The sequence below is a fragment of the Carassius carassius genome, chromosome 35, assembly GCF_963082965.1.
Source record: "Carassius carassius chromosome 35, fCarCar2.1, whole genome shotgun sequence".
Lineage (NCBI taxonomy): Eukaryota > Metazoa > Chordata > Actinopteri > Cypriniformes > Cyprinidae > Carassius > Carassius carassius.
In genome coordinates this window covers 19,053,665-19,197,843 of record NC_081789.1, presented here as the reverse complement: position 1 = coordinate 19,197,843, position 144,179 = coordinate 19,053,665, and the positions used below count along the sequence as shown (strand labels likewise).

Here is a 144,179-nt window from a genome sequence, read left to right as displayed (position 1 = left end):
ATAAAATTTGTATAAACTGTAGTGTATTTCTTTTAATTAAAATGTTGGAAGTTTTTGTTTTGCCAAGCTGCAAGTCAGTCAGGGTGATATGCTTCCGAAAGATTATGCGTGCTAATTTTGTTGTAAGGAGACACACCCTGAGTCGCATTTTATGCCAGAAAATATATGCAACAGAGTAATACAGCAGAGATCTTATATATTGATACATTTCAATATCGATCCAGCAAATTCTTTCAGCTTTTTGTATTTACCTGCTGATAAAATGTTTTGGGATTTTTTTTATATTTGAGTTAAAATCTTTCAATTATTTCATGATTATACATATGATTTTTGTATGGTTTACATGTGATGTTTTTTAGGGCAGCAAACAACTGGACCCTGTTCTCAATTTTTTACCATTAATATATTTTCATGTGTTTTTTTAATTATAGGTTTGTCAGCTGGCAAGAGTGGGTGGGAAAGATGTGAAGGACTGCACGCACAAACTGATGGACAGGTATTTATTTACATATTAACTTAACAGACACAGATCCCCAATCTGTTTTCATTTGGTAGTTTGGTTTAGTTGTTGGTTTAAGTAAAGAGCAGGACTGTGCACTAGGGCTTGGCAATATGGATAGTTTTATATCTTGGTGTTTTTTGGCTAAATGGTGCTAAAAGATAAACTGTATATCATATATTTTATGAAAATGGCTAAATTTGTAAGTCAAATCCACCTTAGAGATGACATATGCACTTTTATTTAAACGGATGGTCATTAAAATAAAATGCAGTGGTTTACTTCCCTGTTTTATTCCCTACGTTGAATAAAAAAGCATTATTTCTGGTTTCCAACAACAATAACAGGAGGATTAAGAGAGGGAGAAGGAGAGACAGACAGGGGCTCACGGACAAAAGAGGGCATGAGAGGAAATTCCACCAGATTTCACTCTTTTCGGCCAGATGTCTGTTATCTTTCTTTAAAGGGACACTCCACCCATTTGCATTAAGCTTTGCATTGTTAGAAACCCAGTCATACTATTGAATGGTCGTGCAACACTCTTTCTTTTTCCCCTGAAACGGGAGAAATCCGTTATTTACCTCTTACACTTCCTCCTAAAAATGACGCAAAAATCGTCATTTTGCGTCATTGTAGGAGGAAGTGTAAGAGGTAAATAACGGATTTCTCCCCTAATTTCAAGCTCTGGTGGTAGCTAGCCTTGTAGACGGAAGAGTGATTTCTCTTATAGGCAGATATGCGCTTTCTGGATTAGTGGGAGTGGCTTGCGGAGCTGTGCAATGTGGTGCATTGTGGGAGTTGTTGTCTTTCATACAAATGCGTCCTGAAGTTATTTTTTGTCTTTCCTCGATCACGAAGGCACCAAATTAAAAATTTATTTTACATTTCGACTACATATATGACCCACTTTAAATAAAAAACAATGTTCAAATGGGTGGAATGCCCCTTTAAAATAAATTTAAGCTCTGTCGATTTATGTAAATTGCTCCTCAGATCTCTGCAGGGTAAATCCATACAGCTAGCTAGACTATCTGTCCAATCTGAGTTTTCTGTTGTACGACTAAAACAACTTTTGAACATGTATGTTACACCAAAAGAAATTTCTTCCTAAGGCTAATTTGCAGTGGCACCGTGGCTTTGCCTGGCTCCAATCCCAGAATGCCGCACCGAAAACGCATGCATACTAGAAATAGAACCGACGCTTATTTTTCACGCGATTACATGTTGTTTGAAAGTGTCTAGGTTTTGACATAAAAATGCAATACTTTTATTAAATACTTGAATAAAAGTCAGTACTTCCAAAGTTGTCTTCAAATCAAATCAGTATATTTTTATGTTTAACATGAAGTGTGCTACTGCAGTAAATCAATTGGAAACATGCGTGTGTACAGACAAGGCTAGCAGCGCAGCGTCAGACATGTTTCTGGTGTGCAAAGACATAGAAAATGCAACGCAGCCGCCACACAACAGAAACGCCAGGCTCATGCGACGCAGCCAATTTGTGTAGCCAGCCTAAGGCTGACACTGGCTAATTTATGAATCCCTATGTGCTTCTCAGCTAAGAGGTCTAATGTATGTAGAGATCTGTATGGTTATATTGTATAGTGTCTTTTCAGGCGATTTGATGAAGGTAAAAATAGTGTGGCTGTGTATAATGCCAATGCTCTATCAAAATCACTGTTTTTTTTTGTTTTTTAATTTGAAGACAATTCTGCGTGTGGTGGAATAATTGCATATTATTTTTGTCTTGGATTGGATTAGGCTCTTCACCAACCACCTAATGACACTATTTAATTTGAAGGGGAAGGGCAAAAAAGAGAAAATTGGTCTCGAAGACAAGAAATTGTTTTCAGCAATAAAAGGTAAGAATTTATATTATGGTAATTTTAAAAAAATTTGTGTGGAATGCTTAATATCAGGCTTGATGTAATTTTACTTAATTTGTTATCTATTTCATTTAATTGATTTGTTACTCAAATTTTCATCTAAGCATAATATGTATCTCTGCTGCAAGCTAAACCACAACAGTGGCGTTTGAATTGATTTATTTTACACAGGATTTCTTTGCTTTGATTGTAGATGCTGTCATGAAATGGGATGCAGCTGCCACAGAGGCCCAGATAAAGTCGGCTGCATCGGACCACCTTAAACATGCCCCTGGGAGAGTCGGGGGTGGTGCTTATAAATAAATAAATACACTGTGCTAATAGTACAAAATTTTATAGCACTTTTATTTATTACTTTACTGTTCTGACTTTTAAGTTTTATTATGTTATTGTGTTAATTTATACTTTCTGTTCTCGTTTTAAGTATTAGTGTGTTATTGTTTTAATTTATACTGCTGTTCTGGTTTTAAGTTTTACTAAATATTAGTAATAAAAATATATTTTGAAATTTAGATGATTTCTTGGAGTGATCAGTTTGGTTTACAGGAAAATGGTAAGCAGTTTATTACAATTATATTGATAAGATACAAAAATGCAAGACTAGTATATAAACTAAACAATTATTCAATTGAATATTCAATTTAATCCATATTCTTTCAAATAATTTAGGTCTATGGTCTGTCTGCAGTTTCATGACACGACAACCATTAACAATGAGTAACTGGGTTTTTCTCAGTGAGAACTAACTCACTCAATGCCACTGTTTGAAGCAAACATTTTTTTGAATTTTGATCCTTGCAAATATGTCCAGATAGGATTTCCATGTTAATACGAGTCTTTAACAGTCATCTTTGACATTTCTACAGAAAACGCATCTAATACAACTTTTATTCTGGCTGTCTAAAGATTACATATTTAGCACGTTTTTGACATCTAAATAATGTCCTAAAAAGACATCAAAAAAACTATCTTTCTGGCTCTTGTGAGGACGTCTTCTGGATGTCTAACAACTACGTCTGTACAACGTCTTTAATTTACGTCTAAACAACGTCCAGAAAAGACGTCAAAAAACCTTTCATTCTGGCTCCTGTGAGGACGTCTTCTGGATGTCTAAGAATGACGTCGTTAGCACGTCTTTAATTGACGTCTATACAATGTCCAGAAAAGACGTCTAGTGGATATCTAAAAATGACGTCATTATCACGTCTTTAATTTACGTCTAAACAACGTCCAGAAAAGACGTCAAAAAAACTTTCATTCTGGCTCCTGTGAGGACGTTTTCTGGATGTCTAAGAATGACGTCTTTTAGACGTCTACTAGACTACTTCTTGCTCGCTGGGGTGTGTCTTGATGATCTGAATATGAAAGTATGCATCCTTCAGATTGATCGTGACAAAACAATCGTTTGGTTGAATCTGAGACAGAATAGATTTTACTGTCAACATTTTGAATTTGCTCGTCCTGAGTGCAAGATTCAAACAGTGTAAATCCAATATTGGTCGTAAGCCGCACTCTTGTTTTTTTTTGGGTACAACAAAATATTGGCTGTAAAAACCTGAATCCATCTGAGAGGGGTTTACTTCTTCTATAGCCCCTTTTCTCAGTAGAGATGACATCTCTTGTTGCAGCACTGCGGTTTCTTCTGAACTCATGATTGTGGAAAGAATCCTGTGGAAAGGAGGCGGGCCTTTTTGAAACTGAATGGTGTATCTGTAACGAATTGAACATAACCATAGACAGTAAAAGAAATGGACACAGCGACCCCATTGGATTCAACGGAGAGAAATTTAGTAAATTAGAACCACGCACTTCCTGGGGGTCGAGCGAACTGCGCAGACTCAAACTGAGCTTGATGACGTCGATGTCATGTGAGCAACCTGTCTGACAATTGTAAGTCTTCTAATCGCTGTGCCATGAGAAATCTGAATAACCCACCGAATCTTGCAGACATTGTTGAATAATTTTGTCCTGTTGCTTTTATGGACTGTCTATGGGCTTCTCCCTTGACTTCATGCCTCCACGTCCCCCACGACAGCCTCATAGACAGTAAAAGATTGCCTGCGAGCTTCTCCTCCTGTCCATATGGTAATTTATCTACTGTGCGAAAGAGGGTCGCAGGTTATGATGCAATCGTTAGCCTATTTTTACAAAAACTGCTTCTACAGGGCCACAATGTAAGAAACAAGGTAATTGGGCCTATTATACATTTTCTTGTTTCTTTAGAAATAATGAATGGACAAATGGAGTCTTTAAACACCTCAGATGTAAAGTTATTCGCTGTCAAAGTGACGCCAAAATGAATGGGAGTCAATGGAATGCTAACAGCAGGTGAGGGTCCGCTAGCCAATGGCGGCACCCAGGGATGCTTCAATAAAATATGAAACTCTGCCCCCCTGAGCATAACACCCATTGTGGTATGAAAAAGCTTTAATGGTCTCTAGACCTCCGCCTGTGGCTGTGATGTCTCCACATGCGTTAAAATTTCCGAGCACGGAAAGCTCATGGCGTCCGTAAGCATGGGAAATGCATGTGTCAAGGTCGCTGCGTTTTTGTTATATATACTGTAATCCTGAAGCGTGTTTACAGCAGGATTTATTCCAACAGGAAGCACAGCACATCGGACCCCGCTGCCGAGAAAGCGGCAGCTTTGTGGGCTGTCATAAAGCAGGCCATCTTTGCCAGACCCTTGTGCCGTCCCTCAAAACAATGCCAGAAAGTGAGATGGGCAAAAATGTGAAGTGCAAAAGGGAAAAACGATATCGCAAGCTCGAACTTGACAGAAACTCAAAATAAAAGCAGCGTTTCCAAAACTTTCTTCTGCTTATATTTACAGCTACAATACACATAGGTGGGATTAAATACATTTTTCATGTCAATAAAAAGTGATTGCATATCGTTAAAAAATTATCATGGTAGTGATGTATTTGTAGGACTGTCTACTCTATATCAGTGTGGCAAGGGAAAGTGAATGTCTGGCGAATATAAATATAAATATATATAAATATAAATAATAAAAATTTTGTACCATATAGGCGTTTCGTCCACACTGATCCGGCGTTTTGGGAGAGTGAAACCAATATTTTTTGAAACCGGGTCCCAGAGTAGATAAATTTGAAAATGCCGCCTGTGAATCCATATAAACGCGGATATTTCTTGAGACGAGGAAAAAAAAAAGATTGGATAGGGAAAACTCTGGCTTTGTGTGGACGTAACCTGAGTTTGGTCTTTTTTAATCACTATATTAGTTAATTGAGGTGCTTTATGCCTGGTTGGGGAATCCTGGAGTGTGACGTATGAGGTGAACCCCAGCGTCACACAAGCCATACAAAGTTAGGAAACCAAGCACAAACGTTTACAATCAGCAAACTGAATGTGGAATTTGTAAAGTGAAAAAATGGACCGAGAACTGCCTGTTGAGTATTATAAATCATATTTTTAAACAGATTTAATATTTCTGAAGTAAACTCTAGAACAGGGGTTCTCAAAGTCTACGTTCAATAGTCCAAATCGTACTCGGTTACTAATGTAACCTCGGTTCTCTCTAGAAGAGGGAACGAGTACTGCGTCTTAGCTAAGACGCTACGGGAAAAGTCTCTTTTCACGATACACTGAAGCAAAAAATTATCCTTAATTTTGAATTATTGTAAAGCGCATTTGCAGCAGCACACAGCCAATAGGCGAGACGGCTCGCTCGCTCATTGGCTGCTCTGCGGCAACTGCATAAGCCTATCGAGCGCAGGCTGATGCAACATCAGACCAATGAGGGCGCTCGCACCCTTCATGCCACTTCCCGCCGAAACGGGTGTGGCCTAGCCCTATAAAGGGAGCTCGAAAAGGCTGACTCACCTGATTTATTTCATCGCCGAAGCGAACCAGAGTGAATCGTACGCACGGCAGAGAACGCAGTACTCGTTCCCTCTTCTAGAGAGAACCGAGGTTACATTAGTAACCGAGTACGTTCTCTTACGAGAGTTCTCTCGTACTGCGTCTTAGCTAAGATGCTACGGGAACCCAATGTAAAACGCCGTGCGTGCAGAGATCACACACCAATAAACCTGGAAGCGACGCCCAGGATTTACAGTGCACAATCACCAGAGGGACTCACAGAGAGTCCCAGAACAGGAGGGGGAAACCCTCCGTCCCGTATCTAGCAGCGTCCATAGACGCAGCAATATGACATCACATATTCAAGGCAAGGCCTGACCAATGTGGGTCTGTACACAATACTGCCCATATAACAGTCGGCAGTGCATCCCGCTTGCGATCTCAGAGTTCCAATCAGGACACTGATTCAACTATACCGACAACAGCTTTTCTTGCAGAGCGGGAACCTCTAGGTTATAGAATCTGATAAATGTAGACAGCGAGGCCCATCCTGCCGCCATACATATATCCTGTAAGGAAATCCCACTAGACCACGCCCACGATGAGGCGACGCCTCTTGTGGAGTGTGCTCTGACACCCAGTGGACACTGAAGGCCCCTGGAAGTGTAAGCTAACGCTATAGCTTCAACTATCCATCTGGATAGGCTCTGTTTCGAAACAGCCATTCCCTTGGAACGTCCACTGAACGAGACAAACAGCTGATACGCTTTGCCCTCTAAAGCAAATCTGATGAACTTCCTGTGTGTCTTGATGATCTGAATATGAAAGTATGCATCCTTCAGATTGATCGTGACAAAACAATCGTTTGGTTGAATCTGAGACAGAATAGATTTTACTGTCAACATTTTGAATTTGCTTGTCCTGAGTGCAAGATTCAAACAGTGTAAATCCAATATTGGTCGTAAGCCGCACTCTTGTTTTTTTTTGGGTACAACAAAATATTGGCTGTAAAAACCTGAATCCATCTGAGAGGGGTTTACTTCTTCTATAGCCCCTTTTCTCAGTAGAGATGACATCTCTTGTTGCAGCACTGCGGTTTCTTCTGAACTCACGATTGTGGAAAGAATCCTGTGGAAAGGAGGCGGGCCTTTTTGAAACTGAATGGTGTATCTGTAACGAATTGAACATAACCATAGACAGTAAAAGAAATGGACACAGCGACCCCATTGGATTCAACGGAGAGAAATTTAGTAAATTAGAACCACGCACTTCCTGGGGGTCGAGCGAACTGCGCAGACTCAAACTGAGCTTGATGACGTCGATGTCATGTGAGCAACCTGTCTGACAATTGTAAGTCTTCTAATCGCTGTGCCATGAGAAATCTGAATAACCCACCGAATCTTGCAGACATTGTTGAATAATTTTTTCCTGTTGCTTTTATGGACTGTCTATGGGCTTCTCCCTTGACTTCATGCCTCCACGTCCCCCACGACAGCCTCATAGACAGTAAAAGATTGCCTGCGAGCTTCTCCTCCTGTCCATATGGTAATTTATCTACTGTGCGAAAGAGGGTCGCAGGTTATGATGCAATCGTTAGCCTATTTTTACAAAAACTGCTTCTACAGGGCCACAATGTAAGAAACAAGGTAATTGGGCCTATTATACATTTTCTTGTTTCTTTAGAAATAATGAATGGACAAATGGAGTCTTTAAACACCTCAGATGTAAAGTTATTCGCTGTCAAAGTGACGCCAAAATGAATGGGAGCCAATGGAATGCTAACAGCAGGTGAGGGTCCGCTAGCCAATGGCGGCACCCAGGGATGCTTCAATAAAATATGAAACTCTGCCCCCCTGAGCATAACACCCATTGTGGTATGAAAAAGCTTTAATGGTCTCTAGACCTCCGCCTGTGGCTGTGATGTCTCCACATGCGTTAAAATTTCCGAGCACGGAAAGCTCATGGCGTCCGTAAGCATGGGAAATGCATGTGTCAAGGTCGCTGCGTTTTTGTTATATATACTGTAATCCTGAAGCGTGTTTACAGCAGGATTTATTCCAACAGGAAGCACAGCACATCGGACCCCGCTGCCGAGAAAGCGGCAGCTTTGTGGGCTGTCATAAAGCAGGCCATCTTTGCCAGACCCTTGTGCCGTCCCTCAAAACAATGCCAGAAAGTGAGATGGGCAAAAATGTGAAGTGCAAAAGGGAAAAACGATATCGCAAGCTCGAACTTGACAGAAACTCAAAATAAAAGCAGCGTTTCCAAAACTTTCTTCTGCTTATATTTACAGCTAAAACCTGAGTTTTAGTTAATTGAGGTGCTTTATGCCTGGTTGGGGAATCCTGGAGTGTGACGTATGAGGTGAACCCCAGCGTCACACAAGCCATACAAAGTTAGGAAACCAAGCACAAACGTTTACAATCAGCAAACTGAATGTGGAATTTGTAAAGTGAAAAAATGGACCGAGAACTGCCTGTTGAGTATTATAAATCATATTTTTAAACAGATTTAATATTTCTGAAGTAAACTCTAGAACAGGGGTTCTCAAAGTCTACGTTCAATAGTCCAAATCGTACTCGGTTACTAATGTAACCTCGGTTCTCTCTAGAAGAGGGAACGAGTACTGCGTCTTAGCTAAGACGCTACGGGAAAAGTCTCTTTTCACGATACACTGAAGCAAAAATTATCCTTAATTTTGAATTATTGTAAAGCGCATTTGCAGCAGCACACAGCCAATAGGCGAGACGGCTCGCTCGCTCATTGGCTGCTCTGCGGCAACTGCATAAGCCTATCGAGCGCAGGCTGATGCAACATCAGACCAATGAGGGCGCTCGCACCCTTCATGCCACTTCCCGCCGAAACGGGTGTGGCCTAGCCCTATAAAGGGAGCTCGAAAAGGCTGACTCACCTGATTTATTTCATCGCCGAAGCGAACCAGAGTGAATCGTACGCACGGCAGAGAACGCAGTACTCGTTCCCTCTTCTAGAGAGAACCGAGGTTACATTAGTAACCGAGTACGTTCTCTTACGAGAGTTCTCTCGTACTGCGTCTTAGCTAAGACGCTACGGGAACCCAATGTAAAACGCCGTGCGTGCAGAGATCACACACCAATAAACCTGGAAGCGACGCCCAGGATTTACAGTGCACAATCACCAGAGGGACTCACAGAGAGTCCCAGAACAGGAGGGGGAAACCCTCCGTCCCGTATCTAGCAGCGTCCATAGACGCAGCAATATGACATCACATATTCAAGGCAAGGCCTGACCAATGTGGGTCTGTACACAATACTGCCCATATAACAGTCGGCAGTGCATCCCGCTTGCGATCTCAGAGTTCCAATCAGGACACTGATTCAACTATACCGACAACAGCTTTTCTTGCAGAGCGGGAACCTCTAGGTTATAGAACCTGATAAATGTAGACAGCGAGGCCCATCCTGCCGCCATACATATATCCTGTAAGGAAATCCCACTAGACCACGCCCACGATGAGGCGACGCCTCTTGTGGAGTGTGCTCTGACACCCAGTGGACACTGAAGGCCCCTGAAAGTGTAAGGTAACGCTATAGCTTCAACTATCCATCTGGATAGGCTCTGTTTCGAAACAGCCATTCCCTTGGAACGTCCACTGAACGAGACAAACAGCTGCTCAGTCTTTCTGAAGACAGCAGAGCGAGACACATAAGTTCTTAAAACCCTAACGGGGCAAAGAAGACTTGAGTCTCCATCCTCTTCTGACACCGACAGGGCAGACAGGGAAATAACCTGAGCCCGAAACGGTGTGTTGAGGGATTTCGGCACATAACCGTGCCTAGGTTTGAGTATGACTCTTGAGTCATTAGGCCCAAACTCCAAGCACGTTGGGCTCACCGAGAGCGCGTGCAGGTCACCCACACGCTTCACTGAAGCGAGAGCCAACAAGAACACTGTCATGAATGACAGATGTTTGAGGCTAATCGTTCGGATAGGCTCGAAAGGGGAACCTTTCATGGCCTCCAAAACCGTCGAGAGGTCCCATACAGGGACTGACGGAGGTCTGGGAGGATTCAGCCTCCTAGCTCCTCTAAGGAAGCGGATGACCAAATCGTTCCTTCCTATTGACTGACCGAGTGTTGTCTCAGAAAACGCTGCGATAGCCGCCACGTAAACTTTGAGCGTGGAGGGGGCCCTGCCCTTATCCAACAGCTCCTGTAGGAAGGAGAGAACCTCCGTCGCCTCACAACTAAGGGGTGAACGTCCCCGAGCTGTGCACCAGCTGGAGAATACTGACCACTTCGAGGCATATAGCCGTCGAGTCGACGGAGCTCCAGCCTGAGTGATAGTATTTAGCACTCCCACTGAGAGATCAGCGGGTAACCGTTGAGTGCCCACACATGGAGGGACCACAACTCCGGTTGAGGGTGCCAAATCGAGCCCCTGGCCTGCGAGAGGAGGTCCCTCCTCAACGGCACTGGCCACGGGGCAGTGTCTGCCAACTGCATCAAATCTGGAAACCATGGTTGGTTCTTCCAAAGTGGTGCTACAAGCAGTACTGAGCATCTTGTTTCCCTCACCCGTTCTATCACCTGCGGAAGGAGGGAGACGGGGGGAAAAGCATAGAGCGGGCAGCACGGCCACCTTTGTGACAGCGCGCTTTCGTTCTTGGAAAAGAACGCGGGACAGTGAGCGTTTTCGTGGGACGCGAAGAGGTCCACTTCCGCCCTGCCAAATCTCTCCCACAGCAGCTGGACTGTCTGTGGGTGTAGAGACCATTCGCCCGTGGGAATGTTGTTTCTGGACAGTCTGTCTGGACCCAGATTCTGTAGCCCAGGCACATGAACTGCTCTCAGCGAGCACAAGTTGTGCTGAGCCCAAACCAGGAGGCGTTCCGCCAACCTGTACAGGTTTCGGGACCTGAGACCGCCCTAACGATTTATGTAGGACACCACAGACATGTTGTCCGAACGGACTAAGACGTGGTGGCCCTTGATTCGGGGACAAAAGCGCATCAGCGCGTTCTCCACTGCCAGCATTTCCAGACAGTTGATATGTTGGAGCTTTTCCCGTTCTGACCACAGGCCAAAGAACGGTCTGCCCTCGAGCAGCGCTCCCCATCCCGAAGTGGAGGGCGTCCGTCGACACCACTTTCACTTTTGAGGAAGTCCCCAGGCTTACACCTGATTGGTACCAGTCGTTCGCTGTCCAGGGTTTCAAGGCTGTAACACAGCTCTGATTGACCTTGAGACGGTACTCGCGCTTTCAGCCACAACTGCAAGGGGCGCATGCGGAGCAGGCCCAACTGAAGAACTGGTGATGCTGAGGCCATGAGACCTAGCATCTTCTGAAATTCTCTGAGCGAGAAGGTCGCGCCACAGCGGAGAGAGCTCGCTGCGCGCCGAATGCCCAACGCACGCTGTGGCGACAGCCGCGCCGTCATGTAGCGTGAGTCCAGAGCTATACCCAAAAACAGTATCGTCTGACTGGGGTTCAGCGAACTCTTCGTCCAGTTGACACTGAGACCGAGTTTCTCGAGGTGATCGAGTAAAATGGCCCTGTGTTCCACGAGCTCTGATCGTGATTGAGCCAGAATCAGCCAGTCGTCCAAATAGTTCAGCATGCCTCTGAGTCTGAGAGGAGCAAGCGCTGCGTCCATGCACCTCGTAAACGTACGAGGAGCCATGAACAAGCCGAACGGCAGGACTGTGTACTGGTATGTCTGGCCCTCGAAGGCAAATCTCAAGTATCGCCTGTGACGTGACGCTATCTGTATTTGAAAATACGCGTCCTTCAGATCTATCGACATGATCCAGTCTCCTCTGCGAATATGCGCGAGGAGTTTCCTGGTTGTAAGCATTTTGAAACTGCGTTTCACCAATGCCTTGTTCAGCTGTCTTAGATCCAGTATGGGTCTGAAACCCCGTCTTTCTTGGGCACTAGCAAGTATCTGCTGTACAGCCTCCCCTTCGCTTTGAGCTTGAGATACAGGCTCCACAGCCCCTTTGCTCAACAGTTTTGATATTTCGGCTCGAAGTAGGTGTGCTACTTCTGTTTTGACCGTAGTTTCGACGCGCTAAAAAGCGTGGAGGGCGTCGAAAAAACTGTAGCGAGTAGCCTCTCTTTATAATGTCTAGCACCCAATCCGAAACCCCTGGAAGCACTGACCATGCGTCTGCATGAATGGCTAAGGGTTGGATGCGAAGCGCGCTCTGTTGGCTGGGCAATGGCAGCGCTTCGATGTGCTGTAACATGGGCGTTATGCCTGTGACATTTGAGGCGGGGAGCGCGCTGATCACAGCGGGCAGATCGCTCGTCCTCGACCCCGCCCCGGTGCTTAACCGAGTGAGGGAGGGCTGAGCGGGTCCCGTGGGACTCGTGCTGTCTGTGAGTAATTGTGGGCTGTAAGCGTGCACATTTATTGCTTTCGACTCGCTGTCTGCCTGGGCAGAACGAACGTGCACGGGTTTCGTTTTTACTGAAACCACATGCCGTGTGTGACATGGTATTTGTGGGCACTGAGGAGTGGGCACGTTTACTATGTAGTGCGCACGATTGACCTGAGTCGCTTTTATGGGAGCGAGCCCTGTGTGAAGGGCTGTGCTTATATGTGGAGATGGGCACTGAGCAGTGGGCATCGTCACTACATTTATAGTACCATCGGCCGTGGCCGGGACACCAGAAATTACACTCTTTTCGGGAAATATCTGGGTAGCCGTGATAACGGCTTTTGTGTGCAGGCAAGCGGGCAACTGTACAGGCTTACGCGTTGCAGAAGACGCTGAGACAGTCACAATTCCTGGATCTGAAACAGCGGCGCGCTTGGGTGAGAGTTCGGCCGCAGCGGGACTCGTACACCGGCGCTTTCCTAGGAGTGCTAGGATGGCTTCGGGGCTTCCAGCCTCACCGTAATCCTCTGCCGTGGTCCCCGCGGCGTGGGGTGACGGCTGGCAGAGCGAAAGCGGGGTCTTGAGGAGGCGGGGGGTGTGGCTGAGAGCTTTGCGGGGCCGGTCTAGAACGACTCGCTGCAGAACCGGTGCGCTTCGGGAGGAAGTGCTTGAATGCTTGCGGCGCTTTCTGGTCCTCGACGAATCTCTCAACGAACTCGTTGACAGAAGATCCGAAGAGGCCAGCGGGAGTCAGCGGGGCGTCGAGGAACGCAGTGCGTTCAGACTCTGCCATGTCTGACAGCGTCAGCCATAGATGCCTCTCGGCCACAGTAGCGGAAGCCATAACTCATCCCATGGCCTGTGCAGTGGACTTAGTAGCGCGAAGAGAGAGATCCGAAGCACTCCTCAAATCCGCGAGACAGATAGCCTCAGGTCCCATCTCGTCCAGCTTACGGAGGAGATCACCCTGGAATATCTGCAGCGTGGCCATGGTGTGTAGTGCAGATGCAGCCTGCCCAGCAGCAGAAAAGATCTGCGCAAGCAGAGATGACGTCATGCGGCAGGCTTTAGATGGCAACACCGCTTTCGTTCGCCATCCAGCAGAGGGCGGGCAAAGGTGCGTCGCTATCGCCTGTTCCACCGGCGGAAGTGACTGGGAGCCTCTGTTTTTAGCATCATCCAGTGTGGAGAATGCTGGTGAGACAGACAAACGAGTTCGCGCTGAATATGGAGCGGTCCAAGCCCTGCCACCTCTTCGTGAAGCTCAGGAAGAAATGGGGCGGGCTTTGAGTTCGGAGAAGTACGCTAGTCTGGAAGAAAACTACCATCCAGCCGGGAACGAGAGGGGGGCGCTGGTGCAGACCACTCGAGGCCGAGGCTCGTCGCGGCCAGCGTGAGCATTCGTATCAGCTCTTTCTCGATGTCAGCTCGTCTGCTGGGCTTCTGAGCAGAAAGCGCGAGATCCCCAGAGCTCGCCCAGCCTTCACTGCCCGAAGCTAGCAGAGAGCACGTGTCCTCTTCCCCCGAAGTGGCCCTGAGATCGACTTCCTCGGAAGACGCGGCGGCAGACAGCGGGCGCTGACCATCGGGAATCGATGCAGGGGAGGCCGGTGAAGCAGGGCGAACCGCAGAGCTCGGTTGAGCTGGAGACGGTTTCCGGAATCCGCTTTTTACGGCGCTGCAGCGCAGCGGGGAATGCAGGCTCAGAGAAAAATGCCAAGCGAGTCCTCAGAGTCACCATTGGCAATAGCTCGCAGTGAGGGCAGCCGCCGTCAGCAAGCGCGAGCGTGAGCGCTGCATGATCCTCACCCAGGCAGGAGATACAGATGAAGTGACGGTCTCCCTCGCTGAGCGGGGCTCTGCACGAGCCGCAAGAGGGCATCTTTAAAAAGACGCAGCTCTTTTACGAGTGTGTGTCGCAGGGCGAACACACACACGAGGATGTGAAAAAGGATATAGGCGCCGGAACGCGCAGCAGGAACGGCAGTGGAAGGCGGCGTTGGCCAGCGGCTTCAGGAATGGCTTGTCCCGCTGAGATGCTATCGGACGACGCTTGCTTCCTCTCGTGATCATCATCTCGTGAAGAGATGAAAAATCAGGTGAGTCAGCCTTTTCGAGCTCCCTTTATAGGGCTAGGCCACACCCGTTTCGGCGGGAAGTGGCATGAAGGGCGCGAGCGCCCTCATTGGTCTGATGTTGCATCAGCCTGCGCTCGATAGGCTTATGCAGTTGCCGCAGAGCAGCCAATGAGCGAGCGAGCCGTCTCGCCTATGGCTGTGTGCTGCTGCAAATGCGCTTTACAATAATTCAAAATTAAGGATAATTTTTTGCTTCAGTGTATCGTGAAAAGAGACTTTTCCCGTAGCGTCTTAGCTAAGACGCAGTACGAGAGAACTCTCATAAGAGAACAGATTTTTTTATCAGTTTCAAAGGTACGGACCGGAAAAATTGGTAATTACAAAACTTGTTTTTAATAAACATACGTAACGTATAACAAATAAGCATAATTTATAAAAAAATAAAGCTCCCTTTGAATTCAAAATACATTAATAACAAGTACAAAAGTGGCAAAATAATTCATTTAAGTGTCAGCTATAGAGGTCAAATGACAAAGGTTTTTCTCTGCCCGATGTCGATATTTAGAAATCAGAGCAGCCGATATATGATGCTGATTTGTTTGGCTGATTCTACCATTATATACCCCACCCCCATACCCCCGCGCGTATGATCTGGTCTGATGAGAGGAACCCATGATGATGGCTTTTGTCTTTGATCTGTTCAGCTGGAGAAAGTTATGATTCATGCATGCCCTTATCTCCTCCAGACAGATAGTGAGTGTGGGTAGAGTTGTTGATAATGATGATGATGATGATGAGTGAGTGTTAGTTTTCATACATAATTGTGTATCATCAGTGTAACAATGGAAAGGAATTACAAAACGACTGATGACTTTTCCGAGTGGAAGCATGTAGAGAATTAATAAGATAGGTCCGAGAACCGAGCCCTGTGGAACCCCACAACCAACTTCATTTGAACAGGACCTTGAGCTTCCCATGGCCCCAAATTCAGATCTGTCACTGAGGTATGATGCAAACTAGTGTACAAGGGTGTTGTTAAGTCCAATAGAGCGGTGTAGCTGGTTGAGAAGTATACTGTGATCAATGGTGTTGAACACTGCAGAAAGGTCCAGGAGGACAAGGAATGTTGGTTAACCAGCATCTGCTGTCATCAGCAGGTCATTTGCAACTCTCACTAAGGCTGTTTTCGTGCTGTGGGTGGAACGGAACCTAGACTGAAACTTTTCAAAAATGTTGTTGTGTTTGAGGTGGTCCTGAAGGTGCCTGGCAACTATTTTCTCCAAAACCTTAGAAAGAAATGGCAGGTTGGATATGGGCCTATAATTAGAAAGATTTTGAGAATCAAGGGTTGGTTTCTTGAGTAGTGGTCTGATTATAACCATTTTCAGGGCAGATGGTACGTGGCCAGACTGAAGGTATTGGTTTATTATCATGGTGATAAGGGGACTAACGGAATAAATATTTGCTTTCACCAGAGCTGTAGGAAAGGGGTTGAGGGCACAGGTAGAGGATCTCATTCCACTGATGGTTTCCTCAACCTCAAGATGAGTGACTTTCTTGGAAGCAGCAGAGTTGCTTTGAAATACCGGACTTCATGTCGGCAGTTGGTAAAGATGAGGAGGAGGGAAAAGCTCCTGTGAGTAGAGCAATTTGAGGTTTAAGGAGATGATTTATGGTGGAGAACAACTGTTTGGAATTGCCAGGACTATTTTGAATAATATTTGAATAGTACCGTGACCCTGCTTTTATGATGGAACGTATGTCTGAAATGTATTTGACATTTGTGCTTGATTTAGGAAGACAGAAAAGACAGCTCAATGTTGATGTCCTTATGGTCAGATACACCCAGATCATATACAAATGTATCATAAACATATACATATACAATTAAGTGAGCACAGCAAGCAAATGCTGTGGAAATGCAACCGTGCCGAGCCAAGCCATGCTCAGCCATGCTATGAGCATACCACGCAGTGGAAAAGCACCATTAGAGGGGCAGGCTCAGTAAATACCAAATCAAGAACATTCCCCTTGGTGTGTATGGGAACATCAACATATTGTCTGAGGTTTAAGCAGTCCAGTAACTGCAAGAATTCTGTAGCAAAGTGGCATGAAGGATTGTTGACATGAATGTTGACAAGTATTATTATATTGGAAGAGGTTGCGCAGAAAATGTAAAGAAAATTCAACAGCTCTGAAATGAAGTATGAGTTTGATTTGGGTGCCCGGTAGATTAGTAGTACTGTCATTGGGAAAGGGGGCTTACAATTAAATGGCAGACATTCAAAAGAAGACAGCTCAGGGAGGGCCAAAGGGGACAGATCCAAACTGCGGTAGATAACAGCCAGGCCACCACCATGGTCAAAGCTACGGGCTTTTTGGGGATAACAGTATCCAGGAGGACAGATCTTATTTAAAACAGAAAAAAACATCTGGTTTCTGCCAGATATCTGCGAGGCACATTATGTCCAAACTTATGTCCCAAATGTGATCATGTATAAAGCAGGATTTGTTTTCACACAGGTTTCACGCCTGTTGTTAGCTTATAGCCACAGAAGCAATATGCAGAGCAAAAGAATAAATCAACACTAAAAAATTATCTGTGACATAGCTGGAGAAATCGAGACCAGTAAATGAGTGATTGAGGCAAGTGACCCATACTCAGAACTTTTGCTCTGCATTTAACCCATTCAAGTGCACACAGACACCATAGTGAACACACACCCGGAGCAGTGGGCAGCCATATTCATTCAACTCTCCCCACCTACACTCCCTGCCAGACCTGAGACTCAAACCTGCAACCTTCAGGTTACAAGTCTGACTCTCTAACCATTAGGCCATGACCAGGAGAAGTGAATCATGGCAAGCATTACAAGGAGCTGTGAGCACTGGGGATGCAGGCAGAGCTATGAAAAGCTGTGGTAGGTTAGCTACACAGCTGGCTGCAGGCATTTGCTAACAACTGCTACCAGCCAAGTGTAGTCATCTGAGTCAGTAAGATCCGAACAAGAGACCCACTTATAATTCTGACGTCTTTTATTGGTTACACAGTCATTAAAGGTGCCATAGAATGCATTGATACAATATAAAAAAAATTCTGTGATGTCCCTAGAGTGTGTTTGTGAAGTTTTATCCCAAAATATCCAAAGGATAATTTTTATAGCTTGCTGAAATTGCCCACTTTTAGGGTATGAGCCAAAATATTTTTTTGTGTGCGTTTGTCCCCTTTAAATGAAAATTAGCTGCTGCTCCCGCCTCCCTTTACAGAAAAGTGAGGAGCTTCAAGAGCTCATGCTTGTGGTTACTGTTTAACTTGTGGTGACTGTGTTATACTGACCTTACATTGCTTCCAAATGCAATTTTTAACTACCACATTCCTATTTACGATCATTCTGGTAGCACGTGAAGGAAGCATTAGTGAAAACAGGCAGAGACAATGGTAGCTTTAGCAACTTACAGAAAGCCAAGAAGCTCTTTTGGAAAACAAAATATGACGTGTTATGCATACTTTGTCTGTAGTCTAGATGATTGCGCACACGGTTGGTATCGTCCCCTCTTTCAGAAGCAATCTTTGCACAACTCCAGCGTTGTTTGAGAGGCAGTCTGGTGTAAAACATTAGCACAAACGTATAGGATTTTTTTTTCTGTGACATTTCCTTCGAAAATGAAAATTAACCACCATGTTCTCAGCGGCCTATGGAGACTCCTATGTTTGTTGGTGCATTCCAACAAACAACACTTTTAATTAGGAGATGCACCGGAATGAAAATTATTGGCCGAAGCCGAACAAAATAAAACACTGGGCAGAAGGCCGCACACCAAAAACCGAACACGGTTTTTCACATTTTTACCCCATGTAGGCCTATTTTTTCACTATTGCATTAATTAAATTGCCAAAATGTGCTTTTTACTGATTTGTCCTACTTTTCAAATAAAAGAAAAATTACAAAACAATTTAAAAATATTTACTTAACACTGAACATTTTTTAAAACAGTCTAGCAGACATGTGCAAATGTTATAATGTATTAATAGAGTTTTTGTAGGGTAATTATTAATATCATTATTATTGCTTACTTTTTATTTTATAAAATTACAATAAAATTACAATACTATCATTTATGAATGCAGATGGAGTTGTTTCTTTTTTCAATGCTTTTATTTTGGTAGAATCCCACAGGAAGATCTCAGTGCTTCCTTTTATTGACAACAGCATGCAGATTTATAAATGATTCTCATCATGAATTTGGGAAGATGTTTGTCATACGTATCACACTGTCACATGTCTTTAAAAAAATTCACAAAAATGTTACTGAGCAACTGACAAGTAACAAGTTCAGCGCAGATTATCCTTTGCGCTTAAGACTTTGAACCCTGGTGCTGGGAGCTTGTACAATGCTGTTTGTGCATGCATTAGTTGCGCAGAAAATGCAAAGAAATTTGAACAGCTCTGAAATGAAGTATGAGTTTGATTTGGGTGGCCGGTAGATTAGTAGTACTGTCATTGGGAAAGGGGGCTTACAATTAAATGGCAGACATTCAAAAGAAGACAGCTCAGGGAGGGCCAAAGGGGACAGATCCAAACTGCGGTAGATAACAGCCAGGCCACCACCATGGTCAAAGCTACGGGCTTTTTGGGGATAACAGTATCCAGGAGGACAGGTCTTATTTAAAACAGAAAAAAAACATCTGGTTTCTGCCAGATATCTGCGAGGCACATTATGTCCAAACTTATGTCCCAAATGTGATCATGTATAAAGCAGGATTTGTTTTCACACAGGTTTCACGCCTGTTGTTAGCTTATAGCCACAGAAGCAATATGCAGAGCAAAAGAATAAATCAACACTAAAAAATTATCTGTGACATAGCTGGAGAAATCGAGACCAGTAAATGAGTGATTGAGACAAGTGACCCATACTCAGAACTTTTGCTCTGCATTTAACCCATTCAAGTGCACACCGACACCATAGTGAACACACACCCGGAGCAGTGGGCAGCCATATTCATTCAACTCTCCCCACCTACACTCCCTGCCAGACCTGAGACTCAAACCTGCAACCTTCGGGTTACAAGTCTGACTCTCTAACCATTAGGCCATGACCAGGAGAAGTGGAACATCGCAAACATTACAAGGAGCTGTGAGCACTGGGGATGCAGGCAGAGCTATACATGCAGTTTGTGCATGCATTAGAAAATATAACATTCTGCAGTTTATTTACTTATCATTTGATGTGATTTCAACCACCATACATCAGCCACCTCATCTTGTCATTGGAGACGTGATGCAGCACTAAACAGTCTCTCGCTGTCGGATTTGTAATGATTTCTGTGTCTTTTTTTGATAGTTTTAAATACTTTCACACTGCCGACATGTTTGCTGCATTAGTGCGTGCAAACACAACTGTGTTAAAACACCTTATAGAAACCTTTTAGCATTCTATGGCATTCTATAGTGAGTAGTGCCAATAGTCTAACATTGTAACTATTATAACCGTTACTATAACAGTTAAAACTCGAGTGGAGAAGCGTCGAACAGACAACGCCAGCGTCCTCTCCCTAGAAGAGTTGTCCACTTCCATAGAGTAGGCCTAATTATTGATGAATCTAACTAGATGGTGAAATCATGCTGTAGAGTTGGAGTGGCAGGGAATACCAGGAGCTTAGTCTTTGCCAGGTTAAGCTGTAGGTTATGTTCATTTATCCATGCCGAGATGCTCTCCAGGCAGCCTTAGATATGTGCAGCTACCATTGGATCATCTGGTTGAAATATGTTATATGGAAAAGAGGAGAGGTCCAACAACTGATCCCTGAAGAATCCCAGTGACTAGTTTATGTGCTTTGGATACCTTCCTTTACATTACATATTGAATAAAATATTTCAGTAATGTGTCATTGGCAAATATTTAAATATTAACATTAAATATTTAAATATCATTATGTATAAAATATTAACGTTTTATATAAAACAATTTAAATAATAAAGTGTTATAGGTACGGTACCAATAATGTTATATATTATTGACATGTATTTCAGTTCTTGTTCTTGGCCGAGTAGATCATTATGCCAGCCACACAGGGTCCATGTCTTTTGTTAGCCGCTACCCTCAGAGGCAATATGCAGAGCAAAAGAAGAAATCGGCACCAAAAGTCATCCGTGACATGGCTGGAGAATTCAAGACCAGGAGAGGTGGATCGTGGTAAGCACTACAAGGAGCTGTGAGTGCTGGAGTATTAGGCAGAGCTAGGAAAAGCTGTGGTCGGTTAGCTACACAGCTAGCCGCGGGCATTTGCTACCAACTGCTACAAGCCAACTGGAGTCATCTGAGTCAGTAAGATCTCTACAACAGACCCAATTATAATTCTGAGGGATTTTACTTGTTACAGTCATTAAGATAAAAAAGTAGCGCCAGTAGTCTAACATTGTGACTATTATAACAGTTATTATAACAATTAAAACTCGAGTGGAGAAGCAGCTAACAGACAAAGCCAGCATCCTCTCCCCAGGAGAGTTGTTCACTTCCATAGGGTAGGCCTAATTACTGATGAATCTAACTGGATGGTGAAATCATGCTGTAGAGTTGGAGTGGCAGGGAAGACCAGGAGCTTAGTCTTTGCCAGGTTGATCTGTAGGTGATGTTCATTTATCCATGCCAAGATGTTCTCCAGGCAGCCTGAGATCCATGCAGCTACCCTTGGATTATCTGGTTGAAATATGTTTTATGGAGAAGAGGAGGGGTCCAACAACTGATCCCTGAAGAACCCCAGTGACTAGTTTATGTGCTTTGGATACCTCCCTTTCTATTACGTATTATAAAAAATATTTAAGTGAAGTGCCATAGGCAAATATTTAAATATTAATATTAAATATGAAAATATTAAAGTTTAATATAAAACCATTTTAAATAACAAAGTGTTATAGGTAAAGTACAAATAAAGTTATAATATTGACATTTGAGTTCTTCATCAAATTCATTACATATGAAGTAACTGGAATTTGGACACAACCTATAAAAATAGGGTATTACAGTTAAGTCTTTCACTTAACAACAGCATGGTGTCTTTAAACATCTGAGTGTGCTGTTTTTAAACATCTCCGGGTGCCATTAATATGAGGCTGAAATCCAAGAGGAAGCCAATATTGTGAGTTTTCAGAATTCAATTAAAGACATCAATTCATATCGGTAAACACCCCATTGAGAAGACAGATGAGCCTTTCTATTGAGTCAGACCCCAGTCTATTTGGAGTAAGGAGATCAGCAGGCTCTCTGAGCCTCTTTAAACTCATTTATAGTACTGACAACCTTTACTGATATCTCCTCACAGTTGACCAGAATAGACTATATCTGTTGACAATGATGCGCAGCTTAATGGCGTCATTGTTAACAGCACTGCCGTAATTCGATGCAATTACAAGGATGAAAGTGAAGTGTCTTACGGCGTTGTGAGGAACAAATGAGGTAAAGAGTTGAATGAGCTTGAATGAAGAGTCAAATGATACTCTGTTAGAGTGTTAAACCTATCAAGAGCAAGATGTAACGTTTCTCTGACTCTGAAGTGTGTCAGATTTTTTCTTTAGAACCGCTGGTAAACAGATGACACATTGAAAATCACATAAAGCACTAGTATGGATACGATGCGACAGGCCCACTGCACTTCCTGTGGTTCATCACGTGCCATGTTTTGTTATCCATTTCCAGACGTTGATTTGAAATCGTAGTGACATCGATGACCACAAGCGAATTTGTTAATTTTGCAGCAAGGTGGTACGCTGGATTTGTGTCAGTAAGCAGCTGCATGTCATGATGGGACTTGACACCGGGCCTGAAGGGAGGAGGAAAATTGCTCTGCTTTATTTTGCGGAGAAACACTTAAGCTTTTGACCTCATCATTTGTTTGAACGCTTCATACAATCGATCAGAATGAGAACTCCTACGCAGCAGATCAAGTTTTCAGTCTGAAACATCAATGAATGTCAGGAATTGCTTCATAGAGGTGTTTTGTCTAACTTTTAGGATCACACAGACGTGGGGTGAATATAATAATAATTAATTTACCGAGTGAATCACCGGCGTAAATTTGAGTGGATCAGGGACTAGGTGCTTTGAGGAGCTCGAAATAGAACCAAGATGTCTGCCGCCTTCTTCATCTGTCAGCTTTATCGTAGATGGATGCAGTCATTATCCATAATAACGTTATTCTTGGGATGAATCCACTCTTCTTGTTAACCGTCAGCCTTTTTCCCCTGAGCCTTCCCCATCCCACACATCATAAATGTAATGGCACTTTCCACAAATAGGGTGCAAATTGGTGCCCCAAGTTATTTTTTTTTAAGCGTTACAAGCACAAATTCCATGCTTTCATTGTAAAAACTGGAAATGTTAGATAACCATGAAATGTTAGCTACTTCAAAACACATCAAAAGCCTGTATCCCTCCTTTGGCCTCGCCATATTTCTTGATTTTATGATTGTGTCCAACAATTACAATCACACAACAATGCTCTAATTTTGACCTATTTTATGAAAATTTGTATTCATTGTTATATGTTACTATATTTTATATAAAATAATAAATTCTAAAACATTTCATACACTGAAAAAAACTGTGTACCTAAAAAAAATAGGCCTTATGCAGTTTAATTAATAGTAAAATTCCATCAGATCGAATTGAATAATCCAAAGGATTGTTTAATGATTCAATTAAAATATGTAAGGATTATTCAATTAAATTTGATGGAATTTTACTATTATTTAAATTGCGTAGCCTAAATCTTTTTTATTTATTTTTCTATACAATTGCGTAAATCTTAAAAAAGGCTTTATTGGAGTGTAGGATTTACTTTTCGCTCAAAAATTACTAAAATCCTAAACTATATATATTTTTTCAGTGTATGAGCTGTTTCTATTATATTGTTTTGTCTAAAGTAAAATACTACAATGAATTGAATGCAATTCAACATATTAGGTCAACATTTCGTTGAGATTTGTGATCTAATAGTTTCTGAGTAAAGTTGTTTCAAAGTAAATCTTACACTGCTTTTTTCAGTGTATGAGCTGTTTTATGGTCTGTTTTTTTTATACATAACAAAAATTTCTTTCACTGATCATGTTGAGAAAAAAAAAAAGCATTTTCAAACATTGTTTTGTATCATATTCGTTGAAAGTGCCTAATAATTCTTATTTTTGCATGGTGAAAATGTTTAAAACCAATTCAATTAAAATCTTTTTTTTTCCTTTCTTTTTTTCATGAAAACCAATGTGTCTGGATGAAAGGACAAAGCAACAACGTGGAATTTCCATTCAAACCTTTTGAGAAATTTCAAACCTCTTTCTTTACACTTGTTAGCATGTATTGTCTAGAAGCGGATTGGGACGCTGTCTGATTGGCATTCTGAAAGCAGGTGTAAAGGGGCTCGGGCCAAGTGTTCCATCTCCCAGCCTCCCTCATGGCTAGAGCACAGCGAGGGGGGAGGACAGCACTTGACAGCAGTGACTGCGTGAGTGACGCGGTCCTGCCGCTTTGCATCTGTAATCACCGGGACCCAAAGCTCTGTCTGTGCTGTCTGAATAAGTGACACCCACTAGAACATTGCCCGAAGTTCACCACGCCTGTGTGCCTGTGACTGCAACAACTGAACAACCTGCGCTTTAATGTGACGTATTTGATCGATTTTATGGATGGAACGACCTGGAATGTGACCAAAGGATTGATTATTGCAGTCACACCACTTTAAAATGCATCTTTGGTCATTAGAGATGAATGCGCAATTAAGCAAAGATATTCAAATTCAGTCAGTGAAATGCCACATTTGGTCAAACAATTAAGATTATAGAATTATGACAGAGAAAGTATAAAGTTGTATAATTTGAATTGAGTAAGTATTATTTTAATAAATTCAAGGGCTTTTACTTTTTTTCTTTCAGAAATTTTAATTGAGTGTCATTTTGTCAGTTGACGTTTGTCGAGTAATTTGGCGCCCTCAGCTAACCGTCAAACACAAATAAGGCTATATTGGTGCCCAGTCTGAACTGTCTTAATCACAATTTAAACCAAACACTACAGGGTTTAGTAATATGTTTCTGATATGTAAATCTATAAAAGTAAAAAGTAAAAAATTATAACAATACTCATGCTTTGCCTACGTATGATCCCATGGCGATCTTAAGTGGAAGCGCTCGAGTTGCCATGGTTACTACTTCGGTTGAACTTGACTTGTGTTCTCGAACGTCTGTTGAGTGCAACTTTTACGGAACTTTTGTTAAATAAAATACATACTTTTAAGACCCTTTGCCAAAAATTTTATTTTGGCTTCCTTTGAGGGGTTTCAAGTCGGAATTACGGAGCCTCATATAATTTGTTTCATATTTTAGAATATAAAACATAAAGCTTTCAAATATTAGCTATAGGACAGTGTTCTAAATATTCCAAAAAGATGCGAGAAGATCAATAGAGGATCCTAAAATACCCCTGGTTTCATATGCATCTTCTTTCACACAAACACACACACACACACACACACACACCTCGATGACTCATTCAAACCGAAAACTGTTCACTTACGTTCATTCAAGTCAACTCTCTCTCCCCTCTGCGCAGACGCAAGCTACTAAATGCGTGACACTTGTCGCTGACCGTGCCTATATAAATGCAAACTCCTGCCTTCCTTTGAAGAAGTCCTAAAAGTAATATCTTGATAGGCAACAACTGGAAGACAGACGCTCCTCGCAAAGTTCAAAAACCATCCAAGGATATACCAATTACGCACAGGTACGCAACATCTTATCTGGAATAAGACAGCTGATATTGAGGTAGCCTAATAAAAGTTGGGTAATAACATCTTACACTGATAATCTTTATTCTAGTTAGTTTGTATTGCTGTGGATGCGTCCTCGTGTTTTGCGCACAATGAGGCACCGAGCTCTCCAACTTTAAAGCGTGTGCAAATGCCCAAGTGGACTTAGAAATATACATGTGTGTAATGCAATTATTAATGCGAATGTGCAGTATCAAATTGCATCTGCCAAGATTTGAGCTTCGTCCCAGAGTGCGCAAAACAGTTGCTGAGAAGTTGAAATCGTGCGCATAATTGACTCACTTCTCCCGCAGATTCTCCTCGCCACTTTTTGACATGAAGCTCAATTTTCTCGTCACCACCGTGGCTCTGCTCGTTGCCTTTCCACCACCGTATGAATGTAGAGCCATCGAAAGCAGCTCCAACCAGCCAGCCACGGACCCCGATGGAGAGCGACAGTCCCCGCCGGTTTTGGCACGCTTAGGGGAGGAGTACTTCATCCGGCTCGGTAACAGAAACCAGAATTATCTCCGATCCCCAGCCGACAGCTTCCCCGAGACATCCCAGTATTCCAAAAGAGCACTGCAGCTCCAGTTAACGCAGCGTCTGTTGGAGGGGAAAGTTGGGAACATCGGTCGCTTGGATGGCAATTACGCGCTCCGCGCGCTCGACTCAGTGGAGAGGGAGCGCAGGTCGGAGGAGCCGCCGATTTCCCTGGATCTGACCTTTCATCTGCTACGAGAAGTACTGGAGATGGCCAGAGCCGAACAAATGGCCCAGCAAGCTCACAGCAACCGCAAAATGATGGAAATATTCGGGAAGTAACCATGAGCAAACCCATTAGCCAAAGATATTTTTACATTTAGCACAGACATGAATATTCTGTACCATAGTGCTGCTTTTCCATCATGATCTATTTATACCGGTGACTTATTTATTTGTAGATATTTCACTGAAGACGAATAGAGCACACTAGGTGTATATGAAGCGCAAAACTGTCATCACTCTCCATCAATGTTATTGTATAAGTGATCATTCAGAACTGTAGATGAAGAAAACGTTTGAGTTTCTTTAAAAAAAGACAATATTTTCCAGTACTGTATTTTACTTATTTTATCTGACAGACTTGAGTTTCATTGTAACATACAGTACATTGTTTAAGTTTGTTAATAAACTAATGAGCAACCATTCATTTTTGTTGTGCAAGAGAATGTCTTATATTTATATTTTTCAATAAAACTTTGAAAGCCAGTTTGACACCTGTTGTCTAGATTATTGGCATGAAAAAGTGATTAAATAATAAAAAAACCTACTTATATTTCACAGTCATCACGTAAACAGATGTATGTATCAATGAATGAACATGTTTTCAATATGTCTGCAAACTTATAACTTTAAGAATCAATAAATGAGGGTAATCCAGAGATAATTGACAGACAAAGCATCTTGTTCGTGAGTGGTTTAACCAAGGGTAGAACAATTCTTTATATAAAATATTGAATCTATAATTTATTAATTACAATTAAAAAGGGTAAACATGATCTTATATCACAAGACGGTATTTTTTTACCACCTACCTTCAAAAAATGGAACCTAAAAGCAAGCTCAAAAACAAGTCATAAACATACAAGGTTTCTCAGAGTATTTTGCACATATAAACTGACTCATTAAATCAATATACTTGCTGACGCTCAATGACACTAATGTACGTTTTCAAAAAAAGACATAAAAATAGAATTTTTCCTGGAATTTCCACTGTGTCTTTATTATCAAATGCAGTATAAACACTGGTGCTGACTGAAACTTTTCACAGCAAACCAAATAGCTGATGAGTGGTGACTCATTCTACAGCAACTGGAGATCTTGGGTGTACTTTCACCGAACCATGTCCTAAAGTGTACGGCTGAAGCACATCCAAATCCAATCAATAACTCAAATGTGAACTAACAAGGCACTCAGAACATTTCAACCTTATGTTTTTTATGTAGCACCACAGAATGCATGTCACTTCGACTAATTCATTCATTGCAAAGGTGGAAGCCACACATGGTGAGCCGAGTGTTGTTTTGGGGTTGTGCTCCCTGGACCTCATTAAGTTGGTTGTAGCCGTTCTCTGTGTGAAGCCAGCAACAGAAGCACATCCTGTCACTGCTCACCCTCCACTGGGCCAGAATATATGCATTACGCAATGTCCTGGCATCGTTATTTCAGCTCGACCACCGAGATGTGCGAACATCACTTGTTTACTCTTCGCCTACAAGACCAGAGACGAGGCGATTACTTCCACGGATGTTTCTTCATGTAGATTAGGCATCTGCTGTATATGTGATAAATCAATGCTTTTGGAACTGAACTGGATGTTGATTTGAATTAAATCTGTTACAAATGATTACACTCACGAGGGTAACCTTTTATTTGACGTTGATGTTTATAAATATGAAATCCAGAGAACATTTAAAGTGAATCATGTCATTCATAACTCAAATAACACTGCCGTGCCAACTGCAATGAAATACCACGCGAACACTCCCTACGCAGTAAACAACACCACAAATCTTGGAAGGGTTTCTTAAGTAATCTCCAATTATATTTAGTCATCTAGTGACTTTTCTTAAGCAGCTACTGAAACAGAAACAGTACCAGCACTGGTAAAATAGTCTGTTTTTAAACTGTAGGTGTCCATATTGTTTTGTACAGCTTGCAAAAATGAACGCTGGATCACTTTGTGTTGGCATGTGCACTTTGTGAAGTTAGGATGATGTGGCGGGTCTGCATGTGCTCAGGGGCTGTGGGGGAAGAAGGGGCGGAAGGGCTTCGTTCAGTGAGTCCACTTCTCCCGAGGCTGTTTGCCCTGCCCGACTGTCTGCATCGACAGCCACCTCCTCCTCGTCCTCCTCCTCTTCATCATCATCATCTGCAAACAATGAGAGTCTAAAGGAAGAGTTCACCCAAAAATCTAAATTTGCAGAAAGTTTACTCACCCTCAGGCCATCTAAGATTTAAATGAGTTTGTTTCTTCATCGTAACAGATTTGGAGAAATTTAGCATTACATCACTTGCTCACCAATAGATCCTCTGAACTGAATGGGTGCCGTAAGAATGAGAATTCAAACAGCCGATTAAAACATTAAAAATAATCCATAAGTAATCCACATGACTGCAGTCTATTGGTTAACATCTTGTGAAGTGAAAAGCTGTGTTTGTAAGAAATAATCCTTAAAGTGTTTTAATTTTAAACAGGCCAAAATACCAGTCTATAATACATAATAACGCTTCCTCCCTTAAGAAGTTCACTCCGTGTTGTCATCTCACATCAAAATTCACTGATATATTTCTTTTAGCGCTATCAAATGATTTATTAATCACATCCAAAATAAACTTTTTTGTCTATATACTGTACTATATATATGTGTACTGTATATAATTACGTATATATAAATACACACACATACAGTATATATTTGAAAATATTTACATGTATTCATTTATATTATTTATATTATATATATATAAATATTTTTTTCTTAAATATATACATGCATGTGTGTGTATTTATATATACATAACCAATATACACACTGCACACTCATATGTTATGTGTAAACAAAACTTTTATTTTGGATGCGATTAATCGTTTGACAGCACTAATTTATTTAAAACTGTTTTTGCTTGTAAATGATGCTTGATCTCTGCATATTTCTCTCCTGTTTTACACTTTTTCACTGGAGAAAACAATAATAGTGTATAAGCCAGAAGCATAGATTTTAAGATAAAAATGAATTGATGGATTTGTTTCTTACAAACATGCAGCTTTTAACTTTACAAGACGTTAACTGATGAACTGGAGTTGTGTGGATTACTTATTGTGATGTTTTTATCAGCTGTTTGGACTCTCATTCTGACGGCACCCATTCAGTTCAGATGATCTATTGGTGAGCAAGCGATGTAATGCTAAATTTCTCCAAATCTGTTACGATGAAGAAACAAACTCATTTACATAATGGATGGCATGAAGTGAACTATTCCTTTAACATATGAAATGGAAAGGTGCATTTTCTTGACCCAATCTGAACATGAAGATACCATCAACCTCATACTGATTAAATACAATACTGACAGTTTTTACACCATGTTTCTGATGGAGTTTAGTAAATTTACTGACAAATCTGATGTATATACTGAATAGCAAGATTGGCTTTTGAACTGGCTACTCATTGAGTCACGGTATGAAAACATGCTTTAGAGGCTTCAAAATAGCACATGAAAATGTTATTTTCAAAATCAATTCAACAAGCTAACTTGATTTAGACCAACACATGTTGATAGTCAAAGTTGAATCAGCCTAATGAGCATTTCAGGTGAGTTGTACCTCTGGCGAAGTCGATATTGCATAGAGCCCGGCCCTCTCTTTTGAAGCTCACAGAGTAATGATCCATGTTCTCATAGCCACGCTCCACTCTCTCCAGGTGCGAGGTATTCGATGCCCCTGCAATTCTAGCCAATAAGAAATCAATTTGTGTGTTTGTTCAAAATACACATTAATGTTGCAGAAAGGATCAACACTTACTTTTGCAAGAGGGGTTTGGTATTCTTCATGTGTAAAAGAAAAAGAGATTTTTTATTTCAGATAACACAAATTATGTATAAAATATACTTAATTTCTACAGGGTTCCCACAAATTTGATCAATCTTTTTATTTTTTATATCATTCAGCGCTGACATGGATTTCCATGCCAGTCTTTTAAATTCATGGATTTAAGTAATTAAGTAATTAATGCCAGAATTTTCTTTTTTGGGTGAACTGTCCCTTTAAATAAATTGTGCTTTATAAAACAAATAATACATGATTGTGTTAGCTCTGTATTTATAATCTATTGTAGGCATAAAGGACCTGTAAGAAAACAGCCATCTCAGGTTCTTCCAGTGTCTGGATTCCTGTCTCCATGATTTTGGTCATAGACTCCAGATGATCTCCATACTTCCTTGTGAGCCGACGTATGTAATTGAGTTTCTCTTCCTGTTCAGTGTTCACTTTCACATTCATCTCTCTCTTCCTGTCCTCCAGGATGGCGTACAAATGGTCAAACTTTTCACACACCTTGGATTTTTGTCGCCTGCCATTTTCCTATAAATATATAAAAAAAAATTAAAATTAAAATAAATTGTATTATATTTATATTCTAAAAAGATATGTATATTATATACACTGCTGTTCAAATTGTGAGGGGTAAATTTTATGTAAATTCAAATAAAACTGATCTGAAGTGACAATAAGGATGTTGCACAGTTCTTTAAATAAATCTGTTTTTTTCTATTCTAATCAAAGAATCCTGAAGAAAATGTATCAAAGATTCAACTGTTTTCAACATTAATAATAAGCAGAAATGTATCTTCAAATGCAAATCAGCATGATTTCTGAAGGATCATGTGACACTGAATACTGGAGTAAGGACTGCTAAAAATGAAGTTTTGCAATAACATGAATAAATTACATTTTAAAATATATGAATAAATAAAATAGTTGCTTTAAATTGTAATTATATTTTACAATATCACAGTATTTTTCCTTCAAATAATTGCAGCTTATGTGAGCATAAGAGACTTCTTTATAAAAATCTTAAGATCTTTATGTAAGCGGTATATAGCACATGATCATATAATATTTTATGAAAGAATGCCACTTTTAGGCTATTATTGGACGACTGGAACACAGCCATAATGTTTGATGTAAATCGCTAACTATGGACCACCATAATTTAAGAATAAGGTTTATGTGTAAATGCACTCTCTAAATCAATAGTTTGACTGCCTGCTCCTTTCTTCGACCGTATCTAACCCTCAACCTTGTTCACAATGACTTTCCGTCAGAGAAGCCATATGCTCAACAACAGAGATGGCTCATTTCTGCCTGCTTGTCAATCATGGAGCCTCTGTGAATGCAACTGTGAGGTCTGGAGAGAATCCAGCTTCCTGCCTGCCTGGCTCGTCGATGCCAGAGCGTGTGTATCTATTGTCAGAGGAAGCGTTCTTACATTCCTCATCAATAATCCTACTCTTATGCCAGGCTTTGGGGAGGGAGAAGCCCCCACACAGGGTGACTAACCTCTATGCTTCTGCAGGTCTCCTCCAACTGACTGATGATGCCTTGAATTCTGTCATTATTGCCCACCATCATTGCTATTCTATCCGAGAGCTCTGTCTGGAGATGAGGACGTGCGTAAGCATATTAACACACAACTGTAAAAATATATGCTGCACACACAAGCACATACACACTGACGCAAACTCTGGCGTACTTATGCAGACAAACATAAAATATTCATATGCCTGGAAAGCGCAAGAGTTTTTACCTTTTGCGTCTGGTAAATACTGTTAAGAGGGGCCACTTCACAGTCCTTATGGGCGCCGAACACTTTACACATAGAACAAGTGGGAACGCCGCAGGTCAAGCAGTAAATGTTGATTTTCTCATCCTCATGGACTTCACACATCGGTTGGTCAACCTTCTGTTCAGGAGAAGGTCTGCTGCTTTGGAGAATAACAGATCCATGAGTATCAAAGTCTGACATCTGAGGTTAAACAGTATTTAATAAAACAGATTCTAAGGTTCAATACCTTTCGGCTTTTGCCTCAGATGTGGACAGGACTTCAAATTAATGCCTAATGAAATAACTTTAGAGTTCACATGGACATATTGAGGGTTTGTTATGTGTGTCAGGTAGCCTAAGAGACTCAACACTGACTGGAGGAACTAAAAATAAATTTGCTGCCAGCTGACTGTCATCCTTAGCCTTCTGATCTGTCCGAGTCTCAGGTCTTGGGAGCCACATGGACGCTAGGTAATCTGTCTTTTGCAGTGAAAAACACTGATTTATAGAGATTTAAACATGAACCTCTCATTCAAAAGCTGTTTTTGAGTTCATAAAGTGAAACGCTTAAGTGGGATGCAAAGTGACAGAGTGGTGGAGAACTTAATCGTTCAGCCTTGGGGAATTTCATTCTTAAAAGGATGTCTGCTCTTTTTTCTTTTCTTTTTTTCTTTTTTAATAAAAAAAGGTTTCTTCATGCACTTTACTTAAAGGCCAAAAGATTATTACCTCTACAATAGAGGTAACTATGGAAGCCCATTTCCAACACATAAGAAAAAAAATATTTTGGTAATCAATAATAATATAATATAATATGTAATTATATGGAAAAAAAAAAGTTTTTTAAAAGTCATAATTTTGACAAGCCCACCACACAGGAAAAGTAATCATACGTAAAAAACAACAACAACAAAAAGTAATTATTATATCAAAAGTTTAAAAAAGGCCAGTTATGTTACATTTTATAATCATCTTATAATTATGATTTACCAAAGCATTTCTTATGTGGTGGAAATGGGCTTCAGTCTGTAAATTATAGCCTATTAATAGAAATCACATTAGTTTAGACATTAATTGATTAAATGTTTTAGTCTACAGAGCTCCAGACTAAACAAAAATGAATAGGAAAAAGTTATTGACTCCTAACCAGCAGCATTTATAACCAATATATATTGTTATTTCATTATATTAGAATATATAACTAAAATGAATGATGGTAATCTCAGGAACATAAGGTACACATAACAGTAATAGTTCCTGGTTTATAAATCGGGTATAACTGAAAAATGACTCGCGGCTCATTAGTCATTTGTATACTTTGTAACGAATCAGCCTGCTATAATTGTTAAGACTGACTCATTAAAAATAACCGATACATAAGAGTCGCTGGTTAACGAATCGAGCATCAAGACTTGTGTGCAGGAAATGCTGCTGCGCACTCGCAAGAAAACAAAGTTTATCGAAATGTCGCCAGCTATTATTATTTTTTATCACTGTCACCAATTTTGGCTCACAACTGGTAACATTTTGCTCGCAGTCTGGAGCCCTGGACTATATTTGTAGGCTACATTTCTATTGAACATTGTCATCACACAAGGGATCTTGTTAAACCATAAGGACATCCTAGAGCTTCCCGAGGGGTTTTGTTTCTCAGGTCTAACCTGATGTACTCCTGCTTGTACATGTCAATGATGTTTTCCACCAGAAGGTTTCTCTGCAGACCGTAGACCCCATGGCGGTTCAGCACAACTTCATGCCTGCAGGATGGACACCTGAAACGGCCACCTGACGTTACTGTGCCTCCTCTGGTGGGAAGGTATGGATTTGAGGACTGGATAGGAAGTGTGAGACAGCAAATGGACAAAACTCCTCATTTTTTAGTGATTATTTAATGTTTATTTACAAATATATATTTTAGCTTTAGGTAGAACACAGTCTGTTTTAAAATAAAAAAGGCGATTTAGGTGAAGCAACACTATATTAGACTAAATATTAGGCTACAGTAAAATAAAACACAATTAATATACTAAATAAAGGTTCTAAAACTAAATAAAGGTTCTAAAAACATCCACTCATAAATAAAATATAGTTTTTTTTCTAAAATAGGGTATATCAATATTTTTGTGATAAATTTTGTTAATAAAAAAAATGTAAAAAAAAAAAAACTGAAACTGTACCTGGAAAATGTCATTGGCACATTTCCGGCAAAGATTGTGTTGACAAGGAAGAATCACAACCGGTTTCGTGAACATTTCCAGACAAATGGGACAAATAAGCTGCTTCTCCAAGCTGTCCATCCTGATTTGATGAGCAACGACTTAAATTGAGAATGAGACCGTTTGTGACTGAGAAAATTAAATTGCCCCAGTTCTTGTACACGGGGTGAAATCAGGCCCTCTCCATTGCCCAACCGCCTGTCTGTAGCCTCTATAATGAGGCTTGGCATTCCCCCACGCCTAGGCCCACTATCACTGAGCGCTGTTTTTAGAAACTGCACGTCAGAGGTTGCCATGTTTACTTGCCCAAATATGAAAATGATACGGTTGACTCAACGTGCATCTCTTAAACACAGTAAACACAGAAAAGATAAAAAAGACATTGATTAAATAAATGATAATAAAAACATATTACATATTCTGCATAAAAATACGATTTAAATATGATTATAATTTTTGTATTTTTGCTGTTAGGAGAAGACAGATCAAAGACTTATCAAAGCACACAAAAAAAAATTATGCTGTGGCGCCCGGGAGCAGTCGGGGGTTCGATGCCTGGCTCAAGGGCACCTAAGTCGTGTTATTGCCGGCCCGGGATTCGAACCCACAACCCTAGGGTTAGGAGTCAAACTCTCTATTGCCTGTTTTTGCTCAATTTTGCCAACAAAAACACTTCCAAACAAAGATCACAGCGCCGTTTTGTGTCTCTGAGCAATGTAAGGTGTTCACTGCTTTTTGAACGAATCAGTTGAAGGAACGATTCGAATCACTTATCAGTGACTCACTCATTGACAAATGCTTAGTCAAATAGGCTACTTTGTCCTGAATGAATCAGCTGTTTGAATAAATCGGTTGAATCTCAGTGACTCTCTCATTAACATCCACTTCCTGCCAACTACTGGCGGTTTTAATTTCATATTTCGACATTCTTTTCAAATATCAGTATTCAGCGTTCTGTGGTTAAAACAAAACAGTATTTATGCATTTGTAACTGCAGCCGTCTGCAGGTTAAATGCATCCATGTCTCTTCTGAGATACATTAACCTGTGTAAATACATCTAAATATATTCAGATATTTTTTTAATAAGCAATTTTCATGCTTAAGGACAATATCACATACTTTTACAAACTTTCACACAAGTAATATTCTAAACGGTGACTTCAACGTCTACCTAAGTCATTTTATGGTAAGAGATCTACTTTTACACAAGTGTCTTTCAGGTACTAGTTTATATCAACCACTGATTATACAACAATTTGGAAAATACTGTAAACTCATCTAATCGGCGTGATGACGTTTAATGTCTCCACATTGCCTAGCTGTAGTCTCATTTAGCAACTTTAGCAAAGGTCTTTTCAAGAAACTTAACAGTAAAAAAAAAAAAACTCACGAGTGTAACATTAGTGTAACTGGTGTGTTTTATAACCGTAGCGCAATACACGTTTTTTCATATGCAGATTTCTTCTTATTGGTTTTATTATTACCATGTAACTGTTAACAATTGCATCAATGTATCTGACATTCGGTTACATTATTTTCGCTTTTCAGTTTTGTTATTATGAAACGATAATCTATCGATTACTAGCGTGAGTTACTGAATTTTGCTTAGATAGAGTAAATGACACGTTGTCAAATTATGGTCAAAAACCTAAAGCACTTCTTGGTCTTATTTCATAAAAAACTTAAAATCGCAGTGAAAATTGTAGGTTCCTTCGATAGCTCAGTTGGTAGAGCGGAGGACTGTAGAGGAATCACTGTAATCCTTAGGTCGCTGGTTCGAATCCGGCTCGAAGGAAACTTGTTTTCTTTTTCTTTTTGTTAAAACAAGCAATATCCTATCTATATTCATTTAGAGTACTATATGTATAATAAACTATATATAAAAAAGTATAATAAACCTATTGTGTAACATATTTGTCAGTCATACATAGGCCTAAATGGACAGTTAAGATTTCTAAATAGCAAAAATAATAGACTGTTTTAAATACTAATAAACAGATGTACATATATATAATCAAATGAATCAAATTTCTTCCCATCTCATACATTTGAACTAACTGCAGTTAATTGAATATTCCACAGCTATATTTTAACCATGTTCATACTTTTTAACTTAATAAATAATTGTTTTCACAAAGAATACCTGAATGAATGGCAAATATGTTACATTATGTTTATTGTTATAAACGGATGAACATTTTATATGGAAAATGTAAATTTAGGCCCTGAGTGTACATAATATTATTTAAAGGAGAATCATTCATCAGTTTTGATCACATAATCAATTTTAATTCCACAAGAAGGACAAGAATAATATAATATCTGTTATTTACAGACAGCATGGCTAAACAAAGCTTAAGAAGTTGAGAGTATTTTTAGCTTTCTCAGTCCTAACATAAACTGTATATTGTAAAAGACACCAATATATTCCAAAAGATTTTTAAAATTAATATCTATCGTCACTTTTTTCCATTTAGGTATATGTTCTGTGTCCGTCACCGATCAGCTGGGTCTTCTCACTAGCATTGGTTGGCTGCATTACAATCGGAGTGTCGCCATCTGGAAAACCAAAATCACAGGTAAAAGAGGTCACATATGTTCAATATGGACTATACAAGAGGTTACACTGTCTAATGCTATGCCATTTCACACTCCTAATTGAGCTTCCTGCTGAAATGAAAAGTGTTTTGTACACTCCAAGGACGTCCCAGCAATCTGCCGTTTGCCTGCCCCTGCTGGCTGCGCTTTTCTGACCTCACTGAGCTGGCTCAGTATCACTGGTTTGAAGGGCAGACAACTGTCCACTGGCTTACCTAATGCTGAGAGTTTTCTGATTCTGAGACCACAGGGGTGGATTTTTAGAGACTACTTCAGCATGATATGAAGTCTAGGAAACATTATTGTAGGAAACATTAATATGAATGCTATGAAGCAGACAAAAATATGTTTTCAGGTAGCCTAAATATTACAATAAAACAGTTTTTACATGGTGCACTAGTATATAATATTTAAAGGGATAGTTCTCCCAAAAATGAAAATTCTGTCATTAATTTCTCACCCTCATGTCGTTCAAAACTTGTAAGACCTTTGTTCATCTTGTGTACTCAGAATTAATGCTCTGCATTTAACCCACACAAATATAAATGACCACAAATATAAATGCTATAAAACAGGTGCCTGCTATACTTCATTAGTATATAAAAGCGGGATCTTGTGTGCTGCGGGTTCTCAGCTTGTCTAGGTGAATACAAGTCAACTAAAATGAAAGCACAAGTCAACTTAGATTTGCCCACAGTGTATTTTTACCAGACGTAGCTTGAATTTAAGACAAAACAAGGCTTTTTCTTTTTTTGTCTGTACCATCTTGCATGCTGTCTTTCAAATACAGGGAAAGAAAACATTGTTTATTTTTATTGTGAGAATGCTATAAAAAAACTAGTATGCAAACACACTTTGAGAAATGACTCAGACTGTAATTATCACTTTTGTGAGGGACTGCAGCACAAGATGTAAAAAAAAAACCTCCTACACCTCACTGGCAGAACAACAGTGTATTATATCCAAACATCTGGCTCAGAAGTATCAACTATTTATTTTTGTAAGTATGATGAGTTATTACGTTAGTTGAACCTTCTGGCTGTCGAGTAACTGAGGTGTGTTCTGTGCTCTTATGCTATTTGAAAACGGAGTGTGTGACCACCTAAAGAACACATCAGCATGTCCTCTTACCTCTCTCGTTGTCTGTGCGGATCTGCTCCTCCAGGTCTTCGGGAGACACATAGCACTCCGGGTCCTCTTCTCCAGGTGTGTGAGGTTTGCACTTCCCACAACAGCAGTTGAAACAGCAGCACAGACAACAACAGAAATAGCAACCTGTCAGCAAGCCACAGATGGCAAACAGACCCTATAAATGAGAATATTCAAAATCAGACAGGGACACAATATCAGGGTTTAGTTTAGATATAAATGCATTCAAAATATTGACATTACAGTATCTGTATTATATAATATTACTTTAGAAAATTAAATCATTTACTTATCATTTACTATAATGTCAAATTTAACTATTTAGTGAGCAGATGCATTTATATAAATTAGGATTACGTTTTATTAACTTGTTCATTTTGCAATAATATTCTATGATTTATCTTTCAGAGTTAATATTACAATATTCAGTCTTATTCTGTCTTTTTATACACCTTTTCAGATAATGCTTGGTTCAGCTAGGTTCTTTTAGTTAATGCATTAACTGATTATGAGCAATACATTTGTTATAGTGTTTAATATTCTTTGTTAACATGACATTGTAATTGTTCACTGTTAGTTAGCTAAGGTCCATTACAAATTATAAACAGATGCAATTTTTTTAATTAATAATGTATAAGTAAATGTTGAATTGTTTTGACATGGGGGGGGGGTCACATAATTAGATGCAAAAATATAATTTATTATGACCAATAGAATAAAATTTTAGACTAATTTATAATGTAATTAATATAATTTAATGTGTAGATTACACCAACAAGATTAGATTTCAAAGTTAAGGTCAGGCAAAAATTGTTCCCTAAATTGCTCATTTTAATGTAAAAAAAGGGGATGATACCGCACCTTTGCCCACCAGCTGGAGAGCATAAAGTATGTGTTCACATTCTCCTCCCCAAACTGCTGCGACACATACAGACCCAGGGAGCCGTACTTGTCGTAAATGTTCCTCTTAGTGACGTCAGACAGCACGACATGAGCATTGTTGAGCTCTTTAAATTTGTCAGTGGCATCGGGGTTCTCGGGGTTCTTGTCAGGATGATATTTCAAAGCAAGCTTCCTAAAAAAAAAAAAAAACAGGGGAGGACATTTAAAAATGAAAAATGTATTCGAAAAACTGACTGAAAAGAGCTGAACCAACCTGAGGATCATACAGAAGTCTTAGAAATTAAAATTTAAAGAACAGAAGTTGTTGAAAGACCCTAAGATCAATGTAATTGACAGGGACTATATTTAAATGACCTTAGAAATACAGAATCTCAGCAAGAATGTGATTCTTTTCTTTGTATTCCCCTAATGAGAGTGACATAAAACAACCATTAGCTTAAAAAAGAAACACAAATACTTCTGGACTCGCGCACAGTAAGAGGAGACTCATTAACACGAGCCAGTTTAAAATGCTGTCTGTCTGTTTGATGATCTCAGCAGGGTGTGATCTTTTGCGGCTAGCTGTCTTATGCGCACGCTGCTTGACCTGTCTATGTGTCGGCAAGACCGCAGACCCCATTAGTGCCTCCAAAAGCTCCTCTGCACATGAGGGGTGGTGAAGAGAGGAACGTCACCAAGTCTGACATTTTTCCCATTAGAACCAGCAGTGCATTGCAAACGTCTCTGTCTCTGACTCAGTTCAGGTCTGCTCTGAATGAATGCCAGCATGTCCAAAACCTGCGCAAACACTCTTGCAAAGTCTCTGCAGCAATAAGGAAGAGTTTGACATTTTATAATGCTGTGAAATGCAATATCCTTCAAAATGGTTGTGGATGATCAGATAGCAAACTATAAATATTTATGGTAAGGAGTTATGGAGGTATGGAGTAGCATAATCTAAATTTTTTTTTTTTTTTTTTGCTGAACCAAAAACTAAAAATTTAATCTATGATTTATTATGCCTTGTGCATGCTTGCTTGTTAATTTTTGATTAAGACAATGGCTTCTGCAAGAGTTGTGATGATTATATATTCATTAACAGCAAACAAGTGCTGTTAAAATGCTAACCATTTAAATGCCTCCTTGAACAACGTGGAAATTAGAACAATTACTCTATAATTATTGGAACATCAGTATGTTGTTAGAAATGAAAGTGTCTAATGAAGCTCTCTGACGTCTTTGTGTTTTAGCATACAAGACACAAAAACAGCACAGGTTGTGCATAAATTGCAGCCTTGGAAAACTGTATAAAAAATTATATATATATATATATATATATTAAGCAGCCACAGAACTATTTACTATCTTGCATATACATTCTCCTATATGTATGACAAAGAATGAATGTTGTATATATTTTTTCCCAGGTTTCCCTGCTCTGCTGCAGCATAACGTTTTGTTAAACCAACTGACAAGTGAGACCAACTTGTTATGGTGTAAGCGTCGAGATATTACCACCAAAGGCAAGGTTGGCACGTTTCCATGGAGCTATGTAAATTATAGTGCAGAATCACTCATGCACATATCATGTACCCCTGAACATGCTCTCGTATCTAAGATTCCTTTATCATTCCTGATCCCAGTAAAATAAGGGATGCCATCTGTTCAGCATAATGAATATTTTAGTTTTGTGGAAATCATTTTATATTCATGCAGCTCCACTGCAACTGAAGGCTGAGATTATAGAAGAATGAGTCGCAGTTTGCCACCTTCTCTATCCTTGGCTCCATAGTTCACCCCAAGTAGAATCCAAACTTCATACAGTAAATGCACCTTGGGACAAATAGGTTGTGAATCATGTCTTACCTGTAGGATCTCTTGATGTCATCATGAGTGCAGTTCTTGTCAAGCCCAAGAACCTGGTACAGAGCCTCTCCTGATGTGGACAGGGCTCGTTGCCTTTGTTCAGCCATGATCTTAAACCATTACCTTAACATCAAAAGAACAAAGAAACTGTTCATAAATTGGAGAAGACAGTAGGTCAGGAACAGTTGTCCTGGCCTGGGTGGCTAACAAGATACAACCTATAGCGAACAGTTTTTGGTTCCCAGAATGTTTATGGAATGCTATAATGGTTTAAAAAATGAGGTTGTAACAAAAACAAAAAACTCTGCGACATTCGGGAAAGGTTAGCTCTTGGTTGTAAAAATAAAACCTAAAAATAACCATTAGGGAACATTCTGAGTTGGTTCACTTAAGGTTGTCATGAAAACATCCCTGCAACATTCTGGGAATGTTAGCTTTTGGTTATAAATCTAAATCCTAAAAATAACCATTTATAACCATGTTCTGTGTAGGTTCCCTTTAGGTTGTCACAATAGGTGTAAAAAAAAAATCCCTACAAGGTTCTGGGAAGGTTAGCTTTTGATGAAAAAGAAACAACAGCGCTGTCCCAGAACATTTTCTTTTTTTTGTTTCCAAAAGGAAAACGAATGGGGAATGTTCTGTGTTTGCAGGGAAATGACGTTTGGTTTGAGACTTACAACGTCACTCTTTCCACATCAACCCGGACCTAGTTGATTTAAAAAAATTTTTTTTTACATAGATTCAAAAGCAATCTCTCTGTTTATAAGAAAGGACATCCATTGGAAGGTTATTGCAGAGAATAACATGGATTATATTGACATGGATTATCTGATAACCTCCAACCCGTACCCCCTGAATAATTCCATCTTTTGTAATGAGCCTTCATAGAATATTAACTAGTTCTAAAAATGATACAGCCTTCATATCTCTGTTGAGCTTTACAATGGCTGACTGCAGAAGTAAGAAGCAAAATTACTTCACTTGTGCAAAACTGCTCCAAATCCCACAGGAGATCATTCATTTTCTTACCTGTTAACAGACTCCAAACTTAAGTCCTTCTCCAGGGCAGGTAGACAGGCTAATGGAGTCAGATTGCTTCTCTGAAGGTGAGTAGATTACTGAGGAGATGAATTATACATGGAACTAGTCATGAGCTCAGGTAACTTCAGGCCAGTTTCACATGGTTACCAACAAGGTTCATTAGGTTTCAGAGCCTGGTGCTTGAGCAGAGAGTGGAAGCTTGTGATGGAAGATGTTTGATGGATGAAGGATGAACCCATGTTATTTGCTTGTAAACTGACTTTTAAACCTGCACCATGAGGACTGGAGAGGATAAAAGGTTAGGTTTAATATCTATACAACTTTTTAGCTATAGTCTCACATTGTGTGCGTGCATGAATGCCGGCGAGTTGATGCATTTTCTTGCTGATACAAGATCGCCATCTTGTGGTGTCCTTTTGCAATTGCTGGTTTCAACACCATTGCGTGACAAACGTAGTGACGTCTAAATGCATATTCAACAAAACTCTATTGCTTGTGCAGCAAAAACTTCAATATCTGAAGAAAAAAAAGAAAAAATTTGTCTTATAAATTATACTGGTCTAAAATAATAAAAACGAGTGTTCAAAATGAACAGACAAAAGGACCTCCACATTAACACAAGTCAGAGAAGGCGCGCATGTTGTCAGCAATATATTTACGTATGCTAATATGAACAATGTTATCCATATTTTGCTACTGTATATTGAAATAAACTAAAAAACGATTTATTTTTTTAAGATATTTGTGAACAAACTGAAAAGTGTTTGTGAACTAAAAAACCCCCGAAAATATATGTTTAAGCTTTATTACATTTTAAATAAATACAAGACAATGTATAAAACTAGAATAATGTAAATAGTAGTAATGTAAATTGTATGATGAAAAAGTGACCAGACCAGAGATGCCTTCAAACATAATTTATTCAATAAGCCACATAATGTTCTCCACAGATTTTTGTTTGTTTGTTTTCTCACAAATATGTTCTAAATCATAGGTTTTCAATCTATTTGTTAGACCCCCAAATATTATCATGCTTCTGCAAGTGACCCCCATCCTACAATTTATAAGGCAGCTATATATTTTCCTGTTTAAACACCCAATTAATATAGTAAAAAAACGAAATATTATAAATTTGTGTGAAATAAATTTGGAAAATATTTTCTACTCACAATAGTACCTTTTAGATGTAGTATTTATTCAATTTAAATGTTAAATGTTAACAGTGGCTCATTGCTCACGAATAACTGGATGGATATATATATATATATATATATATATATATATATATATATATATATATATATATATATATATATATATATATATATATATATATATATATATATATAGTACTTACCTTGTATCACCACCAGATGGCAACTAAGCACAGATTTTATTCTACAAGAAGTTAATGGAAAAAGCTTGCATACTTGTTGTATAGATAGTGTTTTAATCTGCAATACTCTTTTCACTCATCATTTTGAAAATATCAGTCAAGTGCAAAAAAAGTCACATTTCTACATCTGCCTAAATTATAATAGTTATTATACGGAAAAAAGACAGAACTGTCACATTCACATTTCTTCTTCTTCTTGTTCTTGTTGTTCTTCTTGTTCTTTTTAAAAACCACATGCCGCAGTCAAAACAACAGGGTGGTCACCAGTGGGCCAGTTGACGTCAAGCAGCAGTATCAATTATGCCGGTGCTCCTCTTGTTTATGGTCTCCTGATGACTGCTGCAGAGCACAGGGTCACATTGCAAGTGGATACATGGAGTCTCGAGGGGAATTAGCAGGTGTGCTGCTCGCCACCCCTCATCATTGTCTCCTCAGGAGGCTGTTCCTGCAAAGAACGTCTGCCTGGGGAGCGGCATCTGTGGCAAACTAAGCCTCAGAAACAAACCATTAATGAAATGATTGCCCCTCAGTCAGGAAATGTGATACTCCCAAATGAGCAGCATGTGGGGCAAACGGTAGTGGACGGGAGGCAGTCCTTGACACTGATTAAATGCTATTGTATAAGTAAATGAATGAACAGATCTGTTAATAACTACACCGGCAGATATAGGCATGATGCCAGACGTCTTATCTTCTTAAGTGTGTTGTGCTTGCTTTCTCTGTTTAGTCCCAGTGTTTAAGTCCCACTTACACCAATTATTTATCAACATAGATAAACAATGCATGCAAAAAAATAATCTCAAAGGATTTGTATTATATATCCAAGAAGTTCTGGTGTGCACTGGGGTAAAGCACTAGTAATCTGTGTGATTTGGCAGTGTATATTCAAGATGCCTAGAAACGGATTAGGACTGCATGGTCTGGGGTTTGGTTGTGCAGAATTGTGTTGTGAGCAGTGGGGAGGGGGTGGGACGGAGCAATTATACTCACTACTGGCACATGGCCTCTGTTGCCATGGCACGGTTCACCACTGTCCCTTGGTCTCCAGCAACTCAAGTTAAAACATTTGCTAACACTGCAAAGCTTTACGACTTAAACTGAAGAATTTAAATGGCCCAAAGAGTGGGTTGAACTTGCACAGGTTGGGTCGAACTTGATTATTTTGCTTCTAGGTAAATGTCTGCTTATTTGATTGCAAAAAAAGGATAATGGTAAAAAACAAATGGCTCTATGCTTTCAAAAATAAAGGTTCCAAAAGGTTTTTTTTTGCAGCAATGCCATAGATCAAAGAACATTTCAGTGAACAGTTCTTAAAAGAACTCTTGTTTTTTTTTAATGTGAAGAACATTTATATAGTGATCTGAAGAGCATTTTCCACTATAAAAAACCTTTTGTGCAATAAAAAGTTTCTACGCTCTTAAAAATAAGGGTTCTTTATTGGGATTGGTTGATCCATGAAGAATCCTTAACATCTATGGAACCTTTCCATTGCACAAAAGGTTCTTTATAGTGGAAAAAAGTCCTTTAAGTTATTCAAATGCTCTTTAAACTATAAAAAATGGTTCTTGATGTGAAAGTTTATTTATGGAGCCACTGAGAACCAATAAAGTTAAAACAGAGAACCAAAACATGGCTCACACAGTTACCTTGAGGATCAATTTCAAGTGTAGCCTATACTTTTTCCACATTAAAGGGTTAGTTCACCCAGATAGCAAAATTATGTAATTAATAACTTACCCTCATGTTGTTTCAAACCTGTAAGACCTCCGTTTATCTTTGGAACACAGTTTAAGATATTTTAGATTTAGTCCGAGAGCTCTCCAGAAAGGTCAGAAAAACATCATCAAAGTAGTCCATGTGACATCAGAGGGTCAGTTAGAATATTTTGAAGCATCGAAAATACATTTTGGTCCAAAAATAGCAAAAACGACGACTTTTTTCAGCATTGTCTTCTCTTCCGTGTCTGTTGTGTGAGAGAGTTCAAAACAAAGCAGCTGGATATCCGGTTCGCGAACGAATCATTCAGTTCACCAAATCGAACTGTATCGTTTTAAACGGTTTGCATCTCTAATACACATTAATCCACAAATGACTTAAGCTGTTAACTTTTTTAATGTGGCTGACACTCCCTCTGAGTTCAAACAAACCAATATCCCGGAGTAATGCATGCACTCAAACAGTACACTGACTGAACTGCTGTGAAGAGAGAACTGAAGATGAACACCGAGCCGAGCCAGATAACGAACAAAAGACTGACTCGTTCACGAGTCAAGAACTGGTTGCATCGGTTTTCGCTGCATGCATTACTGTGGGATATTGGTTTGTTTGAACTCAGAGGGAGTGTCAGCCACATAAAAAATGTAACAGCTTAAGTCAATTGTGGATTAATGCTTATTGGAGATGTGAACCGTTTAAAACGATTCAGTTCGATTTGGTGAACTGAATGATTCGTTCGCGAACCGGGTATCCAGACTGCTTTGTTTTGAACTCTCTCACAACAGACATGGAAGAGAAGACAATGCTGAATAAAGTCGTCGTTTTTGCTAATTTTGGACCAAAATGTATTTTCGATGCTTCAAAAAATTCTAACTGACCCTCTGATGTCACATGGACTACTTTGATTATGTTTTTCTTACCTTTCTGGACATGGACAGTATACCGTACACACAGCTTCAATGGGACTAAATCTAAAATATCTTAAACTGTGTTCCAAAGATAAGCGGGGGTCTTACGGGTTTGGAACAACATGAGGGTAAGTTATTAATTACATAATTTTGCTATCTGGGTGAACTAACCCTTTAATATATATATATATATATATATATATATATATATATATATATATATATATATATATATATATATATATATATATATATATAATTTTTTTTTTTTTTTTTTTTTTTTTTTACTGTAACAGACAATAAGCCATAGTTCATGATTATGAATTGCGTTTCCATGCATATTGTACCTCAGCAAACAATATGATACTTAGAGACTGCTATTGACTATGTGTTGTCATGCAATTATCTGATAATGCCTGACAACATGCTTATTGTTTAAACTTACAAAGTTCTCTGTGGTACGCTTGTCTTAAGCAAACAAACACTATAAAGGCAAAACTGTAAAAAAGAAATGAACTCATGTGTAATATAGCCTACCTACTATGTTTAAAATAATCATACTCACAAAAGAAGAAAAAAACCTTTCTTTTGAGCATTTCTCCTCTTAAACCTGTAATTTTATATTACTAACATGGCTGTTGTTGTTTTGACAGATTGCTTCTGTTCCTCTCTGTAAGTCTCTGTATAAAAGCGTCTGCTATGTCCATTTAAATCACATGGACCTGGCATTGGCCAACAGGTACGATAACATGAACATTAAATTTCACTGGAAAAATCAGCTTAAACCAGCGTGTGATGGTTTGGTGGCCTAAGATGGTCTCAGCATGGTTTTAGAAAGAAACTATGAAGAGTGAAATGTTCTTTTTCAAAAAGAAAAAACACGTTTACTCATGGGTTTTATTATTGAGAGAAGTTAACAGTGGCTCATTGCTCACAAATAACTGGATGACTCATGCCGAGAAAAGGTAATCACTGGCAATGATGTAGACCGGCTGCAGGGCAAACCCCGTTGTAGTGGAATACCCTTGTTGAGGTGCGTACAGTCAGTGAACGAGTGCATAAATCAGGCTTGTAAGCAGCGCCAATGAGAACCGCCGTTTCAAAATCACTGTAGGGTGTAATCCAATGGGAACGGGCGTTACATGATCTGCTGCGCGTCTATTGGCTCAAAGAGACTAGGACGTTTTGTGAACGCTTTCTGTACAACCCTATCTCTTTCGCAGGTGGTGCATGTTCGGAAACAGCTTGCAACGTTCAGGAGTAACTGAGACTGTCGAATGTAATAAGCGTAATTTATTTCCCGTTTTGCGTTTTCTTTTTGACACTGACCGAACATCATGTGCCAACACACGCACGGCGTGGTCGCGGGGCGTGTTTTTATTTCACCAAGGCCACTTTCTTCTGGTTAATATACAGTGCTGCATTGAGTGTGTGCTGAATTACGGGTGCTGTCTGTGCGTCTGCATTGAGAAAAAACGAGAGGGAGAGAATAAATGTTCAAGCAGCGCAGAGCTTGAATGAAACCTGTCGCTAAACGGATAGAAGTTCACGTAACGTTACATTTATTTATATATTCGCCGGATCTCTCCGTTTTCTCCTCCAAGCATCGGTATCGGGGTTTAAGTGGTCATGCCTTTTGTTTTAATTTGGGAGACGAGACTGCGGAGCCATTTGCACGATGATGATGATTCACGACTGGACGGAGTTTAAAAAATGAGGAAGCATTTTTTTCTAAAGATACTAAAAAGATAGAGGAGAGGCCTCGTCGTCCCACAGGCCGTGGTCTTTGCATGGGAAACGGGAGAAGAAAGGAAGAAAAAACGAGCCTGATGAATAAAAATCGAGTGAAATGGAGCACGAGACACGCGCGTGGGGAAATATGGACCATATCAATAACGAAGGCGGTGTGCGCGAGAACCAGATCGATCCAAACAAAATGAAGCTTTTTGGCTATTGAGCATTTAAACTGATATTTTTTATTTGCAACTTAAGAAGAGGGGATTCCCGTGCTTTTTGAGAGTTGCAAACAGCGCCCAAGTTCCATGCAAGTTCTCCTCTCCGCCTTCTTTTGATTCCTTTGATTGTTGTACTACTTTTTTTCGGCGGGTTTGAATAATTTTTGATCCGGATCCATAGCGTTGATATTATTCAATGGAATTATGTTATCAGTTACCGGTTTTGCCTCTAGACAGGCCGGTTCCCAAACATGTTCTCAGCCGGAGGGGAGCCATTAGTTTCAGCTCTAGTTCCTCTTTATTCGGAGCCCCCGACCCGAGGCAGCTGTCACAGGTAAAGAACAAAACATTCTGGCTGTGTGTCAAAACCTAGCGAGCTTCCTACCTAGAGAATCAGCCGCGCGGTCCGAACGTTGGTTCGAATCATTTCGAATGTTCGGAACGCGCGAATGTTGCTCAAACATTTTGCCTGCTGTAGAAATTGAACAGTTCTCCGACAAAACGGATTTGTAAATATAGACTGTTCTTGATCTTAGATTTTGTAGCCTACTTTTGAAGGAATAATTGGAGAAAGTAAATTTAGCCTAATTCAAGTTGCTGTTACTGGTCTGTTATCAAATGACTTTTAATGAATGATAACACATTCAATCTATTTGTTAATTTATTTTAAACACCGCAACAAAATTCATAATGTGTATGTTTAACTAATAGTTGTCATATGAACTATTAAGTAACCACAGCTATCATAAGAACAGAATTACTGCGAAAGTGATTAGCGAGTCTGTTTATTTCAGCAGCCATTCAGACTGCTTTTGGTTCACTAAAAAGAACCGGGTTGTGAAGATTAATTTTAATGGAAATCGGATTACTGTATGTTTCGTGATGTAGATTCAGTCTGTTTTAGCAAAGTATACACATTCGTGAATTGTTAACAAAGCCGAACCTCTTAAATGAAACCGATTATTGGTTCTCACCCCTACTAGGTAGCCTCCTCAAAAGGTTTTGAGACGAGGCCCAAATTCTGTCCATGCTCAATTATTCTTGTGCTTGTTCAGGGTCTTGATTTATTTACTCAGAAGTCCCCAAGTGTCAGGCCTTGACAAGAGACAGCGTTATTTTCCCTAATTGTCTGTTGTTGCTGTCATACTGCGGTGTTGGCAACACAAAATATGTTTTGTTGTCCCTTTGGGCCACATGCTGACAGTCTTTTCAGGCTGAAAGTGTGTCACTCTCCCCCTCACACACACAATGTTTGAATTTGTTGGGTATTCTCTTGGACGGCCCCCTTGCAACTTGTTACTCCTTGTCCTTTGGGGAGATTTTATGTGTTTCTCTGCTACTCTAATCTGGTGTTTTTTTACCCTGTAAGCCAGACATGATGTGAAACTATAGTCAGAGAAGAATATGTTTATTAAACCCCTTTTTAAACAAGTTTGTATACGTGTATGTTTTGTATAACATTTGATGCATCAGACTTTCATGGCTTGTATAAGAATATGGAGCTCACACATGTGAAAGAAAAATGCTTCAGAGATCCAAACTGAACAAAAATATGCAATTTAGTGAAGATGGTATTCATATGGACTTAAAGATTGAATTTTGGTGGATTGTAATGTAAATAATTGCATTTTTATAGCAGTATAGCAGACTGCTTACATAATGCATATAAATATCAGTTGTCACAAATGTTATAATTGAAACTCAGTAGTTTTTATTGTGGGGGCAAAAAATGTACTGCAATGCAATGAAGATGTGCAAATTTTAATATTAGTTTCCAAAAAAACATGAAGTGTCAACTGTCAAGTAAATCTATGTGATACAATACATATATAACATGACCTAAAGGTGGATATTTTTTAGAATTATACTAAAAGAAATGAATTCAGAAAATGTAGATGTGTGTGCAACAGGTATTTCAGCCTTTCAAGTTTTGATCATGTTCATAATTGATAGGCTTTATTAATTCATATATGATGCAATACATTTTAAAGGGTTAATGCATCTCTTTCAACCATGTTGAAATGGATATAAAGTGTTGCATGCTTTTTAAAATAAATATAAAGTGATGAAGCAGTAAAACAGTTGCTTGCACATTAAGTAATATAATGCTTTCATGTGCTAGATATCGAGTATAAAGGCGGTGCATATGCTTTTAAGATGAACTGTATTCTATTGTCGGGAGTCGGCGCGTGTTCAATCTTTAATGAGAGATAACGCATATCTCCATGTCAAAGGATTGTCACTCACTGTACTTGATAAAGTATATGATAAATTGACTAGTCTTGCAGCAAGCTCACACAGTGAAAGATAACATGCTTAGCTAGTGAAAGATCCCTGCAGGGCTTCGAGGCCCAGAATTTAAGATGTAGTCAGTCAATAATAAGGGTCATATCACCAAGCAACCGCTTGTATTAGGAGTTAGATTAGATAACCCTTCTGTCCAGTGTATTGCCTCAACTGCCCCTGGTTGTCTGAGTCTACCAGATGCTATCAGCATCTCTTAAGTAAAACATATGCAAATGTATCTGGCTACTGCTTTTCTAGGCAAACCAGTGATTGCTGATTGGTTGAAATTGTTATAAAGCACAACAATAACCGCATTAGCATTGTATCATAGATTTTCTGACTCGCTCTCCATCCTGACAGGTGTTCTGCCAGCGGAATAATTGTTTTGCTTGGATTTTATTACAATTTTGAGGTCTATTGGGAGTTTGACCCAGAATGCATTGAGACCTATTTGCCTCTCTTAATGGCATTGCTTTGGCAAGCTTTGTGCAAAAAGCATTTGTCCCTTATCTCTGTCTGTTACATTGCATGCATGAAAGCCCAGCGGCTACAACCGTCTTCTCTAAAAACACAATGCCAGACTAAGTGCCTCCTAGAGAGCTTGCGTTGAAACCCACCAAAGCTCCGCCTGGATTTTAACTGGAATTTCATCTGTGGGTGGAATGTGGGATAGACCCAGAGCGGCTCTTCTTGGCCCTCGGTCTTGACAAGTCCAGGCCTTTGTGCTCCCTCTGTATGGAAGGGCCGTGTATTTGGGATTTCTGTAGTGACGCATACACTGGTCACATTCGCCTGACCCAGCTTGCAGTGCAGCCTCTATCTATGTAGAGATGAGGTCAGCCAGGTCTTGGATTTGTATGTGTAGCCCAGCTTTCCACCAAGTTAAGGTCACCACTTCTAGTCATGTCATATTTATATTCAGTTTAAATGATTCTATACCTTGTTAAATTACTTGAAAATTTCAAGTGTTCTTTCCTGTCTTGAAGTAGGCTTTAGTAACATCACATTCATAAACCATGCATTTTGCTATTTCTAGTCGTTGGCAGTTTGGTTTATTTGTTAGGAAAGTATAGTAGGCTATAGTTCAAGATGAGTCATCAATATTTTTACTCTGCTTATCTGAAAGACAGTGTTATAATTATATTTTATATGTATAATACATATTTATTATCAGTAGTAGTAGTAGGAGCATACATTTTATGCAATTAAACATAATTCTAATAGAATCAATATTAATATATTCTATTAATATTTTGATACACATTTAATAAAAAAAGTGCATGTGTGTTTATCATGTATAAATATACATTTATATCTACAGCTATAATAAATGTTAAAATTATCATATAAATATAAATAGCAATATGTACACATTTAATGTAAATATTTAATGTATTATTATTGTATTTTAAAGGTGTATATAATTATAACATCAGCTTTGATAATATTGACATTTATAATAATACCACTGATGCTGTTTTGTATGATAATATAAACATGTTGCTGTTATTCCTTTTAGAAAAATGATTTTTTGTTATTATACTAGTAGTAGTATTAACACTGTAAAGGTGTATATATATATTATAATGTAATTGTAAATGGATTTAGTGTGTCCACATTTGTGTATTGTGTATATATAAATTAAAATATGTATATCTGGTAGGAGTTCATTTTTAGAAGGACACCAGCATATAAATGGCTTCAGAGCCAACAGACATAGGCAAAATTTTAGACAACTCCAATTTTTTTATAACGTTGAACCACAGTTTTTGCTCAAATTAAGAATGGTTTCTGCACTGTTGGTGATAAGAGAAAGTGTTTTATCATCTCCATGAATCCGTTATAAAGCACACCATTCAACAGATTGCTGTATGTCACAAACAGTGCCTCAGAGTTGAAGCAGTAGCGTTTTAGATGGTTATACACACACTTTGCAGACTCGTAGAAGCAGGGCAATTATCTTTTTGTAAACACAGAATTTTTGTGTTCGTGCAGTCATAAAACATAAGTGACTGTTGCAACGCTTGTGTGTGTGTGTGTGTGTGTAAGTGCCCCTTTCTGCTGTGTTTGTTAGGAACCATTTCAGAGGGCGGTAGTTAAGCATGTGCCTGGGCTCTGGGGGCAGTGGTTTGGGCTGTAGCCAACATCACAGATGGCCAGGATCTCTCGCTCTCCATCATCATTCTTCTCTTCACTCTTTTTCCCCTCTCAACTTCTCCCACACTTGTTTTTCTCAAACATGCTTTTTGTAAACCAACAATCGGCTTCCCAAAAACTAGGGTGTTGCGATATCAGTCACGATTACACATACATGCTGCCCAAACACACTTGAAATAACAAAGACCAGGGAATGAAAAACGCCACTCGAATTGTGTTTAGTAATTTCAACATGTGTTTTCCAGAATCCCAATAACATGTCAGATTATGCAGTGCTTTCTAGTATGTTAAGGCAGTTAACATGTCTCTGATGTGCCTGTGCTTGTGATTCACACACTTATTCATGTTCTGCATTACTTTACTGCGTCAATGACTTATCAAAAGCTCGACAGCATGTTTTTGCCATTTAGGCAGAGCAGCCCGTTCCCGAGTGGCATGTGAAGCATTGTGATCTTCCGGTGTGTCCACCATATCTGTGGGCTCTTCCTGAAACCGTTGGCAGCTAGTTTGCGAGTGAAGAGCCAAAGGTATATCACATCATTGTGTGTGTGGATGGAAGGCCGACAAGCTTGCTTGAATTGTATTTGTTGGAGGTCATATCATCCGTGTTTGGTGGTGGTGCAGACAGGGCGAGGAGGAGTTTTTTATTTTGAAGGAGTTTGTTTATCTCACTCATACGATAAGGTTTTTTTGTGCCGTATTGTTCGACTGACGTAGTTTCAGGATGTGGTAAGAATGTGGAGGGAGCTGTTCAGTTTTCAGTATTTCACAACTTGCTGCTGGTGTGTGTAAATGTGTGAGTAACCCTTGCACTGCCAAGACTGCTTTCGCATTAACTTTCAGTTGCGTTTGCATTCGCTCTGTGTTTATAGTTTCAGGTCAGTAAGTTTTAAAGAAGCCATTTGAATGGTCTTGGGCATTATAGTATTGCACTCGTTTGGAAATGACACAAATCTTCACCCTTGTTGACAGGCATTCAGTATCTCGCTTGAAAGTTTTTCTTGCACCATCCTGATGTTATTTCCCTTAAATATGGGCCTCTGAGATATTTAGTTTTTGTTTGAACACATTGTACTTTTTTGTGTAATTCTTATTTATGATGCTACTCAAAAAATGTGTAGTGATTTATTATTATTATTAGTCTAGATAAAATTTGTTGTATTAGTTCAGTTAATTTTGTTTTATATCTGAATAAAATATTTAAATTACATGAAAATATATAGAATTAAGATTAAAAATTAATGTTTATATTAAATTATTATTATTATTATTTTTTTTAAAGTATTTGATTCGGGTGGTATTTCTGCAAAAACGATCCCTTGCGTTGAGGTCTGTTTGGTTTGTTTACTCCATTGTTGGCTCAACGAAGTGACCGTTGAATGTCATGTCACAATATAACACTGATTCACTTCCTGTCACATTAATCCTTGTTGCACTACAAAACAGCCATCAGCAAATTATGCTGCCGTCTCACAGTAAGGCTACCGGATCTGCAATTGAGAACGCTGAGTTCCGTTACACAACGTATTGAGAAGTTTAACTGTAGGAACAACCGCAGGTTTGACACAGTTTACTGGTATTGCTAAATAGTTCATGCATAAATGTCAGCATTTACTCACCTTCATGTTGTTCCAAACCTCTATGACTTCATTTCTTCAGCAGAACAAGAAAGAAGAATTGTTTCTGTCAGTACAACTAATATGAGTGGGCCCCAAACAACTTTAGACTCCATTAACTCTCATTATATGGAGAGAAAAAAAAACTTTTTATGAAGAAAGTTATACAGGTTCGGAACAATCTGAAGAAATTGAATATAGTTCAAGTGTGCTAAACTAATAAGTTGCACACAAGGAGATGCATTGAACAAGGTTTCAGCTGTTTTTGTTGAATGTCATTGGGTCCAAAACAGCTTTCAGGAAGTAAGTCATACAGGTTTGGAACCACATGAAGAAAGAAAAGAAAGTGCAGGTGTACTTAACTAATAAGTTAGTTTATATTGCGACCTAACTGACTCTATAACCTGCGCAGTAAAAACAGCATTTATGGCTTGGCACTTACAGGAATGTGCACTACCGTTATCCAGCATCTCACAGCATGGTGCTATAACTCATGAGGACGCTTTGAATTTATGAGTCCTCTCCGAGGCCTGTTCCTTTAATCTGAGTGAGTTTAGAAGCACAGCGTTGGATAAGGTTTAATGGGAATCTGTCTGGCTTCCTCTTTTGTTTGCTTGTTGTGTCATGAAACCACTCCCTTTTTTTCTCGCCTGTAATTAGACAAGAGGAAGAAATAATTTTGAGCTTGACTATAAACTGACTGTTATCGCTTTCAAGAAAAAAAAATGCAGATACGTGCTTAAAGGAATGAATGCTGCAACCCTGTGGCACACCCGACCTGAGATGACCTTATTGTGCTGGCCTTTGTTGCATATCATACCAAGTCAAGTTGGTTCAATATGAAACAAAATTCCTTTTTTTGTTTTTAAACCTATATCAGCAAGACAAAAAGGATTCCATAATAAGCAGACTTTTAGGGACTCCTTTTAGGGAAATTGGAAAGGCTTTATGGCCAAAACATGAGGAGGATTTCATTCAGTTTGAGTCATAAAATCTTTTGCAGAAGACACACATGTATAATTAAAATTTACATGACAATTGAAAACATTGTACTTTATGTATATAAGTCATGATATTTCTCAGTATAATGGTTGGACGGAATGAGGCTGAGTTTACATCCCTTACTCCCCTCATGACGTGCTGTCGGGATTTTTTGTTTAGGAAGAGCCTGAGAGCCAAGAACACGGGGTCCGGAATAGGAGCCTCATGAGGACCACGTCATGCTCTCTATCATTACACTTCCTGTGTTTGACTCAGGAATCCACAGCTGCGATGGCTCCTCTCTCAGCCGTTAGGCTCTCGAATGCAAATATGCAGATCGTCCGCTGTGCTGTTTATTAGACATGTGACCCAGCGCGCAACTAACGTGTCACTGATCTCACATTTACGAGTGCCAGTAAGTCTGTAATGGGAGAAACATTCAGGGCAGAGAGGATGTTGGGATATGGATGCAGCGGTGGGGTTTTCCCGGACTGTAAGTGAGATGAAATGTTTAAATAGGAATGATATGTGATTGTGGCGCTCATTCCACACTCATGCTATTGGCAGGTGCGAATGCAGCTCGCTTCTGCGAAATAAGGCCGTTAGTGTCTTTGAGCTGTGATAAAAGTCTGTTTTCTGTGACTGTGGTTTGCGGGGGTTCGGCTCATCCAACTTGCTGTTCTGCTATTTATGGAAATGTTTCTCCACAGATAGATGCGGTGATGTCACTGCAATGAGAGGCCAACTTTGGTCTGAGAGAGGGAGCTTGTGTTTCACCTGTTCCTAAAATGAGTCCAAGCCACACTTAAAACCTGAAAACATAAATCATTATGCTTTTTGCTTTCATTGAAGATTCTAGGGATATGCCGGTATCAAATTTTCCTGTTGCGATTAATTGCTAAAGGCGGGCGTACACGGTGCGATTTTTGCTGTTGTACGAGTTCGCATGCGATTTTTTTTTTTTTCAATCGTGTGGAAATCACGTATGCTCGTATGGTCGCGGCTCGTATCATTTGCGATGAATTACGAGCCGAGCAGAGTGGCTTACGAGCACTTCCCGACCTCCCGATCATTTTTAAACATGTCTAAAAAGTTTGTGAGCTATCGGTTTGAATTCGTGACGTGTGCGGTTGAATGAGCCGATTTGTTGATTTATCTGAAGTTGACCAATCACAAACTAGGAAAACCACAGAAGAAGAAAGACGAAGACGGTAGCGCCACGGCGAATATGGACTATTGACCAGGAGGATAAACTCGCTGAAGTCTGACAGGAACAGCGAGCGCTGTATGATGTTTCTAGCAACGTGTTCCAATGCCTTTTTAGTTCTCTCTCTCTCTCTCTCTCTCTCGCTCTCTCTCTCACACACGCATATGTAGTTTACAGGGACTCTCCATAGACGTAACGGTATTCTATACTGTATAGCCCCATACACTACGTCTATCCATCACGGAAAATGCATGTTTAAAATTTCTATTAAACACCGTATAGTATTTTTTAAAGCCATTTGGTTTACGAGGGCACAAGAATTGTTCTCACAAACCATGTTTACATTGTAATACCTATTTCAGATATTTATAAACCATATACAAGAAAACACACACACAGGGTGACCAAACGTCCCGGTTTCCTATTGCTGAAAAATAACCTGTATGTGTAGGAAACAGTCACGGCTCGTATCAATATTTTATATGCAGTAATGAGAGAGGGAGAGCAGTTATATTAGGCATGTTCGAATTGAAGCAGCTCTGCACAGAATCACCTGTATGACATCAAAGTACCGAGAGAGCGATCCGAATGCATTGGATATGTGTGCTCTCTTATCGCTTTCACAGTACTTTAAAGTCATACAGTGATCCTTCTGTGCGTGCAGCGGTGCTTCAAGTCGAACGCCAAAATTCCAAATTCTGAATAATTTTAATATATTATTATTCACGGTATTTAGAAATGCCCACGATAACGATATTGTGCATATTCATTACCGTGATATATCGCATTACCGATTACCGGCACATGTCTATTGGATTCTTGCTTAACAATAGATTCACTTCATTTTGTTGGAAATTGCGCTATTCTTTATTAAAGTCTAAATGAAATGGTTTTTGCAACATTTTATTTCTGTAATGGGAATATTGTGCAAAAAAAATATTTTGCATATTTATATTTTTTTGGAGGCAAGGGGTTGAAAAATAGACCCAAAAAAATAATTTTAAAGCATGTTAGTATATTTTGATTCAAAATTGTGAGAACCTACATTCTTTTTAGAATGATGTGCACTGATGAATTCTTATTAAACCATGAAGATTTGTTAAAGTTATGATTTAATGCTAATTAATCAAATGCTAGTTAATTAAATTAATGCAACAATAAATGTGTGCAGAATAATGCAGCCTGTATTTGATGGACTACTACTTAATATTGTGTAAAAATTGTAAATTTGCACTGTCATAGTGGTAAATATGATCAAGTATTATAAAATATTCATTATATATATATATATATATATATTACACATACATCATAATGGCTTATACAATATGTAACATTTTAGTTTTACACAATGTTATACATTTTAGTTTTACACAATGTTATATATAAGCATACAAATGAAATGTTCGTGCAATTCAAAATATTTAGAGATTCTAGAATGATTTTATATAATTTCTATACATCTTTATCGAAATGATAATTTATTTTCTGTAATGTGTAGAATATGTATGTATAATATAACATTCTTAATGTATCACATTTATATACTATATATGTAGTTTACATACTGAATGTATGTAATATGTAAAAATAAGTAAAAACATAAATCTTGCTCCAAATAGACTCTTGAACCAGATTTTTATGGGAAGTGAGTCCTTGAGGTCACAAAACCGCAAATGAAAAATAAATATACTCCATGATAGCAACTAGCAAGCACACATCTTTGATTACAATGTGGCAGAGAAGCTGACAGTGTTTTATTTAGAAAATAAAGCATACAGTCTGCTCTCTGCACTGCTGATAAGGAGACTCTAACATGCTCTCCTCCTGCCAGCCCCTCCCACCATGTGCGTCAGTGGCACTGCTAGTCTGGTTGGCTGTTGCTAGGTGGCTGTGTGTGAGTGTGTTTGAGAGATAGAAAGAGAGACATTTAGGGCTAACATGGGCAGCTTGTTTAAGTGTGTGCATGTGTGTGTACAACTAAGACAGCTGCACTAAGCTCAGCATGCATTCTGTCTGGGCCTTGAGCTGGTCTCCGGCCATCTACAGTTGCGCGCACACGCAAACACACATATGCAAATCCATACACCTACATACTGACATACACTTTAATACCTGCACACAAACTGACACAGAGACTATGATCCACAGTTTTCGCAAGGTCCAATGGGAATAGCTCTGATTTGGTCTATAATCATGATTCTTGTCAGATGGATTTTCAAGGTAGGTTTCAGTGGAATTCCTAGTTGGCTCTGCATTTATTATGCGATAACCCTTAACAACTGTTCTCCGTATGTTTTGGAGAGAAAACTAACTCTGTTAATAGGCCGAATGCTTTGTCATGTGCATCAAGATCAGATACAGATCGTGACTTACAGATAACTTCGCTCGGAAAGTTGCTCGCGTGAGGGTTGCTAATCAAGTAGAGATTATGAGTCAGCGAGGAAACCCCAATGAACCACATACAGACCCGCTCACCATGGCTCAAACCATAGCTGTCACCTTGGAAGAGTGAATGAATTTTCCATTCGGTTAGATTCAGTATTTGAGTTCTAAAACATCTTATACTCGCTTTCATCTTTGTAAACATCTGGTGTGGACTAACCAAACGCTTTATAGTTTAGTTCTGATATGGTAAAATGCATTATTTAGTTTCAGATATAAACACAGAAGAGACAATATACATTTTGTGAAATAGATTAAAGTAATAAACTTTAACGTTGCAATGAAACCAAAGCACTGACAGATGTTTTCTTTTTTATTATGATATCTTAATGAAACTGATTATCGAAAAAGAGAATAAAATGTGGTTTTGTACATCAGTTTTTGAGTTGGAGACAGACCTTAATGCAAGATTGTGGTTAATTGCTTTGGCTTTGGGATAAAATGATTACTTGAGAAATTTGATTAAATTTTTCATGAAACGGAAGTTGCAACAGATCTTTCGTTTTTACCATTACTGTTGTCCAACTTTAACAGATTATTGAAAAATAAAAAAACTGTAGTGTAGGGGTTTTGTTTTATCCATTAATTGTTGATTGATTTATTTTGTAAAAAAAATTAAACATACATAAACAATCATTTAAAATAAGATCAATACCCCCCCCCCCAAAAAAAAGCAAAATTGGATAAATTCTAAAAAAGTGCGTAAAAAAAAAATCCGCTTAAGTCAAGTTTTTATTTTAATTTTTTTAACTTTTTTTTTTTTTTTACCCATAAGAATACACGCTAATGCATTATAATAGAAACACAATTAACAAATACATTCCTTGATGTACACTAGGGCTGCACGATATTGGGAAAAAATTACATTGCGATATTTTATTTTTCTGCGATATATATTGCGATATGAAATCTAATCTAATTTTTTCTTACAAACAAAAATGGGGTGATCACACTTACATTCTCACTGCACTCACCCATTGCATTCAAAACTGAGGCGGTTTTTACTCCATTTGTGTGCGAGCAGTTGGGAGGTGCAAGATTCGATCGGTCCACGCCGAACATCGGGTCCGATCAAGGTGCTCGACAAGACGTTTGCTCCGATTCTCAGGAGGGGGAAATCGGGGCTAAATCGGGCAAAAAATCCTGTAGTATGAGCCAGGCTTAACACCTCAACATGCGCATGCGCTAACCTTATATTTACTCGGAAGAACCTTCGTCCAAGCAAACAGGGTTAGGGGAAAATTACATGTTAACCGTTTTATGCAATATTCAATATTAAATTCACAACTTTGGAAGGAAATGTAGCTAATAATATGCAAATAGAAAATAGCAGTAGATCTCCTATCAATTGTGCCTTGGATTATTCCTTATTTTGACTAATTTGATTTGATACTTCTCCAAAAAAAAAAAAAAAGTAAATTCTCTCTGCTCTGTTTTACATGTTACAATATTTAGGGCCCGAGCACTGCAGTGCGAGGACCCTATAGGAATTGCTCCGTTCTTCTTCTTCTTCTTCTTCTTCTTCTTCTTCTCCGAAATGAATCGCATTTTTGAGGGCCCTAAACATGCTCCAAAACTCACAAAACTGCACACGCATCAGGACTGGCGAAAATTTACATCTGATATAGGTTTCAAAAGTGGGTGTGGCAAAATGGCTCGATAGTGCCTCGAGCTGTGTTTCACGTACATTCATGAATTTCGGTACACATGTAACACCCCTTTACCTACAAAAAAGTCTCCTGGTAAAAAATCCAAAACCCAACAGGAAGTAAGTTATTTTGAATTTCCTGTATGATTTTTGTGCAGTTTTTGCCATTTCCATGCCTCGTACTTTGACAAACTCCTCTGCTGATAACAGGAAGTGACAAGGTTAACACTGTTATGGACTCCTAGGAACAAATTAAAAAGTGTTAAATAAGCTGGCAACATGCTAGAAACATATGGAAGCATATGGGTAGCAATATTCAATTTGGTATGTAATATGCAAAATGACAATGCAATATGTAAAATGACAATGCATTTCTGTATTTACATTTACATTTTCCAATACATTTGTGCAACGTTTGGTGCAAAATGAAAATTAAATTACATAATTTTCATTTGCCATTTCATACAGCAGTTTTAATATGTAAAATGAAAACAAATTTTAACGCTTTATAAGTTGCAAAATGAAAATGAAAATGTATTACAGAAATGATTAGATATGTATAACATGTTCAAGCAAAAACTGTGGCAAAATTATCATTTAAATGCTATTTTTCTTAAATGCATTAACGCTCACAGTCAAGACACTTATGATTGCATTTTCATTCAATGTCCCGCAATGAATGTAGCAAAATTCAGTGTGCACATTGAAAATGCATTCCGAGCCGATCACGTGTCCGCCCCCTCGCACCATGTCAATCACTGCGTGAACAAGGCGGGGCTTGCAGAAGGTCAGAGACTCACATCTCAAGAAGAGGATTCAAGTGAGAGAACATGGACAAGACAGTTGGTCCGTGTACGTTCTGATCATTTCGGTTTATGGCTTCAATATTTCATTCGCACTTGTGGGCGGAGCTGAAACGCTGCTTTCATCTGATTGGTCGAATCGCTCCACCTTCAACTCGGTCTTTTCATTCTTTCAGACAGAATAAGAGTCCGTGCGAGTGAAGCACTGTAATGTCTGAAACCACCGCTCACTGTTAATTAGCATAATATTTGAATCAGATGTAGTTGGGCACATAATTCGTGCTGCTGAGACCTGCAAATTATTTCTAGGTTGTAGTATTGTATGAATATTGTCCCACTGATAAATACAGTGCAAATATTTCTGTCTCTTTGGATAAAAGTGAAGTGGAAATAAAAATAATAATAATATAATTATAAATAAAATAATCAATAATAGACTGAACAGTTCCATGTCTGTAACATTTACCACTCTCATCTTTTAAGTCATAAGGCACTAGGTATGTGTGTGTGTGACATTAATAAATAATTGTAAAAATGAATATAGTTACATTTCTGAAATAAAAATAGTAAAATTAGTTCTATGCTTCTCAGTGCTCCTGTAGCCTACCCCAGAGCGCCCTCTCGCGGCTGTAGACGGTAATGTTTTCTCTTGGTTCTGAATAAATGCGACTTAAAAGTCCAGTGCGACTTATGTTTTTTTCCTCGTCATGACGTATTTTTGAACTTATACTAAAAAATACGGGTAACATTATTATTATTATTTATTATGAGAGTAATTGACACAGACTAGAACTTTAATGTTTCACCAAATTCAGCTCAGATCTTCAGACTCGTCTGACTCAAAAATCCTATTTAATTTTATTTCATAAATTTAACTATATTTATTTCCACTTCACTGTTATCCAAGGAGACAGAACTATTTGCACTGTTTTTATCAGTGGGACAATATTTATACAATACTATAACCTAGAAATAATTTAACGGAGTCTCTTGCAAGTCGCAGCAGCACGAATTATGTGCCCAGCTACATCTGATTCAAATATTATGCTAATTAACAGTGAGCGGTGGTTTCAGACATTACAGTGCTTCACTCGCACTGACTCTTATTCTGCCTGAAAGAATGAAAAGACCGAGCTGAAGGTGGAGCGATTCGACCAATCAGATGAAAGGAGCGCTTCAGCGCCGCCCACAAGTACGAATGAAATATTGAAGCCATAAACCGAAATGATCAAAACGTACACGGACCAACTGTCTTGTCCATGTTCTCTCACTTTAATCCTCTTCTTGAGATTTGAGTCTCTGACCTTCTGCAAGCCCCGCCTTGTTCACGCAGTGATTGACATGGCGCGAGGGGGCGGACACGTGATCGGCTCGGAATGCATTTTCAATGTGCACATTGAATTTTGCTACATTCATTGCGGGACAATGAATGAAAATGCAATCGTAAGTGTCTTGACTGTGAGTGTTAATGCATTTAAGAAAAATAGCATTTAAATGATAATTTTGCCACAGTTTTTGCTTGAACAAGTTATACATATCTAATCATTTCTGTAATACATTTTTGTTTTAATTTTGCAACTTATAAAACGTTAAACTTAGTATTCATTTTACATATTAAAACTGCTGTATGAAATGGCAAATGAAAATTGTGTAATTTAATTTTCATTTTCATTTCATACAGAAATGCATTGCCATTTTACATATTGCATTGTCATTTTGCATATTACATTCCAAATTGAATATTGCTACCCATATGCTTTCATAGAAACATAATAAAACATGCTAGCAACACTTAGCTAAGTGTTAAAGCATTCTACTAAGGCAGTGAAAAAAGGAAGTTGCTGTAACTAAGGCAAGCAATGTCCGATCTTCCCCAAACTTCACACGTGTGATAGGTGTTCTGTCCCGAACAGACACCCATGACCAAATTCAGTTATAGTCATAGCGCCACCTGCTGGTAACAGGAAGTGACATGGTTAACACTGTTACAAACTCCTAGGAACATATTAAAAAGTGTAAACAAGTGTTAAATAGGCTGGCAACATACTAGATACATACTAATACATGCTAGCAACACTTAGCTAAGTGCTAAAGCATGCTGCTAATGTAGTGAAAAATGAAGTTGCTTTAACTCAGGCAAGCAATGTCCGATCTTCCCCAAACTTCACACGTGTGATAGGAGTTCTGTCCTGAACAAACACCCATGACCAAATTCAGTTATAGTCATAGCGCCACCTGCTGGTAACAGGAAGTGACATGGTTAACACTGTTAAAGACTCCTAGGAACATATTAAAAAGTGTAAACAAGTGTTAAATAGGCTGCCAGCATACTAGATACATACTAAAACATGCTAGCAACACGCAGCTAAGTGCTAAAGCATGCAACTAATGTAGTGAAAAAGGAAGTTGCTGTAACTCAGGCAAGCAATGTCTGATCTTCCCCAAACTTCACACGTGTGATAGGTGTTTTGTTCCAAACAAACACCCATGACCAAATTCAGTTATAGTCATAGCGCCACCTGCTGGTAACAGGAAGTGAGAATGTTAACACTGTTATGGATTGAATTAATGCATTGAATAAGGAAGTTGCTGTAACTCAGGCTAGCAACGTCCGATCTGCCCCAAACTTCAGACATTTGACAAGAGTCCTGTACTGAACACATCAACATGCCCATATTCGGTTATAGTCACAGCGCCACCTGCTGGCAACAGGAAGTGTCATTTTTAACACTTTTATGCACTATTTGCAACACAGTAAAATATGCCATTGTGTGCTAATCATGCTAGAAATATTTTTAAACATTCTAGCAACACTTAGTATGTGCAAAATGATGCTATTAATACTATAAAATAGGAAGTTGTTGTAACTCATGCATACAATTCCCCATCTGACCCAAACATCACATGTTTTATAAGAATACTGGCCTGAACACAACTAAAGGCCAATATTTAATTATAAGCATAGGCAACAGGAAATGACTTATTTTATACAAACTTAAACCATGACTTGTCTGATCTCCCCGAAACTTTGCATGTTTGGTAAGAGTCCTGGCCTGAAGACATTTACATGTCGATATTCAGTTATAATCATATAATCACTACAGCAGTCCTAAAAGTAGTAAATGATTTTATTGACTCTTTAGATAAAAAACAACATTGTGCAGCTCCTTCATTGACCTATCGAAGGCTTTTGATACTGTGGACCATGCAATATTAAAACAAAGACTTCTCAGTGTCGGGTTGTCAGAACAAACAGTTTGCTGGTTTGAAAACTATCTATCAGGTAGATCCCAATGTGTACAGGCAGATGGTCTCACCTCCAGCCCTCTTAGTATATCCAAGGGTGTGCCCCAGGGGTCAGTGCTGGGACCACTTCTATTTATTTTATATATCAACAATCTTGATCAAAATGTCTCCAACGCAAATTTTCATTTCTATGCCGATGATACTGTGATATACTGCTCTGCATCAACTCCAAACCAAGCTCTTTGTCAGCTTCAACTTGCTTTTGATATTGTACAACGTACCTTGTTCGATTTACAACTTGTTTTGAATGACGACAAAACAAAACTTATGTTGTTCTCAAATGCAAAATCAAAGTCACGGAACCTTCTACCCATCACTACTTCTCAGGGCTCCGAGATTGAGTCTGTATCTCAATTCAAGTATCTTGGTATCCTAATTGATAATTCACTCTCTTTTAAACCCCACATTCAACAGTTGGTAAAAAGACTAAAGCCGAAATTGGGTTTTTATTTTAGAAACAAGTCATGTTTTTCCTTTGAGGCCAAAAGGAGGCTTGTTGCTGCCACTTTCTTGTCAGTGCTGGACTATGGCGATGTTATATACATGAATGCTTCCATCGCAAGCTTGAAACTGTTGGATACTGTTTATCATGGAGCTTTATCAATATTTTTACTCTTAGGTTTATCACAAACTTTAGAGCACTTACTCATCACTGTTCTTTGTATGATCGGGTTGGTTGGTCTGCATTGTCCACCCGTAGACTTAATCATTGGTACATTTTTATCTATAAGGCAATTCTTGGTCTGCTTCCCCCATACCTCCAATCTCACATCGAAAAGAAAAGTACAGGAAGATATTGTCTTCGTTCTGAGGACTTATTATTATTATCTGTCCCTCAAGTCCGGACCGAACTGGGAAAAGTGGCGTTCAAGTATGCGGCTCCCTGCACTTGGAATCAGCTGCAAAATGTCCTGAATCTAAGGGAGCCAGTTTCATTGGTTGATTTTAAATTACTTTTAAACAACATGGAAGCTAAACAAACTGGCTGTAGATGTTATGACTGACTCAGTTATGACAGACGATCCTTGCTGTTGTTTGTCGCTTGCGATAATGTGTGAAATTCTGATTTCTTATGACTATAATTTTTATTACTTGTACAAATTGTTATATGTTGATGTTATATGTTTTTATGTCTGTAACCTTGTTAATTGTGCTGCTGTCTGTCTTGGCCAGGACGCTCTTGGAAAAGAGATTTTTAATCTCAATGAGTTTTATTCTGGTTAAATAAAGGTAATAATAATAATAGCGCCACCTGTTGGCATCAGGAAATGTGGCACAAATATTTACTATTTTATAAGCATATGGCCCAACGTTCACTGTTCCTCCTATGGGTACCGGGTGGTGGTGAGCCCGAGTGCGAGGGCCCTTTCATCGCTGCTTGCAGCTTTAATTTCCATTTTATATTCTGTTGCAAATCTTGGCTGGCTTTGGCTATGGACAGCTAACCAGCCAATGTATTTGAACCTTTTTCAGTTTTTTCACTTAAGTCTCATGTAGTTATGTCTCAATTTATAGACATTCACCAGTGCTCCTCTGATCTCAATTATTATTCAAATAAATTAAAAAGCTATTCTTGAAATCTTGTTTTTGTCAGGCAGTCCATGCGGTAAACAAAGAGGAACAAAGTGCTGAATAATTTTCCCACTGCCTTTTCCTGGATTAGTTTAAAGGAAGTGGTGATGGTGTTTCCTCCTGTTTGAAGGCCTCAGTCGAACCTCCAGTGGGAGACGGTGGTGTGGAATGGAGTCCGCTGTGGTTGTGGCGTGTTACTGTGAAGTCTCTTGGTGAATTGATTGGGCTCCATCTCTCTTCACACAAGCCCTTAACTTGTTTCACATTTAAACACTGTGTCAATAATTGGCTTGTAGGCCTGCTAACCTGTTCAAATAGACCCCTCAAAGCATTGCTAAAATTCCTCAAGAGCTTCATAAAAGGTTGTAATTGTGCCTTTTACCACCATCAAAGCAGTCCTTGAGTTTGTGTAGCAAGAAATACATAATCATAGTCGGTGACATGAAGGTTGTATGTAAACTTCCAAGGAATGGGAATCACTAAACTTTTTTTATCATAGTTCCTCTCAGCAAGGCACTTAAAGGGATAGTTCATTCAAAAATGAAAATTCTGTCATTAATTATTCATCCTCATGTTGTTCCAAACCTGTGAGACCTTCGTTCATCTTCGGAACACAAACTAAGATATCTTTGATGAAATCTGAGAGATCTCTAGCCCTACCATAGACAGCAAGGGTAGTTACACAATCAAGGTCCAGAAACGTAGCAAGGAGATCGTTAAAATAATCCATGTGACATCAGTGGTTCAATCGTAATTTTATAAAGCTACAAGAATACTTTTTGTGCACAAAGAAAACAAATAATGACTTTATTCAACAATTCGTCTCTATACCACCATTTTTGGGAGTATCACATACATAAACAACATACGTGGATCTGTAGTTTACGTTCAGATTAAAGCATAAACCGTGTATGCGCATATGGTGCTGCTGACACAGAACAGCATACGTTGTTTATGTAGCACTTACCTATTCTATTGTATTCTTAGGGCGAAAAAAAACATAGCTACGTGTTCACATGGTGCTATAGGGTGACGCTTACAAGACAAATTGTTGAATAAGGTCATTATTTTTGTTTCTCAATCTATTATCAGCAAAAACCAATAAATTCAAAAATGTCTGATAACCGATATGGTCCATTACAGATCTTTACAGTGACAGTGAGACAAACAAAGCTGAAAGTGTAGATGGAACTCCCTTAAAAATAGCATACGTCAAACATTTGACAGCTACATATTAAAACTACGTAAATGGTGACAGCTGTTGTTTGTCCACATTGTGAAACCAAACGAATCACAATGGTCCATCTCGTAAACAGAGTTAACACACCCAGGATTCATTCTAGAGATTAAACTTGGAATGTTTTGCTTTTATGTCATTGTAGATAGATGTTCTCACATGTCATTTTTTGACTGCTTGTCAAGTCATGAGCATGTGCTGTGTTTTATTACAATTAGATGAAGCCATTAATTTACATTGCAAATGCCTGGTATCATAGTGAAGTATCATTGAGACGCGAGATGTTGATCGTTTAAATAGTTCAGCTGAACATGATGTCTCAATGAGGTATTTTAAGAAATATCAATGAATGACATATGAAAGAATGAATTGTTGAACAAACTAGCTGGATGGGTTTGAGTTTCAGGTTCATCTGAGGCTATGGAGAATTGTGTCAGATGAATGCAACCGTGTTTAGACAACAAAGAATCTTTTGACCAAATATAAATAAAACTGAACACAATCCGGTTGGTAGTGCATTGGATTATTCAATATTTTGGCAATATATATATATTGGCAATATTTAATGCAATATATGTAAAAATACATTTTTTTTTTAAAGCTTTTTTTTTATATACTGTTTTTATATAGTAATCTCTGCTTCAATTAAAACACATTTTACTATTTTTCCACTGTATTGGATGCAAACGTTTGTCTGGGTTTGGCTTTGGTTGGCTGTTTAGACCAAGTAATGAGTCAAAACTCTTTCAGTTTGTGTAGTTAAGTTTCAGTTAGTCTTGAATAATACGCATTCACCCATGTTAGTCTTGACCTTGTATCTTTTTAATCCTTTAAAACCCCGTACAGAGGCATAAAATCTAGATTGAGGTATATTTGTTTCTTCCCAGTTAATTGACAAAAAATAAATACTTTTTGCCCCGAAATCTAAACTGAGGTACATTGTAAACTGCAATATGTTCACCAGAATATTATTAGTATATTAGACACTGATCTAGTTAATAATGTATACTGTAAGTAAATGTCTTTAATCCTTCAATGCACACAATTGAATGTTTGGTTAAATATTTATACAAATATTATTAGCTTATTTATTTAATAAGTTTTTTTATATAATTACCCAGTTTTTATTATTTTGTCATTATTTATTAATCCTGCGATACTTTACAATTATGCTGGTATTGTTGTTATTATTTTAAAGGTTTTTTTTTTTTTGAGCTAGTCATTAAGCTTCTCTCAAAAAACAATTGGCAGTTTGTTGTGGATAAAAGTTGCCATGAAATGCTGAGTGAAGACTGACGTTTGTTTTTTGTCTGTTGTGAGCTGAATTCAGAGAACTGTTTTGTTATAAATGTAAAATCAGCCTACCTGAATTTTTTTTATATTTATTTTTTAGTTTGAGCCTCTAACCACCTCACTGAAAGTCAGCAAAACAGCACAGACCGTCACGCCTCGCTGACACAAACTGGCATTGGTCTCTCCAAGAAATTCAACTCCTCCTTTCCCACTCCGTGTTCAGCTGCGCTGATGCCGCTCGTGTGCTGAGCCCATATGGGCACGGCTGGGTGGTTTCTCATGCCCCGCTCAGCCCCCTGGTAGAAATTACTCACACGCAAAAACACCAAGTAATGTGTGTAAACACTGTTATCAACATATTTTGTTGATACTAAAATACTGTCGTGGCAATAGCGGATGACTCGAGTCTAATTTTTCACTGGCTTGATGGTAGTTATTACTGATAGGAAATTTCAAAATTGATGGTTACTGCAAGGTGCAGTTGTTTTTGTAGCCTGTTTATTCACTTAGCAGTTTTACAGTTTATCTGTTCCACTGGTTAACTTAACACAAAGCACTGTCATCAGTTAAGGCCTGTTTGCAAGCCCTGTTCTCAAACTGCAGACTGGCCTCCAGCAACATTAATACCCTGACCGAATAATGCCCGCCTGCAGATTACCAAACCTCTGCCTTTCATTTTTAATAAATGCACTTGCCACAAGATTACATGAGCATATTGTACTAAAATCATCTTTGTAGTTGCATAGATAGACAGACAGACAGGCAAAGCTACAGTACTATTAAAAATGCTCTGAGATGAGGATTCTGTCAAAAATGTCATAAATGGATTTTCTTTATTAATTAACTTCTATTAACTAAATGAAATCAACATTTGGTGTGACCATGCTTTGCGTTTAAAGCAGCTTTGCCCTCGGTGCATTTGCATTTCCACAGTTCTTCTGTTATGTTTCTACATTTCATTCCAGAAAGACTGAATGATGTTGTGATCAGATCTCTGTGTGGAACATATATAAATATTTCATACATATACAGATAATATAAATAAATAAATAAATAATTTTTTATTTATTATTTAGAAATACATATATATATATATATATATATATATATATATATATATATATATATATATATATATATATATATATATGTGTATATATATATATATATATATATGTGTATATATATATATATGTGTGTGTGTGTGTGTATATATATATATATATGTGTGTGTGTGTGTATATATATATATGTGTGTGTGTGTGTGTATATATATATATATGTGTGTGTGTATGTATATATATATATCGTTCAGGTGCAGGAGGGACTTCGAGGAGAACGAGAGCTCGGTTCAGTGTCGCTGTCCGTGATACGCGGCTCTCTCTCTCGTGCGCACCGAACACAGCGCGCGAGTAACCAGCTACTCAGTTCAGCTTTTCCGCGCGTCTTGTGTTTGGATGCTTTAATGTTTAAATCGACAAGCGGTACGGCTTAAAAAAACGTGAAAAAGATCAATTTCATGAAGATGCGCAGCAGTGGCCCGTCAACTGTCCTGAGCATCTTTTTAGGCTGGCCTCAGCCAAACGGTTATATAAAATATCAAGGTGAAAGTCATCATAGCTTGCTTAGTATAGACCCAGCTCCCAACCCAACTTTGAGAATAGATTAACGGCGATATTTTCTTTATCGCACGATAAGAGTCTCCCGTTAACGCAGCACGTTAACGCCGATAACGGTCCACCACTAATATATATATATATAAATAACTAAAATAATCTAAAAAATCTATATTTTATTAAATATTGCTAAAAATATTTTTTTAAATGTAAACATTTTAAATACAAATCTTTAATTTAAAAATCTTTATATTTCTATTTTATTTTATTTTTTACTTGCATTAAATTTTGAAACCGTTGATATATGAACAAATTGGACGGAAAACCAGAACATACAAGGAGAGATGTTGTCACAAGGTTGAGATGTTCTTTGGCTATTATCGCCCATCTTTAGTGACAGCCCTAGTTTTTTGCATTTGCAGTTTTATTGGGCAGAGGCTCGAGGCGCGAGAGGGCTGTTAATGGATAAAAATCAAGTATGCAAATTGGTTCAGTCCATTGACGTCAGAGACTGAATTGTATGCCATCTGGGGACACCCTGACCAGCCATCTAAAAGCTGCGCTCAAGTGCTTGTCTTTGTCTGCATTTGCACAGGTTCTTTTTGGGAATATGACGGCACAAGACATGCCAGGTCTTGTGCTTTCACACCGAACCTTTCTATGCATCATATTCTCCTTGTGATTTTAAGTTCATGTGGATGAGTACTTGCCAGAAACAAAGAAAATACAACTGCGAAAGCTGGATGTTCATCTAGTCGTCTCACAAAGCAGCCCTTATGCTGTCGTCTAGTTGTGTTTTGTGCTAGCAGTGTCAGTAACATCTTAAAAAATAAGCCTGTGCTACCTACCTTTAAAAAACAGCGAGTATGGAAACTACGTGTTCAGCACACAAAGGCCTCTTTCGAGTGTTGTGGTCATAGAAAGCTCCGCCCACCATTCTGGGACAGCCAGTCACACTCGCGTCTGCATAATGAGCAGTGGTGCGAGTATCTGTTCTTGAATTAATCTCTGAATGTCCCAGTGTGGAAGTGTAATGGACAGGAGAGCAGATAACACTGGACAGATGATGCAGGTTTAATTAAGTGAAGCAGGCTTCTCCACTCCAGCTTCCTCCCGCTGCTGGGAAATTGCAGTGTGTGTGTGTGTGTGTGTGTGTGTGTGCACTGGAAGCAGCCCTTCAGCATGTGTGTTTCTCTCACGTGATTATAGTGAGATTGAGTTTTTAAATCACAGATTGACCAGTCACTCAAATAAGAGGAGTTTAGGACAATTTACACTCTTTTTGTTGCGTGACTACTTGAATAGTTACATAAAAAACTTGAAAAGGAGGTCTAATGATCTGATCTTTCTATCAATATTTAATACTTAATAAAAGGGTGTTTAGGAATGCATTATTTATGTTTTAGATATTTAGTTGTGCATGATCATTTGCCCTATTTACAGTGAGATTATCTTCGCTATTTTTGGCATCTAACATTTCTTGAAAGTTAATCTTTAAAAATAAAAGTAGTTACCATGTTAATTGTAAATAACCAAATAAAATATTAGAAAATATAAAAATGAATATCTTTTCAATACTGCACGTTTTAAATTATTAGATTTAATTTGTACTGTTTATTTTTCATTTATTTAGCGAAAATAATACAGTATTTTAATATCTGTCATTTTTCAGTTTATATCAAATAATATAAATATAAAATAATTATGGCATTATCAGTATCGGTCTTAGTTTCAATATCTGTTGATCCCTAAATATTAGGAATGCAACGATGAACGATCATGATTTTTCATGGCCGATTTTTTACAAGCAAACTGGCCGATTCTGATACAGATTTCCGATTTTTTTTTTATCTTTTAAGCAACAAACAAGAAAGAAGGAAAGTGTGCAGAAACAAGATATTTGGTATTTAATAGGCCAAAGTTGCTTTTGGCTATTGAAAACAATAACTGTAACCATCTGAAATTAACAGCAGTAAGTGCACAATAAGTAGCCTACATTCAATACAAACAAAGATGGTACAGACATCAGCATTTAGCTTTTTTTTTTGAATTGGGTTGAAACGTCTCAAGGTTACGTATGTAACCCTAGTTCCTTGAAGGAACGAGACGCTGCGTCGAAACGCTTTTGGGGAACGTCCCTGACGAGACCGACTCTGAATATCGTGTGCAATCAGTCCATCGGAAAGGCGTGACGTCACGGGCGGGGTGACGTAGCGACCAGGAAGCTATAAAAGCACGTGCCGTGCAGCTGGCTTCAGCTTCGAGTAGGGAAGCAAGCGCCGGCAGGGGTGCCGGGAGTATGGCTCTGCGACGCAGCGTCTCGTTCCTTCAAGGAACTAGGATTACATACGTAACCTTGAGACGTTCCTTTTCAGGAACTCGAGCTGCGTCGAAACGCTTTTGGGGAACGATGTGCCCACGCTGCCAGACTTCCAAATCCCTGCCTAGTGTGTAGTCAAAAGAGCACAGCTAAGACGAGAGAACAGAAGAGCCCGGCGTGGCTCGCATGTCAAGATCGTAAAATCGGACAAATGTGGAGGGCGTGGACCACCCCGCAGCGTTGCAGATGTCCAAGAGGGACACACCTGCTGAGAAGGCCTTGGAGGCAGCCATACTCCGAGTAGAGTGAGCCTTGGCCCCCAAAGGAGGGGGAAGACCAGAGGACTCATAGGAGAAGTTGATAGCCTCGACTATCCAACGACTAAGGGTCTGCTTGGTGGCAGGAGAACCCTTGTTAGAAGGACCGTAGCAAACAAGCAATTGGTCTGATTTCCTCCACAGGGCAGCTCTGTGGACGTATGCGTCCAGTGCTCGCACTGGACACATACAGTTTAGCTTCTCTTGGTCTGGCTCCCGAAAGGGAGGAGGACAGAAGGCCTGCAGTACGATAGGCTGTGGTGTAACAGAGGGAACCTTCGGAACGTAACCCGCTCGAGGGTATAAGAATGCTTTGGCCATACCAGGGGCAAAGTCTAAGTAGGTAGGGGCCACCGAAAGGGCCTGAAGATCTCCAACTCTCTTTAGTGAGGTGATCGCCAGTAATAGGGCAGTTTTAAGTGTCAGATGTCTATCTGAGATATCTTGTATTGGCTCGAATGGAGCTTTACAAAGAGCCTCTAGAACCACAACCAAATCCCAGGGGGGAACACGGGATCGTACTGGAGGTCTCAGCCTCAGCGCACCGCGGAGGAAACGTGTAACTAGGGGGTGTCTACCCACTGACTGACCATTGAAAGGGACGTGGAAAGCAGCTATGGCCGCCACGTAAACCTTTAAGGTGGAGTGGGATAACCCCGCAGAGAGCCTGGCTTGTAAAAACTCCAGAACTGTACCAACTGGGCAGTCTGCTGGGTCAAGCTGGCGGTCTCTGCACCATGAAGTGAAGAGCTTCCACTTCAGGGCGTACAGTTTCCTCGTAGAGGGAGCTCTGGATTGGAGTAGGGTCTCAACAACCTCGGTTGAGAGACCAGCTGCTAACAGCTGTGCCCCCTCAGGGGCCACACCCACAGCTTCCACAACTCCGGGCGAGGGTGAATTATCGTGCCCTGCGCCTGTGAGAGTAGGTCTGTCCTGATCGGTATCTCCCACGGAGAGCCGTCGAGGAGCGAGACTAGATCTGAGAACCATACTCGGCCCGGCCAGAACGGGGCTACTAGTAGTAGACGGGCCCCGTCCCGGCGTACTCTCGCCAGAACTCCCGGGAGCAGAGCGATAGGGGGAAAAGCGTACAGACGAAGCCTCGGCCAGGTCTGTACCATAGCGTCCAGTCCCAGAGGAGCTGGATGAACTAGAGAGAACCAGAGGGGACATTGCGATGTCTCCTGAGTCGCAAAGAGGTCCACCTGGGCTGTACCAAATACTCTCCATATCTGCTTCACCACCTCGGGGTGAAGCATCCATTCCCCGGGCCTCGGCCCCTGTCTCGACAGTATGTCTGCTCCCACATTCAATCTCCCAGGAATATACGCTGCTCTGATCGAGAGGAGCTTGCCCTGGGACCACAGAAGGATCTGGTGTGCCAGCTTGTACAAGGGGCGCGAACGCAGACCCCCCTGGTGATTGATATAAGAGACCACTGATGTGTTGTCGGTGCGCACCAACACATGGTGACCTCTCAGGTCTGGGAGGAAATATTTCAATGCTCGATAGACCGCTAGTATCTCTAGGCAATTGATGTGCCATGTTAGATGGCGACCACTCCACAGACCGCGGGCAGGGTGGCCGCTCATGACCGCACCCCAACCGGTGAGGGACGCATCTGTCGCTAGCGTTACACGGCGACAAGGAACTCCCAGCACCGGGCCCTGATTCAAGAACCAAGGTTTCCTCCACATGTCTAAGGCACGAAGGCACCGCCGCGTGACCTTGATAACTCGACGTGGATTTCCCCTCGGGGAAAAGCCCTTGGACTTGAGCCACCACTGTAGGGGTCTCATGTACAGCAGGCCAAAAGGTATCACGTTGGACGCAGCTGCCATCAGCCCTAACAATCTCTGGAATTGTTTGACAGTGAGTGACTGGCCTTCTTTGACTCTCTCGACTGATGTGAGGATCGACTCGATCCGAGCAGGAGACAAACGTGCCTGCATCGTGGTCGAATTCCACACTACGCCTAGATAGGTGGTTCTCTGAACTGGAGAAAGTACACTCTTCTTGGCGTTTAGTCTCAAACCCAGCTCCCCCATGTGTGCGAGAACGACATCTCGATGTCGAGCCGCCATCTGCTCTGATTGAGCTAGGATCAACCAATCGTCGATATAATTTAAAATGCGGATGCCCTGCATACGGAGGGATACCAGAGCCGCATCCATACATTTCGTGAACGTGCGGGGTGAGAGTGCGAGGCCAAAGGGAAGTACTCGATATTGATAAGCTTTGCCCCCGAAAGCGAACCTCAGAAACTTCCTGTGTTGTGGAAGGATGGATATGTGGAAGTATGCGTCTTTGAGATCTATTGTGACAAACCAGTCCTCGGATCTGATTTGAGCTACAACCTGGTTGACAGTGAGCATCTTGAACTTCAGTGACATAACTGAGCGGTTCAGGAGACGCAAGTCTAGGATCGGACGCAACCCCCCATCCTTCTTTGGAACTATGAAATACCGGCTGTAAAATCCGGATTCCCTGTCTAGAGGAGGGACCACCTCGATGGCCTCCTTCCTTAATAGGGTATTCACTTCTTGTTCCATAGCCAGAGCCTGCTGGGGGCCCACCACAGTCGGTGTAACCCCGTTGAACTTCGGTGGTGGATGACCGAACTGAATGCAATAGCCTCTTTCTATTGTACGCAGGACCCATTGAGATACATTTGGCAGTAGCTTCCACGCTGCTAAATAATCTACTAAGGGAATCAGTCTCTCGAGACTGACCTCTGGTGTAAGAGGCCCCCGAAGGGGCGGCGAGCATCCCAGCTCCGCTACGCTCACGGGCGGAAGTAACTGGGAGTGGCGCTCGCTGGAGGCCGCTGCGCCCTGAAACTCTGGCAGGGTTGGCAGACCGACCTCCTGAGGGTACTGAGGTGAGACGGGCACCGTGTAATGAGGTGAACCGCGCTCTACCCCAGCAGGGGCTACCCTCTGGATCCTGGCGTCAGGATCTTTTCGTCGAGGACTTCCGGGCTTCGATGACAGATCTTAAATCGGCTTTCGCCCTAGAAGCCCCCGACTCAGAGCGTCGTTGCCCTCGGTCCCGACGTGGGGGAGCACGAGTGGCGACGCTCTGCTTCTGCGCTTCCCGGTGTGAGGAGCCGGTATGTGGCGTGGTCATCTCCCGCCCAGATGCACCACGAGAGCGACGAGGGAGGAAACTCTGGAACGCCGCCGCCTGCTTGTGCGCCTCCTGGAACCTGTCGACGACAGTATTAACTGTGTCGCCGAACAGGCCCGAGGCTTGAAGCGGGGCGTCCAGGAGGCAGACCCTGTCTCGTTCTTTAATTTCTGACAGGGTCAGCCACAAATGCCTCTCCGCGGCCACTAAAGCTGCCATAGACCGCCCAATTGCGCGAGCGGTCTCCTTAGTGGCGCGGAGGGAGAGATCAGCGGTCTTTCTGAGTTCTTCAATCTCTTCAGACTTAATCCCCTCCCCCTCATCGACATCTCTCAGCAGGTCGGACTGCCATAGTATGAAGGCACGCCCCAGCCTGACCTGCTGCCACATAACCTTTGCCCACTAGCGATGATGTAACTCGAAGCGGCTTAGTGGGCAATGTCGGAGCCTTTAGAGACGAGGCCGAACCGGGTGACAGATAGCCCGCAAGCGTCTGTTCAACCCGTGGCATCGCTCTATAACCACGCTCTCCCAGCCCCATCACGTTGCCATAATATAGTGAATCAGGGCCAAAGAGGCGGGTCGAATACGGGTGTTTCCACGATCTCGATAACTCATCATGGAGATCGGGAAAATATGGAAGGCTCCGACGTGGAGGTGGTTGCTTCGGCCGCAGAAAGCGTTCGTCTAATTTGCTTCTCTGCGGCTCAGTCTGTTTTTCAGCAGGCCAGTCGATTTTTAATTTATCTACTGCCCGCGTGACCACCTCCAAAAGCTCCTCATACTGGGGCGACAGGGGTGGCGAATCCCCAGCAACAGTCTCCACATCGACCTCCTCGGAGGACGAGAGGTGAAGAGCTGATCCCTCACCCTGGGGGGAAGAAACCGACGAGCGTGCTTCCGAACCCAGGGTTTGGGCGCCGGATCTGGCAGATGAGGAAGGAGATAAGGACTGGCCCGTCTCCATTCCTTCTGACAGATCCACCTGCGAACCCCACGAGTGCAGCAGCTGCTCTGCCTCGGCAGAAGCGGGGCCAGCACCGCGAGGAACGCTGGTGAAGGCTCCCTCCTCGAAGAGAGCCCTCCGGGATCGAAGCGTCCGCATTGGCAAACGTTCGCAATGCGGGCAGTCGGCCCCCTCGAGAGCCGACTCAGCGTGCTTCGATCCCAGGCAAGCCAAGCACAGCCTGTGTGTATCCCCACTCGTAATGTAGCGAGTGCAGGGAGGAACACACAGTCTGTAACGCGGCTTGGAATCGCCCTTCAAATGTTTGGTCTTTTGCTTCTGCTTAGGCATATTGAGCTGTTTTAGCGATCTTTTTAAGCTAAGGGACAGACAACAATAAATAGGACCAACAGGACAGACTTTTGCACATGCACACACAGAGCGCTTGCTGACAGATTCGAAGCTGAAGCCAGCTGCACGGCACGTGCTTTTATAGCTTCCTGGTCGCTACGTCACCCCGCCCGTGACGTCACGCCTTTCCGATGGACTGATTGCACACGATATTCAGAGTCGGTCTCGTCAGGGACGTTCCCCAAAAGCGTTTCGACGCAGCTCGAGTTCCTGAAAAGGAACTACATTGAACTGGCCTTAAATTAAAAGATTAACTGTAACCATGTGAAATTAAAGGCAACAACTGCATAGTTCTACAATCCAAACAACACAATCAACACACATTCAATAAGATGTTTCTTAATCAGCATTCATTATTTTAGTTTTTAAATTTGGTTTTAAATTAAAAAAAAGGTCTTTACCAGTGAGACTAAATAAAAGTATGCTATATAAATAAAATTTCCACAATGTTAAAATCAAATAATGTTTGTGCGAATAAAACAAAGATGCAAAGTGTTTCATTCATCCAATTAAAAAAAAAAATTAGGGTAATGATTCACATCTATATTTTTTTACTTGAGCCAATGAAAAATAAATAACTTATTGTCTCAAGTAAAAAAAATATAGATGTGAATCATTACCCTAAAATGTTTTAATTGGATGAATGAAACACTTTTTTTCAGTGTGCTACAGCAGGTGATTTTTAAATAAAATTAAGTCTATGTAATTTTAAGGTAAAATAAAAATAATCATCCTAATGCAGAACTGACATTTATTTCTGGCTTTTCAAACGTGTATGCAAGTTCTAATTAAAAAACAAAACAAAAAAAAACATTTCAGTTTTGTCACAGTTTAGTCCGTTTCGTTTCTCATCCAACACGTGAGAAGTTGAGCTGAACATCTCTTCACGGTCTACTCGTGTTCAGGGCGCGGACCGGTACAGCTTTACTGCACGCAGGAAAGGGGCTCTTATTTGTGCGCCAGTACACCAACGGCTGATCGCTTCCTGCTATCTGTGCCTCAGACATCAAACTCTGCATTTCCAGTACTGATCGGCTGCCTGTGTCCTGCACACAGATTTCTAAATTCTCTTCCACACAAATGGCATAGCGAACGATTACAATGTAGTCTGTGCACGCAAGCGCACTTCCGGAAAAATCGGCCGAAAAAAGACCAAAAACCGGCCGATTGCCGATCGCGTATTTTAAGCAAAAACCGGCCGGTTACGATTTATGGCCGGTCAACCGGTGCATCCCTACTAAATATGGTTATTAGCATATTTATAGATATGTACTAATGTTGGTGTTTTTTTCATACTGTACTTTTTAATATTGTGGCACTTATTCCTTATTTTATATAGTTAATTGAATTTATTCTGGTTTTATTTTTTATTTATTAAGACAAAATAATACAGTATTTCACTATCAGTGATTTCAGGTTTTTATAAAATAATCTAAATATTAAAGGAGCTATGTGGAGGTTTTTACTTAAAAAAAATCTTTAAGATAGAGTTTTCATTTGTACATGTATGAGCCAACCATGATGTAAAAAAAAGAATGACACCTCGACTGTCCACCACGGTTGCCTCTATCAGCCTGTAGGCTCAATTGTGTGTGGAGGAGTCGGGCCCGAATTGGCGCGAAAATTCACAAAATGTGAAGTCATGCGCGTTCTCGTCTACTTGGGCTTACAACCGTACGGCATGCCAGCCATTATAGTAAGCAGCGGCAATAGTATTTTCAAATGGACTCTGCGGATGGAAAGAAGTGACCAGCCTCCAGCACAATTCAGACACCCACGGACACTCCTCGTAAGTAAAAAAAAAAAAAAAAGAGCGTGCGCACTGAGAACGAGCATGAGACTGGCTGCAGTTCCTCTAACGGCCACTGGTGTCAGTAACGGTTAGAAATTTCTGAACCTACGCAATGCTTCTTTAAATAATTAATATCAGGCAGGATTGAATGTCTCTTTATCCCCAAGTGTGTTCAAAGGCATATTTATAGATTTTCAATCATTATATGTTGGTGTTGTACCAAGTTTTACAAAACGCTAATATATTTACCATGTTATTAGGGGCCAAGCACCGAAGGTGCGTAGGCACCTATTGTAATCGTTGGCGTTCTTCTTCTTCCGCCGCAAGTCTATGGCAGCCCATAGAACCGATTGCGGGAAAGTTGTATAATTTGGCACACTGATAGAGGACAGTCCCAACATTAACTATAGCAAATTTGAAGTCTCTAACTCCTACTCTCTAGCGCCACCACTTGTCCAAACTTTCAATGTTTGTATGCTTATAACTTTTGAACCGTAAGCCAGAAAATAGAAATTATTTTTCCCTCTGAATCCTTGGCTCAAGCCAAGTCGATTTCAAAGATTCCAAAATTCAAGATTTGTTTTTTTCGCTATTTTCACATTTTTGAAAAACCTACTTTTTCGAACTCGTCCTAGACGATTAGTCCGATTGCCACGAAAATTGGCTCAGATCATCTTCAGACCTTGCAGGCAAAAGTGGAATTCAAGTTGATTCATCCAACTGTTTTCGAATGACACGTGAACAAATTTGACGAAAAGCACGCAAAAATACACGTGAGGCTATATCTCGGCAACAGTTTGGCATATTGAGACCAAACTTGGTGTGTGTCATAGTAACCATGACCTGAGACTACCTGCAGTGTTTCGACGCAGCGCCACCTAGTGGTCAGGAGATATGAAAAATGCATATTTTGGCTTATAACTTCTGAATGGTTTGGCCAAAAATCACAAAACTGGTCTCTTTAGATTCAGTGAGTCATGTCGAGTGGTATGATATCCAATTTTCCCGTGTCGGCCATTTTAGGCGTCGGCCATTTTGAATTATGTTTTAAAATGCTGTATTTTTTAACCCAGCATCGTATCGTTACGAAAATTACAAAAATATTCGTCTCCGTGCCCTGAAGGTACTCAAAAAGTTTGGTGGCAGCGCCACCTTGTGGTCAAGAGTTATAATGAAATATCACAAAAATGCTAATAACTTTTATATAAATTAGACTATTAAAATTAAAATGGTCTCCCTATATTCTCTGGGTCATGCCGAGAGCATTGATACCAATTATGCGAAAATTGGCCATACTTCCTGTCCGCCATTTTGATTAATGTTGAAAACCTACTTTTTCGAACTTCTCCTAGACCGTTAGTCCGATTTTCACCAAATTTGACGTGAATCATCTTCAGACCATGCTGGCAAAAAGTTATGGATTTCGTGTCGATATACGAAACGGTTCTCATTTAGCGCATCAACGAGTTTGCTGGAAGGATGCCAAAATGCATTTGAGGCTGTATCTCTGCAATGCTTTGACATATTTGCACCAAACTTTGTATGCGTCATCCACACCTCACACTGACCATGCCACATAAATTTGGTAACAGCGCCACCTATTGGTCAAGAGTAATAAACCATTCATTAACCATGAATAATTACAATTTTAAAAATGCTAATAACTTTTTAATGCTTTAGCCTATTGTAATGAAACTGGTCTCAAAATATTCCCTGGCTTATGCCGACAACATAGATACCACATATGTCAGATTAAGCTGGACTTTCCAGTCCGCCATTTTGATTTATGTTGAAAAGCTTCTTTTTCGAACTCCTCATCAACCGTAGGTCCGATTTTCACCAAATTTGAATCAAATGATCTTCAGACTGTGCTGACAAAATGTTATGGATTTCGTGTCGATAGACAAAACTATATTCGTATACCACAACGACGAATTCGAGCCATGATGCCAGAATGACACTTCAAGTTGTATCTTTGCAATGCTTTATCATATTGACACCAAACTTTGTGTGTGTTATTGTCATCTCACACAGAACACACTAAAATTATTTGATTACAGTGCCACCTGTTGGTCAAAAGTGATAGGCCATTTAATCTTATTACTAGTGGTTGTATTTATGATTTTTCAGCCATTTCAATTACAATCATCCTAAAATTGGTTTAATTGCTCATTGTTGGACTTTGTGTGATGCTCCATGCCATGCTTAGCTCCTAAATTTGCCGCTGCAGTGCTTGGCCCCGTAATTGCTGCTTGCAGCTATATTTTATATAGTACTCCAAGCTTTATCAATGGATGCTTTCTCTTCTCACAAGTTATCTTCAAGATCGTATGTTCATCTTTGGATTGTTTAGTGTGGATTGTTTATCTATGTACTTGAAAGACATTTCCCTTTAAAAGCACATTTTTCCTCTTAAAATCCCATTGACTCTGTAAAAAAATGTTTAGTATAAAAGCAATTTACAAATATTGGTTTTCATTAGAAGGTTCCAAAGAACAGATCAAAACATGAAAAAGATTTCTAAGAAAATTAGCAATAAAGGACTATTATGAGCTGAATTGCTTTCTTGAATTTGTGGTGGTGGTGTTTTTTTTTTAAGTCTTATTTGAATGTACACTGCTGAGCATTTGGCTTGTATATGAGTTTTTCCCACGTGTTTGAGTAAATGCAAATACTAACGTTTGTCTGCATCTCTTCCCCCGCAGAGACGCGGAGCAATCTCCTATGACAGCTCTGATCAAACCGCTCTGTATATTCGCATGCTAGGTAAGCATCATCTTCCCTGCTTAATGCATGCACACACACACACGCACACACACAAACACACACTCAACCTTTAAACAAATTCAGACACAGAGTAGATGTACCGCTCTGCACTGGAAGTTACCAAGCGCAGCACATTATACAACAGATTGTGTAACAGAGAGGATGGAGAGCCTCAACCATCAGTCAAAAAGCCTCTGATAATCTCTTCATTACATCCACAGCTTAAGTCATTCCTCAACTGGGAATTGCTTAGCGTTTCTGTGAATTTTCCTTTGATTTAATACTTATCAAGCCTCGACTCGGCCTGATTGCTGACCCCAGGGACCTCCAAGAGTTTTATCTGTGCCCCTTTTAACTTCATAAGACAGCACTGAAAGATCTGACAGGGCCTGATGTTTAAACATTGCGTACGAACAAAATGCACATCGAAAAAGCACTTATTCAGTCTCATGTTGGATTAACCAAGGAATCAGTTAAGGTTTATGCCAAGGTTCCTCAAATCTTGCCCTGGAGGGCCAATGCGCTGCAGAGTTGCACTGCAAACTAACCGAACTGTGATTTTCTAATGATCCTGAAGACATTGATTAGCAGGATCAGGTGTGTTTAATTAGGGTTAGAGCTAAAGTCTGCAGGGAAGTGGATCTTGTGGGCCAGATTTGAGTCATTGTTTTGTATCAGGAAATTTTGATTACGGGTTAAGTATATTTAGAAATTTTATGGAAAACTAGAGCAGTTTATCACCTCTCTCATCAACACAGGTGAAATTTACAACCTGCATCATTTTTTTTTTATTTTTTATTTCTAGTATTGTGAAATGCAAAGGGTCACGTATAGATGGCAAAATGAAATAAAACCAGTATTTTATTACTATTTTATGTTATTTTTGTAATTTTTATTTATAGATATTGGGCACTAATGGATAATTTTCGTGCTGTTGGATTTCTTTATTTTTTTTCTGATTTAAGGGATAGTAATAGAGTGCAAAAGTTGGGTTCCGGAAGTAAAAGCTTCTTCTTTTTTTTAATGAAAACTTACAAACCTTTAAAGACAGAGCTGTTGTGAGGTTTTTAAAATAATCATGTACCAATGGAATATATAATAAAAACTACATTACCCATGATGCTGTGCAGGACAATGGCACCAATCACAGAGCAGCAAATCATGCAAGAAGGGAATCTTAAATATTTGTGTAAATAGGGATGTTTTCTTTAAAAAAAAACAATAACTATCTATCTATCTATCTATCTATATATATATCTATATATATATATATATATATATATATATATATATATGTATATGTTTCTATAGATACAATTACAAACTTAAAATTAGTATTTTTAAATTTCGTTTTAAATCTCACCATAATTGTCATTCGCAATGCTTCATGGGATTGTAGCTGTTCCCCTCACTTAAGCCGTTAAGTACAAGCCATTAATCCTGCATGTTTGTCTTTTTATCTGATTTTCAAATACGTTTTTTTTTGTTTTGTTTTTTTGCTACAAATATAAGTTAAGGTTTCGGTTGGATGGCTTGGTTCATGGCTTATGAGGCTTTAACAAAGACTTTTAAATAAATCCTTTTGGGGGAAAAATGAATGGGAAAAATACTTTCAAAACCAGTGCTGCTAAAAAAAAGTTGGCAGGCACTATTGCGCTATAGTTTACAGTTTATATAGTTTATGGTAAAAATGTAACCCTTTGAGAGTAAAAAGTCAAAGACATAGCATGCAATTTGCATTTTTTTTTGTATAGATTTATCAGCCATGCTTCAGCAATAATCTGAAAATAGTTATCAGTATATAATATTGTGCAGAATTTCAGTATCTGTGCATGAAACCTACGTAAATTTTAAACATGATGCCTGTGATCTGTGCTGTCAGAGATTTTACGCAACAGTGTACTAAGAAGGTGGTGGTACCACATGTTCCACATTAGATCGATTTGACTGACATTTACACCAATTCATCACTTCCCAATCACACTGACTGCTTTGCTTTCTGTCACTGTACCATGAATTAGTAAAGCCCTAGAACATCATAACCACCTGGAGTCTCTACACGTTCAGTAACATCACCTCCTCAAGCATGTAGCCAACAGCCTAGTAAAGCTAACCCTGACCTAATATTTGATCGTAATTTCTTTTTTTGCTTTGTTTTTAAGCTGTGACAAACAAAACAATCAAACCCACATTCGTGTTTACACCAGGTATGAACCAACACATCTCACCAGGAGAGACAAACCCGCTCACTCGCTTTCACGGCCTTTCCTTTTAATAACTTTTCCACACAATTCCTCCTTAAAGACCTGCGTCAGAGGGCACTGTCTAATCAGCGGCATTTCTCACATTAAAATGTCTTCTTATAATATTAGTGGGTCAGAAGATGCGTACGAGAGGTTTGGTGCAAAAACAGAAGACGAGAGCGCACTTTTGGTTTCCATAATGTGGTCTTGCTTGCTCAACCTGCGCGGCTTTTCTTCTGCATGTCTGTTTTAGTTTTTTTTTTTTTCTGATTCACTTGTTGCATGTGCTACACTCTTGTACGGTCGTTCTGACTCTATGATTTTTTGTTGTTGTTGTTGTCGTTTCGTTTGAGTCTCATGTCTGTCTTTTTTTATTTATTTGAATCGTGTTTTTTATGTAATTGTAATTCACAGTTTTGGTATTTTGATAGGAGCTTGTGTAATATTCAAACAGCTGTTTTCAAGTAAGTAAATATACTGCTGGGAGGCTATTTTATTATTTGTTTATTGACTTATTTACACGCACATGACGTATTTTTTACTGCACATGAATTCCAATCAGTAGTGACTGACATGCTGGCGGCTTCCATTACTCAGTAAAAGTTTATGCGTCCCCCTCCTTCTCCCTGTCCATGCAAATACACGCACACACACAGCCAGAGTTTGATGAAAAGGCCTATTGAATGACTTTTGAACAGATGTGACTTTAGAGCTTTGGCCAGCCTCATTGAAGTCCCTCTGATTTCCTCTCCATTCTGTCCTGGGCTGAAGCACAAGCTTGTCTTTCTTCCATGCGTCCTCCTTTGCTCCTAGCCGTCTGAATACTAATGCATAAGTCCCTCTGGCATGGCGATGCATGGTCTGTTCCCTGTCCTCACCTTTCCCCCCATCCGTCAGCAGTGTGTATATCTGTCCCCCTGTATCCAGGCCTGTAACCTGCTGTATGTTGTGTTTGCTGACAAATATCTTGAGGACTTGTGTGTTGATGTCTTCTAGGAGATGTGAGAGTGAGAAGTCAGGTAGGCTTTGAACCTGAACGAAGAGGCTCGCACCCGTACCTGGGCGTCGATTTCCGCACATTACACTGTAAGTACCCAAATTAGCACTCACACACATCCCTAGCTCTGTAGCACAATAGAGCAGCTTTGTATCGGAGGTATTTTATCACGGTTATTTGAATATGTTTAAAGCTTTGAACCAAATCAACAAACTCTGAAAATAATTCTTGAAAATCAAAAATTAGACCATTTCGGGATGAGCTATTAGACAATGAATGAAGCGAATCAGTTTAATTTGAAACTATTTTCTGTTTTGAAATTATCACTATTGTCTTTTATGTTGTTAATGTGCGGTCACAGTAGAGATTTTCAAAAAAGTCACTTTCAAACCTGTCAAAGTGGCAAATACACTTAAACACGAGCGAAATCCGCACAAGAAAATTTTCGGCAGTTACTCAAAACTCCCAATCCTGCTGATTCCTATTGAAATGAAATGGATTTTACCAGCAAAATTTAAAGGGGTTAATGATCCAAAAATAAAAATTTCATAATTTACTCAAACCTGTTTAAGTTTCTTTCTTCTCTTGAACACAGTATAAGATATTTTGAAGAATGTTGGTAACCAAACATTTGACGGTAGCCATTGACTCCATAGTTTTTTTTTTCAATACAATAATAAATAAAAACACTGGTAGGTAGTTACGTTTTAAAAGCTCTTTTTTTTTACATATAACATTTATTTTGTCTGAGAATTTAAATGGGATTTTTGCTTCTGGAGGACTGGGAATGTCACTTAAGAAATAAGTAAAGAATTAAATTATAAATGTAATAATTTAGAAATAAATATGAAATTCTTAAAAAAAAAAAAAACCTATTCATTTATTTAACTACACATTAAACCATTTTTTTATTTGTCAGTTTGAAAGTAATGTCTATTTACATTTTCATTTAAAAAAAAAGAAAAACATTAAGTGGTTTATTTTTCAAGTGGCGCTTCTCATTCAACCTTATGTTTGTTATCCCGTTAATATATTCTAACCTAATTATATTAAAGACGTTTTCTCCAGTTTTCATAGTCTCTCTGTCTGTGTTGATCTACCAATGTGGGCGAGCTGAATTCAGGAAAACGTACAGTTAGCACATGAAAAGATTTATTGCTCTTTTGTTGTGGTGAAATGAAACCCTGTTTTAAAGACTCTCTCCGGACTGGTTTTGCCTTTTGTGCTTCAGTCAGGCGTGACCCCTCGTAGGCTGCCTGAGCACCACAATCACAACGATAGCAACCAAAGTTTTAAACAGCAGGGGCTCCAGTCAGTGAGGCTGGGGGTGGATTTGGACAAGAACGAAAGCCAAAGACACTAAAAGCTTCTAATTTGAAAAGCAATTTCAGCTTAATTGTTGTGGATACTAATTTTAAGTGGCATTTTGCATTCCATGTCCTCTTTCTCATGTGTGTGTGTTTGTGCTCAGCCCGTGCTGAGTCAGCAGGGTCGATTCCAGCTCGGAGGATCCGGAGACTCTTTAGTTTCCAGCGACACCTGCTTTCGTCCCGTCTGCTGCGAGGAGCGCCACACCTCAACCCCCTCCACATCCTGGACGAGGACTACTGCGGTCAGGCCAAGGTATGGCACCACAAACACACTTTGTGATAAAATCCTGGTGACTTTAGTTTGTATTGAATATTCAACATTTGCAGTATAAATACATGACATATGGAGTTATTGATTTTTCATCTGTTCTCGCTCTCATTTTCTGACAGTGTATGCTTGAAAAGGTTGGAAGCTGGAATTTTGATATATTCCTCTTTGACAGACTTACAAATGGTAAATATTTATTTATTTCTGTGTGTGATTATGTGAGATTTGTTGTACTTTAGCGTCACTATATCAAGCCACATTGTATAAGTACACTTCTCATTCAGTTGTGGTCAACTCTGCCACCTGCTTGTTGCATCGTGGCTGTGCAGAAATGAGGATGAAGCTTTGCCTAGCCAAATTCATCCTTCCTCTTAAATTCTTTGTTGTTTTTGAAGGAAACAGTCTTGTCTTCTTGACATTTCATTTGCTGAACCAGTATGGCCTCATTGAGCTCTTCCAGTTAGACATGGTTAAAGTGCGTCGGTTTCTAGGTAAGTGTTTTTCATGTTTATGGCTGAAATTAACAATTAATTCTTCTTTTATTAATGGTATTTTAAAAGTATAGTCTTATTTTATTAAATACGCTTGATTAAAACAATGCAAAAATGCTAAATGTATGAATGTATATGCACTTAATTTGAACATTTTAAATTCAGACTATTGTAATTACTTTATAATGTCATGTAACATTTCAATGAAATTTCAGTCATTTCAAAGCTCAAATGTTTCACAACAAAAGAAAATATTTAAAATATATTAGTATTTTTTTATATATTAGTCCAGATTTACTTACATTTCGTCCTACTTAATAATTAGTAGTAGTATTTGTATTATAATAAACTTAATTGTTACTGTTATTTTTTATTTGCTTGCTTTTAGAATGTATTAAGCTTTTTTTGCAGAAATTAACTGACTGAGAATGAAATTAGTTGTTGATTGTCATCATATATTTAAATGATTATCCGCAGCCCTAATACACTGACTGTACTAATCTTGCTGAATTACTTGAAATGTTTCAGTTCTGGTTCAAGAAGATTACCACAATCAGAACCCTTACCATAATGCAGTCCATGCTGCTGATGTCACCCAGGCCATGCACTGTTACCTGAGAGAACCCAAGGTGATTGTCCCTTTATTAAATGTACCGTAATTGACTTTTAATGATTACATGTAGACTTACAGTCATCTCTTTGTTTGTGTGTGTGTGTGTGTATCCGCAGCTCGCCCAGTCCCTCACATCATTCGACATCCTCTTAGGGTTGCTGGCTGCGGTCACACATGATCTGGACCACCCTGGAGTCAACCAGCCTTTCCTCATCAAAACCAACCATTACCTTGCAGCTTTGTACCGGGTTAGAGCGCCGTCCAATGGGATTTAAGCACATCATTAGCTCCACAATCCTCTTTATGTTCTGAGTAAATTACTGTATTTGTAAACATGTCAAAGTCAATCGGCACTGGTGTGTGTGTGTGTCGCTCTGTAGAATACCTCGGTTCTGGAAAACCATCACTGGAGGTCTGCAGTGGGTCTGCTCAGAGAGACCGAACTCTTTTCCCATCTTCCTGCGGAAGACAGGTCTGTCTCTTCACTTCTTTTTAGACTAAATTTCTTTTGTTAATAAGTTACGGCTAATTACTCTACAAGCAAGTCATTTTTTTTCTTATTTGTTTATTTTTATAGCTTATTTAATTATTTGTTTTAATGATATTTTTTTCCTTTATTATTGTTATTATTATATTCTTTATTCACTCACTTTTAGGATGGACTTTTTTGCCAAGTGGAAATACTTATTTACATATTATAAGAATTATACATTACAATTATTAATTATAATCTATAACAATTCGATTTTTTTAACTCACTTTTGCTATGAACTTTTTTTCAAAATGGAAATACTTATTTGTAACAATTTATTACACTTACAAGAATTATAAATGTTATAATCAATTTATAAAAAGTAAACTACTGTCTCTTTAAGACTTTTCTATGTAAATGACCTCTGTTATGATTGACTGACTTTAATTGGTGTCTCTAACAGTCTGGGTATAGAGAGGCAGCTGGGGTCGCTTATTCTGGCCACAGATATCAGCCGACAGAATGAGTACCTGTCCCGCTTCAGGACACATCTGGATGAGAACGACTTGTGTTTAGGACACGCTTCTCATCGACATTTCGTTCTGCAGGTGGGAATGTACAATTTAGTATTAATTTCACTAAAAACAAACATTATGTAGTTTATATAAAGTTTTATTTACAGATTATATGCCAGCTTTGACTTAAAAATAAAATATAAATAAAATAATAAATTTGACGTTTGCTTTAAAAACAAAGGGGAAATAATTGTTAAATTATAGATAAGAAATTAGTTACATTTATTAATATATAATTTTAATTTAGTTGATTTTGGACACTATAAAGCTGTCTATAATGTACTTGAAGTTTGTGATGTCCAGATTTTAAGTGAAAGGGCTGCATACCATATTTTTAATAAAGACAGACACTCTTCGGCTCTTAAAACCAAATTGACATGTGTTCCAGATGGCCCTGAAGTGTGCAGATATCTGTAACCCGTGTAGACCCTGGGAACTCAGCAAACAGTGGAGTGAGAAGGTCACAGAGGAGTTCTTCCACCAAGGTAGCCAGTTCTCATGATGATCATGTTCTCTCCGTGTTCTGTTAGTTCACTGTGTTCAGAAGCTAATCTTTGTGCTCTGTTGTCGTCTTATTCAGGTGACATTGAAAAGAAGCATAAACTTGAAATAAGTCCACTGTGTGATAGTGAAGCCAACACCATAGCCAGTGTTCAAATCGGTAAGAACCAGGACATTCTCATTTCTGAGCTCACCCTGAATATAGGAGGAAAAGAATAATAGTAAAAATAAAATAGCCTATTGTATGTATATTGATTTAAGGCAAGACACTTGTTTTCTCTGACACTGTTTTCAGATTTTGAAGTATTTTGTTTCAGTAGTATTATCTTCTTTCAGACTTGTAGAAAGAAAATATCCAAAATACACATTTAAGTGTTTGATATATTTTCCAGTTTTATTCTTATTTATATCCTGAGGGGTTTTTACAGAAGGGTTTGTTCATATATCGATTGATTGATTTCTATAACATTTCATTCCTGAAAACATGGTGAATTTTCTGGCTGTTGAAAGATTTTTATAATTTATAGAGAGAAAAAAAGAGGGGAAAAAAGTTATTTACCTACTCAATTTATAGCATGAACCAGTCAATTCAGTCATAACCAGCCATATCTAATCATATCGCAATGGAGACATTGCTTCCTCTCATGTGACTTTCCCCCATTCATTCTCAATTACCCCCCCCCCCCCCACTAAGCCTAAGGCGCTAAGAGGTCTCTGTTGTAAGTCTATGGACTGAGGGGAAGCAAGCCTCCGCTCTAATTTTAGCTGCGGATGTCGCTGTTGGACAGTGTTACTTTATAATATGACTTTTAGACTTGTAATGTCATATTTAGTAATATTTGAGTTGTTTTATTTTTTTAATTCGTTTTATGAGGAGACATGAGGAAATACACACATACACACATATACAGTGTTTGTCTTTTTTGTTGTTTATATATGTGTGTGTATAAAATATAATAATTTAATAGTTATAATTATCATGAAAGTACATTTTATTTTTGATTTACATCTTAAATTCAATAAAGGTTTTACAGAAGGGATTTTAACTCTAATATGTCAACAAAATTAACTTTGAACCTGTCTTTATCCAGCGTTCAGATTTCTGTACTGGAAATGCATGCAAATGAGTGCATATTTAATTAGATAATAAAACAATTAAACAAAATTTCAGTCACTTGTAATACTGTACTGTAGTTGTACTGTGATGAAATGTAGTGTCTTGCCTTTTTTATAAAATTATAATAAAAATAATATATATTTATATATAATAATGCAATATGAAATAATGATATTATAATTCTCATTAAAATGAATAATTATTTATAAAGTCTGGCTGATATAGTGATCTCTGCCTCAGATTCTCTTTCTCTTCCACCAGGTTTCATGACTTATGTGGTGGAGCCTCTGTTTGCAGAGTGGGCGCGCTTTTCAGACACGCGGCTCTCTCAGACCATGCTCGGCCATTTGGGCCTGAACAAGGCCAGTTGGAATGCCATGGATCCCGAGACATCGGTGAGCTCCGAGGAGGGGGAATCCGAACCGGGCCGTCCCACAGAAGAGCCCAGTTCCAGAGCCTCATCTCAGGGAAGCCAAGAGTCATGACACCCCAGCGCTCGCAGAACACCTCTACTACCCTCAGCCAAACATCTTACATCACCCTTGAGTTGCTCGCCACCCATCTCCAACCAACCACTGATGATTTCTTTTCGTTCGTTTCGTTCTTTTTCGTTCGTTTGTTTGTTCGTCGATTTAATTTATTTAATTTTAAGCGCTCATTTACCCTTAAACATAGAGCAATACATAGATACCTCATTTGGCTACTGCTGCAATTTTGGTTTCTTTTAATTATTGTGATATTTATTTAAGCTTATTTGTTTCGTTTTTCTTTTTTCTTTTGGGTGTTACTAATTCAACTCTGATGCTTTGATTAAAGACTGTAAGGGAATGTGGGGTAGGAAGGAACCCCCTCCTATGGCTTTAAAGTGCCATTTTTGAAACATTGAATTGTTTTGAAAGTCATTTGAAACCCCTTGATTATTTAAAGGAGAGGTTTTTTACAACCACACCAAGAGACAATGTGTGTGAAACCGAATGTGTGCGAGCATGTTTGTGTGTGAGTGTGTGCCAGTGCTTCTGCAAATCAATCTTCCTCCTTGTGTACAAAAATACAAATGTGAAGAGCCCAGTCCTTTTGCTGCCTCTGAAGACTGTTTACACGTTGTTCCTAACTGAATCATGTTAGTTCTGTGATTATTGCCTTTTAAGCACAGATGTGAAGAACCACTTTTTTTTTTTATATACTGCTGATGATCAACAAAATCTGTCAGACTGCAACCCCATCAACAAGACTCATCAGATGTCATATGAATGCCATTTGTGCTCCATTGCATCTTTCTCTCCCCTGTATTTCAGACAATTGAAGGAACGACGCGTCGTGAAAGGTGGCAGAGATGAACCCTTTTGACCATGGAAGAAGGATTAATGTCACGGGACATGTAGCTGAATGGACTCTCCATGGATTTTGCTCAGGGTTTCACCGACCTGCTTATTTAGGAGAAACAAGGAAGTAAAGGTGCCTTTTATAGGTAGCCACCACTCCTCTCTTTCTCTCTCCTCTGTATTTTGTAAAGAAAGATAAGTCCTTCTCAGAATGTCTCAAAGCCACTCTTGTCTCTTCGGAAGACTGCTACACAATGCCTTAAAACTATGCACAAAGCTAAGTGACCAAACCAGCTTTCGTTTTCATTTTAAACTCATCCCATTGTCTATTTAGTGCACTGTCTGACCCTTTGCCTTTCTGTTGTGGAGAAACCTTTTTTTATTTTAAGGAGGAGAATTGGTTTAATGATTTTATTTTTAACATTAAACATTCCATTATTGTGTATTGTTTTGGATTCTGTACAGAACGGACAGTTGATTTTTTTTTTTTTCGTTCTTCTCTTGATACTTGGAAAGGGAAGAGGTGCTTTATTTTAGGTGATTTGTATATTTGTTGTATAAGTGCTGTAAGACTGTTGATTTAAGAAAAAAAACTGTTTACAGTTTGTTGTAACAGCCATTTTGGGGAGACGACCTATGTGTCAAGCCATTTTGTAAAGGCTTTGCCATATAACCTTTTGATACATACTTGTTGCAGTTGCATTTTTGATGAATAAAACTTCACAAAATATTTCTCTACTGCATGGCATGAGCTCATGCTGTTCTATATGTTCAAATGTAACCAAGTAGAAACCACTTTACAGAAATGAAAAGACACTGACTGTTTTAAGTTTATTCAAGAAATTAAAGTAGTTTCAAATCGGTTCTGTAGTGTGAAATAAAATCAACCCATTTTACATAAATTATCACAGTCCATAATAAAACCAGAAATACATCTCTGACAGGAAATTCCCTTCAATTCTGAGGTACACTTCGTATGTGCTGGCCATTAAATCCAGTTTGAAATGAGAAATCCTATACTGTAATATAATTCAAATGCACTGACTATTGGTGCACAGAAGACATTTTAGATATATGTGCAAACATACAAACCTTTTAAGGTACAAACACTGTAAAAAATTCTGCTGATAGACTGAAGTCAGCACTGGACTAGAGATAACAAGCCTGACGTCATAGATAAACAAAACTACATTATTCAAGTGATTTATTAAACTGGTTAAATAACTAAATGACTTCCAGACCATAATCATTGAAATGTTCCAACATAATAAATTAGAACCTATAAAGGATTTTAAATTAGTGAGCAAATACTACTGAATGACAGCACCATCTAAACCTTATTTATGATGATTACAAAAGTGTGGTTCATAATTGCTAGTGGTCACATGTCAGAAAAACCTGAAGTTACTAAAGTTACCAGTAGTGGTCGACCGGCCAAGGCCGATATTTGGCATTTTGCAAATATCTGCATCGGCCGATAAGTTTTTCTGCTTTGTCGATGTGTTCTAGGCAGGACTTTTATTTTGATGGCGCTGAGAGCGGCAGCGCCTGAACACACAGTGCTCACATTCTCCCTCTCGTTCATCATTAACAGTTCGGTCTAATAAGGATTGAAGTCTGTCTAAACAAAGCAATTAATTAATTAACGTATACAAAAATTATTACGATTGCTTTTATATTATTAGTAATAGGCAAACATTATAATACTTTTCTCGTTTGCCGTCAGCATTAAGCAAATATGCATTTATATCATTAAAACAAATCTTTGAATGACTAATGAACATTTATTTTCACAAACTTAGTCAAATCCAGCTGTGAGATCTTGTGTAGTGAGCATTTTTATCCAGCATGATTGCTTGTTCTCAGTGATGTTTGGTCCGTGTGAATTGAATGCTTTAAACTCGTGATTTATTTTTCAAATTCAAATTATGCTATGCTTTATGCATTTGCCCACTGTCATATTCATGTCATGTTCACTGTGTGGTGTATGTAAAATGAGTGTTACCCTGGCTTTATTTGAAAAATATGATTCCCAATGCACACAAAATTCCCAGAATACTGAGTGACCTGTTGGTTACAGTGTTTCCTTCCTTTTTAATTATATTTTTATTAAATATTTATTCATTTGTGAAAAATACTTTGTCATCTAAAGTATATTTATTTGACTTCATTTTTTAATTCTTTGTCAAATTATTAAAAATTTCTTAAATATGAATTAAATATTTAAAAAAAAAAACTATATCGGTCGACCACTACTAGCAACTATGAATTATACCTTTCAAGCAGACACAACTTCTGTGCAAACAGGTATTTAAAATACACATAATATTACTGATAAATAACAATCCATACACTTTGGTGTTTTTGTTTTGAACATTATCCCTTCAAATATGAGGAATCAAACAAAGTCGAATACTTGCACTGTTGACCTTCAACAGATCCAGATAAATCCACATATAAAAATCATACATGAAACCAAACAAAAATAACACATTTCCCAGATAACTGGCATTAATGATGGAACTGGCTGCGGTACAAGATGTATTGATAGAGATTAACTTTACAAAGTGCAAATTACATCAAAATTCAATTGGGAAACTAGATCGACTGCATAGTGTTTGGCATTTGCATGCTCACATAAAAAACACTAACATTTTGAGGGCCAACAAGAAAAGTTAGCCGCTTATTGAAAATTAAAAGTCATCAGGTTAACTACATGAACCTGCTCAGATGAGTAGCTCCATCCTAGCAGAGTTTCCTCCTTCCATTTGACTTTAACATATGTTGGCCAAACTGCAAAATAAATGGCACAAAATGACTATGACACTAAAACAAAATACGTGAGAGAATTTTTTTCAAGAAATAGAATTTCTCTTACCAGTGGTGTTTCTACTTGAGTCTTATTCTCAGGGGCTGGCAAGTTAAAGTTGGCATCACATTCGCTGTCGTTCCGGTAGCGGTGAGAGAACTTGCGTTTCAGGGCCTCTGCGATTAATGCTGCAGCATCTGTGGGCTCAACAGGTCTTTGTTTCATATTCTCTTGATGACTGGGAACGAAACGATAATTGAACCTTCCTGCTAAGTGTTTATGATGAGGTTTGAATGTAATCACTGTCAAGATTAGGCACTATAACATTTACCTCTTAACTGAGCGCAGCTTCACTTTCCCAATGTCTTTCAGTATGTCTAGCATGTTGGGAAGATCTGGCTTTTTAGGTCCAGAGTCCAGTACGGTCTTCTGCTCTGCCTTTTTCCCACGCCGCTCTCGGATGAGGTCAATGGCACAATAGCTACTCTGCGTGCCAGGGGCAGGACACGGAGGAGGTGGTGGAGGTGGAACAGGAGTCATTGGTGGAGCTTGGGGTATGGGGGGGGGGGGACCACAAATTGCAACTTTAAATGGGTAAAAACGACCAATACCAAAGTATTTACTAGCAGAGTGCTATTTTATGTCTTTTGCAAGAACACCAACACTTCGCAAGCAAACGTGTTGAACATGCCTAATGGTAACATCACTGTGGCATATATTTGGGGCATAAAGAACAACTAACCATATTGTTGTTAAATTTTTGTAAATAAATTACTATATTTATGGTTGCATGCAACAAGGTGTGTGGGATTCATTCATTTTTGCTGTTAAATATAAATAAAAATATTAAACTAATTTTTCCATTTATTCAAATAAAGCTGAAAAAAAATGAAAACCATTAAACAGGGTTTCTGTAGGTTTTGTGAAGGTAAATTTACGACCTTTTTTAGGTCTTCATCACAGTTCATGATTGTAACAAGAACAAATATCTGCCTACAGGGTCAGAAAAAGTATTTTTTTCAAAGAGATTTTATTAAGGGAAAGTTATTTTATTTTTCTTACCCATTGACAGATATTTGTTCTTGATTTGAGCATAAACCCACTTAATTTAGATAAATTAATTAGAAAACAAGACTTTATATCTTCATTTTGCATCTCAGGTAAATGTATCTTGATTCAAGGAAGTTAAGATTTAGATTTTTTTTTTTTTTTTAATGCATGCAACATTTAATATCATAAATGTAAGACTTTCGGCCTTGATTCTTTGAGACCTTTAAAACTACAAAATATAATGTAAACTACAAATATCAAAACAAAAGCTACGTCAAAATACTAAAATGGTATATACACATAATACTGAAGTAGCACTGCAAATAACCTGTGGATTGTGCACTTTGCTCCTGTGCCTGAACGATCTGTGCAATTTGCGCTCTTAGTTTGGACAGCTCAGTTTCCAGAGCACTGAGCTTCTGAATGGCTTCATCGTTGATGATCGTCTGACTCTGTGGCGCAGATTCAACCTGATGCAAGCTGGGTAATGACCGCCGACGTCTCAGGGGTCTGCACTGCTGGGTGCGAAAAAACAACCCAGAATCTGCCACAAACCTGCAGAACACATATGATAATTAAAATATCCAAATTTATGTTTTCTAAATCAATTTAGAAATATTTTTACCTATTCCTGCCAGCACCATTGCTCTCTCCTCTGTCAATCCAGCCCACATCAGCAAGTGTGGCAACAAGTCCATTTGGCCCATTTGAATTGTTGAGGAAACTCGCTCCTGCAGCAAATGGATGAAGCTGCTAAATGACCCAAAGACAGTTTAAAAGACAGTTAATACACTGAACAAAATTATAAATGCAACACTTTTGTTTTTGCCCCCATTTTTCATGAGCTGACCTCAAACATCTAAAAAAAAGAAAAAAGCTGCACATTTTAGAATGGCCTTTTATTGTTGCCAGCCTAAGGCATACCTGTGCAATAATCATGCATCTTGATATGCCACACCTGTGAGGTGGATGGATTATCTCTGCAAAAGAGAAGTGCTCGCCAACACAGATTTAGACAGATTTGTGAACAATATTTGAGAGAAATAGGCCTTTTGTGTACATAGAAAGAGTCTTAGATGTTTGAGTTCAGCTCATGAAAAATGGGGGCAAAAACAAAAGTGTCGCGTTCATAGTATTGTTCAGTGTAATTACAAAACCTGCTCAGGGCACTTTACAAGTCTCACAACAACGACAAACAAAGCCCCACAGACACTCAAACAATGTCAGAACTACAACAGCAGAGCAAGCACCAAATGTTTTCACAGCCACAGCAAAGAAAAACGCAGCAGGGAAACCGGTTTAAACATTGCTTAGCAAATAATGAAGCAATTGGAACATTACAACAGCATTCAGCTCCTTTATCAAGAGGAAATCAATAATAATGCCAGTATTTTATAAAAAACAAACAAAGAAAACACTTTTTAAGCAAAACTTTTTTTTATAGAACTCTTGGCCTAGATTTTTCAACAATGATCTAGAGAACTGACCTAAAGCAGACATGCTGCATTCCTGACATACAGGACAGCTGGAAGGAAGGGCAGAGAAGAGAGAAAAATAGACAGTAATAAAATTTTCAAGGTGAATTTAATGTCATCATACTTTTGTTGTAAAGGTTAAACGGTAGGGAAAGGCTAGATTAGATATTGTGAGCTGAAACCTGTCCTTGTGATTCATGATCCATGTTTATTGTCAGCACACTGATGGAATCAAAGCAGAACAGGACAGAAATATGACGACATGGCAGAACTGAATAATGAAAGGCCAAGGATGGAGAATGTTAAAGGTTTTGAGAGGCAAAACTACAATAAAAGTGGAAAACACTGATAATAATGGAATGAAAATGAATGAAGACTACCTGAAAATACTAACAAAGAAAACATAAAAAGACAAATATTTAAAAACATAAGAGGCACTCAAAATCATTTGTAAAGATCCTTTGAATTGGCTGTTGAAAGAATAACAAAAATTTTATATTTTTTTATGTTTTTGACACATTTGATTGAACAAAGACTGGTATTTTACCTGAAAATGGACACAAGGGCAGGGTGCTAAGGGAAGATTTGTGGCAATTCTTCTGACAATACTCCTGGATGACCCATAGGGCTTTGATGATGATCCTATAGCCTAAGAGAAATATAAATATACTCATTCTTCTAATCACAGGATGGGTGCATGATAGAAATGTACATATAATTCTGTGTATGAACTTACCAGGTCCATTTCTATCCGTTTATGATTTCCACTCATCTTGTTACTTCACTTACAGATCTGTCTCATCTATAAGGATCTGTGGATCAATGATCATCTTAAGAAAAAAAAACCTTGAAAGAATCACTTTTACACTTATGCTTTTAAAATAAGATCTTTAAGAGTACCCTGGTTTTCCAAATTAAAACGTTATGAACCCTGTAAACTGTCAGTCATTCTCATATAGCAGAAGAGCATCTTGTACAAACGTCTCTCCTCAACTCCTTCCTACTTTCCTAAACAGTCACTATGTGGCAAACATTGTCCAAGATGCTCATTTTACCAAAACACTTAAGTACTAAACATTTTGTAGTTGTTTCTTCGTAACGCACCTGAGTGTTTGTCACTAACGTTAATAGATACCGTAAACAGAGGACTGACGTTAGTGAACTGTCTACAAAATTTTATACAAAAAGGTTAAAGGCGCTAAAACCCAAGCGTTATAGTTTCAGTGTTGCATTAAACGCTCTGTTAGTTGTATTACATATTACAAGTAAACATCGATGTTTTACCATGTAAAATACAGTGTAACAGATTTCAAGTGGGATCCTGGCTGTGCTACGCTAACGCTATCCAGCGCTTACCTGTGTTTTCCACATTGCGGGATCAGTCGTTTGGGAAGAAGGGCGGGACATAACATATTGGCCAATGGGGTTTGAGAATATTCCAACAATGGGTGGGTTCTATGCATAGACAGTAAAAGTGAGTACGGAGTCAACCACTGGTTTAGAGCATAGAGGTTTAGAGTAGTGGATTGACAATACATGTCCAGTCATAATTGAGTTGTGACCAGGTTGTGACTCACATACGCGAGGCATGCAGGAACGCATCCATGGAATGGATTTGCTGAATTTCGGTTTAAAAATAAGACACTTTATGTTATTAATTTATTTTTGTTTAGTTTTTGTTTAGTTTTTTATTCAGAAATAAAAATCTCCATCTTAAAATCTGTCTATTAACTTAAAAATGTTTTATAAAGGACAATACTAAACAATAACACCACCACCAACAACAACAACAAAAAAAGATTGGTTATTTGGAAATCATTTAAAATATTTACCTAAATTAAAATCGTATCAAACCTGTACTTTATTTATTTATTTGCCCTTCTATTTAAGGGCAAGTCGTGGCCTAATGGTTAGAGAGTCGGACTCCCAATCGAAAGGTTGTGAGTTCGAGTCCCGGGCTGGCAGGAATTGTGGGTGGGGGGAGTGCATGTACAGTTCTCTTTCCTCCCTCAATAACACAAGGTATCGAACCCCCAACTGCTCCCCGGGCGCCGCAGCATAAATGGCTGCCCACTGCTCTGGGTGTGTGCTCACAGTGTGTGTGTGTGTGTGTGTGTTCACTGCTCTGTGTGTGTGCATTTCGGATGGGTTAAATGCAGAGCACAAATTCTGAGTATGGGTCACCATACTTGGCTGAATGTCACGTCACTTTTTTTTTTTTTTATGCATTGTACTGGCTGACGAAAAAAATGCACAATGAGAAATTGTTATTCACGTTTCTCCTGAACTAGACCATCTTTATCTGTTACTCTACATGAGAGGAAATACGTTTTTATGTTTCTTTTCTATATCAAATAGTTTTGTTTTGTCATGTATTGCTTTGTCATGTATTGACAATACATGTAATGTCATGTATTTTAGTAGGGACCCAATAAATAAAATATATTAATAATATTTTTGCTTGCTTCATGGCTCTGCTGCTGTATGTATTGTCGCAATAAAATGAAAACAATAGCCAAATAAATAAATACTTTAGTTTTGGTTGAGATTTGCTTAATTCTATAATAAGTATAATAATAATAATTCTAGAATTTGCGTCTAAGATTCATATATTTATAATGTATATATCACGTTGTCTCTTAGTAAAACTCTTTCTAATTGGTCGAGAACGTATGGCGTCATAGCCCGCATCCTCCAATCAGTCTGTCTAAATCCAGAAAGTGTGTTAAAGGTTGCTAAAAGCTCCGCAGATAATAGCCAAATATACCTGACCAAAACAGCTGTCATAGAGACTTTTTACCACATTTACTGTCGTCGTTATTACACGAGCTACAACCAGTTGCGTATCCAGCAGCAGTTAATTTGTCGGCAGGTTTGATTCTTTGACTGGACAGGATCATCGGAAGCGAGGATTCGTTCTGGGCGTGTTTGCTGTAAGGTTATTCGTGGACAACAGTGCCACAACACACACACACACACAAGGTTAACAAGATAAATACCACGAACATAAGCATCAAATACTCTGATTATACATTTATTACTAATATTTGGCGTCATACAGGTGTATTTTTCTATGCGTCCTGATAGAAATAAGACTTTGCTTTTCTCTTTTTGCGTGCTGGCATTGTTCATAGAAAGACATTCGGATCTAACGTTACGTTACATGTATTGATGTCTCTAGACTAAATATGAATGAGAAATAAGCTCCAAATGTTTGCTTTTAATTGCAGTTTTATGGTCTATACGAGAATTCAGATTGTCATTGCCTTGTGAAGCCGTGTTAATGCTAGCCCGTTAGCACAGGGCCCAGTAAAAGGCCTCGTAATGCTATGTTGTGCTGCTATGTGAATCAGACATGACCATCAGGGGTCATTCAGTTCACTATGAAAGCCAATAACAAGCCACGTGTATAGAGATCGTCTGTAAATTATTTGCGAAACGACGCACGCGCGAGTGACGTCAGTCAATAAATCTCAGATTTTTTTTTTTTAATAATATATTTACAAAATTATTAAAAAAATACAATAGTTTGAGCAGACAACTTTAAAAAAAAATCTGTTTAATGTAAGTAATCTTTATTCAGCTTTTATGTTGGTTTTATTTCCTCAAGTGGTAGAGCACTGCGTTAGCAGCAAAAGGTTGTGGGTTCGATTCCCAGGGAACACATGTTAGGTATAAAATGTTAGCCTGAATGCACTGTAAGTTGCTTTGGATAAAAGTGTCTGCTAAATGCATAAATTAAATTAAATTAAATCTTATGATAAATATGTCACTGTCAATATGTTCCGTGATATCAGAAGTAATCCAGTTCTTATTTTTCTTCCCCCTCAGCTAAGATCTGTGTATTTCAACTGCATGGCCCTTGGTGTGGGAGCACCATGAGCGGGGAGCCTGATGCCTTGGCTGTGGTGAATCAGCTGAGGGACTTAGCTGCTGACCCCCTCAACAGGCGAGCTATTGTTGAAGATCAAGGCTGCTTGTCAGGCCTCATTCTCTTCTTTGACCACCCCAATCCACAAGTCGTCTACTCTGCGCTATTGGTAAGATTCTGTTTGTGTGACATCTGCAGTCAGGACTTGTGCAGATGCTTTTTCTGTAGTGACCTGCAAGATGTTTACCGTGGTAGTTAAGGGTTCAAATTAGGAGCCTTTTATGAACTCCGCTATTTTTGGTGTATGTTGATATTATCAAACAAACAGTAATGTTTGGATAGCTTCAATTAATTTGATCATTTTTCTGGGAAAGCTTAAGAGTTGTTTATTTATGGTTTACTATAAGCGGTTTTAGCTTGAACATCAATTCAGATATCCCAATATAAGGCATAATAGACAGCATTTACTATTTTAGAATATTTCACTTCTTTAATATCACTTTAACTCGTTATACCTCCAGACATTTTTTAAATGTGTTTGACTGTTTGAGTGTAAACCAATCAGATCACTCAAAGCCTACCCAGCCGCTATATTTGCAACAACACATTTTTTTATTTATTTCATTATTTATCCATCAAATAGAATATATTTCAATGATAATATATTAAAATAATGATACTAAGAAAGTAATTATTAATATTATTTTTAATTTTGTGGTTTGATACCAAGGCAATCATATCAAACAATTAAGCAAAGCCCACCCAGCTGTCCATAGACATGACACATTACTGCCTCCTGTTATATTTGTATCTACAAATAGTAATTTGTAACTGATCGTTGTTATTATTCATGTTATTATTATTATTATTTAATTATTGTTATTTTATTTTTGCTATTTATTAAATAGTTTGATATTGTTTGTTGGATATTGAGGCATTTGTATCAACCAATCAGATCATTCATTGCCCGCCCAGCTGTCCATAAACAGAATCACATGACCGCCACCTGCTGTCCAGTATTGTTACAATGCATAGCCTAACTTCTTCAGTAATGTCCAGACCAGAGTGTTTCCTCTTCCTCTGTTAGAGGGACAGAGACATCTCTGTCCACGTTCCCCAGTATGATTTGCGAATGTACCAGAGCATCTTGTCCTTCAGTGGAATCATTCTGTGTAAAGGAGCTGATATGGTCAATGTCACAAATTTCCTTATTTGATTGATGAGGAATTGTACACAGCGTATAAATTAGATTTTTCATATGCCCTCAGAGTTTTGGAGTCCACTTTGTTTTTTATCTTTTGGAAGGACATCACACCTGTGGAGACATTTGGACAGTGTTGGAATAACACACTTTCTTTCACACACTTTGACCCAAGTAGTTCTTGGTGTTCTGTTAACGGATTTGTTATCACAGTGGTGCCTGGCAGTTTGCCTCTGTAATGGCCCTGCGTGACCCTTAATGGCTTTGTGTCCTTCCAGGCGGTGCGCTACCTGGCAGAATGCCGCGCCAACAGGGAGAAGATGAAGGACGAGCTGGGAATGATGCTGAGCCTGCAGAACGTCATGCAGAAGTAAGTCGCTTCCGTCATGCTGCCACAAAACATGAAGGCAACACGAGCTCGCTTTGCACTTTCCTGCAGAAAACCTCATCCTGCTGTTTTAGTAGAAGTGAATGTCTGTGGTGGGCAGATTTTCAGCGCACGAGAAAGGTCGTCCTGTCATAAGCAGATTTGTCTGTTTTGAAGCTAAATGGGAGTGATGACGCAAGCTTGCTGTTGAAGCTTAATGTGAACTGTCAAGCAACCTGATGTAATGCATTATTGCATTTGTTAGCTCGCCATGGGTTAATGTCCAGCAGAGGTCAGTCTAAGACGCCAGAGAGAATATCATACCACAGACATGTAACCGTTCATATTCAGTGCACATATTTAGAATACATTCAGAATTCTTATCTCTTTAAGTTTTTTTTTTTTGGCAAACTAAAATAATTTATTTTAATTAATTTTTATTATATATATATATATATATATATATATAACATTTATTTATTTTTTTACAATATTATTGTTTTTCTGTATTTTTGGTCAGTGCAAATGCAAACTTGGTGAGCAAAATAAACTTTATTTATTTTTTTAATTACTGACCACAAACTTTTGCTGGCTAATGTAGATTTTGTAGAAACTTGGGATAAGCCACCGTTTTCTAGCAAAATTGTTTATAAACGTATAGATGTCATTATTGCCGTTTCATTAAAAACCTGTCAAATTATTTATTAATGAATGTAATATACTATAATAATAATCATAATAATTAAAAAACGAGTTTGTTATATAACAATATTACTAAAGTAGTGTTATTATATAATAAACCAGTAATAATTCTAATAATTATTGTTATTTTATGGAGCCAACGCAAATCTGATTTCCTGCAGAAAAAAATAAAATATTGTCGAGCCCTCTTTTTGTGCTTTAGAAAAGATGAAACTCAGGGTTTATTTTACCTTGTATGTCAAACAGCACTGTAGATGCCAACTGACTGTTTAAATATTCATACATCTGCATGTTTTTGACACCCCCATGAATAAGTATAGAGGCACAGGAATCAAGGATCCACGTATGTGTGTATATTCGCTGCAGTTCCGGCTTATTTCTAGTGTGAAAGTCTGCAGGCTTTTAGACGGCGAGTGCCTTCTGTTTACATGGAGCCTCACAGACAGAAGTGCCAATGGTTGGCAGAGAGCTGCGTATCCTTCTCTCAGGGCGACTCCCTGCCCGCCCCCTTCGATTCACCAGTCACTTCAGTTAGCACAGACGCCATCAAGGAGTGCCCTGCAGTTCCACAAGCTGCCCGTCACTATTTCCGGCACCACGACTTTGGGTAGAGGTCGTGTATTGCCCCTGTCTGTGAAATTTTATGGCTAGAGGAAGTGAAAGAATCCTTCATCATCACCCCTGATGAGACCACAGAGCATCTGAAATAAGCAGTGATAATACTTTAATTTTTATTTTTTTTAATGATGATTGTTCAGTGTTTTCTCACATTCTCTCATACTATAACTAGGTAGCTATTGATTGCATAGGTTGCCTCCTTTTGACGCAGGATGTAGACGCCATCAGCATTCCCTCAGGTGTACATGGGAAGCTTGAGGTCTGGCAGCTCAGATATGCCAGCGAGCAGATGTCCGTTCCTGTAACTCTGCATGAATGATGGCAGCGTGGCATCTCCCCCATTAGCGCCTGTAGGGCATATCAAGATCCTGATGTCACGCCTGACCTCAAATGCTGATGTCAATGCAATGCTGTCTTTAACCCTATTAAACAAACAGGTCACTTGACTATAGTTAGTGACCAAATAACTGATTGGTTAAATATATACATTTTTACAAAATTTTGATTTATGAGATTTTTTTTTCTTTCTCATCAGAAGGGGAGAGTGGGTCAATTTGTGCCAGTGGGTAACCTGTATATAACTTTTGTCATGTGATAATATATTTAGCAACATCTACATATCTGTATTTACCTATAAAATATTTTAAGATTTTTATATATATTTATCATCATCTACAGCTGCCTGTTATCGGGAAATGCACATGAGAAAATAATGTCCAAATTTGCAAAGTAGAATATAATATAAAAATAAAAAACTATTCTGCAAACTAAACAATTTCCTGGTTGGTTTTTATGGATGTCTTAAAGAAAATTTGCAGAACAATAAGGCTATTAATACATGAAATATACAGTCGTGGCCAAAAGTTTTGAGAATTACATAAATATTATTTTTCACAAAGTTTGCTGCTAAACTGCTTTTAGATCTTTCAGTTTTTTCTGTGATGTACTGAAATATAATTACAAGCACTTGTAAACTTAATCGACAATTACATGACATTTATGCAAAGAGTCAGTATTTGCAGTGTTGGCCCTTCTTTTTCAGGACCTCTGCAATTCGACTGGGCATGCTCTCAATCAACTTCTGGGCCAAATCCTGACTGATAGCAACCCATTCTTTCATAATCACTTCTTGGAGTTTGTCAGAATTAGTGGGTTTTTGTTTGTCCACCCGCCTCTTGAGGATTGACCACAAGTTCTCAATGGGATTAAGATCTGGGGAGTTTCCAGGCCATGGACCCAAAATTTCAACATTCTGGTCATTCTGATCTATCACTTTTGCCTTATGGCACGGTGCTCCATCGTACTGGAAAATGCATTGTTCTTCACCAAACTGTTGTTGGATTGTTGGAAGAAGTTGCTGTTGGAGGGTGTTTTGGTACCAATCTTTATTCATGGCTGTGTTTTTGGGCAGAATTGTGAGCGAGCCCACTCCCTTGGATGAGAAGCAACCCCACACATGAATGGTGTCAGGATGATTTACTGTTGGCATGACACAGGACTGATGGTAGCGCTCACCTTTTCTTCTCCGGACAAGCCTTTTTCCAGATGCCCCAAACAATCGGAAAGGGGCTTCATCGGAGAATATGACTTTGCCCCGGTCCTCAGCAGTCCATTCACTATGCTTTCTGCAGAAGATCAATCTGTCCCTGATGTTTTTTTTTGGAGAGAAGTGGCTTCTTTGCTGCCCTTCTTGACACCAGGCCATCTTCCAAAAGTCTTGGCCTCACTGTGCGTGCAGATGCGCTCACACCTGCCTGCTGCCATTCCTGAGCAAGCTCTGCACTTGTGGCACTCCGATCCCGCAGCTGAATCCTCTTTAGTAGATGATCCTGGCGCTTGCTGGACTTTCTTGGACGCCCTGAAGCCTTCTTACAATAATTGAACCTCTTTCCTGAAGTTCTTGATGATCCTATAAATTGTTGATTTAGGTGCAATCTTAGTAGCCACAATATCCTTGCCTGTGAAGCCATTTTTATGCAACGCAATGATGGCTGCACGCATTTCTTTGCAGGTCACCATGGTTAACAATGGAAGAACAATGATTTCAAGCATCACCCTCCTTTTAACATGTCAAGTCTGACATTCTAACCCAATCAGCCTGACATAATGATCTCCAGCCTTGTGCTCGTCAACATTCTCACCTGAGTTAACAAGACGATTACTGAAATGATCTCAGCAGGTCCTTTAACGACAGCAATGAAATGCAGTGGAAAGGGTTTTTTGGGATTAAGTTAATTTTCATGGCAAAGAAGGACTATGCAATTTATCTGATCACTCTTCATAACATTCTGGAGTATATGCAAATTGCTATTATAAAAACTTAAGCAGCAACTTTTCCAATTTCCAATATTTATGTAATTCTCAAAACTTTTGGCCACGACTGTATATATTTTTAAAAAAAAAATTGTTTGTTATACAAACATTTCAGTCTTCTGTCCTTCCTTCCTAATGGGCACATCCCCAGAAAATGACATTTTATTTTATTTTATTTTATTTTGTCTTAAAGTATTGTTAAAATACAGTAACTGTATATTTTGTCTCTTCTTACCATGATGCATAAATCCCTTTATTTTTAAGCTGAACTAAATTAAGTTCATTATGCATTTATGCTTTCTTGTGATATTAAACCTTATGGAATGCATGATACTTGATGAATCACAATATTGTATGTGCTAAAGGTTAGCTGGTTCAAGCTCCATCAGACTGACTTTTCTCCAGCTCTCATGCTGGGCAGATCTATGTTGTCTCCCCTTGTCTGCTGGAGTGATGACCTTTTCAAATATCAGCACCGACAAGTACTGATATGTACAATACAGGATCTTTTAACCAGTCTGGACGAGCATATTTGCTCAATTATTTCCTTGTTCATCAACAGTGGCTGTTATTGTTCTTTTTTTGTCATCAGTTGTAAATCCTACAGTGATCTGCGATGTGTTTCATTAGGGGCACGTCGCCAGGCGAGACCAAGCTACTAGCGTCTGAGATCTATGAGATCCTGCAGAACTCCAGCAGCACAGAGGCCGAACAGGCGGAAGCGGCCGCCTCTTCCCGAAGAAAAGCCCAGTTTTTCCTGGGTGGAACGAACAAACGGGCCAAAACAGTGGTGCTTCAGATCGACGGACTTGATGATTCGGTAACTGCAGTCAAACAGCTTGTAATGGAACCTGTTTAATCAGAGCGTATGGAGATTCAGATGTTTGGTTCTGCACAATTTGACTCTCTGTCTCTGTGTATGTCAGGCTCGTCGGAGTCTTTGTGAAGAAGCCCTGCTAAAGATCAAAGGTGTCATCAGTTTTACCTTCCAGATGGCTGTGAAGAGATGTGTGGTGAGGATCCGATCAGACTTGAAGGCTGAGGTGAGTTTCAGGCTAGCGCAATCCAATTGACCATCTACAGAGTTAACATTAGCTGATGTTGCATTGATTAAATAAATAGTGTATATTTAGTTATTTTTAATAAGATTTTAAAGTGTCTCGTTTTTTGCATTTTTAATAATAATAAAAAAAAGCTTTAATAAACTAATAGACTTTTTTTAATTAATACTTTTTCAGCTAGGATGCATTCAGTTGATCAAAAGGGGCACTAACAGCATTTATAGTACTATAAAATATTTCTACTTAAAATAAATGCAGTTCTTTTGAAATTTCTATTCATCAAAGAATCCTGAAGAAATATGTATCACGGGTTTCACAAAAATATTAGCAGCACAACTGGTTTCAATATTGATAATAATAAGAAATGGTTCTTGAGCACCAAATCAGCATATTAAAATGATTTCTGGAAGATCATGTGACACTGGAGTAATGGCTGATGAAAATTCAGCTTTACATCCCTGGAATAAATGACATTTTCAAATCTATTTAAATAGAAAATGGTTATTTTACATTTCAATAAATTTCACAGTATTGATGTTATTTTGATTTAAAAAATGCAGCTTTGGTGAGTATAAGAGATTTCTTTCAAAATCATTTACCCCAAACTTTTGAAGAGTAGTGTATTTAAAAAACAAAACAAAAAAAAAACTTATTTTTAAAGACGAAAAGACGTCTGTGAACATTGAATAATTGAAAAAGAATTATTGATTTCAGTTCTTTAGAAATGAATCGTACCTAATAGATCAGAGAATGCTATTAGAGAGTCTGTTTAAGCATTCTCATACTGTTTCTTCATTCTTCAGGCCTTGGGAACTGCTATAGCTTCAACCAAAGTCATGAAGGCACAGCAAGTAGTGAAGGGGGAAGATGGATCGGAGGTGAGTAAATCAAATGAACATGATGCACACAGTAAACAGACAGCTGAACCAAGCACATTACATGTCTGCGTCTGTCCTCAAAGCAGAGAGTAATGCAGTTCCACATGTTGAGGGTGAACCCTGCTACACCCGCCCCATCAGAAAACTTACTCATTTACCCCTCATCGCATGATCACTCATGATGTCTCTCTGCCCCGAAACCTTGTGTCAGAGGACCCTGGAGACACACACTTGCATGCAGTGCAAATAGGCACTGTCTGGTAATTAAAGAAAGAAGTGTCCTCTCTGGTTGAATTGGAAGGGCAATCTCTACCTGCAGCGATGCAGTCATGACCTCCGGTGGCCGTCATCACGGAGGTCTTGGATGCTGCTTCACAATGCACTTTCTTCTTCATCCAGCAGGTGGCACAATTGATTGAGTAATGGTCTTGTTGATACCACTGTTTTGCATTGAACAGACACGAATGAAGAGCTGTGTATTAAGAAAAACAGCATTATAGTTTGTAAGGTTGGACTAATGCAAGTAAAAAAAAATGTATGTCTTATAAATTTTGATCCTTGAAATGCATTTGCTTTAAAAAAAAAATTAGTCTAGAAACGATTTTCACTCTGAAATTGCTAGTAAATTTCACAATAACAAAGAAAGGCAAGTAACATTGAAGTATACATGAAATTGTGAAATGGATATACAAGTTTTGTAAAACTTACTCTAATAATCTTCATTTAATATCTGTCTGTCATCTAAAAAAAATTATATGTATATTGCTCAGCCCTTATAGTTCCTTCAATTTGTATCATAAAGATGTTAAGGTTTGGTTTTGGCGCTGTGTGTGTGTGTGTGAATATATATATATATATATATATATATTATTTAAAAAAAAAAAAAAAAATATATATAACATATAAATAATTGAATTCTTCTTGCAAGTTTAGAAATGATAACAAAATGGGTTATTCCCATTGCTCTTTTTCCCTCCCATCCAGATTGTAATCCCATTCCAAGAGGACTCAGATGTGGTGGTCGAGCAGAACATAAATTTGCCAGATTATCTGCCTGAAGACGAGAGCCCGTCTCAGGAGCAGCACAAGGCTGTGACACGACTGGGCTCCATGCAGGATGGCGTGAGCTGGCTGAGCACGGCTGCCAACTTCCTCTCCCGCTCATTTTACTGGTGACCCCACGACTCCCCGCATGCCAGACTGCTGAGCGCATCCGCAATAAACTTATAACCTTGTTCCAACTTTAAAAAAGGCCCCAACCGGCGGCTGTAAATGGTACGTGATCCGACCCGCTCCTGAAACTCACGTTAGCGCTGCATTCGCACACACGAGACACTAAAACCAGAAAGCAACCGGGGGAAGTTCACATAGCATTTTGCGTGTATCTGCTTTCTCTTATTCACCTTTGTGTTTGGTCGGGGGAAGGTTTTCAAATGATTCCCCACAGATTCTCCTTGCGGGTTTGTTTCTGTTGAGACTAAACAACACCTTGGGGGTTTTGCTAGTTTGCTAGGCGGGTTGTACATTTTCTACAAATTTGGGTGCTTTCTGATGTGTTCTAACCCTTCATCTCAGCTTTCTTGTACATTTTAAACAACTTAATTTGTTTTTCATTTATTTGATAATCCTAATACCACTTTATTAATCAACACTTTTCAAAGCATGCGGTATTTTTTATGCCTTTATTATTATTTTTTTTGATGAACTCGTTCTTTCTGTGTGTGCCTTTGCTATGTAGCTTGTTGATTAATTTTCTCGGTTTTAAATCCTCTTTATTTGCTTCGTCTGAACTTCTAAAGCCTTCTGAAGATGTAATTTTTAGGTTTGAAATGTGTAGCGATGCTTCACTCTTCCTCACAGAGCTGATTTCACATAAAATCCAATTAAAACACAAGCACTGGTTGGTGTGCAGTAATCATAATTAACGGTTAATGCATCCAATAAAGGGAAGCCACAAGGAAATAGCTGTCACTATGTGTATAATGCTAACCTTTTATGTTACAGCATGTGCCAAACACCAGATAACCTTCTTTACAGTAGCAAAATATGTTGTAAAATAGCTCTGACCCTTTAGGAATTGATATTATAAACTTTTTTTTTTTTTTTTTTGTACCTTTCTTAAACATCAATGCCGTTTTCTTTTATGCCGTGCTGACTATTTATAAAATGATTTGTTTATGTGTGTGTGTATTCCTAAATGCCATGAATCTGAATGTTTTGTTCAGGGCCTTTCATACACATGGTCTTTTTTAATGTGGGGTTCACCTAGCCAAAAGCATGATCATTATGTGACCCGTCACCTCTGCATGACCATCACCCCTTAAGTTTTCCCTGACCGACGGTGTCTTTTAACAGTTTAGATAATCGACTGACCTCACATATCGCATTCAGGACGTTCAGTCCGCTCAGGGATGTGTGTACGTTCTCCCGCAACTGATGGTCTCATGTCCAAAAGGAGACCTGCACACATCGATATCAAAATGAGTTAAACCAGTATATGTCCCTGTTATTTTATTTTTCACCTTGTTATACTGGAAAACTTTGGTTGTCATAAAGTATCAGTGTTGGCACCCTTTTGTATTGTTCCTCATAAACAGCAATGTTTTAAGACTGTTGCATCATGATGAGAATTTGTTACAAAGACCACATTAGTGTAGAAAATGGAATCACACAGTGGTGTGCTTTTAGTTGGGTTTAAGATGAGGTAGAGGCCATCAGTGTTATATTTATGAACAAAATCCAAATTGAATCAAGTTTTGCGTTTTTGTGTATTTTTGTTTCCCTTGTTATGTACTGTACCATCTTTCCTTGAAGCGTTTTAAGCTGCTGTTCGCTGTTATTCCAAGAACGCCGAACCAGAGTCCATGGCAGATGGTAGATTTTAGTAGCTTCCCATGTACAGTGCATATTCGCTATTATATACAAAGAGTTTTAGGACACACGATTCTTGACTGTTCACAGTAATGACAAAGGATTATTAAATAGAGAAAATAAATTTCACTTGTTGTGTTTTGTCTTCACCGGAAATTGTGCTTTATTCGCCTTGGTGTTACTGTAACACTCTTTTTACCGCTGCAACATTACACGACTCTCCTTTAAGCCTATCTACACTTTTCAGAATTGTACATAATGTATATACATTTTTTTTTGTCTGTCACGGTACAGTGCATTGCCATTGCCATCCATTGTAATTGCATTGCTGTAAATGCAGTTTTTGCTTATTTAAAACCAGGGTCCAATCACCAATCAGGAGGGCACTACCAGCATCATCATGACAGCTGAAATGCTGAGGCCTGCAGCTGTAAAAAGAAGAAAAAGAGAGCCTGTTTTGTTTATGATGATGGGTGTAAACAGCTCTAAGGGACACCCACTTCCAGACAGCAGAGATGTGCATGGCTAACTATTATCTGTACTGGCAATGCTGTTAGATCACCAAGCTGAAATTGGTAAATCAACACTTTCCAAGTCTAGATTCTTTAATATTATGTAGCAGCATTAGTAGGGTAGAGTCCATGCTCCCTGAGATATCAGGACAAAGTCATTCTGTTTTGCTCCTCTTGTGAAGGCCGTGTAGAGAGAGCCGCAGGGAACTTCATCAATCATCACAGCACACCTTATCCAACATACACTCCTTCATCTCTCTGTCTGAAAGACCCTAATGCCACTACTGCGATGTGAAGTGGGTCAGATACTTCAACTGGGCCACAGGCCTAGAAGATGCGCATATGGCGACCATACTGTGCTCGTATGGCAGGTTTAGCTGGGGGTAATTGTGTTAGTATTATGTGACTCTATAGGTTTTGGCTTTCAAAAGCCAAAGCTGCTTAGGGAGACCTCTGCAAGCCTCCGGTGAAATGTCTTGACACTTTTATTATAGTAACTATCTCAGTCCTGACACTAGGGGGCGCTGGTTGGCTGTGCTTTACATGCATTTTCAATGAAGCGAAGTACTGCTGCCTAAATGATCACATTAAGGACAAAGTGCATGTTTTGCCTTGTCATGTGCTTAAGTGTTTGATGACAGCTTTGTGAGGGCCGTGTGCAAGTGTTTGAGACTCACTGATACGAAGATTGATTTAAGACCCATTCTGCCAACCGCTTTAAATGTCTGTCAACTTCTTCCCATACCTTATGAACAGCAGTGAGAAGTCGAAAAACCCCAAGGAACGTGTTTTTCTGATCAATTTTCTGTCATACTTTGGAAAAAACAACAACCCTAAAGGTTAATAAATTTTCATGAGGTAATTTAATGTTTAAATCTGACTATATCAACCTGACAAATCAGGTTACATCAGTTAAAGTGTATTTTAATGAAAATGTATCTTTATATAAGCTAGATATGTGTGTGTTTTGGTTTTTATAATTTATTAAAATATGTTTACGGAACTCCTGGTCCTGTGACACAACATTTTGTTCCTTTATATGTGTCTACACACAGCGACCTGCATACTTTTTATGAATAAATTATGAAACTTTTAGGGCCAGCAGTACCAAGGTGAACAAGAAGGTAAATCTATTGTAATTTTCACAATATGAGTTTAACATTAACATATGTCTAACTTATGAGTTGTCAAATATAATGCAATGTTTCAGGTATTACTGTTTTTTTGCCAATTAGGTCAGAAGTATACAGGTAAACTGAAGCACTTTCTAGTTTCTTTCTTGTATTTTATGTTGTTTAAAAAAAAACTACCTTCATGAAGTCACTGAACTCTGTTCATAAAAGTTTTAATGATGTAAATGTAGAAAACCATCTAGAAAAGCTAATTTTATAGTTATATATAAGCCTTATGTAATATATACAGTGTATATGCATATTCATCATACTCATAAACCTGATGTTTTTCATTGTTTTACATTTGACTGAAAAGCAAACTATCTTAAAGACCTTTAAACTCACCTTGGACACAGATACAGTGTGTTGCTGTGAATTGCACTAAAACATGTTTTAATTTATTGAGTATTACAGATGCATCTCTTCCCTGCTCTCACTAGGCAGTTAATTTTATATGAAGAGGGAAGCAGATAAAGCTAGTGCCTCCAAACCTCCCTGGCGCTCAAAGATATCGACCACAGCTCCGTATTTGTGCATAAATGTGTCATTACTATCATGAGCAGTATTTGCATTGTTAATCTGCCTGCAGCCAGCGGGCTGATTGTGTGCTGATGGGAGAGAAAGGTGCATCTTATTGCCCAGGCAGTTGACGATTTTATTTGAGGTTCAGCTCCCAGTCAATGGGATCGGCCGCAAATTACATTCTATGTGTAGGAAAATGATGTGACACCCGTAATTTATGTCAAATAACTTTTTGAGGATGTGAAAGTGTGTGTAATCAGCGCTGTTGCTGATACCGGAGATTTAATTTAAACATTTTTCTTTTCCTCAAAGGCTGATGGAATGGCGTCTTCTTGTGTAATGTTCTGTAATGTTTCATTTTAAATCTAGGGTCATCATCTGGCTCAGGGAAGGTCATAGATTCACCAGATCATAGAATGGAACCAGCTTTTTCACACACATCTATCTCCAGAAATCAAGATACAGCAAGGTCAGTTCAACCAGACGGTCTAAAAGAGATTGTATGCAGGTCTAAACTTGGGTCTTGTGATTCCTCAAAGTGTTTATAAGGAAGTCTGTTTCTTATTTAAGTTGAGCTAGCAAGCTTAAAACAGTACTGAGTTAAATAAAAAGCAATTCATGGCATAATGTTGATTTTCACAAGAAATAATTCCGAAATGGATCTCATTTTGTAAAAACCTTTGAAAACATGTTCACATAAATGTATTTACAATCAGAAATCTATGGGGCAAGACATTTTGGAGTGTTTAGAAACATAAATTTGAAGCTTGTAACTTATTTTAGTACTTTTAAATACAATCATTCTGTAAAAATGTTTATTACGTATTTGAACTGTAACATGGAACTACTTTTCTCAGCGGATGAGCATCTACATATGTGTTACTGTAATTGCCATGAGTGTAATATTATGCATTATTCCTTTAAGGAATTGTTTGGGGTTGGTTAAAGTACTTTATATATCATTACATTGGATATAGCTTTGTACAAAGTTGTAGATTATTCTATTATAACAGTTTAATGCTTACATTTTAATGTTTAACTGTTATCAAAGTCTCTTTAAAGTTGTGATGTAATGGAAGTAGCAATAGATATTTTTCTTTCATATTGTGACCAGGGGTGTAAATTTCATCGAATAGTAGGGGGGGGCACAATAAACATAAAATTCATCAAGAGCAATTTCTGAAGGGGACACAAATAAAACAGCTAAAATTTACTTGCAAGGAAAAGTTTACACACAAGGAAGTCTTACTACTATTAGTGTAACTGGGAGGACGTGCCAAATTAAACAGCTTCAAGCTGTTGTAGTCGTGCCGTGACAGCGGTCATGTCTGTTGTAGACATTACTATCCATCAAGCGTGTAACGTTGTTATTGCTAACATAGCGGACTCATCGAAAAATACATTGACATCATCTATATTAAAGAGGAAATAATCAGTTCATCTGATGTTTAAGTTAATAAAATAGCCTTGACAACCTTGGAGTTCCACAACTATTGACTTTGTTCTCATTCACCGGACTTGTGTGTGTGTGTGTGTGTGTGTGTGTAGGTGATGCAGGGTTGCCAGGTTTTCGCAACAGAACCCGCCCAGTTGCTACTCAAAACTAGCCCAATTGCGTAAAATTTTAATGTGTTATAGGGGTCGCTTCAACCCGTCAAAAGTCAAGTCAGTCCATTTGGTGGCAGTTTTGGTGATGTCTCTGGGCCTTGAAAGGAAAAAAGACTAAAATCTAAAACACTGGTTATCGATATTGCATTTCAATAACATAGCAAAGCAGTGCTGAAATCTGACAGGAAAGGAATCAAATAAACTGTGCCTTTTCAGTTCAAATTGTGCAAGAATTGATCTTTGAAGATGGAACTACTTTTCTTGGTGGATAAGCAGCTGCATAATTACTGTAAATGTAACATTTTGCACACCTAGGTTCATACAAGTATTTATTTTGGTTTACTTGAATTACTCTATATAGTTACATTTATAAAGCTGATAAAGTGCAAATAGGCAGTTTAGGCAGTTCAGTCACACTAGCATCATGCTAATATGTTTAAAGTTTCAGTGTTATCAAAGTACCTTTAAAGTCATGATGAAACCGAGTGTGACGTGCATTCGAGTGTAACAGGTTATTGAAAATAATAGAAGATAATGAGTAATTTATCAAAAAATTATTATAGATTATCAGACATTATTTGACATTTGATCTATTTTCTAAATTAGTTGCTCTGTCGCCACCTAGACTTTTATTGCAAGTGCATTAATGCAAACACAAAAAGTTTGAATTTAACCTAGAATATCTAGGCATATAATGTAACACTTTAAAACAGCTCATGTTATGTTTAAGACGCCCTGTGCATGTGATCTTGCATCTGCCCCCCCTTGGGCTGATGAAATGTGTGAGCACAGGAGATGATAATAATTGCGTCCATAGCTCATTACAGCTCCCAGATGATTTGAAGCCGTCGGGAGAGCACTGTCCTCTAACACCGCCACGGCCGCGCGGCACCACTGACTTCAGGCGCTGATTGGTGGGATGAAATATTGCTAGAGAAAATTAAAAGGTCCCCGTGTCAAAATAATTCATGACATGCATATCTTCCGGCCTGATGAAATAGCTGATATCTGGATTAGAAGGATAATAAAAGCGATCAGGCTACAGTTAAACTATTTCGGCGGCGGAGGCGTTCATTTTGTCAATGTCAAGCGCGAAGGATCGCAGGGTCAAGTTCTGAGTGTGGAGGAGGAAGTGTGTGTGTGTCTCAGTGACAGAAAATCAGTGTATGGTGCGGGTCACTCAATATCCCACCTGTGATTTGAATATCTACTATAATTGTCCTAAAACGTCCCATCAGTGGATCTGCCGGACACCATTACGGCTCCACAATATGGTGTGACATTCAAATTCCCCCCAAATGACAGGTTATTAGAAGTGGGGAGCAGGCGGCATGTAATTAAGCACCATAACTTTGACCTGTAATATGAAGTGATGGCAGGATTGTAATAGGTGGAATGAAAGAGGCACCATGTTAAAACAATGCAGGGAAGAGAGTGGATCGCTGGGGATTATTTGCTTCAGATTCTCCTTGGGTTTATCTTCGTAATGGCCTGTCAAAGAGATTTCTGAGATTTCTGACCGTTTACTTCAAAGGTTATGGGCCACAGTTATGATCACTTTAGACGTGATGCTTGCTCTGCCTCGAGCTGGGCTGACAATATATGATTCAATTGAATTTTTTAAGGTGCAGTCATGTGAAATTTAATTCTCCTGCAAGGATGAAAAGACTTGCCACAACCACATTTTACTGTGCTGATGATCGCTCTGTCTATTGTGTGCACTTCACTGACTTTTTTAGAGGAGAAATGGTCTAAAGACGTGTAATATAAATCAATTTTAAAGAGAGTGGTATAAATCTTTTTATAGTGAGATTTTATGTCCACAGGATCCGTGGCAAGTCAGACGCGATGCAGGGGCTTTAAAGAGAAACTGCTCGGTCAGAACTGACTAAAGTAGCAGAAATAAAAGTTGTGAACCATTAGTCCAACAAAATCACACCAGTAAATCTGATTCTAGTAGAATGGCCTCTACAACCATATCACTTGTTTGGTTTTGTGTTAAACTCATTCACATTGAGTGGGATGTATTTGGAAAAGGGTTTTTCAGCGACTGATTCTTAAACATTCCAATTGGTCCACCCTATTTTGAATATTGGATTTGTTGAACTTTGTCAAAAATACATAGACTTTGGATTATTAATATTTAGTCAATAGATTAATGGTAAAAAAAAAGAAAATTTTAAACAATATAAAAATTAATTTTTATGAGAAGAAATGTAAAAGAAAATCCTTAATTGTAAATCAAACATTTCTAAATAATGAAATGTATGTATTTAGATTGTAAAATACGGTAGAAATTGCCTTTGGAATGAAAAAGTATGAATTTTATTTACACTGTGTAGCCATATAATGCTCATTAAGAAATAAAAAATAAATTATTGGTAAAATGGTGTCTTTACAAGTACATATATGAGAAAAAACATTCCCAGAAGTCCCTGGATAAAGGGTAACATGTCTGTTATTTTGTTAGGGCATTATGCTATTTGATTGTTGCATTATTTTAGTGATAAAAGTTGATAGTTGTCACCTTTATTGTGGTGAATTTTGGGCAACTACTGTATACTGTCTGTTTGTGTATTGTAGCATGATTTTTTTTTCAGTGTATGTAAACTTGTTTTTGTGCGCTTCTCTCTTAAAAATTTTAAAAACAGTGGTATAAAGACTTGAATGAATAAAAACAAAACAAAAAAACAAACAAACATAAAAATACATTTTATCGAGAATTGTTTTAATGAAAAACCTGTTAATTCCTTAACTGTAAACAATTAATCTTATTATATTGTAAAATACTGTAGAATGTACTGTGTGTGTTTGGAATTCAAAAAAGTATGAATTTAATTACATATTACCTTTAGCACACTGTAGAGCCATATGATATTAATAAGAAATAATTAAGAAATCATTTATTTCCAGAAGTCCCTGCACAAGATTGATTAAATTTTTAGAAAGGTCTTTGCTGTAAGTTATGTACATTATACATTTTATGTCATTTAGTTCATGATTATTACATTATTTTTTTTGTAATAAAATGTGATAGTTGTCACCTTTTTCGTGTTGTCTGTTTTTTTTTTTTTTTTTTTTTTTTGTACCAGGTTTTTTTTTAATGTATTTACAGCATATGTAAACTTGTTTTTATCCACCGCTCTCTTTAAAATGATAAAAACAGTGGTATAAAGACTTAAAGTAATCTGAAACCAGTGTCATACTTATACAGTAATAATCCCATCAGTGACAGATTTATGTTGGCCTGTGTAGTCAGTTGTCACCCAAAGACAAATTTAAATAGTGAGAGAAAACAATGTGTGGTTTTCAAGCACATCTCTTATGTGCCATCAGTACAGACTCAAGCTGGCTTCATTTCCGGCCTAGTCCTTTTTGAAGAGCAACTGGACGTTTTGATGAGCAATAGAACCCATCTGCTCCTTAAATTCCTCCAACTGGTGTGTGAATATGACGTAGACTATATGTTCAGCGAGAACCCTCGTCCTTCTGTTACCTGGACTTCACTCTGGGAAAGTATAGCAGATTTTCTGCCCGTTTGGCTGCGTCCGTCTTGGAGAATGAATTTGTACCTACGACGTGTCTGCCCGACCCCACAACTGTCTCTCGCGAAGGCGAGCTGGATGCGGCTGCACGTTAATTCAACACGCTAAAGGCTCGTCTATTGTGTGATAGTAGGAAGACTGCTGAACAGAAGGTCCGCTGTCTCTCCACACTCGCCCCGCGAACGCACCCTCACCCCCTTTCATAACGATGGCAGATGGCTCCCGATGAATCCTTCATAATCATGTCAGGACGGCTCCTCCAATCCCAATTCATCTCTTTAAACACATTTCAGCAGACAGAGAATTACACAAAAGATAAAAGCAGCCACCGGACGACAAAAACAAACATCCGCTTGGCGAGCAAGTGTTCCTATTCTGTAAATACCTTTTAATCAAACTTGGTCTTAGGTTGCTCGCATTCGGCCTTCGAAAATTAGTGAGTTGAAAACCTGATTTTCCACATAAACTGTTGACTTTTCTATTCTTTTGTCTGCTAATGTCAAATTCGGCCCATGTAACATTGTTAATTGTGGTTCAGGTGAGGTTTGTCTCACCTCATTTCAAGGTCATGCACCACTAAGGCCATTTTCTTGACTCAAAGGGCACGTAATTTCACAGCAGTGTACTCCTCATTAATCCCTCCTGAATGGGTGCTTGGGAAGTTCCAGATCACAGATTTGTTTTGCTCTTGTTTTCTGACTCACTGCGTCTCACGGCTCCACTGAAACATTAACCCCTGCACCCCACCCCGCTAAACGAGTGCGCACACACTTGCGCGACAACAATCACAAAGAGGCTCTTTCCGCTAATGTTCCTTGTTTGTGGATGAGTTACTTTGGAGGGTGTGGGCAAGATTGACGGTCTGGCCTGGTGGAAATCCAAAGATTTGAATACAAAAATGTTTGGTTTTCTATAATAACGGGGACTTCTAGTGTTTTTATACTGAACTAATAATATTTTATGGTTCAATTCATTCTCAGAGCCATTTTGCAATTTTAGATTTTCATTATTTTGTTTTTAACACATTTTCTTCTTGGAAACTGTTTGCTGGTCAGCATTATGTAGATCATTTTAGGTTTTAATACAGAGGGTGAAAATGCTTGTACATATGACAATAAATGAGCAATTTTTAAATTTAAGTCTCACTGTACTTTTAGGATAAATGCTGTTGTCTGAGCTCAGTATCAACATTCTGTTGTCAAATGCACTTTCCAGCATTTGTGTGTGTGTCTTTGTTCACATAGTCCAGCAATTTTCACTTTTCATTCCTTTTTATTCCTTTTCATTTCTTTCTGCTAAACTTTTGTTGATGCATGAATAATCAACTGAAGCTCTTTCATCAACATGAAATAACAATTTGCAAATTTATGGAAACCACTAATTACTCGCCTTATTTGCTGTGACTATGATATTAAATATTCATAAATGTGTGATTTATTTTTCTGATTTGTCTGTGGTTTGTTTTCAGACACCATTTTCAATAAATGAGATGCTTTGCAGCGGAAAAAAGCCAAGGCGGAATAAAAATGTTTTGATTCACGTCTTTCGCACAGAACTTGTCTAAAACAAACCGTCAGATATTCCAAAGATGCTTTTAAAGCCAACTGTAATATTTTATAAAGCTGTTACTGAATTATATCTCATCTACATGGGGATCTGAGTGTCTCAGACCACTAACCACAGCTGACAGCATTTCGTAGTTGTTCTTTGTCTCAAAGGGCTCATGTGATCTCTCAGTAATGGTGAGATGTTGGATCCCAGCTGGGACTTTCAAATGAGCCCCCCGTCACTGCATCCGAAGGTACTGCCGGTGTTTAACCTTAAATTTACGACTTTGTTATATCAGAATTAATTACTGATAGTTCCAGCAAACTGAAATGGTGCTGACGAAAACACTAAGCACAGGCAATTTAGCTCTATTTGCACATTAATTTGGGCCCACCTGTGATGCTCACTGTGCTGAGTAGCTACATCAGTTTTCATTACGGCTCAAGCAGAGTGGTTTTAGTTGAATTACGGTATTAATTATCTAATTCACAAGGTATGAGGGTGACTAACGCTCCTCCGCAGACACCTGTGAAAGTTTTCCGTTCCTCCTGGAGATGTTTTGAATGTCTCCTTCACACAACCTTCAAAAAAGAAAAAAAAAGAAAAATGGTAATGAACTGTCATGATCACCTAGATATTCGGCCTGTTTTTCAGATTTACCCTGAAAATATCAAACAATAGAATCTGAAATAAGATAAAATTGTAAAGCAAACTTGTTCTGACTGTCTAGTTTCTTCTTGACAGGTCAAGGTCGAGAATCAAAGAGGGCCGTCATTTAGCCCTTGGCTGGATTTTCATGTTGTAAAGTGCTGTATTAATCATAATCACACAACACCATTAGACTATGTCATTCTATTAAAGAAATCACATTATCATACATTTCATTAATTAAAGTCTAACCCAGTCAACCTACATACTCAGAGAGGTGCCACCTCCAGAGGAGAAAAGCGGAAGGGATAAGTAGTTGAGAGTTGAGGGCAGATGTCAAAGGTCACTCTACTCTCCAACATAACGTAAAAGAGGTGCGATTTGCCATGTACAGGGCTTTTGAAGCAACTCTGGCGGGCAGGTTTTGATGGGTTCTTATCATCCTGATGAGTGTCCTCTAAATGCAGCTAACAGCGGGGAGTTTTGAGGTACAGTTGAAGGCACAATTACATTCTGGGTCAGGTGTGACATAGGACAACAAGGCTCAGACAACTCCTTTGTTTCTCAGTGGCCCCCCAAATTAACACGGAGTGCTCTGGATGAGTGGTACCTGTCATGGACACCGGTGTGATGATGCTGACTCTTTCCAAAGTGCCCTCTATGCTCTATGCTCATTTATCCCACCAAGATCGCCATTTTCTCAAGTACAAAGATAACTGCAATTATCGCAGGTAGCTTGCACTTTACCCAGCAAACACATGCAACTTCATGCGAAACTGAATAAAATGGCACATAACGCCCAGTTAATTCTAAAAACTCTTGTGTGCCTCATTATATTGTGAGTAGAGGAATGTGAAAATGAAGGCTGGTGTTTTCCAACAGTTTTTGGAGTGTTTATCCACAAAGGTTTTGTAATAGATGCAACGGTACTCTAAATTTTAGCACCATGAGAGATATGGCAACAGTGTTAAGGTTTGTATAATGAGCATCCAAATTGCAGAGGCAAAGATCGCAATTAAAATATCACGCAATGAACTTCCATGACCCACTAATTATGAGCAAAATGCGAAAAAATATAACACTAATTCTTTGGTTAAAACATGATTCATTGGGTTAAACAACTGACGTGTCCCACTTCAGAATTAAGAACTATACTTTACTAAAGAAAATTGCTGATGCCAGATAAGTATTAGCGCTGCCCTGGAATACTTGCTTCTGAAATCCTCAATAATGGCTTTAATATGACACAAATTTGACCCCATATTGTTCACGATGGATATAGCTAAATAATGGCATATTGGATTGGTTTTTACTTTGTAGTGAATAGATTATTTTTTTTAGCCGAAGATAATCTAATTAAGAAAGATGATAATATAGATTTGTATTTATGTGCTGGAATATTGTAGCTACCAGATAAACTATTCTCTATTCATTTAAGCCTATGGAATTGAGTTAAGTGTATTTTATGATCCTGCTTTGGGTTAGGTTAACTTAAAGAAATACAGCTTCCGCTTCTGATGCTTTTTGAAGTTTGGCCACAGTTACAGGCCGATGAAGGAAATCTCAAAATGGCCAAATATTGACCTGGCTGATATATATTTATATCATCTATATGTAGTTGAGTAGTGTAACAGCAGATATACAGGCGATCAGACAGACAGGCAGTGCGGGTGTCTGCCGTCTCTCTGGGCCTGATTAGCATGTGTACTGTATGTTCTCTCATGCTGCAGTGTTGACCTGTGCTGTCATATCCCTGATTACCTCCCTGATTCACTTTCCTTGTTCAGTAATGTGCAATCAATCATAATCAATTAGCCAAAATGTTGAATCATTAAAACCATTATCATTAATTAAAATAATTATCACTTTCTGCCAATGCTTCATTGCCACTGTTGTCTAACGTGTCTGCAGCCCACCAGACTCTCTCTTGCTCTCTCTCTTCTCACTCTCTTTCTCACAGCTCTAATACTTTGACAGGAAAGATTTTCTTTTGCTTGGAATCATGAACCGTTTCAATCTTTATCACTTTTTTCTTATTATGTATGTATTTTTTATTTACCAGTTTAAACATATAATCACTTATTATGACCTACTACTCATATTAGAATTACAAGACATTGACATTTAAGAAGGCTTGAAATTGTATTCAGAACAAAAATTTCTGCTAATATGCACATTTGTACTTTTACTTATGTTTTTACATTATTTTAGCTCCATTTAAACATTGATTTGTAGATCAGATTAGTTTTAGTTTTGCTATTTATTTTTGTTAGTTTTGGTGGAAACTTTTTAAGACACAAAAAATTATATTATTAAACTAATATATATTTTTAATAACTTTGCATACTGCAATGGTAGGTCTATTCATTTACATATTTGCACACTGATTTCTCTTTCTTGTGTATGTTTATCAAACCATATTACCATATTGTATATTACTAATATACAAATAGTAGTACTATAATAGTATCTTTCTTCCCCTCTATAATAAACTGTATTTGTATATATTTACAACCGCTGAAGCTTGCAGTTTTTATATGATAAAATATTACAATTTGATAGCACTGGCTCAACCAATAGCGTGAGTTTGTTGGCCAGTGGCAGATTTGGCAGTGTTTGGGAAACCTGTTTGATAACAATTATTATTTTTGCAGTTCCTTTGGGTAATATATGCCACAAAAATTTTACACTTCAGTTTTAGCGCTGTTCTTTTGATGCCTTGCAAGTGCTGTTTGTTATCTTCAGGGAATGCAAATATATATTTTTACTGCTTTATACACTATTGAGATTGGCCCTACAGAAATGGCACAACAATGACTACTTGACATTGAACGCCCTGATGTGTCTCTGTCAGGCGTTGTATCATCTTCAGTAAGCGAGCATTACAGCACTAGTTCCACTCTCACACGCTTGACTCATTTTCCGCTGTTGATGCACATGTGAATTTTGCAGGACTTTGAGAGAGATGCCGGTAATGATGTGTAAACATCCGAAAGGCACACTGCACAGAAGCCCTTAAGGCAGAAAGGAGGATAGAGAGAGTCATCCAAAAACGCACAGGAATGGCGGTAATTCCATCTTTTCACATGACTGTCAGTACACTTTTGCTCTCTGATCTGGGTTTAAACCTGGAATAGACCTGTCATCTTAAAACCCTCAATAATTGCACATGGCAAATTTTCCTTGAACGTGCCCAGGAGCCGCTTGCTTGTGTATGTACCCCTGTCAACCGCGTCTTCAGTTAAGCTCACCCGTGAGATTGAGGTCTCTGCACAGCAATGCTCAGGGGAATCTGGGACATCATTTAATGCTACGGTACTAAAGCAGGCATCTCATTGGGGTCACATCACACCCTCAAAATGAAAATTGACCCAAACGTTGCAGGGGATCCCACACGCAACACCGTTAAATCACTCTGTCATCAGTGAACTCCCTCACTGTGAGGGTCCTTGTGTCCTCAGATAACATAGCATCTCTTGTCATACTATCCAGATCCCAGACCCTCTGCTCTCAGTGTGTAGGGGAAGATCAGAGATGCTTTGTCTTCCGTGGCAGTCTGCCTGCTGGGGAGAGGAAGGAAGGGAGGCACACTCTCAGAAAAAAGGTACAAAAGATATTACTTGTGCGGTACCCTTTCAAAGGGTACTAATAAGTGCCATTTAAGTTCTAATATGCATCCTTTTGAGGTAAATAAGGTACCTTGTGAAAGATTTCCCAGTGACAACTTTTGTACCTTTTTTCTTAGAATGCAGGCATGGAAATGGAGGTCTGGAGACATGAGGCATGCCACTGAGGAGCCCATCTATGGAGTGGCATATGAAACGCACTTGATTACATTACTAGCAAATGGTCTGCAGGAATGAGTGTAATTGTAGCTCATTAAGAGCTCTGGAGTGTGACGTGGTTAAAAGAGATTACATTTTTCCATATTCAGAACTATCCTGAATATGCTTTGTATCAAACACAGCAGTGAGAAACACAATCTGTTAGGTAAATAGCTTAATGTGCACAACACAAAAGCAAAAAAAAAAAAGAAAAAAAAAAAAAAAAAATTATATATATATATATATATATATATATATATATATATACACATTTTGATCCTACAAAATAAAAAATCTGAATAGGTTGAACCTAAAATCTGTTTAGTTGATGGTAATGTTGTTTCAAGAACTCAAGATCACCAGTGACAGTTCTAATAATTTTTTAATCTACAACTTTATTTATTTACTTAGCATTTTGGTAAATATTTATAAGATTTATTTGAACATTCATTAAATTACCCCCCTAATTTTTTTCTGTTTTTATTTTTTTTTATTTTTAAATCTGTTGTACTTCTGCTATCATCTTAAAGGGATAGTTCACCCAAAAATGAAAATTCTGTAATTAATAACTCATGTCGTTCCAAACCCTAAATACCATCTTTCATATACGGAACACAAATTGAGATATTTTTGATGTAATCTGAGAGCTTTCTGACCCTCCATAGACAGCAATGGAACTAACACAAGGCCCAAAAATATGAAAGCACGTCAAAGTCTGACACTTTGACAGAATGACAGAATTTTAATTTTGGGTTGAACTATCCCTTTAAAAAGGTCTTTGTTTTGCATGATCTTTGACTAATTTCTAAGTGGTTAAACGGACTGTTACGACTCACCCTGTATAAAAACCACTCCAAGTCTCCCCTACTGTAGCATCAGTATATATCTGGTGCATTTATATGATAAATGCAATGAAAAATGTGAAAAACTGATAGGCGAATGATATCACATAGCTCGTTTGTTTGCATGATGGATGGGTCCTGCTCATCTACTCAGACTGTTTGTGCTTAAAGGCTCTCATTGGTGTAAAAAAAACCCAAGGCAAGCCGTGCTGGCTGTCGTGTCATAAAGGATGCAGGCTGAGAACGCAGACATGATTTCATGGCTAATGATTCCCGCACTAATATCACTATGGGCAGCGGAGAGGATAACCAAGTTGAGCTGTCTTAGCTCAAATGATTCAATTAGGCCAGCTGTCCCCATTTGTCATGGCCCAACTCGCTTTTAGATTACCTTCCAAGAGCGCATACGTGCCTCCACATTGGACATATCCAGTCAACAATTTCAGGGCAAATTAAAAAAAGGAAACATTGTAAGAAAGAAAGAAATACAAATTGTCAGATTAAGCACATAAAGACAATTGTTAATAATAAATGTGACCTTTTGTTTCAAGCCAAGCTTGATGGCAAATTCTGGGTGTGAAATAGAGGGAAATCCCTGGAGCATGTCACATTGATTGGCAGGACAGAGATGGTCCTGCTATGCTTGAGAGAGACTACAGATGAGACTACACATGAATGGGGTAAATCATTAACGCAACTGGGTCAAAAGCACATGAAAATAATACAATATATACACGTGCAAATGCTCATGTTTCATGATTATCACCTTATCTGATCCTCTGCATTTGAGTCCTCTGATCCCCTCGTCCCGTCACAATATTATATTATATTATATTATATTATATTATATTATATTATATTATATTATATTATATTAGATTAGATTAGATTAGATTAGATTAGATTAGATTAGATTAATTATATTGTTCCATATTATTATTTAACATAGTTTTACATTAAGTCTAAAGAGTTTTGTATTGATAGAAAATTTACTAATTAGGGAGTGAATCATTTTAAATCTGTAATTCTGATTTTGTATGCAGTATTCTTTGTAAAACATGATAGCAATCAGACATAATTTACAGTAGACATGTAATGACAAGTGAGTTTTACTTTATTTGGAGTCATCACCATTTTGGTCATCACCAACTATTATTGTTTTTAACTGTATATGTATCAAGCATGTGCAGATAAACATGATAAAATGAACACGACAATGATATCACATGTGAGGGATCATGATTTCCTAGTGTGAGAGGAGAACATGTACAGTATTTGGAGACATGGCTCAGAATAGGGACATATACTTATCCCAGTAATTCAGAAAGGAAATCAACAGCAAGGAAAAGAGGGGGTCACACTTATCCATGTGAATTCACTCATTCACAGCAGCAAACATTCATTAATGCAATTTCCATCTATTTTGTCAGTCTTGTAACCCACAATGCTAACAAGGGGCAGAGAAAGGACTGTGGGCCTTGAATAAAAACAAGCACTTAAGTCCTGGACTGAATCACAGGAAATTAACAATGCTCAGACACTGCTCTTGACCTTCAAGCCATCATTATTGGATGGGTGCTAATAGAACAGTTGTCAGTTTACAGTTGTCAAACCAACAAATAACAAGAAAGTAAATAGCTTACAGATGATGTTACTGATGGAAGATTTAGCTTAACAAACCTCAAGCTTCGGTTAAGTGGCAGTAGGAAATAATAAAGCATTTTTGCTCTCAAGGGCAATGCCATTGTTATTTGTGATCTTCAATAATATGGTCCATATCTTGTTAAATATGTACAGCTTAGAATTTTTGTAACAGCTACATTCATGCTTTGACCATGGTCAGAATTTAGAAATTGGCTTCCTTTCAACTTTATAGGAATATACTGAATTGAAATTCAAAGAAAATCAATAGTCAACAGGAATTAGATTAATTCATAAATGCGAAACATAAATAATAACATCCTTGATTTTGAATTATTATTCCTATGTATACACTGAATACATTGTTGTTTCCCAAACGTTTCTTGTTAAACTAAGTGTTAAGTTTAAATTGACTGTACAATTTTACATATATAACTACAATATATAATTATATTATATTAGAATTTGTTCAATATGCATAATATATAAAATGTTATTGTGTTTATTGTGTTAAAGTATTTCTTACTTTTTATTTTATTTATATATTCATATATTTATTTTACATTTCTATGATTTAAGGCATCAAAAGCAATGTGGTAAAAATTACTTAATGAGTCTCTGTTATTTTATTGATTAAATATTGATGATTGGCTGTATTTTGAGGAGTTTGGGATAAATTAGACTTTTGTAATAGTTGAATTAAGTCAAAGTTAAAGTACTTATATATGTGTAGTACAAATATCAAAAGGTTTTAGTTTAAACATCAATTATTAAAGGGATAGTTCACCCGAAAATGAAAACTCACCCTCACGTGGTTGCAAACCTGTAAGACCTTTGTTCATCTTCGGAACACAAATTTAGATATTTTCGTTGCATTCCGAGAGCTCTCTGACCAGGGGCGGCGTTAGGGGTGGGCTAAGGGGGCTGGAGCCCGAATGTTTTTATTACCACCATGCCGTTCATCAATGAGTTTTCATGCCCAATAAAATAATTTATATTAGAATTTAAATACATAAAAATCTCGCGACTCTCACGTCTACAGTGTCTGTCAATTTACGTGTTGTCATTCACACCCGACAAAAACCGCCCACTGTCTAGTGCTTCTGACTGACATGTAAACTAGCCAACCATCGATGAGCGTCTGTACGATCCAGCCAATGAAATTAGATCTTTTGGAGCCAGGCGGTTTGTTGGCGTGTAGTATTTTACTAGATCAATTTATTTGAAAATTAAAATGGATATTTAAAAATTCAAGGAACAAAAAACAAAAAAACAAAAAAGGAAGTAAAACACCCCCAGCCAACACTTGAACGCCAAGATACAACAGCTTCAGGTATCTGTAACTTTTAATCATATTATTATATTTCTTTTTCGGTTTTAAATTGTGTCTGATTTAACGTTACATTTTGAACATCTAACAGTTAACGGTTGCGCAGCACACTTTAGGACACACACACACACACACAGAGCGGTTATAATGTTTGGTTAGCACGGTCTGTGGCAGACTTTTCGTGTCAGGGCAACAATTCAATAAACAAGATAATAAAAAAGACATATTTCGCAAAGGAAATGGTTCCAAACAAAGCATGTTGTTGTGCTCTGCAGCAACACACAGCTCTGTTTACTTACCCATTCATAAAAACAGTTGCTTACTTTTTTTTTGAATGAATCATCCGTTTAAAATGAATCCATTGATTAAATGACTGACCGACTCACTCATTAAGGCAGTGGCATGCCGCCACCTAGTGGCAAAGTACCATTCTAATTTTTTTCATAATTTCATATTTCTGTATTCCAAATTTTATATTTGATACATTAGCCTCATACGATTATTTCAATCATATTTGCAATTTCGATTTGCAATTTGCAATTTCTAAGTGCTGTGTAAGTGCTCCTTCAAAAACATAAGTGTATAGAGCCCTGCGTTTATAATTATACTTGGCTTTAAGTGTTTGTGTGTGTATTATGTATGTATAAAGAAAGAATAAGGTAGCATATAAAATGTAATATGTGCAGGAAGAATGGGTGAAGTTTTGTTGTTGTTGTTGTTGTTGTTGTTGTTATAGATTCTTTATTCACCTTTTTTATCTGTTCTCACAAAAATCATGCCATTAAGTGAAGACTATTAAAACAATAATAAAATGATGGGATGAGAAAGGGATGATCTAGGAACCCTGTAGACAGGCCCAAAACACGTGAAGCTTCAGCAGTATCCCTTTACCCAATTTGGAACACAGCATGTCAGTGCACTGCTTAATATTTGCTTCTTATCCCTGTTTTACCAGGACGAGTGTAGCCAGTCAGGCTTGATTGGAAAAGAAAAGAAAACTGAGAGACAGAGACAAAAATAAGTGAGATAGAGACACAACATCAGCATATGTGTCAGGATACAAGGGATACACTTTAAATAAAATGTTTTAAATTTGTTTTTGTTTATTTTAAACAAGGTAAATCTTTCTGATTTATTAAAATAAAAAGTCACATACATGGATTTTTCTGGGCTTAGCCCCGGATCTCCACTCACCCTAGAACCGCCCCTGTCTCTGACCATCCATAGTAAGGATCCTTACACGAACAAGGATCAGAAATGTAGCAAAGAGATCGTTAAAATAATGCATGTCATGTGACATCAGTGGTTCAACCGTAAATTTACGAAGCTACGAGAATACTTTTTCTATGCAAACAAAACAAAAATTACACATTTATTTAACAATTCGTCTCCTCCGCGTCACCATATAGCGCCATTTTGGACAGTATCACATATGTAAACAACGTATCCGCGAACATACACTGCATACATTGTTTGCGAATGTGATACTCTCGTAGCTTCATAAAGTTACGGTTGACCCACTGATGTCACATGGAGTATTTTAACAATCTCCTTGTTACGTTTCTGAGCCTTGATCGTGTAAGGATCCTTGCTGTCAAAATCGAATGCATCGAAAATATCTTAATTGATGTTCAGAAGAGGAACAAAGGTCTAACAGGCTTGGAACAACATGAGGGTGAGTAATTAATGACAGATTTGTCATTTTTATGTGAATTATCCCTTTTATATCATCTAATGTTTCTGGATTAAGTTACATGAATTTATTTGAATTGCAATGTTATTTTAATTATATTTAAATTCAATTTTACCTCCTTCTTGCTAATCAAATTCAGGAATTATTTCCAAGTTCAGTTCCGAATGGGACAAAACTCTCATTTTTTGACGCCAAGAGAGTTCTTTAGTTTGGATCCTTTTAGTCTTTTTAATCTTTTTAGTTTTGTTATTGGATTGAAACATTTGTCTTTAATGAAACAAACCATCAGAGATGTTTAGCATTTGAGCCGGCTTTGACCTTCTCATGCTCCCCAGCCTTATGTTCTCTCTGCACATTTTGTTTAAAGGTCAAAGATTATCACCTCATCAAACCCCATTCAAACATTCATCTTTATGAAACGTCGCAGCGCTCCGAGCGTTCCCGGTGACTCGCGTCCCCTCCTGCTAGCGGTGTGCTTTGTTTAGCCAAAGATGCTGGCACCCGTTCTGTCCTTCCCTACCTGCAGCATCAAGCAGGCTGCATTAGGGGGCTGAGGCCATGCCAGAACACAATTTGGACTGTCTCCAGCACTTCATTGGAAAGTAATGGTTTTCACTGAACTGAGTTATGACCAGCTGTTTGCAGACAGTCTGTGACATACTGATAGACCAGAACACCGTATGTTGCTTTCCAAATCAAATGATACAAGGAGTGTGACAGAGTGGTGAAACATCTGTCATTAGCAATTTTCAGCACGCTCCACTAATTCTGGACAAAATATGGGTAATGAAGTTACCGTAGGAAACTTAAAATACTGTCAGCGCAACAAGGCTGTAAGAAACCGGTGTTCATGAAGGCTTATAATCTAATTCATTTGTTGTAAGACATACAGACGGAGCGATAATTGTTTTTGATCATCGTATTTTAAAATGCAAATCACAAATGTTCTTCTTTAATCAAAGAACAAAAATCAAGGACGGGCGGGAGATTTGTTCCTTGTTACCGAGACTCCCTCCCTTGTAGTTCTTGCCATCAGCGGGGGCATCTGAATGAGGGCCACAAAGGTTTGACGCGTCTGAGCGTCATTGCTCACTCGACCCAGTAGCATGAATCCAGTCTAGCTTGTTCTCTGTGATCTACTGAAAAGACGTCCTGCTGCTACAGAGAGCTGAAATGGAAGCGTTTTATCTTGCCAGCTGCAAAAGCCCACCATATGCAATTTCACATTTGCCTACACAGTAGTTCTCTCAGCACTGATTCTCATTTCATTAGCATGTTTAGTAATGGTTTATAGAGTGAGATATGTGGATTATTTTTTAGAAGGTTCATAAAGCATAAATACTTAATAAATACTCAAATATGCCAAACAAATACAGAATTTCATAATTCCATAGTGTTTTTGCAACACTTTTTCCCCTGTAATCATTCGGTCGTCAGGGTTATTATAGTTAACTAAAACTGTGTAAAATTAAAACCAATAAAAAACTATTTTGTTACTTTAATAAGATACATTTTAACTGTAATCAAATAAAATATTAAAACATTTTTTTATTTCAGCAACATTTCTCATTTTAATTTAGTTGATGATACATGATACAAAAATAACGTTACACTATTATTGTGTTTTTTTCTTACTGCATTTTAAAGAAGCCTTTTATAATCAATCAGACGGCATTTATTTTATCAAAAAAAAAAAAATTACATTAATTGTATTTTATTACATTATATATTTTGATTTATTCCTTTGATGGCAAAGCTGAATTTCAGCATCTACTCCAGTCTTTAGTGTCTTTCAGTGAATCTTTCAGAAATCATTCTGATACGCTCAAGAAGCATTTGTTATTATGATATGTCATTTCTTATCATTATCAGTGCTGAAAATAGTTAATATATTTGTGGAAACCATAATACAAATGTTTCAGGATTCTTTGTTGAATAGAGAGAAAAGACTAGCATTTATTTGAAAATTCATCTTTTGTAACATTTTAGATGTTTTTACTTGATGATTGATCAATTTAATGTGTACTTTATAAATAAAAGCATTAAATATACAAAATGATCACATGATGATGGTTTCTTCCTTGGCCAGAATATAGTGAATATATAGTGGAGCAGGCTTTATATCAGTAGAAGTCTGGCTATGTAAGACAAGCAGTAATATAGCTCAGTGGTCCTTCTGCCTATATGTTATCCATCATTGTTCTATTTTCTCAGGATGACGAGTGATAACTGACTGTATAATCACATATTTTTTTTTTTTTTTTGTCTTAGCACTTTGTATATACCAACCTGAAAGACCTCTATCTTAGGACGTGGTTGGATAAAACACTTGCACTGTTCTTGAGAACAGCTTCAAGGATTTGTCTTTCCAAATCATTGTCAGAGTAAGACATGTTGAAGCAGGGTGGGTGTAATGAAGCACTCCAGAGATCACTGCACAAACAAGGGGCCCGTTTTGGCAAAGATTGGCAGCAGAAGGGCTATAAAATGATATGTGTTAATTTTGTGTTAATTATTATGGGTGCCACATGTTAAGCAGAATGTTCTACCATTGCAGAAGTTAGAAAAATTCACACAGATAATTATGGGAGAGTGAATGTGGAGGGGAGCAGTTGGATTCTGATTGTAAAGCTGTACTGCTGGAGTCCTGCCCCAGATCTGATGCCCTATTTTACCTTTTGTAATGATGCATCTCATGTGGCACATGGGGTGAATTACTGGCAGGACTGAACGCATGATAATCACCCAGAATTCCCCAGGGAGTGGGTGATTCCTCCTGGGAAGCACCGAACTCATTAATATGCAGACTCCCACAATTCCTGCTTGTAACCTATTCTGTCAATTGTTTAAAGCAACACAGAGTATTTTTTTTTAGACCAACCATCAACAAATTTTTATCAACAGATTTCTACTAATTAAATGTCATTAATCAATATTTTTACTAAACATTCAAAAAGAGTTTAAAATGGCTTAAAATGCAGTGCAACTATTTTCTATTTTTTATTTTTTAAATGCAAACATTTTTCTGCTTACAATAAAACGTAGAAAAAGACCCAAAATTAAATAGAAACAATCCAAACACTGCCTATAGTGGCATAACAGGCAAAACAGTAATGCCAGATATAATATAATATGATATAATATAATATAATATAATATAATATAATATAATATAATATAATATAATATAATATAATATAATATAATATAATATAATATAATATAATATAATATAATATAATATAATATAATATAATATAATATAATATAATATAGGTGTGTGTGTAAAACAATTAAAAATTGTAAAATAAGCATCCAAAACAGACAAAGAGGATTGAAACAAGATATATAAAAAAATCTAGTAAATAATTTATTATATACCCTGTATACAAATAGTAAAAATGCTAGTAGAAATAGTGTCTATATTTATATTTAATATTTTTCTATCTGCCATAGTTTAAGAATCTAAAACTATGGCAGATAGAAAAATCTAAAATATAAATACAGACTATTCTACTACCATTTTTTGTTTTGCTTTATAACAATTGACATTTTACAAAACATCACATCCAAGCATCTAAAATTTAAAATGTCATCATCGATTGTTATAAAGCAATGCAGAGGAAATGTTTTCATTTTTCTCCAGTGTCACATTAATAAATTAAATATATAGGTTTGTTTCAGTCAGAAGAACTGAATTTACACGCTCACTGGCTTGGTTAACAAGTTGTTGAACGCAGAAAAAATGAGCATTGAGCAAACACATTTTACTTGGTGTGCATTTCGGTGCAATATTTTCCGTTTGATTTCCCCAGATTCAAAGATCCGTGAATGCTGCTATCTTCTTCATAAACTGAAGTTGAAGGTATAAATGTTCCTCCATTTCTCCGCTGGGTTTCGGGTGCCCCCTCAAGCATGCTGTCATTGATAACTGCTACAAGCTCGACAGAGCTTGGCTGGGACGCTTTTGGCAGAGCTGTGGTTTTTGCTTAGAAATATCACACTCCATCATGCGGCATGAAAAGCTTTGTTTTTCTCCTAGTGACCTTCTCCCACTCCTCTGCCTCCTCCGTCCATCTGTCCATTTGTCCATAATGTCGAGCTGACAGAGGATGGACAGATTCTGTCCCTCAGAAACAAGAACTTCCTGTGCTGGAAGGTAATTGAGTTAGTTGCTCTGATTGGGTGTTGGTGACATCACTTCAAGTGGTGCTGCCTTTTAGCAGCAGATTTTAGTCATGTTTCATGCATTGTTTCAGATTAATGTCATCCAAAACGAGTCACAATGTCACAAAGTCCCATGACCTAGTGGTAAGCATACCTAAGGAATACAGGTTTGAAATGCAGTTTAATCATTTTTTAATTTAAATGCAATCATTTTCTGTCTTTGTGTACCATCAACATCTGACAAAAGAGGAAAAGGGATATATCAGAGAAATAAAAAGAGCCACAAACTCCATCTAGTGGCAGTAGACAGAGCTGAAAAAACAATGACTGTTCCCTTTCAGTCAGTCATGTTCGACGTTATGAATGGGATCTCGCCCGAGAGCCCAATCACCTTCGAGTGGTACAAAACGAGCCAATGGTACACAAAGTACCTTGATATAAGGAGCAACACGAGCAACTCACATTCAAGCTTTCGCTTCGGAGCCGAGCACATCGTGTGCTGCTTTCACCGGAGTGCTACAAGGAAGAGTCACTGGTGTTGGTGTGATGGCGCGATTCAGCAGTTTGTCTGGGTTTCCTGCGACAGCTCCCGCATTCCCCTGAGCGCTTCAACACCTCTGAAAGAGCAAATTTATTTTACAAAAGAGATACGGGCCGATTTGCGTCTTTTTAAAGATGTCATTTCGCCCGTGTGCTTCTGGGTGCGGTCGATACATCGCTCCTCGTGACGGCCACGATCGTCGTGTCATGTGTCTGGGCTTCCAGCACGCTGAGACTGCGATCGTGGATGGCTCATGTTCTCATTGCGGGGACATGACCATCTCGGCATTGAGATCGAGACTCGATTACCTTAAAAGGTATAGAGTCCCCTCTGCCACACCCTGTTCTAGCTCTTCTTCTCGTAAGAGGGCTACTTCGGCTGGTGGCCAGGGTGATCTGAGACTTACTGTGTGGGCTTCCCCGACGAGCCAATCTCCTCGGGCCACACCTCCCTCATATATGTCGCAGCCGGTCGAGTTACCTGATGAGTTTGCTGGACCCTCTCAGGCTCCTGACATCTCATTCGGGGCTCACGAAGAGGACCGTATGTCGATCGCCGCATCACAAGGCGGGCTTGAGTCCTCGGTAGATGAGGATTCGGCTGCGTTGCCTCCCTCGGGAGTGCCAGAGTTGTCCGAATCCGATCCCGAGCTGACGGCTGTCCTTTCCGGGCAGCGGAGAGCATCGGGCTTGAGTGGAATCCTCCGCCCTGTCCCGAGCGCTCGAGGCTGGTTGATTGGTTCCTGGGGGCTGCTCATGCGGATCGCCAGCACCCCACTCTGGTTCCTTTCTTCCCAGAAGTGCACCAGGAAGTAACCAGTTCATGGAAGGCACCTTTAACTGCCCGAAACCGTTCTGGTACTTCCAACGCCTTCAGTGCCCTTGATGGCGGGGCGGCCAAGGGGTATGCTGGGATTCCCCTGGTGGAGCGTTCTGTTGCGACGCAACTGTGTCCACAGAGTGCCTCCGCTTGGCGTGGCGGTCCCAAGCTGCCCTCCAAGAGGAGCTTGCAACCCTGCTGGCAAAGGGCGCGATAGAGCCGGTCACTCCAGCCGACATGAAGTCCGGCTTTTACAGCCCTTACTTCATAGTACCCAAGAAGACAGGTGGGTCACGGCCAATCCTGGAATTGCCTGCCTTGAACCGAGCTCTGCACAGACCCCCATTCAACATGCTAAAGCCCAAGCGCATTTTCGAATGCATTCGTCCTATGGATTGGTTTGCAGTGATCGACCTGAAGGACGCGTACTTTCATGTCTCCATTCTTCCTCGACACAGACCGTTTCTTCAGTTTGCTTTCGAGGGGCAGGCATGTCAGTACAAAGTTCTCCCATTCGGGTTGGCCCTGTCTCCCCGCATCTTTACGAAGGTCGCGGAGGGAGCCCTGGCTCATCTCAGGGAACAAGGTGTCCATATCCTCAACTACCTCGATGACTGGCTGATCCTAGCTCACTCTTGAGAGCAGTTGTGCGAGCACAGGGATCTGGTGCTCAGGCACCTTGCCCAACTGGGTCTCGGTTGCTCGGGCTACTCCATATGAGACCGCTTCAGCACTGGCTTCACGACCGAGTCCCGAGATGGGCATGGCAACAGGGCAAGCTCCGAGTGACCATCACTCCGGCCTGCTGCCGATACTTCACCCCGTGGTTGGACCCCTCGTTTCTACGGGCCGGTGTGCCCCTAGAACCGGTGTTCAGACATGTTGTTGTGTCAACAGATGCCTCTGCCACGGGCTGGGGTGCCATGTGCAACGGGCATGCTGCGTCGGGCTCCTGGACAGGACCCTGACTTCAGTGGCATGTCAATTGCCTCGAGTTGCTAGCAGTACGGCTTGCTCTGCACAGCTTCAGGGCCCTGCTGAAGGACAAGCACATTCTGGTCCGTACGGACAACACTGCGACCGTAGCGTACATCAACCGTCAGGGTGGTCTACGCTCCCGCCGCATGTCGCAACTCGCTCGCCATCTCCTCTTGTGGAGTCACAAGCATCTGAGGTCGCTTCGTGCCATTCAGATTCTGGGCAGGCTCAATCGTGCAGCCGACGAGCTCTCACGGCAGCAGTCTCGCCCTGGGGAATGGAGACTCCACCCCCAGTCGGTTCAGCTGATTTGGGAACAATTCGGAGACGCTCAGGTAGACCTGTTTGCCTCTCCAGAAAATTCCCACTGCCAGTTGTTTTACTCCCTGACCGAGGGCACTCTCGGCACGGACGCCCTGGCACACAGCTGGCCGCTGGGCCTGCGCAAGTATGCGTTTCCCCCAGTGAGCCTTCTTGCACAGACGTTGTGCAAGATCACGGAGGACGAGGAGCAGGTCCACATGGTTGCGCCTTTTTGGCCCGGCCGGACCTGGTTCCCCGAACTTGTACTCCTCGCGACAGCCCCTCCCTGGCCAATTCCTCTGAGGAAGGACCTTCTTTCTCAGAGACGGGGCACCCTCTGGCACCCACGTCCCGATCTGTGGAACCTACATGTGTGGGTCCTGGACGGGTCACAAAAGGTTTAGGTACCTTGCCACCACAGGTGGTAGCTACCATCACTTCAGCTAGAGCCGTGTCCACCAGACACGCCTATGCTTTGAAGTGGAACCTCTTCATCACTTGGTGTTCTTCACGGTGTGAGGACCCCTGGAAATGTCCGATTGGGTCAGTGCTCTCCTTTCTTCAGGAGGGGTTGGAACGAAGGCTGTCTCCTTCCACCCTCAAGGTCTATGTGGCCGCCATTTCGGCTCACCATGACCCTGTTGAAGGTAAGTCTCTGGGGAGGCACGATCTGATCATCAGGTTCCTGAGAGGAGCAAGGAGGCTCAATCCGCCTCGCCCTCAGCAAGTCCCCTCTTGGGACCTCGCAGTGGTTCTATCGGCACTGCAGAGGGCTCCCTTCGAACCCTTGCTCTCAGTTGAGCTAAAGTTTTTATCTTTGAAAACTGCGCTCCTGACGGCTTTGGCTTCGGTGAAGAGGGTCGGGGCACTGCAGGCATTTTCAGTTGACGAAGCGTGCCTAGAATTCGGGCCGGCTAACTCTCATGTTATCTTGAGACCCCGGCCTGGGTAAGTGCCCAAAGTTCCCACCACTCCTTTTAGGGATCAGGTGGTGAACTTGCAAGCGCTGCCCCTGGAGGAGGCAGACCCAGCCCTGGCGCTGCTCTGTCCAGTACGTGCGCTCCGCACCTACGTGGACAGAACTCAGTGCCTTAGGACCTCAGACCAGTTCTTTGTCTGTTACGGAGGCCAGCAGAAGGGAAAAGCTGTCTCCAAGCAGAGGTTATCCCACTGGATAGTAGATGCTATTGTCCTGGCTTATCAGGCTCAAGACCTGCCATGCCCCCTAGGGGAGAGAGCTCACTCAACTAGTAGTGTAGCTTCCTCCTGGGCGCTGGTGCATGGCGCCTCGCTAACAGACATCTGTAGAGCTGCGGGCTGGGCGACACCTAACACATTCGCGAGATTTTATAATCTCCGTGTAGAGCCCGTGTCCTCCTGGGTACTCGCCCCTTCGGGCCAGTAAGGACCTGCTCGGTGTCAATCCGCTTGCTGTGCCATTCCAATCCGCGGATTGGATGTGTGCGCTATTCCCCTCAGGTGAGTTCCTCAGTCAGAACCCTGGGTTGCTCCAGCACTGTTAATGTCCAACACTTGTGTACATGCCCTTTGGTCAGCCCTGTGTGGGACTAGGTGCCTCCATGTGTTGTGATTCCCCTTTCTGGGCAATCCCACGTGTGTATGTCCATAGTAAGTCTCTCCGCAGCATGTGTCTTTCCCTTGGCAAGCCCCTTGCCAGCTCTGTCGTTGAAACCATTGAAACCACCTTGATGGATACGTGCTTTCTGTAAGTTTGTTTGTTTGTTTTATTTGGATCCCCATTAGCTTCAGCATAAGCTAAAAGCTATTCTTCTTGGGGTCCTATAATCTACCATGTGACAATACAATTTATGACACACCATACATACAAGACATTACACTACATTGAAAATACATATTATACAGTTACAACCCGAATTCCGGAAAAGTTGGGACGTTTTTTAAATTTTAATAAAATGAAAACTAAAGGAATTTCAAATCACATGAGCCAATATTTTATTCACAATAGAATATAGATAACGTAGCAAATGTTTAAACTGAGAAATTTTACACTTTTATCCACTTAATTAGCTCATTTAAAATTTAATGCCTGCTACAGGTCTCAAAAAAGTTGGCACGGGGGCAACAAATGGCTAAAAAAGCAAGCAGTTTTGAAAATATTCAGCTGGGAGAACATCTAGTGATTAATTAAGTTAATTGATATCAGGTCTGTAACATGATTAGCTATAAAAGCTTTGTCTTAGAGAAGCAGAGTCTCTCAGAAGTAAAGATGGACAGAGGCTCTCCAATCTGTGAAAGACTGCGTAAAAAAATTGTGGAAAACTTTAAAAACAATGTTCCTCAACGTCAAATTGCAAAGGCTTTGCAAATCTCATCATCTACAGTGCATAACATCATCAAAAGATTCAGAGAAACTGGAGAAATCTCTGTGCGTAAGGGACAAGGCCGGAGACCTTTATTGGATGCCCGTGGTCTTCGGGCTCTCAGACGACACTGCATCACTCATCGGCATGATTGTGTCAATGACATTACTAAATGGGCCCAGGAATACTTTCAGAAACCACTGTCGGTAAACACAATCCGCCGTGCCATCAGCAGATGCCAACTAAAGCTCTATCATGCAAAAAGGAAGCCATATGTGAACATGGTCCAGAAGCGCCGTCGTGTCCTGTGGGCCAAGGCTCATTTAAAATGGACTATTTCAAAGTGGAATAGTGTTTTATGGTCAGACGAGTCCAAATTTGACATTCTTGTTGGAAATCACGGACGCCGTGTCCTCCGGGCTAAAGAGGAGGGAGACCTTCCAGCATGTTATCAGCGTTCAGTTCAAAAGCCAGCATCTCTGATGGTATGGGGGTGCATAAGTGCATACGGTATGGGCAGCTTGCATGTTTTGGAAGGCTCTGTGAATGCTGAAATGTATATAAAGGTTTTAGAGCAACATATGCTTCCCTCCAAACAACGTCTATTTCAGGGAAGGCCTTGTTTATTTCAGCAGGACAATGCAAAACCACATACTGCAGCTATAACAACAGCATGGCTTCGTCGTAGAAGAGTCCGGGTGCTAACCTGGCCTGCCTGCAGTCCAGACCTTTCACCTATAGAGAACATTTGGCGCATCATTAAACGAAAAATACGTCAAAGACGACCACAAACTCTTCAGCAGCTGGAAATCTGTATAAGGCAAGAATGGGACCAAATTCCAACAGCAAAATTCCAGCAACTCATAGCCTCAATGCCCAGACGTCTTCAAACTGTTTTGAAAAGAAAAGGAGATGCTACACCATGGTAAACATGCCCCGTCCCAACTATTTTGAGACCTGTAGCAGAAATCAAAATTGAAATGAGCTCATTTTGTGCATAAAATTGTAAACTTTCTCAGTTTAAACATTTGCTATGTTATCTATGTTCTATTGTGAATAAAATATTGGCTCATGTGATTTGAAAGTCTTTTAGTTTTCATTTTATTAAAATTAAAAAAACGTCCCAACTTTTCCGGAATTCGGGTTGTAATACCATTGATCCCAAAATAACAATTAAACAATAAAACAAAACAAAAAACAAAAAAAATTGCGCCGCTCCGAATAGATCGATATCAAAAATAATGTAACTATATCCTTAAATTAATTAATATTAAGTAGGCTATATATGTTTCTTTGAAGGTAATATTTCTTAAGGGATTTTTTGAAACCATACAAAGTGTTTTGTTGTTTAATAGTATTTGGGAGAGAGTTCCATTCACACATTGCTCTAAACCTTACTGAACGTTGAATTGATTTGGTTTTTACTATTGGTAAAGTAAAACTACCTCCTACTGCATGCCTCGTTGGATAATAATGTGTATCTATACTAAAGGATAATTTTTCATATAAAATAAAAGGTGTTTTGTTTGTTATAACATTATATAAAAATACCATTAGTGAATACGCCAATCTATTTTTAACTTTAAACCATGAGAGGCTTTCATGCATTTTGTCAACATTTGATCTAAACCCACATGAGAGAGCCAGACGTGCAGCTTTATTCTGGATAACTTGTAGTATTTTTATATTAGTCGATGAAGTATTGGACCAAACCACAGAGCAGTAATCAAGGTGTGAAAATAACAATGCATAAAGTACTTGTTTAACAATCTGTGGTGTAAAATATTTTGCACATCTTTTAATAACAGCCAAGGTGTTGCCCATTTTAGTTAATAGTTTCTGAACATGTTTGTCCAAACACAATCTACTATCAATCATCACTCCCAATAATTTAGCCTCTTCTTTTTGCTCAACTGAATTTTGCTCTATGCTAAGTTCAAGCTTTGGTTTGGCAAGTAAAGAAAAAGGAGTTCCAACCACCAAACAGGTAGTTTTAGATACATTGAGAATCAATTTGTTATTCCTTATCCAGTTCACCACTAACTGTAGTTCTCTTTGTAATTTTATATTTAAATCACCAATATCAGTTCCTGCTAAATATACAGTGGAATCATCAGCAAACATTGAAATGCTTGCTTTATCTAAAACAATTGGAAGATCATTGGTAAAGATTGTGTAGAGGAGCGGCCCAAGACAACTTCCCTGAGGCACGCCCTGTTCCACAACCCTTACCTTTGAAAAGCTTCCATTAAAGTAAACTAATTGTCTTCTGTCTGACAAATAACTTTCCATCCATAATAATGCGGTTCGTGAAAAACCATAATATTCCAGTTTTTTTAACAGTAAGTCGTGGTCAATTATATCAAATGCTGCAGTGAAATCAAGCATTACAACACCTATTATTTTCCTCTCCTCCATATCCTTGTACCAGTCATCAACCATCTGAGTCAAAGCAGTGGCTGTTGAGTGTTTTTCTCTATATGCATGCTGAAATGTTGTGATTAAATCATTATTCATAAAATAAGACTGAATCTGTTCATAAACAATTCTTTCCATTATTTTACCCAGAATTGGTAATAAACTTATTGGTCTACTGTTTGGCCCAGAGAAAGGCATTTTGAAAAAATTTTTAATCAGTTTTTAATCATGAGCAACTTAGGAATCTTAGGAACTTTAACAGATTTTTAATTGTTTTAGGAGTTCAGCGTCCTTAGTGTGTACACACGCTCACTCTCAGCAACCGGACATGACGGTAGGCAGTCCTCCCACGGGCAGGCAGCCTGCTAGCATACGTCCAGCTGGAATATGCTACCCAGTGTATTCTGTGTAAGTTATGGGCCCTCACTAGTGCTGGCCTCACGACAGGGTGCTATCACTCACACGGGTCGCTGGAAGACAGCCATGTGGCGTTTTGTAAGGGAACCCATTCGTAACGTCGAACGTGACCGACTGAAAGGGAACGTCTTTGTTACGTATGTAACCCTCGTTCCCTGAAGGAGGGAACGGAGTCGTTACGTCCCCTTGCCACATTGCTGTTCCACTGAACGGCTGGGTCATTGGCTCGGCTCCTCAGCGAAGACTTGAATGCGAGTTGCTCGCGTTGCTCCATATATACCCGCTCGCGGGGCGGAGCTCGGAGCTCGGAGACTGTAATAAATAATAAATAAAAAAGTAAATAAAAACTTTTTATAATCGTTTTTTTGTGCCTAAAGCTAAAATGTTAAGACTTAGTTTCAGAGGAAAACTGTAAATTAACAAGTTAATTAATTAATAAATACATAAATAACTAATAAATTAAATAAGTAAATAAACAAATGCATTTTATTTATTCTATTTTTATTTTGCCTAAATGTAATATATTAAGACTTTATTTCAGAGAAAAATCAATCAATCAATCAGTCTTAAAAGTGTTATTTGCCTTGTTTTCCAGTATATTTGAACATCATTAAATCAAGATACTTTCAGTAAATAAGCGAATCTGCCTAAGATATTAAGATTAACCCATTTGCAAGAAATTGGCAATACAAAATCTGAATTTAAAAAATTCTTATAGTTATTGCTTTCTGGATGTTAAGTAAACCAGATAAACATACTAAAAAATGCAAGTTACACGCTTTACATTTAATACAGTTTAGTTTGTACGATAATACAGTTTGTCAGTTAAAGAAGCCACCTGCATTTCTTAAGGTTGATCTGTGATAAGTGATCACAGTGTACAGTATCAGGTCATGAAGAGGCAGGAATGTCTTCTGAGAGCATCGATGTGACATGCAGACATGTCTGTCAGAATGGTGAATGCCTCCCTGCAGAAATCTACATTGATTTGTGAGCATAATGGCTGATTATAGGATGGGTGACAGATAAATTTTATCAAAATTAAGGCACAATTAAACATTTCATCTCCCTAATTACTGGCTGTAGATTTGGCCTGATGACCATGCGCTGTAGGAAATCAGCAACCATCACATATTTTAATGGGACACAGCTGTCCTGCTGCCTCGTAATATCTGCACACAGCCCCGGAACTGTAATTCATGAGGGGAAAAAAATTGACAGTTGGAGAATAGATTCAGAATAAGTTAGTTCTGGATTAGTAATTGGTTATATTTACTTTGTGAATGTGAAAAAAATTATTTATATATATATATATATATATATATATATATATATATATATATATATATATATGTGTGTGTGTGTGTGTGTGTATGTATGTATATATATATATATATTACCCTTAAAGAAATAAAAAAAATCGAATGCTTACCTGCGATGATCTCCAGTCAAATCAGTAGCATAATAAAACCTGTTTTATTCTACATGAAGCAGGTTGACACAAGGCCACCATATTGAGATCACATGACCAGCTGATTGCTATTATTGAATTATTTTGCTCATATAATGAATAAATTATGCCTGACTGAAAGCGCCAAATTGTTGCTTAAATGCCACTGTGTCAGTAAAGTCTATGTAACTGTCATTTTGACCTGTGCATGCATGCATATATTAAAAATAACAAGGAATATTTAACATTAGGTTCAGCAGGAATGTAAATGATTATGGCCAATGCAAAGAAACACAGATTGTTTGGTGGCTTGTAATTATATTTGGAAAATCTAAATTTTTGCCCCACACATTCCACAGGTTTCCAAAAGTAGGCAAAGAAGTGAACTCCACTGAATGCATGAGTTTGAGAGGCTTTGAAAGGCTTGTGGGGTTCACACTGAAGTAATCAGCCTTTCTGCCCTGTCTGTGCCAAGGAATTAGCCTGGGAAATTCACCAAAATGTGGGAACAGCTTGGGAACAGATTGATGCAGAGGGGTGAGAGAGACGAGAGAGGCTTAGACTGTGTGTGCACCATGAGTCCATTCCAGAGCAAATATATGGAAAAGCTTCTCCTAAGTAACTCAGCTCCTCTGAGCAAGGCTGTCACGCTCTCTGGTGTGAAGGATTTTGAGTGCTTGTGCCGGCCTGCTTCCATTACTAGCAGGTTTGCTCCTCAAATCTTCACTTCTTATCTTTCTCAAACTAGATTTTTTAGATTTGCTGGAAAAATGAGATGTGCTTGGTTTAAAAGAGTCCAAACCACAGTCTCTGGTTTGTAGATGTGAGGTATCATTCATAGCACATAAAAAATAGATAAACTATATACTGAAGTCCTTTGTGTTAGGGGATTTTATATTATTATTTGATTTATTAATCCTGTTTTGTATGAGCTGAAAACATGTACACTACCAACTGCAAAAGCTGTGACATGCAGGTTGGTTTTCGTGTAAATCTTGGCAAAGTAAAACACATGTAAACGGCACACGCTTGTAGTACTTAGTACTGTTTTAGTATTGATTCCACTTGTATTTTCAAACATTCATTGCCTATTAAAAACCAACTTCGAATCTGCTTGTGCCAAATGATTTGTGAGCAGTCTCAGCCACCAGAAGTTAATTTCATTGCTGTTTTCTGGGTGACATCCTCAGTCTGGTGTGGTTCTGTTTCTGCAATGTGCTCATGGCAGTTTCCATGGCCACCCACAGATCTGAACCTGGTCCCAGTTCAGGTAAACATGGTGCCCTAA

At 38.9% G+C, this 144,179-nt stretch overlaps 6 protein-coding genes and 1 non-coding gene across 18 annotated transcripts; 4 read left to right on the top strand and 3 right to left on the bottom strand.

Annotated features, from left to right (window-relative positions):
- Positions 1 to 25,258: 25,258 nt before the first annotated feature.
- LOC132116150 (corticoliberin) lies at positions 25,259 to 26,693 on the top strand. Its single transcript, XM_059524776.1, has 2 exons — positions 25,259 to 25,417; positions 25,757 to 26,693. The coding sequence occupies exon 2, from the start codon at positions 25,779 to 25,781 to the stop codon at positions 26,265 to 26,267; it is 489 nt and encodes a 162-aa protein (XP_059380759.1). The 5' UTR covers positions 25,259 to 25,417; positions 25,757 to 25,778; the 3' UTR covers positions 26,268 to 26,693.
- Positions 26,694 to 27,831: 1,138 nt separating this feature from the next.
- Positions 27,832 to 34,250, bottom strand: LOC132116148 (tripartite motif-containing protein 55-like). Of its 2 annotated transcripts, XM_059524773.1 has the most exons (9): positions 33,988 to 34,250; positions 33,472 to 33,641; positions 31,793 to 31,970; positions 31,546 to 31,641; positions 30,334 to 30,567; positions 30,010 to 30,032; positions 29,812 to 29,936; positions 28,590 to 28,636; positions 28,422 to 28,529 (listed from the first exon to the last, which is right to left on the bottom strand). In XM_059524773.1, the coding sequence occupies exons 1-8, from the start codon at positions 34,105 to 34,107 to the stop codon at positions 28,614 to 28,616; spliced, it is 969 nt and encodes a 322-aa protein (XP_059380756.1). In that variant the 5' UTR covers positions 34,108 to 34,250; the 3' UTR covers positions 28,422 to 28,529; positions 28,590 to 28,613. The 2 variants fall into 2 exon arrangements, with proteins under 2 accessions (XP_059380755.1, XP_059380756.1); XM_059524772.1 differs by lacking the exons at positions 28,422 to 28,529; positions 28,590 to 28,636 and adding an exon at positions 27,832 to 28,356.
- A 1,486-nt stretch (positions 34,251 to 35,736) lies between these two features.
- On the top strand, positions 35,737 to 35,822 carry trnay-gua (transfer RNA tyrosine (anticodon GUA)). The gene is given in 2 exon segments: positions 35,737 to 35,773; positions 35,787 to 35,822. It is a non-coding gene; the product is annotated as a tRNA-Tyr (tRNA).
- Positions 35,823 to 36,186: 364 nt separating this feature from the next.
- On the bottom strand, positions 36,187 to 40,641 carry LOC132116149 (dnaJ homolog subfamily C member 5-like). The gene is made up of 4 exons (XM_059524774.1): positions 40,523 to 40,641; positions 38,636 to 38,849; positions 37,757 to 37,931; positions 36,187 to 36,586 (listed from the first exon to the last, which is right to left on the bottom strand). Exons 1-4 carry the CDS (start codon positions 40,627 to 40,629, stop codon positions 36,501 to 36,503), a joined length of 582 nt encoding a protein of 193 aa, XP_059380757.1. The 5' UTR covers positions 40,630 to 40,641; the 3' UTR covers positions 36,187 to 36,500.
- A 6,150-nt stretch (positions 40,642 to 46,791) lies between these two features.
- On the top strand, positions 46,792 to 92,094 carry LOC132116146 (high affinity cAMP-specific 3',5'-cyclic phosphodiesterase 7A-like). Of its 7 annotated transcripts, XM_059524765.1 has the most exons (15): positions 46,792 to 47,872; positions 81,326 to 81,386; positions 83,549 to 83,593; positions 84,061 to 84,093; positions 84,626 to 84,715; positions 86,098 to 86,249; positions 86,387 to 86,450; positions 86,660 to 86,755; positions 87,284 to 87,384; positions 87,485 to 87,616; positions 87,749 to 87,840; positions 88,304 to 88,448; positions 88,804 to 88,900; positions 88,996 to 89,076; positions 90,295 to 92,094. In XM_059524765.1, exons 1-15 carry the CDS (start codon positions 47,735 to 47,737, stop codon positions 90,516 to 90,518), a joined length of 1,551 nt encoding a protein of 516 aa, XP_059380748.1. In that variant the 5' UTR covers positions 46,792 to 47,734; the 3' UTR covers positions 90,519 to 92,094. The 7 variants fall into 7 exon arrangements, with proteins under 7 accessions (XP_059380748.1, XP_059380751.1, XP_059380750.1 ...); XM_059524768.1 differs by lacking the exon at positions 83,549 to 83,593; XM_059524767.1 differs by lacking the exon at positions 84,061 to 84,093 and having other exon boundaries at positions 84,629 to 84,715.
- Positions 92,095 to 93,660: 1,566 nt separating this feature from the next.
- On the bottom strand, positions 93,661 to 98,162 carry LOC132115732 (mitochondrial fission regulator 1-like). Of its 5 annotated transcripts, none has more exons than XM_059524141.1 (8): positions 98,046 to 98,162; positions 97,426 to 97,519; positions 97,237 to 97,338; positions 95,840 to 95,967; positions 95,543 to 95,769; positions 94,496 to 94,712; positions 94,234 to 94,402; positions 93,661 to 94,148 (listed from the first exon to the last, which is right to left on the bottom strand). In XM_059524141.1, exons 2-8 carry the CDS (start codon positions 97,459 to 97,461, stop codon positions 94,101 to 94,103), a joined length of 927 nt encoding a protein of 308 aa, XP_059380124.1. In that variant the 5' UTR covers positions 97,462 to 97,519; positions 98,046 to 98,162; the 3' UTR covers positions 93,661 to 94,100. The 5 variants fall into 5 exon arrangements, with proteins under 5 accessions (XP_059380124.1, XP_059380126.1, XP_059380122.1 ...); XM_059524143.1 differs by having other exon boundaries at positions 97,426 to 97,501; XM_059524139.1 differs by lacking the exon at positions 98,046 to 98,162 and adding an exon at positions 97,974 to 98,038.
- A 1,224-nt stretch (positions 98,163 to 99,386) lies between these two features.
- LOC132116145 (armadillo repeat-containing protein 1-like) lies at positions 99,387 to 110,695 on the top strand. The gene is made up of 7 exons (XM_059524764.1): positions 99,387 to 99,622; positions 100,521 to 100,729; positions 102,040 to 102,131; positions 106,392 to 106,581; positions 106,688 to 106,804; positions 107,626 to 107,700; positions 108,685 to 110,695. Exons 2-7 carry the CDS (start codon positions 100,568 to 100,570, stop codon positions 108,874 to 108,876), a joined length of 828 nt encoding a protein of 275 aa, XP_059380747.1. The 5' UTR covers positions 99,387 to 99,622; positions 100,521 to 100,567; the 3' UTR covers positions 108,877 to 110,695.
- Positions 110,696 to 144,179: the final 33,484 nt, after the last annotated feature.

Bases quoted from the DNA above. Each gene is read 5' to 3' on its own strand.
- LOC132116150 (XM_059524776.1), top strand. From the start codon at position 25,779: ATGAAGCTCAATTTTCTCGTCACCACCGTGGCTCTGCTCGTTGCCTTT.
- LOC132116148 (XM_059524772.1), bottom strand. From the start codon at position 34,107: ATGGACAGCTTGGAGAAGCAGCTTATTTGTCCCATTTGTCTGGAAATG. The intron at 33,642-33,987 runs GTACAGTTTCAG...CTTCCTATCCAG, and splicing joins GTGCCAATGACATTTTCCAG to TCCTCAAATCCATACCTTCC. The intron at 31,971-33,471 runs GTTAGACCTGAG...TATTCTCCAAAG, and splicing joins TACAAGCAGGAGTACATCAG to CAGCAGACCTTCTCCTGAAC.
- LOC132116149 (XM_059524774.1), bottom strand. From the start codon at position 40,629: ATGGCTGAACAAAGGCAACGAGCCCTGTCCACATCAGGAGAGGCTCTG. The intron at 38,850-40,522 runs GTAAGACATGAT...TTTTTTTTTTAG, and splicing joins GACATCAAGAGATCCTACAG to GAAGCTTGCTTTGAAATATC. The intron at 37,932-38,635 runs GTGCGGTATCAT...TCTCATTTATAG, and splicing joins TCTCCAGCTGGTGGGCAAAG to GGTCTGTTTGCCATCTGTGG.
- LOC132116146 (XM_059524765.1), top strand. From the start codon at position 47,735: ATGGAATTATGTTATCAGTTACCGGTTTTGCCTCTAGACAGGCCGGTT. The intron at 86,451-86,659 runs GTAAATATTTAT...TTGTTTTTGAAG, and splicing joins CTTTGACAGACTTACAAATG to GAAACAGTCTTGTCTTCTTG. The intron at 87,841-88,303 runs GTCTGTCTCTTC...TGTCTCTAACAG, and splicing joins CATCTTCCTGCGGAAGACAG to TCTGGGTATAGAGAGGCAGC.
- LOC132115732 (XM_059524141.1), bottom strand. From the start codon at position 97,461: ATGAGTGGAAATCATAAACGGATAGAAATGGACCTG. The intron at 95,968-97,236 runs GTAAAATACCAG...TGGGTCATTTAG, and splicing joins GCCCTTGTGTCCATTTTCAG to CAGCTTCATCCATTTGCTGC. The intron at 94,403-94,495 runs GTAAATGTTATA...TTTCGTTCCCAG, and splicing joins AAGCTGCGCTCAGTTAAGAG to TCATCAAGAGAATATGAAAC.
- LOC132116145 (XM_059524764.1), top strand. From the start codon at position 100,568: ATGAGCGGGGAGCCTGATGCCTTGGCTGTGGTGAATCAGCTGAGGGAC. The intron at 106,582-106,687 runs GTAACTGCAGTC...TGTGTATGTCAG, and splicing joins TCGACGGACTTGATGATTCG to GCTCGTCGGAGTCTTTGTGA. The intron at 107,701-108,684 runs GTGAGTAAATCA...CCTCCCATCCAG, and splicing joins AGGGGGAAGATGGATCGGAG to ATTGTAATCCCATTCCAAGA.